Source organism: Rhinolophus ferrumequinum, chromosome 21 (assembly GCF_004115265.2).
Source record: "Rhinolophus ferrumequinum isolate MPI-CBG mRhiFer1 chromosome 21, mRhiFer1_v1.p, whole genome shotgun sequence".
NCBI lineage: Eukaryota > Metazoa > Chordata > Mammalia > Chiroptera > Rhinolophidae > Rhinolophus > Rhinolophus ferrumequinum.
The window spans coordinates 27441896-27579282 of NC_046304.1; the positions used below are offsets into that span (position 1 = coordinate 27441896).

General features: G+C 43.7%; 4 protein-coding genes, 3 long non-coding RNA genes and 1 pseudogene across 13 annotated transcripts; 5 read left to right on the forward strand and 3 right to left on the reverse strand.

Annotated features, from left to right (window-relative positions):
- Positions 1-653: 653 nt before the first annotated feature.
- On the forward strand, positions 654-11893 carry MKS1 (MKS transition zone complex subunit 1). Of its 2 annotated transcripts, XM_033090525.1 has the most exons (19): positions 654-817; positions 969-1100; positions 1526-1629; positions 2740-2810; positions 3245-3400; positions 4501-4598; positions 4814-4942; positions 5186-5290; positions 5940-6048; positions 6607-6663; positions 7701-7743; positions 7990-8055; positions 8830-8900; positions 9241-9310; positions 9415-9522; positions 10183-10316; positions 10844-10926; positions 11012-11109; positions 11220-11893. In XM_033090525.1, exons 1-19 carry the CDS (start codon positions 660-662, stop codon positions 11309-11311), a joined length of 1884 nt encoding a protein of 627 aa, XP_032946416.1. In that variant the 5' UTR covers positions 654-659; the 3' UTR covers positions 11312-11893. The 2 variants fall into 2 exon arrangements, with proteins under 2 accessions (XP_032946416.1, XP_032946417.1); XM_033090526.1 differs by lacking the exons at positions 654-817; positions 969-1100; positions 1526-1629; positions 2740-2810 and having other exon boundaries at positions 3262-3400; positions 4765-4942.
- On the reverse strand, positions 11838-22864 carry EPX (eosinophil peroxidase). The gene is made up of 13 exons (XM_033090524.1): positions 22638-22864; positions 22438-22531; positions 22037-22212; positions 21726-21843; positions 21473-21602; positions 20371-20577; positions 18871-19189; positions 17286-17446; positions 16642-16897; positions 16005-16175; positions 13587-13824; positions 12840-13052; positions 11838-12527 (listed from the first exon to the last, which is right to left on the reverse strand). Exons 1-12 carry the CDS (start codon positions 22855-22857, stop codon positions 12851-12853), a joined length of 2292 nt encoding a protein of 763 aa, XP_032946415.1. The 5' UTR covers positions 22858-22864; the 3' UTR covers positions 11838-12527; positions 12840-12850.
- A 1339-nt stretch (positions 22865-24203) lies between these two features.
- LOC117013407 (uncharacterized) lies at positions 24204-30827 on the forward strand. Of its 2 annotated transcripts, XR_004421330.1 has the most exons (4): positions 24204-24487; positions 24863-24945; positions 30084-30197; positions 30760-30827. It is a non-coding gene; the product is annotated as an uncharacterized LOC117013407 (long non-coding RNA). The 2 variants fall into 2 exon arrangements; XR_004421329.1 differs by having other exon boundaries at positions 24204-24945.
- A 5802-nt stretch (positions 30828-36629) lies between these two features.
- On the reverse strand, positions 36630-37964 carry LOC117013406 (olfactory receptor 4D1). The gene has a single exon (XM_033090528.1). It carries the CDS (start codon positions 37646-37648, stop codon positions 36698-36700), a length of 951 nt encoding a protein of 316 aa, XP_032946419.1. The 5' UTR covers positions 37649-37964; the 3' UTR covers positions 36630-36697.
- Positions 37965-39089: 1125 nt separating this feature from the next.
- On the forward strand, positions 39090-40082 carry LOC117013196 (60S ribosomal protein L13a-like; annotated as a pseudogene).
- Positions 40083-98419: 58337 nt separating this feature from the next.
- Positions 98420-105736, reverse strand: DYNLL2 (dynein light chain LC8-type 2). 3 transcript variants are annotated; one of them, XM_033091034.1, is made up of 3 exons: positions 105475-105736; positions 102421-102559; positions 98420-100482 (listed from the first exon to the last, which is right to left on the reverse strand). In XM_033091034.1, the coding sequence occupies exons 2-3, from the start codon at positions 102550-102552 to the stop codon at positions 100345-100347; spliced, it is 270 nt and encodes an 89-aa protein (XP_032946925.1). In that variant the 5' UTR covers positions 102553-102559; positions 105475-105736; the 3' UTR covers positions 98420-100344. The 3 variants fall into 3 exon arrangements, with proteins under 3 accessions (XP_032946925.1, XP_032946927.1, XP_032946926.1); XM_033091036.1 differs by lacking the exon at positions 105475-105736 and adding an exon at positions 104995-105144; XM_033091035.1 differs by lacking the exon at positions 105475-105736 and adding an exon at positions 105026-105049.
- Positions 105737-105948: 212 nt separating this feature from the next.
- Positions 105949-118515, forward strand: LOC117013571 (uncharacterized). Its single transcript, XR_004421351.1, has 4 exons — positions 105949-106035; positions 107101-107193; positions 116312-116424; positions 116779-118515. It is a non-coding gene; the product is annotated as an uncharacterized LOC117013571 (long non-coding RNA).
- A 3985-nt stretch (positions 118516-122500) lies between these two features.
- Positions 122501-128382, forward strand: LOC117013609 (uncharacterized). Of its 3 annotated transcripts, XR_004421357.1 has the most exons (5): positions 122501-122754; positions 123529-123703; positions 123807-123914; positions 125260-125414; positions 126265-126481. It is a non-coding gene; the product is annotated as an uncharacterized LOC117013609 (long non-coding RNA). The 3 variants fall into 3 exon arrangements; XR_004421358.1 differs by lacking the exons at positions 122501-122754; positions 126265-126481 and adding an exon at positions 126908-128382 and having other exon boundaries at positions 123259-123703; XR_004421356.1 differs by lacking the exon at positions 122501-122754 and having other exon boundaries at positions 123259-123703.
- Positions 128383-137387: the final 9005 nt, after the last annotated feature.

Below are 137387 nucleotides of genomic sequence, written 5' to 3' on the forward strand. Positions count from 1 at the left end.
TCCGATTTCCTTCACCACTTAGAGTTCTACCTAAACAAGCCCTTTTAAGCCCTGGCCTTCACTAACTTCATCAGTTAAATGGGAATAACAATACCTACTTAAGGGATGTCTATGGGGATTAGGGACACTATAAACGAAACACTCAGGCTGTATTAATGATAAATAATAGTGCTATTATGGTGAGTTCTTTGTATTACACAACGGTAATGCCATATAATTAAACTGGCATAAGATTCCTGACTTCAGGGGACAATTACTTTGTCGGGAGGATCACCAAATGACACGACCTTTGGAGGTTATGGTGTATCCTGCCTTTGACAGTCCTTCATTCAGCCTGACTTCTGAATAGTACTTTGTTGGCTTTTCAGAAGGCCCGTGCAGTATCTAAGGTCTTAAAAATCCGGAACTGACACGCAGGGGAAAACCAGTTCAATAACATCTTTTCTTACCTTACTGTTTTTCCTTTAGTAAATACCAACCCAAGCAATAATAAATCTTCTGACATTTTTTTTTTCGGTCCAAGAATATATTTTTCATGTCTGAGTAAGTGTCATCACCTTCCCTGACCCCTTTGGGAGAAATGGAAACAGCCTGTGAGTCACGTCCACCCATTTTCAGGCCAAAGTTCCGGAGCATTCAGTGGAAGTCAGTGTAGTGTGATGGAAAAAGTAGTGGTCGGGATTCAGGGACCTAGGTTTGGTGCCCATAACCACTTAGGAATCTTTATGAAAGGGGCCCAAATGGCTCTGCTTAGTTTCCTCATTTGTAAAGTGCATCAAGTCGGCCTGGGTGTGAGTGAGCTTTGTTCGCACAGGAGGTAAGCGGTACTTCCGCGGGGCCCCAGCCTGAGAGGGGCTTTTGGCCTTGCCCAGGCTTGCACCCGGCTGACCGCTGCGGCGCAGCGCCGAGAAGCGAGAATTGCTTCGCAGCATCTCCTCCGCCTCCCAACCCAGCGTCTGCGTTGCTAGGAAACTGGGGTCGGCGCGCTTTCCGGCGCAGTCGCGGCGGGTTGCAGCTGTCATGGCGGAGACCGTCTGGAACACTGACACGGGGGAAGCTGTGTATCGCTCCCGGGACCCCGTGCGCAACTTGCGCCTCCGGTAGTCGCCTCGCCTCAGAGCCCCGTGGTTTCATGCTGTCAGATAATTCGAGCCTGAACGTCACTGCTCAGTGTTCGGCGGCCCCCACTTCCGCTTATAACCCTGCTCACTGCCTCCGCGGTCTCCCTGCGTCTCCCCTCACTACCCGGAACCCTCTCCACGCGCATCTTCCAGACTTACCCAAGCTCTTTCAAGTCCCTGCCCCTCCCAAATTCCTCGGAGCCCTGTGTCCCCAGCACACTCTGTCATCCTTAGTCTTCCCCTTGGGACCCCGCGCCCCACTCACCTTCCCTCAGTTGCCTGCACCCCGCACACTTTGGTAGCCCCACCCTCTTCCGTGTCGTGTTTCCCCCATCTTTGCTTCATGTTTATCTCCTGGTTGTGTGTCTTGTAACGAGTATTTTGGGCTTCTTTTTTCTTCATAGAGTCCACCTGCAAAGAATCACATCAAGCAACTTCCTACATTACCAGCCTGCTGCCCAGCGCGGGAAGGACATAGACTTGGCCACTTTTAGGCCTCAAACCGCCAGTGGGTGTATGGTGGGGATGTGTCCCCTTGGGGATCTGGGAATCGCCCAGGGTGGTAGTTACCTCTTAAGACAAAATAGACGGAGGGCTGTAGTCTGCGAAAAGGCGTAGAGAGGTTGGGTTTCTTGCCCAAGGTCGCGCAGCTGGTAAATGTTGAAGTCAGGATTTGATCGTAGGCCATTTTAACTGCTATATTATGTTGTGTATGAAAATTTAATAAGACATGATTCTTGTCATCAAGATACAGATGGTAATTATGGTCAAATGTAGTGAAATACCAAATACCACATTTTAGATATGTTATAAATTTGCCCGGCGACTTAAATTCCATTTGTGGCATTTCTTTTTTTCTAAGAGAAAATATGCTCCAAATTCTAAGTATACATATAACACTTTTAAAAACTATTTTAAAATTGGAGTCTGCTTGAAAAATGTGCATATTAACATCAGCTGTGCACTTGCAGTTTTCCTTATCCGGGAAGCCAGAAGAGTGCGGAAGAGAGGGCAGTGTGCTTGTGTTAGGCCACTAATCTCTTTTGTTGATTCTGTTCAAAAAATATTCCTGGGAAGAAGTGTGGGCTAGTGGGTTGTGAAGCATGTATCTCTGAAAAAGGCATACTCAGCTAGGAGAGTATTAGATTTGGTTTTTTATATAATATTTACTTGCCTTTCCTCTTCTCTCCTGATACTTGGTTTCCTACGGTTACAGTGTTTGTGATTCTAGATACATGGCTTCAGGCATAGGAATGATAAAAATGCCAGGGTTTCCTTTCTAGCAAAGGTGGACAGTTGGGATTGAGGACGAGCTATTCAGCTTAGATCTAAATTTCAGCGCTTGACACTGAATTAGATTAAATAATTCCTGGAAGGCATGACTTCCTTTTATTCAAATTAGAGTAGTGATTAAGACATATTGGTTCTTAATCCTGGCTTCTACATACACATCCACAGTCTTTCCAGCCTTTGTCTAGAGTGAGTGCTTAATAAATCACTGAACTCCAACTGGTTTTGTGGCAAATATACGAGCAGTGACTTTCATTATAATTAATCACAGAGCAAGAAGTGGTTCTGGTTTGACCCAAACATTTGACTCACTCTGTTGTCTTTGGAGGTGGACACCGCCCAGATGAAGATGAAGAGGAAGAGGTCTTGATTGGGTGGCAGGAGAAGCTCTTTAGTCAGGTGAGCCAGTGTCACTTGTCTGCTTGGTCTTCTACCTGGTCCACCTCCACCTGGATGGTATCAGGGAAAGATTCTTGGTACATATTGTCAATCTGATTTCCAGAAAGCTTGAAGCAGTTTATACTTTCCCCTGTTGTGTTTACAGGGGCAGTAACATACTGACTGTCACCACCCAGTTTTATGATCCTGGGCGAGGATTTTTCACCTCTGAGCCACATATCATCTGTAAAAGTGGAGTTGGATTAGACCATCACTCTGGTTCCTTTTAGCGCTAACATTCTTTGGATCCCATACCCTCCATTAGTTTAGATAAATGAGAGTTGACCATGAAAATGTATCAGATCGTTTCAGCTGTATGGAACGGCTTTAATTAAACAGATGTAGGAACAAAAGTTTGGTATATTCTCAGAAGATCTGTTTCTTTGTGATCTTAGTTTGAAGTAGATCTGTACCAAAATGAAGTGGCCTGTCAGAGCCCTTTGGATCATCAGTACCATCAAGAGATCCTGAAGCTGGAGGACTCAGGTGGCAGGAAGAACCGACGAATCTTTACCTACACTGACTCTGATAGATACACCAATTTGGAGGAGGTATTGTTCTTTCCGAGGTCCCATAGCTTCCTTCTCCTTTGGCTCCCTGAGCTTTCTGGCCTCACTGGGTGCTTTGTGTTAAATCAGCAGCCTATGAAGGGGCGACAAGAGAGCCTGTCTAGGAACTGCCTTGTGCCGCTGGCAGCCAAGCTGGAGCAGAGTAGGCACAATCTGCAGGTGGTGTGGCTGCTGCTTCCTTCTTCCTGCTGGAGGGCCTGGAGGACCTGACAGGGTTTCTAGTGTAGGCTTGCAGACTACAAACCGGGAGAAGCTGCCACTGGGCTGACTTCCTCCATGCATCATGAGATAAGACAGGCGGGTGGAGTTTAGAACCATCCAGATAAAATTCACCAGGGGATTCAGCCAAAACTCTTGAGTATATGGATATGAAGAGGAATTCAGTACTGCCTTGGGGAATGGCTTATATCCTCAGTTTGCCTCAGTTATGTGAACATAACCTAGTGGACTTGTTTAACACTTTCTTCTGTCATTGCCTGATATGTTCTATCTTCTCAGGGAGATGTTAAACTCCTCGAGGGAGGGTAGAACCTGTATTTTCTGATTTTTGTCTACAACCTTGTAGATCTCTGCAAGGACCAGGTGTTACGTGAATGTTTTTAAAAGACTGATGCTTTTATTAGGGAAGCTGTGGGTGGATTGGTAGTGTATAAAATTTGGGTTGTCTGTTTTAGAAAAGTAAATAAAATTACAGTTAGTGCTCAGCTCCCATGTGAGGACTTTCCACAGAATGCTTGTATCCATTTAGTATCTTCCAACTACCTAATTAATGGCAATATCTACCAGGCAAACTCACCCAACTTTTTGTTGGTATGTGCTCAGAGATTACAGACTCATTTTAATATCTGCATAAATAAACTCATTTCTGAAGGTTCATATGCTGCGAGAATCTTAGGGCAAACCAAAGCCTGGTAGGAATTTTCTTTGGGTTGTTTGTGCCACTGCCCCCCTCCATTAGTACGTGTATGTGTAATTATGAGGTGGCTATACCTCAGGTTCAGGTGCTGGATGAGGTTTCAAAGGGAATACTTCCCTTCAAGCCCCGACCAGCTGAGTTACCCAGGATTGCTCTCTTTTCTCAGCACTGTCAAAAAATGACCACCGCAACCAGTGAAGTGCCATCTTTCTTGGTTGAGCGAATGGCAAATGTCAGGCGGCGACGGCTGGACAGGAGAGGGATGTGAGTACAAGTGTGTATGGGGGGGACCTTTGTGGTCCTTCCATGCCCGTGTTCTCGGTATGTCCACCTTGAACCACCTTGAACTTCGGTATGCCCACCTGCAGAATGAGCTTCCCATTCTGCAGTAGGCCTCCACCTACGTAGGCTCCCTACGTTCCTCCTGCAGGCTCTTTAGGGGGTGCCAGGGAAGTAACCCTTCCTGTGGTGTCTCCCAGGGAGGGTGGCATCCTCAAGTCACGAATTGTCACCTGGGAACCCTCAGACGAGTTCGTCAGGAACAACCATGTCGTCAACACCCCTCTTCAGACAATGTACATCATGGCAGACCTGGGGCCCTATGGAAAGTGAGTGAAGCTTCTCAACGCCCTGTTTGGGTCCTCATCACTGTCTCCTCTCACTAACTATCGCCTATGTGTTTTAGTCATCCTGGGGTATACCTTCTTCTTAGCTGTTCTCAGAAGAAAGTGTTTTTTCATAATTCTCATCACAGCCTCTGTTCTCTCCCCTGACATGGGTTGACTCCCTCTTCCTCCTTCCGTGGAGGTGGGACCAGTGACCCTGAACCTTGTTGACTTCCTGCTTTACAGGCTTGGCTATAAGAAGTATGAACATGTCCTCTGTACTCTGAAGGTGGATAGCAATGGTGTGATCACAGTAAAACCGGATTTCACTGGCCTCAAAGGACCCTACCGGTGAGGAGAGGAAGAAAGGGGTAGTGGAGACCGGCATTCCTTCCCTTGGCTTCACTTCTTGCACCTAGTGGAGGCGATGCTCAGAAATCCCTTCATCTGTTCTAACTTTTAAATGCCCACGCAGTTGTTCATACTCTTTTCGGGGTCGTTGACCCCTAGGATACTGGGGATCATATTCTGAGAAAATATGCAACCACACCAATTTGAAAGTGATACCTTCAGCAGTGTAGTTAAGTGAAAATAATTCTCTGCGCTGCTGAATGTGGGGACTAACCAGAACACGTCTTTTCCTCTGGGCTGATTGTTCCTCATCTCTAGGTCCTAGAATAACAGAACTAGACATTAGAAATGATCTACACCCACCTGTCTCTTTCTCAGGTGAGAGAACTGCGTGCCAGGGATGTTGTGCTTTAGGGTTTCACCGTGACTTTGAAGCAGGAGTGGACCCAGAACCTATATTCTCTGTCTAGTCTGATACCCTTTCTGTTTTACCATTTTGTTCCCCTGTCCTGGTCATCATTCTGGCCATCGTCGTCATCATATACTCTAAATGAGGTGTATGGCCAGGGCTGGCTCATGCCTGAGCAAGATCTGGAGGGCCCTATCTCTTGTTATCAGAGTTGGTCCTTTTGTGGCTTTGACCTTGCAGAATTGAGAGCGAGGGGGAGAAGCAGGAGCTGTGGAAGTATACGATTGACAACGTGTCCTCCCTTGCACGGCCAGAAGAGGAAGAGCGGGAACAGCGTGTGTTCAAGGATGTAAGAGCTAGTTCATTCTAAGTAGCAAAGAGGTGAGCCTCAGCACCTGGGAGCTGAAACCGTGCCCAAGGTTGAGGTCAGCAGTAGCGAGGTCTGCTTTTAATGGCTCTCTCCTGACTTAGGAAGCATTGCTGACTTATCAGACTTAAGGCTGTGATCATAGTAGAACATAATCATCGTCATGATGACCATTTATTTGAGCACTTACCATGCTCTGTGATAGGTACTTTACGTACTTCATTTCATGTAGATGGTACAGCAGCCCTTTGAGGTGAATACTTGTATTATTACCACTATAAATGAGGAAACTGAGACTGAGAAGCCAAGCAGTCTGCCCAAGGTCATGTAGTTTGTACGTGTGAGAGCCAGGATTTGGTCCCAGGCCAGTGGACTCCACAGCCTCTGTGCTTCACGTTAAAATGCCAGTGGCTAGGGTGCTTAGGCCTCCAGTTCTCTGTGCCATTTTCCATTATTGCTTCTTTGCTCCCTCCCATTCAGAACTGAACCCTGGTCTGGCTTGGGTCACATCTTGAGTTTTGGTTTGGTTTCCTTCCTCAGCTCTATGGCCGGCACAAGGAGTATCTCAGCAGCCTCGTGGGTACTGACTTTGAGATGGTGAGTACGTGGCTTCCTGCAGCACTGCCAGCGGGCTTCAGCCAGTGCATCTTGACTGTGGCTGAGTGCTTCTCTTAAAAAGCCCCAACACATACTCTTCAAAAGTATCAAAGGAAGTAAAAAATAGTGTACAGAGGATAGTCCTTTTCAATGTTTTTAAAACATTTTATATCGATATAGAACTGTTAATGCCTAGAAAAAGACCTGAAAGGGTATGCACATGCCATGGGGGCTTTTTCTGGGGAGGGGTGAGATTGAGAGATGGTAGATGAATATTGGGCGGTGAGAGATATGTCAGGGATGTTTATTTTTTATTCTCCAAACTCAGGTAGTTTTGAATTCAGGTAGTTTCGGTGGTAATGCATGCATGTATTACTTTATAATTAATTTAAAAAATAAAGATGAAAAATGCTTGCCTCACTCTTCATGTGGATATTCTTCTTAAAGGCTGCATAGAGAGGGAAGGGGTATTGTTTCTGTTTGTCAAATAGTTTGGTTCTTTAAAAACAACACAGTTTAAGTCAGTTATTCTGTGGTCTGTTCTTTGTGTCCCCTCATCCCAGGCGTTCCATTTCTAGATCTGGAAACAAAGACAGAATTACCCACTGGTCTCCCTTTCTCGCTCTGAAAAATTGACTTTCATAATTTGTATATTATATTAGCAATAGAGGTTCAGTATTAAAAAGTTAAATAAGATAGATACACAAATAACTAAAACAGGAAATTCCCTAGTGTCTTGACCTCAGCCATCGAAAGGGAACAGGGGTCTCCAGGCTCCTATGGGACGCCAAAGGGCAGCTGTTATGGCTTCCGTTGGCTATTCTTCTAAATTTCCCATACTGCATTGTCTTCCCCACCATTACAAATTTTAGAAATGAAGGAAACAGATCTGTGAAGTGACAGGGTGGGAAGGAATGTGATAGTGACATATCCGGATCTGACATCCAGTGTCAGGTCTTCTGGGGATTTGTGGACAGGCTGGAGAAGTGCTGATTCCCTCCAGACCTCCTGATCTCTCCCACTTTTCTCTATTTTAGACTCCCCCGGGTGCCCTCCGGCTCTTTGTAAACGGAGAGGTGGGTAAGTGTCTTGCCAGACAGAGATCTCTTGATGTCTGGGAAAGTGCCCCAGTAGAGCTGTGAAATACCCACCCGGCTCCTGTGGAGGACGGCAGTACTTGGAAAACTCAGCCATGAGTCTTTCCTGGAAACACAGAGAGTTCCTGGCCCTCAAGGGACTTTCTCCAGAAGTGCATAGACCCTTCAGGACTGGGTGGGTGCCAAGGGTGATAGGAGAATAAGCTGAAATAGTTTCCTGTTTTCTTAGTTTCAGCCCAAGGCTATGAGTATGACAATCTCTACGTCCACTTCTTTGTGGAATTACCAGATACTAGTAAGTAAGATTTGTAAGTCTCTCTTTTTATACCCACTCTGACAGTTTTGTAGAGGCATTCGGTCAGCCTTCCTACCCTGCTCCTGCACTAAAACTTACTGTTCTTTTCAAGGTCATAGATCGCTTCCAGGTTATTAAATCCTGTGGTGACTTCTCTGCTTTTGCCTTACTTGACCTCTCAGAAGCATTTGACGTGGCTCACTTTTCCTCACTGAAACTCTTCTCTTGGCTTCTGGCTCCATACTTCTCTTTTCTCTCTCATTGGTGGATCACCAGCCTCCTTGGCTGACTCCTCACCTTCTGTTGATCTTAAACTATTAGAGTATCCAAAGCCTTTTCAGGACCATTTCCTTTGTCTGAAACCCTTTTTGTCATATCTTTACACGACTGGTTCTTGAGTTTAGGACTCAACCTAAGTGTCACCCTTGAGAGGTCTTCCCTCATCACCAAATATAAGTGAACCTCCAGGTCACTCAGTTCCTTCACCCTGTTTTATTTTTAGAATAGCATTATTCACTGTCTGATAGTCTTGTTGGTTTGTCAGTCTCCCTCCCACTAGAATGTGAGGTCCATGAGAGACAGGGATTTTTCCTATCTGGTCACCAAGATATCCCCAGTGACTGGTCATAGCACGTGGTAGACACTCAGTAAATGTTAAGTGAATGATTGATTGGGTGAGTGAGTGAATGAATGCATAAAGGAACTTTGTCTCGTTCTCAATTACTTGCCCTCCTCCCAGGTAAACTTACTATATATATCGTGTTTGGCTTTCAGACTGGTCAGCCCCAGCATTCCAGCAACTCTCAGGAGTAACACAGACCTGTGCCACCAAGTCCCTGGGAATGGTATGAAAAATGAGAGGGGGTACCTGGAATGGTGGCATCTGAAGATTTATCAGGCGAACAGCCACGCCCTCTGGGACGAGAGATTCCAAAGTCGGGTCTGGCCCTTCTGTGTGGGCTCTGCAGCGCTGCCTGGTCCTGGGGTCCTCATGCTGTTTTTGAGCATGGGAACAGCTTGTATTTGGGTGTCCCTTTGCCTCCCAGCCTTTTAATTCCCACCTGGGGTGATAGTGTTTCCTTTTCCCTTGTAAAGGTGACCTTGTTGTTGGCCACGGGAGAACAACTTCCAAGTGAGGCCTTGCCCAGCCTGCACTACGTGTAAAACAGCACTCCTCTTTTTTAGGACAAGGTGGCTTACTTCTCCTATCCGTTCACATTTGAGGCCTCGTTCCTCCACGAGAACGAATCAGCTGGTGAGTAGCTCAGCAGCTGACGCTAGGCCTTGGGTGTCCTCAGGGGGTGCCTGCTCTTAGCGAAGGCCTCCTACGACCTACACCCTTCTCTCGTTTGCTCCCAGACGCTCTCCCGGAGTGGCCTGTGCTGTACTGTGAGGTCCTCTCACTGGACTTCTGGCAGAGGTACCGTGTGGAGGGCTACGGAGCTGTGGTGCTGCCTTCCACCCCAGGTGACCTCTCGTCCCTGCCCTTCATGTGGTCCACGTGCCCTAGCTCCTAGGAGCAAGACCAGCCCTTCCAAAAGATTCAACCACGTCCAGTGAGAAGTAGGGATAATTAGGAATTAGAAGCATTTGACTTGCAAGAGTTCTTGCTCTTGCTGATGAAGTTTCCCTCCGCCATTAGAGACCACTGAGTGAAACTGCAACTAACTGGTGAAGTCAAGCGGCCTGAGGCCTCTGGTACCTGCTCCAAGCTCCTCGGGTTGACTTGCAGCCTTGGGGGAGGGGTTGCATGTCAAAGTGGATCAGCGTTCATTTTGAAATAATGACCACTGTCCTTAATGTGTGCCGGGCATGGTGCTAAGTGCGTCTCATGTAATTCTCCCAACTACACTGGGAGGTGTAGGTACTATTTCCATTTCACTAGAGGAGAAGGAGCTTCAGTGAGGTTAAGAAACTCGTCCTGGGTACACAGGTAAGAACGGGCAGAGCTGAGATTTGAATTTCTGTCTGATTGATGTCCCAGTGGGTCCCCTAAGCCACCATGATAGTCTTCACCAGAAGTTAGACTGTCACCAGACCAAGTGTGGTAGTGGTGGCCAGGCCTGTGTCATTGCTAGGACCACATGCCCTTTCTGGCCCTGGCCTCATTTTCCTCTTCCCGCACAGGCTCGCACACCCTGACAGTCGCCACGTGGAGACCCATGGAGCTTGGCACCATGGCTGAGCTGAGGCGGTTTTTCATCGGCGGTTCTCTGGAACTGGAGGACCTCTCCTATGTGCGCATACCAGGAAGCTTCAAGGTGATTTTTGTCTCTGCGGAAACTTCATGCTGGGAGCTTATGTTCCCATCTCATCTGTAGAAGGTGGGATCTGGGTTCAGACCCCTTCATTACTTCATTATTACTTAGCCCCTTCCTCCCGGTGGCTTAAGGTAGAAATCACAGCCATATTTTGAACCAGGTACAAATATCTACACTGCTAACCTAGGAGATCTCTGGAAAATAGTATACTTGGAGATTTCCCCTGGTCCCCATCCGAATAACCATCCCGTCCCTCCAGCCCCTAACTGGGGCCTCGGTAACCAGCAGTGGGGAGGATCAGCAGGACGCTTGTCAGATGCTTATTCTCAGTGCAGCTGGAATGTTCCCTGCTTTACGGTTGGGAGCCCAGTGTTAGCCTGGAGGTGGTGGAGTCTGGGTGCTGGAATGCGGTTTCCCCAAGAGAACTGTTCTTCCTAAGAACGGGAATAAGAATGGGAGGGAGGCCAGCATGGTTCCTGGGCCCTAGAGACTGCAGGGACCTGATGCTGGCTCGTTGTGCACCACAGGGGGAGCGTCTGAGCCGCTTTGGGCTCCGCACAGAGACCACAGGTAGTGTCACCTTCCGCTTGCACTGTCTGCAGCAGTCCAGGTGAGTGACCCTGGCCTTCTGCCTTGGGGCTCCTCACCCCGAGGGCTGGAAAGCAGCGTCGGTCATGTGACGCGCTCCCCTGCAGGGCCTTCATGGAGTCGAGTTCTCTCCGGAAAAGGATGCGGAGTGTGTTGGACCGTCTGGAAGGATTTAGCCAGCAGAGTTCCATTCACAATGTGCTGGGTTGGTCCCCCTGACCCTTTGCCCCACAGCGGGCCACCACCCAAAGTCAGCATGGGCCATGTTCCTCCCCACACTATGGCAGCTGACTACTGTATTTGCTTCTATCACAGAGGCCTTCCGTCGAGCCCGGCGCCGCATGCAGGAGGCCCGAGAAAGCCTTCCCCAGGACCTCGTGAGCCCCTTGGGAACCATGGTCTCCTAGCTCACTGGAGCCCTGGCGCTCCATGTAAGAGGACAAGACAAGTGATAGCTAAAGCCAGTGCTTTCTCATGTCTTTCTGTTAGAGACCTGCTGAGAACAGGGAGAGCTGAGAAAATCCCCAGGCCTGCCCCTCTGCCTCGTCTCCAGCAGGGTCTTCTCTCTGCCATGTGGCAATAAAACTAGACCCCTGGGGCCCCCAGATTCATACTTCAGCTGCTGCAAGTGGGCATCTCAACCAGACAGATTGTTTGGTTCGAGACCAGTTGGGCTTCACCCCATGGTTGGTTCTGTCCTGGCTTGTTGCACAGTCTCAGTCGCAGTGGCTACAGGTGCCTCCCGCTCCACAAACTCTTTAACAAGTGGAGGCTCAAGAAAGAAGGAAAATGAGATAGAGCTTTAATTCTCGGCCCAGGAGTGTCAGCCTCTTCTCTCCAAGGTAACCTAGTCCTACTGCTTAGGGCTTGTTGCATTTGAGATATGACTATTTCTGGAGTTAATGAAAGCTGAAGGCAGCGGCCAATTCATGCTGCTAGCTGGGTGGTATCTTTTATTGTGTTTTGTACATAAAAGCTTTTTATACTGACTCATGTTCTGTCGGCTGTTTCTTTGCTCAGGTCGCTGGTTTGGTTGAGGTACTCTCCTTAGTGCTGGGGTCCCTGGCACTGCTGGGGTTCCTTCCCCTTTACTCCAGAGTATTTCTTTCGATTTTCTTAACTCAACCCATAGGAGAGGCTTAGAGGTTAGTGCCAACTGTGTCTTAGTAGCACTCCTCTTAAACATCTGCAGCAAAGTATGGGACTGCAGTCGCGTCCTCCGCAGCCCAACACCTGGCTCCTGCCCTCAGCAGGGCTTTATTGGCAGATGCGGGGCATGTTGCCTAGCCTGCAGGCCCCCGAGGAGAATTATGGGGTGGCTAGAGGCGGGCACTGTGTGGTCTCCACGTCGTGGGTGGGGATCAGGGATGGTCTGGGAAATAGAAGAAAGTGTCTGGGAACCCTGCAGGTGACTTCTTGTGTGGGCCCCGTGACCTTGCTTGGCTTCCAACGCCGGTGGGTTCACTGCTTGGGCGCCCTAGCTATCACTCCCAGCCAAAGAACCAGCTCTGAGCTGTAGTGAGCAAAAGCATCAGCAGGACATGGTTGTTCCAGGGGGAAAGGGTAGCCTGCGGCCTCCCCCAGGTTCCCTGGTCTCCAAGGTCAGAGGCTTGAGATGGACTCCTGTGGAAACAGCAGAAGTGGGCAAGTGAGGAACTTGCTGGGCATCCAGAAATGAAGCTCTTTCAGGGTGTTGGTGACTAAGCCTAGGCTAACTGGATCCCTCCTAATCGCCCCGCAAAGTCCTAGGCCCCGGGATTAACTATCAGCCCTGACGCTGGCATACTCGGAAGCCACTAGGAAAGAGTACCTTGTCCCTCATGACAAATTCTGTTGTCCCTACTTACAGGCCTCGGAGAACTCAACTGTCCCATTTGGGGAAGGACGTGAAGGACTGACTCAGCCCAATGCTCTTGGGGGAGGGCCTCCCCTTACCTGCAGAAGCCTCATTTTTCTCGCCAGGCTGACAGGTTCAACCTGGGGATGGAGGTACAGCACACAAAGCCCCGTGGGTATGTGTTGGCCCTGAAGATGTCCCTCGGAACGGTGATGATACCGGTATTGTCACACACAATTCGAGACAAGGAAATCTTTCTCAGGGCCTTGCGCTGTCTCTTGGTGAAAACACCCCTTTTCTGCCACCAGAACCTACCAAGACAGCCAAGAAATATAGGTGAATTAACACGAGTACCTGTTGTATGCCAGGTACTTTATATATATTGTTTCATTCCATTCTCATAAAATTTCTGCAAAATAGGTATTCCCATTTTATAAATGAAGAAACCAGCTCAGTGGTCAAGTAAATCTCCTGAAGGTATTAAATGTACAGTAATTTAAGTGGCCAGGGCTGGATTTGAACCAAGGTAAGTACAAATCTACCAAATGAGGCATTAGGTTTCAAACCCTTTCTGCCCATGTTTTCTGGGATCCGCTAAGCCTGGAACAGCGAGGCTGACAAGTCTCCAGGGTTTCAGATGCCTCCAGCTCAGGCATTATCTGCCTTCCTAGGTCAGTGGTCTCTCTCCCTCTGACCAAGCTCTCCAGGAGCCTCCTGGTCTCAGATCCTGTAAGCTTGGAAGAAATGAAGGTACACAGAGCACATTTCCCCATTGTGGAGTCTTGAAGTACTAGTGCTTTACTGCCCTGCTCTGGGGCTGGTTCCTTTAAGGTCGGGTCACTTACCGGTCTCCATTTCGGGCTCTTCTGAACTGGTTCTCAAAAAGACAAGCCAGAAGAGGCCCTACTCGGGCCCCTGGCAAAAGAGGCTCTGCAATGGCCCCAATCCAGATGTCGATGTTGTCAGGTGTCCCGTACAGATTCAGAAACTTCCTTGCTAAATCCTGGTTTTTCAGCACTTGGCTAAGCTGTGCCAGATTCCGGGGCTGGGAGAGTCCACAGAAGCGCCGCCAAGCATTGTACCCTGAGGGGAACGCGGCAGAAGCAGTTTCAGTCTTACCGTTTCTGTCTTCCCATTAGCTTCTGCTTCTCTCCACAGTTTCTCCTGGGAGAGCCCTGTGGTCAGGCAATACTGGGCACAACAAGAGCCCTGTTAGAAGAGGTCCTGAACCTTCCAAAGACCAAACTACTGTCTTCTAATTTTCAGTGTGAATGGACAACCATGCTTTGTGTGCCTCAAACTGAGGCATGTGTCCTAATGTAAAAAGCTGTTGTAACCCAACACTCCTAACCACAATAATACTATTATTAGGCCCATGTGCATTGATTAGGCCCAAATAAGATAGTACCCAGAACCTGAGATTCTCCATCAGGTTTGTAGAATGAATGCATGAAGAAACAAACGAGTGAACAAAACAAATGAAAAGCATGGACAAAGCTTATCTATTCAGAAAAGGACCACGTGCTGTATGATTCCATTATATGAAATGTCCGGAATAGGCAAATACATAAAGACAGGAAGTAGATTAGTGGTTGTCCGGGGCTAGGGTGGGGATGGGGATTGACTGTTAATTATGAGATTTCTTTTGTGAGCGATAAAAATATTCTGATATTAGATATGATGATAGATGCATATCTAATGACTTTAACTACATTAAAGTCATTGCGTTATGTACTTCATGTGGGTGAATTTTATATGTTAATTATATCAGTAAAGCTGAGAATGTTCACCTACTCAGAAACTTCCAAAGACCAGCCATGCTGATTTCTCAGCTATCAGGATCCCCCACCAGGCTCAGGCCACATGACGTGGTAGGTCCATCAGTATAGGAGATGGCTTTACCCTCGCCTGAGGAAACATCAGCCCACCATCGTCCAATGGACGGCAACTCACAAACACCTTCCCCCAGCTGAACAAAGGAAAACCACATCATGTTGTACCATTACTGAGCACGATTGCGTGACTATCGGGATCCTCACAGACCTTTGTAATCCCCATTTTATCAATGGATATTTGTTGAGCTTAAGCAGCTGTGACATTCCCGAGGTCACTCTACTATTAAGTGGAGTTCAAATCAGGTCTTTCAGTTCCAAATTTGGTGTTGGACTTGGGAAGGGATTCGAGTAGACTGCAAGAGCTAGTATCAGAGAAATATTTCTGGGACAGCTTGCAGGGACCAGGTGCTGGGGGGAACAGAAACTCACTGTGTGGTGACTTGGATGGCTAGCCTTCTCAGTTCTCCAGTAGGGGGCACCCACAGCTCTAGCTGTGAGGAGCACCCAAGTGTGAGAAAGGAAAGAAACAGGTTCTCGAGTGCCTGCGGTGTGCCTGCCAGATGCTGTGTTAGGTGCAGTAGAAATTCCCCGCACTGTGTTAGGATACAGCCACAGATTAGCCAAGGAAGATGGAGTTGTATTTAGGCAGGAAAGTAGAAAGTGAGGAGAGGGAACAGAGGAGCGAGGCCAAAGCATTCCCCTAACACTGGATTGAACAGGAGGAAGAAAGGACTTCTGAGCTTGATTCAGATTTTGCTACTTCCTAGTTGTATGACCTCAGGCAAATTACTGCATGTGTCTGAGCTTATTTCTTCACCTATAAAAATGTCCGTAGTAGCTGCTTCTCAAGGTCATTGGGAAGGCTAAACGAGGTACTATCCATGAAATTTCCTAGCAAAATGCCTAATTTTTCTTCTTTCCTGGGATAAAGCTTTCTGCGTTCTCCCCAAACAACAAGGCAACCTTACTTTTACTACCCCCCGAACCCCCCATTCCCTGCCTCTCAGGATCCTACTTAGAGCCAGGAGCCAATTTCTCTATCCCTGAAACTTGAGCCTTCCTCCTTGGAACTTGCCAGGGTGGAGGGGAATGGACTTCTCCCCTTCCTTTTAAATCTGTTTCTGTCTATTTGGAAAGTCCTGATTGCCTTTGTTCAGCTCCCCATGCCCAAGTCCTGGTCCTGTTGTGAACTTAAAGCTAGAGCCCCTGCAGCAGATGGAGAAGATGTGGCAGGACAGCAGAAAGGTGGTCCCAGCAATGCTCCACTGCGTCAACCTTGGCCGTGCCTGCCTCTGAGCCACAGCACATCCTGTAGACAGTCCCAGTCAGAGAGGAGGTACCAGGGGTCTTCTCTGAAACCCACCCTCACCACCACCAGCAGCCCTGGTCCAAGCGAAGCCTGGGAGGTGGGGTGGGCATCCCCCTCACCTGGGAGGCCATGGTCCCGGCTACGTTGCATGTTGAGAGCCGCCAGGTCCAGACCGATCCTTCTCACTTGCCGAAACAGCTCGTCCCGGAGCTCATCCACAACCATGGAATCCTGACGGTTCAGCTTGGCAGGGGTGGCCATGAGACCTCGGAGGATGGGGTCGATGCCCCCTGGAGGTGGGGAATGTGAGCAACGCAGATCGCACCAGCCCCTGGGAGGTAACTTGGGACATCACCTGATGCCAAGGTAGCTCAGAGCTGGATAAGCCAGTCTGCTGCTATTCTATGTTTGTATCAGGAAACAGGCCCGGGTGGACACGAAGGCAACTGGAGCTGGCAGGGAAAGGGGTCACCCCCACTTCTTAAAACAGTGTAAGGCAAGCTTCTTTCAGGCCCACAAGCCGCCCGTCTGATATCAGCGTCCTCCCTTTTATTACAGAAATCCTCTAATGTCAGAGAGGAGGGGAGGCTTGTGACTGAGGGTCTTAGTGGCCCCTGACTTGTTTCCACTGTCCTGGGGAGACGATTAGCAGTGGCCTGAGCAGCAGCCTGGCCCCCTGGCAGTAGGCTTGGTCCACCAGGTGGGAGGTTGTGTTCCCCATCCCCACTCCCTTCTGCCTCTGGAAAACCTGGTCACCTTCGTGCACAATTCTCCAACTGGCAAAGAAGACGGAGCTCAGTGGAACATGCGAGTTGGGCGCTGAGGCCCGGTACTGGCTGTCCAAGCGGAACATGAAGGGCTGGAGCATGGTGTGGCCAAAGCGGAAGGCCAGGGTGAAGACGTTGGCCACGCGAGGATCCACTTTGGAACAGTACCCCTGGTAGCGCCCCAGGGTTCTCCTGGCCCGGGCCTTGCCCAGAACCAGGGGCAGGTAGTCTCGGTAGGTGATGATCTGGTAGGAAGAGGTAGGAGGAGTAAACTACCTTAGCGGCTGCCCTCCCCACTCCCTTGCTTTGGGACAGAAGTTGGGCTTTTTGAAGGGCTGCTCAGACGGATTAACTCTTGATTGCCACCATGTCAAATGTGGCAACATTAATATCCCATTGGCTGGTGGAGATACAAGGCCCGGAGAGGCTGAGTGGCATGGACAGGGTCACACGGTGAGTTGGTGGCAGAACTGGCGGGCTAGGTCAGATCTCAGGTACACCCCCAATCACTCAGACCTGACTGACTTGAGGCACACCCTCAACGGTGTATTAAGGAGGGTAGGACCCACTTCCTCAGATTATTTCTCATGCCAGATTGTCTTCTAGGGGATGCTGGGACCCGGGATTCCCTACCTGGACCATGGCCCCCACAATCTTCCGAGCCTCCTCGTATAGCTTGTCTCCGGTCCAGGTGGGATTCAGGCGTCTCAGCTCCGTAGCCAGCCGGTTGTGCTCTCGCATAAAAAGGGTATGAACGGCTGCCAGTTTGGGGGTTTCGCTTGATCGGCTGTCACCTTGAAAACCCCAAGTTCAGAGTTGCCATAGCCCTTCCCAGAGAAATGTCTTTCTACAAGGGCAGACAGAGCTCTGGGGACCAGAGAGAGGCGGTGGGAATTTCTGGCCTGGGCCAAGCTCCTACCCTCACTGGACCTCCATCTCCTCAGCTGTGCTGTGAGGCTCCTCACTGACTGCCACCCGAGGACCCCCACACCAGGGGCCAGGAGAGGGAGGACCGCGGGGTGCCTAAGTGACTGGCACAGGTTCGGGTGAGGTGGCAAAGCACAGGACAGCTGCCTAATGATTGTACTCTCCCCAGTTCTCCCGTGAACTCTATCCATCTGCATGTTCTCTACCGAGGGCTGGATCTTGCTCCAGCTTTGGACTTGCTGTCATGCTCTCTCCCCAGGGAGCCCAAGGGACAAGTGGACCGAGCCTCTTCCTGTGGCCAGACTTTCTCCATTGGCTGGTAAGAAAGTAAGCTCCTGAAGGTGGGCCTTACACACAGTCATTCGCTGGCTTTGAACTAAGCCCTTTTGTGCAAGGTCTTATTTAATCCACTCTTCAGTAGACTGCTCGCAAAGGTGCACGCTGCTCTTGCCAGGAGCAAAGAAATATACAATCCTTAGAACAGGGGGCTGGCGCCGACTCCCTGGGAAGACAGCAGTGGAGCAGAATGGAAAGAGCACAGACCTGGACGCTACACTGACTTGAGTTCCCACTGTGGACTCTGCCGTCTGAACTCTGTGCACATTAGTTATCTTCCCTGAGCTCAGTTTCTCCACTGTAAGACCAGGGCGATACTGGCTTCCTGTCAGGGTTGCTGCCAGGATCAGAAGTGGCACACTGAAATATCCAGCAACCATGACCATATCATTATAACCGGCCCATGCGGGCAAAAGACCTGAGGAGAGTTCAAATTACGTATCCGGAAGAATATAGCAGGTACCAGTGTCTAGCAACAGTGGGAAGGTTGCGGGTGGGAGGATTGAAAGCCTAAGGGATTTTCACCCAGAGAAGAAAAAAGTTTAGGTGGAAGTAAAAGCTATTTTCGAGTAATTAAGGAGGCTAGTACTATGTGAAAGGGAGACAACTTCTGCTCTGAAGTTCTAGAAGGCAAACGAAGCGCAATGGGTGAATGCTGGATCAACACTGGGGGACCAACCTTTCTAACTGTCAGCACTGCTTGGAGATGAAAAGGAGCGCTGCAGAGGCAGTGAGCCTCTCATCACTGAGAGTCAAGTGGTGATTGCTGGCCACACAGCGGACATTTGCAAAGGGACTCCTAACAACTTACGGATTCTGTGACAACCACCCACAGACCCGTGCTGTGGAGTTCCTAATTTGATTGAGGTCTGAAGACAGGTACGCCACCGCATCCCAACCCGGAACCCGGGGACTGCCTTTGTCCTGGGCAGACGTCACCTTCCCCCAGGCTGACCTGCCAGGAAGCAGGGGATGCGCGCAGAGCGGTTGGTGAGGAGGCAGGGGTCCTCGTGCAGGTTGTCGAAGGGCAGCAGAGCCCGGCCGTTGTCGCTGAAACGTTGGTTGACAGCCAGCAGCCCTAGGTAGTTGGTCTTGTTGCGGAGCCGGTGAGCGAGGGAGACCTCACTGCCGTACACCATGCTGGCGTCCAAGAAAGAGGTGAGCGCGTTGATCTGGTTTCGGACGTTGTTCCTGTTTTGTGAGCATGAGGGTGCCGAGCGGAAGAAGGGGATGCAGTCGCGCTGGTTCTTGATTCGGGGGTCATTGGGCGGAATCTGTGGTCGAAGAGGAGCCAGTGACACGGGGGCCCCTTCAGAGCAAGCTCGCTCTTTTTGGCCATCCCACATCTGCTTCAAAACCTTGCTCGGTAGTGTCCCCTCCAGGATGCCCTCTTGGACTCATCCAGACTCCCAGCACTCACCAGATCAGTCTGAGTGTCCTTAGTACTTTGTACCATAAAGTCATGAGAGGTTAGAAGTGGAGGAGGCCTTAGATCCTCATTTTGCACATGGGAAAGCTGAGGCTCAGAGAGGGGAAGAGACAACTAGTGATGGGGAAAGGAAGGATTAGAACCTAGTTCTCCTGACATTTAGGCCCGTGCTCCTTTCATTCCATTCAAATCCGCAGAAATTTCTGAAGCACCTTTCTGTACTGGGTGCTTTGGAGACTACAAAGATCAACAAAATCCAGGACAGGTTGCAGAAAGCTGGCAATTCAGTTGAAAACAGATACACATAGAGAACATAACCCTAATTGATGTGCCACTTGCTATGTTCGGTACCAAAGCCAAAAGTGAAAGGTGTAATAGGAAGATATGGCAAGGCTCCCCAGAGGACGTGCCCCTGAACCAGAGCTGGAAGAATGAGGAAGGTTGCAACAGGGAGGAGCCAGCCAGGGACCCTCACATGTCATACCCCGTGGATGTGGCCTTACCTGTGAAGGGTGCGTGAAGGTGTGCATGTATGTATGTGTGCACGTGTGTGTCCCCCTCTCTTCCCCAGCAGAGGCTCTGCTCCCTGGAATCCATCTTTTCTTCCCTAGTTTCCACCCCATCCTTGCTTCTCAGCCCGAAGGATAACACCCTGCTTGTAACCCAATCCCAGGAATTGACGAGAGCTGCAGGGCCCTTGGACTACCCCAGGAAAGAGAGAAAGGTGAGAACTAAGAGACCCTAAAGGCTTTCAAAAGCAGCAGCCCAGAGACTTTCCCTTTTGGAATCAGACCCAGGGGTCAAGGCCAGTCTCAGTTGCTTCCCCTTTTGTGAAGCCTGCCCTGAATCTCTTGGCAGACGGCCCCACCCCCTCAAACACGCATAGAGCCAGAGTCTGTGCTTGTCTCTGTCTGATACTCCAGCATCACAGCTCCTTCAGGAAGGTACTTAAGTCTGCCAGAACCCCACCCCCAGCTCTCAGCCCTGGGGTGGAGGCCAGGGGCGTGGGACGATGCCTGAGGGTACCTTGATGGGAAAGCAGGGGGGCAGCTGTTCACACGTCTTCTCACAGTCGACACCTGCAGTGAAGGCCACTCTGGCCGGGGACTCAGGGGTGAAATCCAAGTCATGGTCAATGAACTGGCCCCACTGCATGAACATGAGGGCGCGGCCCTGGTCGGAGGCCAGCCTCTCCCTGGGGAAGCGGACGATCTGGTTGGAAACAGCCCGGACCTGATAGGGAGATAGGTCAATGTGGGCTGTGGGTCTGGTTGGAAACAGCCCGGACCTGATAGGGAGATAGGTCAATGTGGGCTGTGGGCTTCCAGACCCCACAAGGTATGGGAGCCAACCCAGGACTCAGTGGGCAGCAGGTCACCCCTGCTGGAGTTAACATACAATCTCTTCTCCTGCCCTCCCCTCCCCTGTCCGATTTTGTCCCACCTCTTCCTAGAAGGATGGGCCAGGCTCCTGAGGATTCCAGGAGGTAAGAGAAGGGGAGAGGCCAGGTTGTCTCGCTCAGACCCCACCAGCACTTCCAGAGGGGTTATTATATCAAATCGATAGATCAATTTATAGACTAATGAATAACTGGATAATGGAACTGATAGATGCATGGACTGCTTGCTAGGTAATGGTTAATAAATATAGAGAGAATAGACAGATAGCTGGAAGGGTCAGTGGAAGAGAAATTCCTAAGTGGATGTTGACAGATGGGTAGAAGGTACGTTGTTATATTGACATATGACTAGAAAATTGATAAATTGATGTATGTGAAATAGCTTCGATTAATAGATATAGTTAGATTAAGGTGTATAGCCCTTTATATTTAGTAAGATATTTTGACATTATTTTTTTCAGGAAGAAAACAATACTGTAATGGCTAGCATTAATAGATTGTACCCTCTAAGGATGATGTTTAATATTCACACCAGCAATATGAGGCAGATTTTACTGCCTTTTTACAGATGAGGAAACTGAGAGTCAGCTGTATTACTTGCCCCAAGTCACCCCGCCAGCCAGTGGGAGAGCCTGCATTTGAGCCCCGTCTGGCTGACTCTGCCCTGTGCTTTTACTCCCTGACTTTAGAAGAGATCAAGCACCCTCCAGACGCCCAGCCGGGACTCACAAGGGGGAGGAGGAAGCCATTGCGCCTCTTGCCAGGGGTCCAGCCGAAAGGTAGCGATAGCCGGTCCTCATACTCGGCTGGCAGCCAGCGAGCCAGGGCCAGGTTGGAGGACCCCAGCCAGGGTCTCTTCCTGCAGCAGTGGGTGGGCTTGGGTCAGCAGGGTTCCAGGCCTGGGGACCACTCAGCATGTAGCGAAGGGGTGATGAGGGAGGGGAGGCCCCCCCCCAGGTCAGGTGCAGCCTCTGGCACCCACTTGTTGTTGCATCTCCCAGTGATGGTGCGGTACTTGTTACTGCACTTCTCCGCCTGGGCCTGGACAGCACAGCCACTGGCCTTGGACAACAGCCACAGCTGGGGTTCTGTTAGCGCATCTGGGGGCGGGACAGGTGGGCAGGGTCCTGGGTCCAGGATCCTAGCTCCTCCCTGAGCTGGTCTGTTCTCTGCCTCCCATCCCTTTGCCCTCTCCCCTCCCAAATCCCAAGGCTGTGCACCCTGCTTCTCCCGCCCGGCTTCCTTCCATTCCCAGGCCAGGGCAGCCATGGGGCTCAGTGGGAAGCATGGTACCAGTGACATTGAAGGAGCTGGATCCCTGGAGTTGTAACTTCTCCTCCAGCAGCCCCAAGGCCACATGCATATAATCGGCGGCCTGAACAGCTGTCCTGGTGGCCGCTACCGGCTGTTTGAAGTAGAACAGGAGGTCCGTGGGGCTGGCCAAGCCACTGCGAAGGCGCTGCTTGATGCTGCCCAGACAGGAGGAGGAGGGCTCAACAGAGGAAGCAGACCCACCCGGCAGAGCCCCATCCCGGCCAGCGGGCCAGTGTACACAGGACAGATGGAAGGGAGGCTGTCTACCAACATGGTGTCACCTCCATGGTGCCTGGGGTCGGGCGATGGGTGAGACGACCGTGCTGGGAGCCCATCCTCCCACATTGACCCTCCCAGGCCCATGCAGACCCCAGACCCACCTCTTCTGAGTCTCATTGTAGGCGGCATCCACCAGCAACTTGGCCTCTGTTATACATCCCTGAAGGACTGAGGTCTCCACTGCCCTGGGGGAAGCTGCTCAGAGGGAAGGGGACTCAGGGTCCGGTGGAGCCACAGCCCCCCAGACCCAAGCATTTCCCCCTCCATTGCCCTTCTCCTTGTCTGTCCAAGGGGCTATTACCTGGGGCAGTGCCCTCACAGGGCTGGGCCAGGATGAGTGTGACTAGGACCCCTGCCAAGGCCAGGAGCAGCTTCATCTCCACAGTGTGACCCCTAGCTACAGCACAGCAATGAGCGACACCCATGTCCTGCTCCCTTCTCACCTGGGGGGCCCCAAGCTGACCTCTCCCCTGCCCCTGCTCTTCTCTGAAAGTAGCTGGGAAGGGACTTTTATATCCCATCCTAGGATGAGAGAGGGGAGCTCTGGGCCCCAGAAGCCCAGCCTCTCAAGGTGGAGCTCTGGAACTTCCCTCTTATTTTAGGGGGAGTTGTGTGACTAAAACACCCCACCCCACCCCTCACCAGCCTGGGGATGTTCTTCCCTCCTACCCACTTCCCATCCCCACCCTCTTTGCTCTCAAGTTCACTGATGTATTCCTCTCAAGGGCCCAAGTCGCTCAGTGAATATTTGCTGGATGACTGAGGAACAGTGCGCCTCAGTAGAGGACTGGGCCTGGTCCTGCCACTAACTAACCATATGGTCTTAGTCAATTCACTTCCCCTCTCCGGGCCTCAGTTTTTACATCCCTAAAATAGGACTTGGGCCAGATGACTGGAAAGACTCCTCTCCTTCCCCAACAGGAAAGACCCTCCAGCATAAGGCCTGGCATTCAGTAGATGCTCAATAAATGTTTGAGTGAATGAATATGTAGGATTAATGAGTCAGCTCCTCTCCCTTACTCCCTATCCCTACCAACACTCTGGTACCTTATGGGGCCATCTGGGGACACAGAGAGACATCATGGTAAAGCACCCAGCAGAGCAATGGTAGCAGGCCGCCATAAAAGCTGAGGACCTTGGGTTTAGTGCTTCTCCACTCATTTCTTCAGTGCCTATCAGTGGTAGGTGTGTGTTGAGTAGTAGTTGTAAATGCTGACTTCCTGTTGGGCTGATCAGCAGTAGCTTCTTTAGAGGAGGCTTGCAACGGCGGGCTCAGAGACACCTGGGTTGGATCTGGCTCTGTCACTACCTGTGTGACCTTAGCTGAGCCTCCATTTCCACATCCCAAGGGTAGAATACCCCAGTCAGTCTTCTGCCAAGGGACACGCCCTCTCACACCTTCTTGCCTTTCCTCCTGCGGCTCTGTCCACCGGATGAGCCATGCTCAGCCTTTGCTCCAACTCCATCCTAGCCTGCCTGGAGAACCCGTGCTCATCTGCCCATACTCAGCTCCAGAATCCCCCACTATACCCTGCAGCCTGCCTGTCCTCACCCCTGCCCCCTTCTTCAAGTGGACGTGTTGATTTCTTCCTCAGTGCAGACCTCGTACCTGCTCCCGACTCCCAGCAGAGCTGTTCCCAGTGTCCTGTTTCCTGCCCTCTCTTCCCCATGCCCTACCTAACACAGCCCCCTGCCCTCCACAGCCTGCTCCTCCCACACCAACACCATCGGCCAAGACAGTTGCTCTTGAAATAGCCCCTTTAGCAACCCCTTTCACAAGCTCAAGATATTATCTCCTTATCTTCAGCAGGAGCTCCTCTCCTGTGATGAGGGGGCCTGGATGGAAAGTCACTGTGGAGTTTCCAGAAGCATACTGACCCCCTGTGTAACTTGGGATAAATCACGCTGCTCCCCGGGCCTCAGTTTCCAAACCTGTGCAATGGGGATAGTGAGCCTCATGCAGGAGAGAGATTTAAAAAATGGCGGCATGATCCTCAAATGTGCTTCACCTCCCGGTCCTCAGGAAGCCAGATGCCCCCAGAAGGTTGGAGGCCAGGGTAACCCAGCTTGCCCTCTTTCCAGGGTCCTCCCAAAGAGGACTCAGAATGAGCTCTGCTCTCCCCTGGAGAGGACTCTAATTCTTCAACAATAGTGAGTTGTGCAAGAGTTTTGCTGTGGGTTATTGAGACAAGCTCGAGACAGAGCCCTGGGCTCTACACCCTGCCCACCATGTTGGCCCATCTCTGGGGGTTTTGGCCCATTGACTGCTCGAGGTGCAGATAAGAGGCAAGCAGTTAGGAAGGGACCACCGAGGGGCCCTGTACAACTAGTGTATGGAGGGCAGGTGCTGGGGCAGACCGGCTGGCAAGAAGACCAAAGGAAAGGCTAGGCCTGCCACCTGGTCTCCTGCCCCTTCAGCCTGCTTTCTGCTGCCCACCCTGCTACAGGACCCTGCCCCTATGCTCCAGCCACCTCGAGCCTCCGCGGACAACCCCCACCCTAACCCTCCGCCTCATCTGTTTCCAGGCCTCTGCTGATTCTGTGGGAAGGCTCCCTCGGGGAGCCCTAGCACTGAGCACCCAGGAGCTTGTTGAGAGCAGTACAGAGAGGTGAGTAAGCACTGGCCTGGGTCCCAATCCCAGCACCATCACCCGCTTGGGCAAGCTCCTCAACCTCTGGGCTTGCCTCCTCACTGTCAAATAGAGGTCATTAGTATGTGTCACTTACAGTCACTGTGGGAACAAACGTAAAATGCTACCGTAGTGCCTGGAGCACAGCAGGCACTCAACATGTTTGTGGATAAGTCTTATTGTTCTGCCCATTGTTGTTTTCTTTACTGAGCTCACTCCAGGCTGCCCCCAGGCTTGAAGGTTGGGGGACAGTGAGTACAAGGGCTTTGCAGACCATCCAGGCCCGGGTGCCTGGAAGGAAGGAAAGATGAAAGGGAGGAAGGCAGGATGGCCTCCACAGTTAGGATTGTTCAGACCCTGGTCTCTGAACACTGCTCACGTTGGAGTGAGCATGCCAGGCTGCCAGTTCTGGGGCCACTGGAAAGTGAGCGGAATGACAGTGATGGAGGGAGAAGCCCGCAGCGGGTCTCCACTTTGGACACCTGCTCCCTTTCCGGCCGTGCTCTACACTGTGGGACAGGCCGGGACATGTGGGGTCCTTGCCAGGTCTCCATCTCCCCGTGTTTAGTTTGGACATCTGCTTTTTCCTGTGGTCAGGGCCAAATACACCCGGAGACCAGAAGAGGAGTGTGGGCAAGGACCACGGGCCCCACGTATTTCCCTCGTGGGCTTTTCATGATGCCCATTGGGACTTCATTGGAGAGATTTTAGATTTTCCTTGGGGCAACCTAGTGTATCTGATACTGGGAGCAGATTATTTATGATACCGCTCCTCTGCATAGCAGGATTATTTTCAGTAATACTCATATAATGAAACAGGTAATAGTAATGGATAGAAAAAATGCGTGAGAGTTCTCTCTCATTAAACTTTGTACGTATAATCATGCCAGTAAAGAAATAAAAATAAAATATTACAATATACAGAGGAAAAGAGTAATGGATTAATACTTTTTAATTCCTATATCTTAATGGAAGGGGAAAAACTAGCTATGTATTGGTGGTTGTAATATAATATTGAGTATATCACTACAATTTCTGTTTTCTTGATTCTTTGGTTTTAAATACACAACAATTTTGAAAGGAGATATTTGAATTCAGTAAAATATTCATGCATGAAGTAAAAGTTGCACTTTAAAAATATTGTCCTTCATTGGTTGCATCTGTTTCACTGTTCTCAATTTTAAACACAAATTATAACTCCAAATGGTCACACAGAGTAACAGAATTGAAGGAAATCAAGTTCTGTCTCTGTCTCTTTACAATCGCTGTGTTATCACTGTTGCTATCAACCAACTGTTTAAATGCAAGAGGCGCTCGCTAGGGGGGTGGGTACGGGAGGCGCAAAATGCAGAGAAAGCCAGCTCAGATGATTCTGAAATCAAATAGTTTGGAACGCACTCTCGCACTCTCGAAGCGAACACATGTAGCCAAGGGAGCCAGTGTGTAACTGGGAATTCTCTAAATTGACTTCCACATAGAATACAGTGCTTATTAAAGGATAAATAATAAAAATGCATTCATTTGAAGTTTACAGGCGTGGGGCCTGGCTGGACAGCAAAGATTGGGGTGTCGTGCAGGGGAGCTCTTTTTCCAAAAGGAAAATGGGCAAAATAAGATTCCAAGACTGAGCCACACAGGAGGAAAAGATTTGTGATGAGACACAGCAAAATGACCACTCCGGGTTTCCATAAGGCTGCTTGGAAACTGGGAATAAGGAGGCAAGAGGAGGTGTGGGGGTGTCCTTAGAGATCAGGGCCCTGACCATCCAGCCCCTCAACTGCTCTCCCTCCCTCCCTAATGGCCATGGGAGGATGAGGCCCCGGGGGACTTGGCCCCACTGGTCCCACCAGCACACCAACTCGTCTTAGCCTCCACGCAGCTTCTCCTAAAGAAAGGAGCCCCCAGGCTCACACCGTCTGGCTCCTGCCACCTCCCATCTCCAGATCCCTGTCTCCTATCTATTCCTCTACTGTCTAAACCTACTGGCTTTCAGCTCCTGAAATGGGCCTACCCCTACCTGCTATGGGTCCCAACCATGCCCTTCTCGCTTTGTGCCTGGTGACTCTTATGGACCCTCCTGGCCCCGTCCACAGGGAGCCTTTCCTGTCTCTGTCCCTCTGGCCCCAACTCAAGTGGCTGGGTCTTCCTGGTCCTAACTCTTAGAGTTCTTTTCATAGCACTGAACATGGTTGTAATTCTATGTGTATATTTGCGGTTGGATTTGATCAAGCTCCAGCTCCCTACAGGTCTGTGAGTGCCATGCACAAAAGGTTGTGCCTGTTTTGTTATTTCCTGTAGCCTCAGCACCTAAACCAATGCTGGGCAGGGAATGGATATGTGGAATAGATGCATCTCCTGTGCCTTGCTGTCACAGGTCTTGGGTCAGGGATTGGATTTGTGCCTGTACATCTATTAGGACCTGCTGTCTCTGCTCAGGGGCACTGTTCTCCCTGGGACAGGCCAGCCCCAGGTCAGCCTTTGCAGGCCTGGCCCTGCCAGGCTGAGGCCCATACCCTGAACCGCCAGGGAGCCTTTCCTCCCTGGCATCTTTCAGCTGCAATACCCAAGAACCTTCCTTCTCGCCTTGCCCCGGCCATCTCAAAACCTCAACATTCTGCAAGCACTTTCACAAGAACCACCATGGTGGAGCTGCTAGCCGCAGGCCTGATTGGATCTCTTTATCTGCTCAGCTCCAACGGACCCCATGGAGACAACTGTGGTGGGCAGGGCTCAGGGCCTGCTTCTGTTCCCAGGGTTTCTGGGAATGGGGTCCTTGGCCCTGTTCTCATAACAAGAACACTCAGGTCTGAAAGGAGTAGGGGCTTGGCTGAAACTGTGGTGGCTCCACTCTGTGCCAGAGGCCAGGGTGGGCCAAGAGTATGTGCACAAGTGTGCATGTGTGTGTGTGTGCGTGTGTTCCAGAGCTGAGGACTCTCCAGAGAGAGGCAACTCTGAGTGTTTTGTTTTTAGCAAGGCCAGAAAACACTCGCTGTGGGGCCTTGGAGAGCTGTCCTGGGAGTCCAGCACCACTCTGGCTGTGTGACCTTCAGCAAGGGTTTGACTTCTGCAGTCTGTTAATAAAGTCAGTAATGGGCAGAAATGTTCTGGAGGCAGGAGGGGTCACTGGTGAGCACTTGAGAAATGCACAGGTCTGGGCTGAGGGGTCCACTGAGGGCAAGCGCCCATCCTCCCTCCCTCCTGCCGTGGCCTGATGTGAGAGCTGTACCTCACCTCTTCCATCAGACTGGGGACTCCCAGGGGCAAGAACTGGAGACAATGGCAGGAGGATCATGGGTTTGCAGACAAGGCAGACCCTCTTTTGAGTCAGCGACGTAACAAGAGTCATGGCCACTTGTGGGTGAGGCTGCAATGGCAGCCACCCCAGAGGGGACGGAAGCCACTCTGGAAGGGAAGGAGCACAGAAAGGGGCAGGTGCTGGGTCCCAGAATCTGAGAGCCAGGATATACTCATCCTCTGCCCCTGTGGCCCTCACACAGTCTCTCCACAAGAAAGGAGAGAACCTTCCTTCCCGCCTTGCCCCGGCCACCTCAAAACCTCAACATTCTGCAAGCACTTTCACAAGAACCACCATGGTGGAGCGGCCGGCCGCAGGCCTGATTGGATCTCTTTATCTGCTCAGCTCCAACGGACCCCATGGAGACAGCTGTGGTGGGGCAGGGCTCAGGGCCTGCTATTTTTGCATCCTAGCATCTCAATACCTCTAGAAAAAAATGAACACCTGAAGGCTGGAGGGATTTAGACACCCTGTTGAATGCAATAGTCTCTTGCCTGGAGCAGTTACAATGTAGAAGGTTCAAAAATGCAAGCAATGCCTTGAAAGATGGTGCAGGTTTTACCACCGCCCCACAGGCACAGCTTCCCCAGCATCTCCATGGCGGTGGTGATCAGCTTGGGAGTGGTGAGCTTGGTGGTCCCAACCTTTTGGCAGCAATGGAGGTAGCTGGAGCCAGCACCCAATGTCAAGGGCAAAAAACCTGCCTGCCAGAGTTCTTTGTGCTAGGGGAGGGCTGTTCTCTCTGTCCACTCTTCCTGTCCTCCTTCCACAATGTAGTCTTCTAGTTGGGTCATGGGAAGAGCGAAGCTCCGCTCTGCTCCTCACTGCCCCTGGAAGGCACAGCCACGAATGCCACTACTTGATGCCACCTATGGCCCTCAGAGCAGGCTGTCCTGGGTCTGACACCATGCTGGGCTCTGAACAAGGATGGGTCTTAGCATTTTCTGTGTCCATCTGGACAGTGGTGATGGTTCTAAATGGAATCAGGCCTCGTGGACTTCAATCCAGAATGGGGCACAGGGTTATTCCAGAAGAGATGAAGCCAGGTGCTCTCACAATGCCCCTCCCTTCTGCTGCCCCATTATTGAAGGCTTGGGAGTATATACTCCAGAATCAAGGTCAGAGATGTCTGTCTTCAAGGACTAATGTGGGGTTTACAATATTGTTTATTTTTCAACAAATATTTATGGAGAGCCTTCATATTCCAGGGCCTGTGCTGAGTGCTAGGGTTCTGGTGGTAAGTAAAAACGGGCATCTAATGGAAGAGAGACTTGAGACAAACATTCCCCTACAGGTCTGAGAAAGGAAAAAAACCCACATAAATGCAAAAAGCTACTCCTACATGTTAGGAGAGCTGCCCAAGGTAATATACAAGTAGCTAGTTAGTGCTGGACCTTGAATTTGAATCCAGGTCTCCTTGCTCCAAGTCAGGTGCTTAACCCACTCCACCAAGTTTGAGTTCTACAACCCATCCTCTGCACTGCAGCCAACGTGACCTTTTAAAAATATAAGTTAGATCATGCTACCAGCCCTACTTCCACCTAAACCCTCCAAACACTTTCATTGCACTTAGAGTAAAATTCTAACGAATGAAGAAGAAAGATCTATTGATCTAGTACCTACCTACATTAGTGGAGATTTTAAAATACATCCACAAATTCTTTGACACTCCTCATTGAAAGGATGGAGTCTAATTCCTCTCCCTTGAACGTGAGCTGGAGTTGGTGGCTCACTTTCAATAGAATGTGGCAGAAGGGATGTATATGACTTCTGAGGATAGGTGGTAGAAAAGATCCAACTTCTATCTGGCTCTCTCTCTCAGGATGCTTGTCATTGGAACCCAGCTGCCATGTTGTGAGGAAGACCCAGCCACATGGAGAGACCAGTCAACAGCCCCATCGAGGTACCCATTAGACACCAACGTCAACAGCCAGACGTGAGTGAATGAAACCGAAAATAATTCTACCCCTTACCTTTGAGTCTTTCGGCTGAGGACCAGGACACCACGAAGCAGAGATAAGCTGTCCCTGCTATGCCTGGGACATAGCAGAAGTCCTGGCCCACAGAAGCTGTGAGAAGCAATAAGTGATTATTTTAAGCTGCTAAGTTTGGGGTTGGTTTATTATGCAATAGTAGATAATTCATACAACATCTTAGACCTCACCTCCTACCAAGATTCTCTTTGTTCACCAGACTCTAGTTACATTATCGTCTTCCTTTTGGCCACCAAGCGCATTCTTACTTCAGGACCTCTGCACTTGCTTTTTCTTCTGTCTAGACTGCTTGCGCTTCACCCAGATCTTTGCCTAAGTGGCTCCTTCTCATTATCCAGGTCTTTCCACAAGTAACCTCTCCTCAGAGGTTCTTTCCCTGACCACATTTTATAATGCTGCCTGCCCTACCGGTCACGTTCCTCCATGCATTTCCTTCATAGCTTTTAGTCTGTGAAATTATCTGATTTATTTATTTGTCCATTTGTTACTTGTCTGTCTCCTTAGGCGTTTTCCTTCCTCTTTCCGGTACCTCCCATCTGGTGTTGGTGTGAGAAGGAAGAAAGAGCAAAACGGTATGTGCTTTCATCAAGAGCGTTCCCACTGCAAAGCAGCAGGCCTCTGGGTCTTCGTGACTTCAATTCACACTGTAGGGCAGGCCGAAAGGCCCGTGGGCCCCATTTCCAGTTCTTAGGAAGGTGGTAAGGGGCTCCCCAGGCGCATTCCCTGTCATGGCAGACAGGCTCCAGCTCTAACCTTCTCCTTCCCCCTTGGCCTTCACCTCAGTGGTCACCCCACTACCTTGCGGCTTTATTGACACCTGTACAGAACCAGAGGGAACATGAAGTCCTCTTTTTCAACTGCTCCCACTTTCTCCCTCATTAGGCTCTGGTCTTCTCCCCTCTCTAATTCTAATTCTTTCTTTCAGTTTCTCAGGGTTCCCTCTGTATGAGAGAGAAAGAGAGAGGGAAGGACGGAAGGAGGGAGGGAGGGAGGGAGAGAGAGAAAAAGAGAGAGAGAGGGAGAAAGAGAGAGAGAGAGAGAGAGAGAGAGAGAGAGAGGGAAAGGGAGAGAGGGAAAGGGAGAAAAGGAGAAAGAACCAAGTTTATGGAAGGCAGGGCAGTGGGAGCACCCCACCTGCAACCCACCTGGCAGGGAGGAGTGTAGTAACTCAGACACTGTTTAGAATTGCCTGGGCATGACAATTCTATAATCACCTTTAGTCAGTTTTATTGTTGTTTTTAAATTCTCCACAGAAAGAACGTCCGATGACCTGCACAGGCACCCTCCGCCCTGTCCTCGGTACGCCCTGCCTCCATGAGATGTGGGAGACATGAATATGGTTGGATATCCAGGCAGGTATCATGTTTTGGGTGCCCCAGCTGCCTCCTCTCCTGCTTTCAGCTCCCCCTCATTGTTGTGGTGTCTTCGTTCCCAGCATTTATTTACCTCTATGCCAGCCCTTCACCACCTTCTCCATGGACAGGGCTGAGTGCATCAGCGCCATGGTTGTAACCCCGTGATCTGTACCCTGAGGAACCAGGAGAGGCGGGCAGCAGTGAAGAGTTTAGGGAGGCATTGACTGGTTTGTAAGAGGGAGTGATTGTGGGCAGGTCACTTTGGCTTTGTTTTCCATTTGGAGAGTGGAGAAAGAGCCACTGTATCTACTCTCTTGACAGCTTGTGGATATGTTGTGAGGGTCATTGTAGAAGTGAATGAGTTTTGAAACTAAGCAACTTACTCAGAGTTTTGGGAAAAAGGAAAATATATTTATTTTTGTTTTGTGATGTATGATTGAGCACACCTGTGACAATAAAATATATTCTCGTGACCCTTCTTTCTGCCTTCTTGGTGGACAGATTCTTCTTACGATAATAGTATTTCCCCACAAGAGTACTTCTATGTTCTGCATACTGACCTCTTTTCCAAATACCCCTTTGGTCTTTGTCCAGAGGAATAGAGAGAGTGCAGAACTTGGAGACTTAGCTCTAAATTGGGAGCCCTTGGCCCATTACTTACCAAACTGGATCTTATGATTTATTTGTGCCCCATCTTGCTGACAATTAATATTCAAAAAGCATATGATATTGACTTCTGGGAGGGCAAATAGCTATAGGGTACACCCACCACCCATGCCTCACCGATGTAGGTGGCCCCTTATTGAGTGAAGGCAGGACGTATATGGTGTGTGTGCTGAAACAAGAGAGAGATTCTCTGAATTAAGAAATAGGTGATGAAAATGTATGAAGGGCACTTGGAGAGGTTTCTTGAAAGGAATAACAATTTTAGAATATGTTACTGAACACAAGGGTAGAAAACAAGGTGTTGAAATAAGAGAAATAGACAAAGGAATAAAGAAGGGAGAATAAGAGGAAGGGAGGTGAAGAAATAGAGCAAGTAAAGTAAGAGGAATGGAAAGGGGTCAGGGCTGGGTAGGGAATGGGACCAAAAGTGGAGAAGGAGATGGAGGGTGAGAGATAGGCTAAGGGGTCTCCCCCACTCCCCCCGGCTTTGTCTCAATCTCCCATCCTCTCTCACCTGCCTATTACAATCTATTATCTATTAGAGGTTATTTTAATCTCATCCTTCTGCTTCCATTTTCTTCTGCTCCTATCCATCCTCTAGACAGCTATCAATGAGACCTTTCAAAACTCATGTTTCTCCCTCAATATAATTTTTAAAAGACTGTCTAGTGCCCACAGCTTAACACTCAAACATGCTTCGTAGATCAAGTCAGGATAGGAGAACATATGCCTGTGCATGCATCTCCCTCTCAGCATGTCATGCGAGGCAACACAATGTAGCCGCCATCTACCTCTCTATTCAGTATCCCTGTCACCCAGGAACTGATTTTTCTTCAAGGAATTCGCAGCTCCTCACACATGCCTTATGCTGGGTTATTTCCGTAGCTTTGGGAATGAATTCTGTTTCCTGAAATACCTTCTACTATCTTCCCCACCTAAGTACTCAGATATCACCTTCTCTGTACTCTTTCCCCTATGTCTCCCAAGCAAAATGAATCCCTCAGTTCTCTGGGTTGAAATACATTTTATAATGATCTCAGTCATACTATTTATCTTTTTCTCTTGTCTCTCTTCATTAGATCGTAAATTCAACAACTTAGTGGCCCCGGCATCTGTAACGGCAACTCTGATTTAGCAGTTGCTCAAAAATTATTTGCTACCTTAATGTAATAGTACACAATTACGTGATCTTGTTTTAAGTGACTATGTGGATAATTTTGTGGTGTATTTCCTTGCCCTTTTCTCTCAGCATCCTCCCTCTAAATTATAGGGCCAATGCTTCACTTGGTTGTTAAAAGCCTGGGTTTTCACAGGCCTCTGAAGGCATCTGTTTTCTGAGGCACTTCTCACACTTCATACTTACTACCATCAAGTCTATGTCCCTTGTTTATTCTCCCCACCCTCTAGCAAATGTTTCTGGATCTTTCTTACAGCAGCTCTATCTTCAGGTGAGAAAAGACTGGTCTCTCACTTCCCTCAGCCCAGAAGGAAAGCGAAGCTTCAGGCCTGACATCTTTTTGGAGATTCTATACCTGCAGCTTCAGTTTCCCAGCCACGGCCCATACATCATGTATACAACAATGGGCATGACCCCAGGGGAAGAGGGAATATCTTCAGGGAGAAACTATTGGACTGGGGTCAGGAAACAGGACCAGCTGATTAGCACTGCAGACTAGGGAGCAATGGGAGTTGTTAAAAAGTTTCTAAATGTCTCAAATACACATACTTTTTTGATAGGATTTCCTTGGGGAGCCAAAAGTACCTAGGATAATGACCATTTTAGAGATTTGTAGAATGTAGGATTCTCAGGTCAGGATCCAAAAGATCAAGAGTCTCTTCAAGAGAAACAGACTCTGGGAGTTTAGAAGAACCATTTCTTAGACAAGTGATTTTTATTCTGGAAAGAATCACATGGAGGCCTTGTTAAAAGACACACTACTGTGCTCCAGCCCTGGACTTTTTCATTCAGTTGGCCAAGAACTTGCATTTGTAACAAGTTCTCAGATAACAGCTGGTGCTCCTGTTTGGGAACCAAACACTGAGAACCACTGACCAGCTAGTCAGCACAGCATGGAGCTCCCTCTCATGGAATCCTCAAGATAACTGGTTTGATTTCTTTCTTCTCTTTCTCCTTTTAAGCTTAATTGATCTTTACTTAGGGAAAGTCATAGGTGGGAAGATGTTTGTATACTACAATGGAAATGTGTTACCCTGTAAACCTTGTCCTTTGCTTCACCACCCATACCCAAGTCTACTCACGTCATCTATAAAATGCTAGCATTCTTCACCTGTGAATTATTACTACCTCTAATACAAGGGTTGGTATAGGAAACCAGTATATTTTCTCATTATGAGAAATTGATCAAAACTGAAAGTAACTGGCATTATCACTTTGATGTGCTATAAACACTGTCTGATTTCTTAGAGCTCTCTCTGATCTACATAGGAATTCCAGGTTGGTCTGAATTCTTTCACTGCAAATGTTTATACTTGGCAAATGCCTGGTAGATAAGAATACAATGCAAAGCGCTTCCATATTCATGAGATGTAGATTCTTTTAAATTCTTCTTTAGAGCTTTAGTCCATTTAAAAATTGAGTCACAAAAATTGAAGGGGACAGGACTTGTAGATCTCATTGGCTGTCATATGAGCAATTTTGAGTTCTGATTCTCATTTATCTTTCAACAGGAAGAAGCTCATATGTTCCAGTTTATATATTTCCCCTGTCTCATTGACTATGATATGAGTGATTTTGAGTTCTGATTCTGATTTAGCTTTCAATATGAAAAACCTCACACAAGGTCTGACAATTAAGTTCGCGAACTTGTTGCAACGATGTTGCTAACCTTTTTTGATATCAGAGGGATTATTCATTATGAATTTGTACCAACTGGACAGCTAACCAAGTTTATTATTTGGAAGGGCTAAAAAGGCTGAGTGAAAAAGTGAGACAACCTGAAATTTTCACCAACAATTCATGGTTCTTGCCATGGCAATGCACCAGCTCACACGGCACTGTCTGTGAGGGAGTTTTTAGCCAGTAAACAAATAACTGCATTGGAACACCCTCTCTACTCACCTGATCTGGCCCCCAATGACTTCTTTCTTTACCTAAAGATTAAGGAAATATTGAAAGGAAGATATTTTGATGACATTCAGGACATCAAGGGCAATACGACAACAGCTCTGATGGCCATTCCAGAGAAAGAGTTCCAAAATTGCTTTGAAGGGTGGATTAGTCGCTGGTGTCGGTGCATAGCTTCCTAAGGGGAGTACTTTGAAGGTGACCATAGTGATATTCAGCAATGAGGTCTGTAACACTTTTTCTAGAATGAGTTCCCAAACTTAATTGTCCAAACTCATACATTACCTTCCTAACTTTGAATCAACAATATACATCACCAGAGACTTTTACAAAGTGAGGCATACCTCAGAGGAGATGGAGGGAATAAATATAAGATATAGGAACAGAAACATAAAGTAGATTCTGAAATTGACAGGGAAAGAACAAGATGCAGGGAAAGTAGAAATGCTTCTCTGTGTAGAGTACTGTTCAAGGTGTTGGGAGGATTTAAAGGTAAGTAAAGCATGGACCTCTGCTCTCAACGAGCTCTCATTCCAGAGTAGGAAGTCAAAGAGAAAGCACTAAACACATGAGGTGGTGGCCTTGGAACTGAATTCACTGCCTCAAATCAGGAACAAATATAGACATGGCACTGCCCTCTCTGGCCTTGGTTCCCCAACTATACTACGTCCCCTTCTCAACCACATCATCAAAATGATGTAGACACTGTGTTGGGAAAGTAGAATACTTAGCAGATTATCCGAGGAGTATTTGGTAGAAAAAGAACAAATCCAAAGAGCAAATATCTTTATGGGAAATATTTAGACAATGTTAAAAGTGAGACCACTTCCTAAATACCACACGGGGAATGAGGCAGAGAGGCAGGGAGCAGAAATGAATGTGATTTATTCCAGAGTTATGATGAAACTGTTGACCCTTCATCACAGATACTGATCCACAGATGAACTCCCCTCGGTTTTCCCTTGTGGTTGTGGGAGACTCTGGGTTTCAAATCCCACCCAAATCTCCTGCCTTTAAATTTGGAGTCAAAGAAACCAGGTGCCTGGTCAACCTCTTCCACGCACTTGCTGCTCATCATTGACCAAATCGTTTCTCTCTGAGTGTCCTCATTTATAAAACGATTTAATAGAAAAATAATATCTCCATTGTCAGTTTTATGAGAATGAGATAAAAGTGTAAAAGTGCCTCACACAGTCTCTGACGCAAGAGGAAGTCCATAGAAATACCAATTTCATCTTAATTGTCACACTCCATGAAGACTTTCCTCCGTGTTTCCCATGGGGAAACAAAAATTCAGTGAGAAGATTTGTCATTTGAAATCAACGTATTTAAAAGTTCACTCCCGGTTACAAATCACTAGGCGCCTCCCTAACCTCTTGATGGCTGCCTGCATCTCCTGGTTCCTCAGAGTATAGATGATGGGGTTGAGCATGGGGGTCATGACTGTGTAGCTGATGGACACAGCCTTGTCCATTGGAAAGGGGGTGAAGGGCCGGGCGTAGATGTAGATACAGGGAATGAAGATCATAGACACCACAATGATGTGGGTGGTGCAAGTAGACGCTGCCTTCCTCCTTGCCTGCCCTGAGTAGGACCTCAGCATCACCAGGATGACAGTGTAAGAGATCAGAAGGAGGACGAACCAGATAAGAACGAGCATCCCACTGTTAGAGATCATAAGAAACTCCAGGAGGGAGGTGTCAGTGCAGGCAAGTCTCAACACTTGTGGAACGTCACAGTAAAAGTTATCTAGGATGTTGGGACCACAAAAAGGCAATGGGAGCAGCAGAGCCAGCTGGACAATGGAGTGGACAAAGCCCCCTACCCAGGCAGCCAGCACCAGCCCCACACACAATCGAGTATTCATGATGGTGACATAGTGAAGGGGCCGGGAGATGGCTATGTAGCGATCGTAAGCCATCACTGAGAGAAAGAAGACAGTCCCACCTCCCAAGAGGTGGAAGAAAAAGATTTGGGCCAGGCAGCCCTGGTAGGAGATAGTCTTGGTCTCATGGAAGAAGTCCACCAGCATCTTTGGAGAAGTGACTGTGGAATAGCAGAGGTCTATGACAGCCAGATTTCGAAGCAGAAAATACATGGGCATGTGGAGCCGGGAGTCAAAAGTCACTGTGACCATGGTAAGGAGGTTTCCCACAATGGTGGTGACATAGACAAATAGAAATGCCAGGAACAGGAATTTCTGGAGCTCCTGGATCTGTGAGAACCCCAAGAGGACAAACTCTGATACCCATGTGACGTTCTGGGTTCCATGAGATCTTCCCCACATATCTGGAGAGAAACTTGCAAAACAAGTATTACGAAAATGCAATCATTTTCCTTTGGAGGGTCGGGATTGTTGTGGAGTACCATGCTAAGATGGCACTCGGGAGAGACTTCCATGGAGAGAAATACATTTTCAAGGCTCTCACCAACTTAGCTCCCTAACCCCACCCTGTATTGTATTACAGGCCTTTATGGGTCTTTTTCCCTTTGTACCACGCTGTCCTTGTCCAGGGGTTTCCTGTCTGATACCTCCCTGCTGTACCCAACGTGGCGCCTTATGAACCACAGGCTCCAAAATATAGCTGAATCAGTCAATGAATGAAAAAGCTTGTCAGTAAGTACCTGTCATCAACTTAGGTGCACAAATCTCGAGAGTATGAAAAGCACAGACTAATAATTTTAAATAAACAAATAGATGCTGCTTCGTGGCAGAGGTTTGAGGAGCTTCAGATGGTTCATTGTTGAAGGAAGAGAGGTATGCATTAGGAGAATTGTCATGTACAAATTCAGAGGCAAATGGGAAGAAAAACATGCAGATGATCTGGGCTGTCATGAAGCTGGGAGGATTAGTGCCTCTCAAACTTTCCCACGGAAATACTGTTCTAATGGCATTTGTCATCATGGGGCCCTCTGCAGGGGGGACGCCATGCAGCCCACGCCAAATGCAAACTTTCCTTGAACTCTCTTTATATTTTAAATGTTATGTTAATTTTAAATTATACACATATCTCTAGACAATCTTTGGGAGGCTTTTGAAAATTTACGTATTGAAGGTGGTTAAGTCCAACATGTTATAGAAAACATGGGATAGGGAAGAAACGTATTCCTTTAGTTAGGAAGTGGAAGTTCTAGAAGACATTTGCTGAAAAACTAAACTGAGTTCTTTGGTGTTAAAACCCATTCCCTTGGGTTACACTTTTTCCAAGTTGTTTTGAAAATTTGCCCTGAGGCCCCACCCTGTGAAGATAATAGAACATAGAAAGATCTCTTCTCCCTGACTCCTGCCTGATATGTGGGAGGGACAGCAGCAATTGAACTGATGTTCCTTTTACAAGGGAATTGAGTAAATATATGTAAAACGATTTCTATCAACTTCTGTGGACAAATATAAAACAGAATTATCTCTAAAATTATCTGTGAGATATCACAGTACTCAAAATATTGCCATGCTTATCTTATCTAAAACTCATGTATCCTCAAATATTTGTGTAAAACTCGTGTTCCAGGAAGAGGCACTCTGTTTCTTCTGGGGCTTCACCAACTCCCAGCAGAGGACCACCACGTGAAAAGCATCCCCATGGGCAATTGAAAACACCTGCAAGCTTTTTGAAGGAAAATGCTGTGATGAAACAGGGTTAAAATAGGCTTCTCCCAGCCCACTAGGGCAGGAAGCCCTGAGACAAGCAAGAGTGAAGCAGACACTTCCTGGGCCAACAAAGGGTAATATGCTTTTGTCTTTGGCTTTGTGTCCTTGTTCTACCACATGGGTCAAGGTTAGGCTGGGTGGGCGGCAGCTTAAATGGCGTGGTTCGGTCTCTCTGAGAAAGCCACTGACCCCTAACCCTTCACCCCCAACTCCAACCCTCCCATTTGATCCTTGATTCCTAAAATACCAACAGCATAGTTTTATTATTTCTATTTTTAATCTTTGTCCCTATTAAGATTGCAACTGTCAGACCCTTTATAAGCCTTTATCAGAGATGCACACTGAACAACCTCAAACATAAGTCTGCTTCCTAAAAGACATTTTCCCGTCTAGATCGAAATGTTTTCATAAAATTTCTGTGATTCTTCCAGGCGGCTGAAGAAGATGGCAGAGGGGGCAGGTCCTAGTGTTCGACGGCCAAGACCATCGTGGCCAAGCAAGTATTCCTGGGCCGGAAGGTGGTGATGGTGTGCTCTGAAGGCATCAACATCCCGGCAATTTCTACACACACAAGATGAAGTACCTGGCCTTCCTCCACAAGCGGATGAACACCAATGCAGCCGCGGCTCCTACAACTTCCGGGGCCCCAGCCGCATCGTTTGGCTGATTGTGGGAAGCGCAGTGCTCCACCAGACCAAGCGAGGCCTGGCCGCCCTGGGCCGCCTCAAGGTGTTTGATGGGATCCCTCCACCCGATGACAGGAAAAAGCAAATTGTGGTTCCTGCCGCCCTCGAGGTTGTGTGTCTAAAACCTACACGGAAGTTTGCCTACCTGGGGTGCCTGGCTCACGAGGCTGACTGGACGTAGCAGGCAGTTACAGCCACTCTGGAGGAGAAGAGGAAGGACCAGGCCGAAGTCTATTGCGGGAAAACAAAACAAAACAAACAAACCAAAAACCCAGCTCGTGAGGTTATGGAAACAGGCCAAAAAGAACATGGATGAGAAAACTGACAAATGCACAGAGGTCCTCAAGACCACACCGAGTCCTGAACCCAGTAAAATTGTCTGTTAATTCCTCAAAAGAAGAAAAAAAAATGTCTATGGTTGTTGTCTGCAGGAAAGAATTCACACTTCGATGGGTTTTCAGGGGCTTCCACATAAACTGGGTCCCACCTTTCTTTGCAGACCCATCTGCCACTCAGCAGTAGTAGATGTAGTAAAACATTTATTGTAGTAATAGCAGTAATTGTTGTTATTGTAGTAATAAACATTTACTGAGTGTTTACTATGTGCTAGGCCCTAGGCTAAGCATTGTATAAGCATTATCCTGTTTAATTCTGATGCTTATAAATATAGTAAGTACTATTAATTATTCCCACTTTAAGTAAACTGAGGCTTAAAGAGGTTAAATAATTTGCCCCAGGTCACACAGAAAATGAGTAGCAGAGTTGGGACTCTGAACCAGAATTGCACTCCTAAGTATAATTCTCTTCTTACTTGCTCCTCTCTAAGAATCTTTGGCTTTAACCAAACTGATGGCCACCTTAGTTCTTCAGGTCTCGGAGCCTTTCGTCAGGCCAGTGGCCAACCTGGATTGCCTTCCCATCCTGTTCACCTATCTGAATTCTACCCCTCCTTCTAGGCCCAAGAGTGATTAGCTCTTCTGTCCGTTGCCTTGTCTTGGTATTTTTCCATAAGGCTGACTCTCTCACCTCACATTTGTTTGCAATTTTAATGTAAGTATGATATGTTTAGTGCTACACAGTTCCTAGTGCTCACATAACCTTCCTCATAGATGATTCCTTCCTCAATCAGAAGAATGCTTGATTGCTTGATAGTGGGAAAGAAAATAGAAATGTAAGGGAAGGGCATGGCCATGTATGCGGTGAGGAAAGGATTCCAGACCCCTTCCTGTTGTTCCTCAATCTTGTCTCCCATCTGTCTTGCTCTCAGGAAATTGCTCCACATAGGAGTAAGAGACAGGAGGGAAGGAGGAATAAGTGGTCCCCAAAATGGGGCTGAGTCTATTCGGTGGCCATCTTGGGTGCATTAACAGCTTTTATTAAACATAAGATTTAAGGAAGGATAAGATGAAGAAGGTATAGCAATAAAGAAGGAATGAAAACCTGAAGTGAGTGGGAGAGGCAGCAGGCAGAAGAAGGAAGGTGGAGGAATAAAAGAGGATTAAAAGGGAAACATCAAAGGGTGGGAAGTGTGAGAGAAAGGCCTGGTTTGTTTTCTCCTAGGTGTGGGAGGAAGCTGTAGTATGTATGTGGGAGGTGGGGGAGAAACCAATTGCTCTATATTCTGCTCTCTCTCCCACTCTCTGTCCTAAATTCCACCCAACACATAAGCCAGTACAGAAAAAAGTTTTAATTCCAGATAAAATCAACTGTTCCCCAAATCCCATTTGCCCTGCATTCTTGCCCAATGACTTCCCCATACCTTCCCTCCACCCCATGCTTGTCTTACAATAGGCTTTGGCAGGAGGCTTCTTGGTGCTGACTAGTCCATGGCAAGGACACTGGGGCCATCACCTACCTCAAGCCTGAAGTGGCCAAGTGGACTTACAGCCTCCCATCTTCCAGGCCACCCTTCTCCTACAGCTCCATTCTTCTCCTGGCCTCTCTCAGACCAGGAACACATATAGGATTGGCCTGAAGGGAAAGAATATTCCTCAGGGGACAAAACTTAGGCTTAATTCGTGAGATGAAGCTGGGCTCAGGATGCTGAGGACAAGAGCAATGGGAGTTATTAAAAACTATGTGAGTTGTTGCATCAGATGCACCATTATAAACTCTTCAGGGGCACTGATCATAGGACCAAGATGAAGAAGGCTAAGATCCCTTAAGGAAAATGAATTCTCATGGAGGTTAATAAGAACCAAACCCCTGGAGGTCAGCTCCACGGGCCGTGCAAGGCTCCACCCTCTCCTACCACCATTGTAGTTACAAAAGTGAGCTACATCCTAGGTCATGGTCCCGGTCACACCCTCTATAAACTCTGAAGCCTTTTTCACATGTACAATTTTTTTTAAAAGATTTTTATGAAAAATATAGCAAACATACAATATTATATAGTTTCAGGGGTACAGCATAGTTATTCAACAGTACCTAAAGAAGTGATCGCCATGATAAGGCCAGCAACCGTCTGACACCGTACTATGCTATCACAATATTATTCATTATATTCCTTATGCTGCACATTACATCACCATGACTGATTTGTTTTATACCTGGAAATTTGGACCTCTTATTCCCCATCACCTTTTCCCCCCTTTTTTAATTTTTCAATTATAGCTCACATTCAATATCATTTTATATTAATTTCAAGTGTACGATATAGTGGTTAGACATTTATATAATTTAAGAAGTGATCCCCATGACTAGTCTAGTACCCACTTAGCACTATACATAGTTATTATTATATCATTGACTATATTCCCTATGCTTTACTTTACATCCCATGACTATTTTGTAACTACCAATTTGTACGTCTTAATCCTTTCAGCTTTTTCACCGTGCCTCCAACCACCCCCATCTATCACCCCAACAAATCTAGTAACAATATGATGCCATACAACATAGTTATTACAATATTATTGACAATATTTCTTATGCTATACCCTAAATCCTCATAACTACTTTGTAACAACCAAGTTGTATTTCTTAATCCCTTCCCCTTTTTCACCCGCACCCCCAACCCCACTCCCATCTGGCAATCATCAAAATGTTTTCTGTATCTATAAGTTTGTTTCTGTTTTTCTTGTTAATTTTGTTCTTGGATGCCACCAGTACCAGGCCTGGGGTAGCTCTGCAAAAAGCCAGGACACCCTGAGGCCTGCTGCCACCTGCCAGCTCCCTTAAGGTTCAGCCTCTGATAGAGCCTCATGTGGTATGCAAGTTGGATGAGGCAGGGTCTCAGGGAGTCACTAGAGTGGGAAGAGTTGTGGTCACCAGGTTAATGTAAATTCTGGTTTGGTGCCAGTTTGAGCCTGGGGCTACTCAGCAAAAGTCTCAGAGCGCACCAAAGCTAGTTGCCACCCACAAGGGGCCTGCCAGACTCCAATAGTTTTCCAAGAAAGAGTGCAATTCAGGCAGGGCTGGCTGCTCACAGAGAAAGTGCCTCTGGTGTTGGGGGAGATGGGTGGGGCGGGATCCCAGTGAGTCAGCAAGGTGGATCAGCAGAGCTCACCAGGCCAATCAGATTGAGAATTGGCCTGTGGGGGCGGGCTCAGCACAGGAAAGATGGCGCCTGCCCGCCGGCTGCATAGAAGAAAGACCTCACACAGTAAAAATGCCAACTGTCTTCTGGTCCTCCTCCTGAAACTACACACTTCTCCGTCTTCTCTCACCCCCATGTGTCACCAACACCTCCAGAATCACTGTCCCTTCGCTGGAGCCCAAGGTGAGTGTCTGCGAGCGAGTGAGTCTGTTCACGGGCCCTTTAGGAGGATGTTTCCCACCTGGATGGTTGGAATCCCTACTCTTTTTCACAGCCAGAGGTTGTGGGGACTTGTGGGGACAGAGCCCCAGAGAACAGTTTCCAGGCTCTCGGCCTCACTGCGTGGGTAGTAAATGGCCATCAAGTGTGATTGGATGGCCATCAGCTGTGGCTAGTTGGCCGTCGGTTGTAACCAGTGAGCCATTGGCCACTAATATAACTGCCATGGCTACGCTACCAGAAAGTGGGGACTAGCAAGAAGATGGTGGCTGGTAAGCGCGGATTGCAGTTACAATGGCGGATTGCAGCTAGCAAGTGACATTGGTTGGCAGAGAGAAGTGGATGGCAGGTTGCGGATAGTGTGGCTCCTGCTTCCTGTGTTGCCACCCAGCTGCCAGAGAGACTATAGTGGTATGGCTCCCATATCTATGGCTCCGTGGGTGTTTCTTTTTGGCCTCACCATGTCCTGCGTTCTTATGCGGGGAGCGGGACTAGAGACCCCAGAAGAGACCTCGCATGACACCCTCCATGACAGGGCTTCACTTCTTGGTACTAGTACTCCAGGCTGGGGAGCCTGGTGTTGGGGGTTGGGGTCCCGCCCTCCTCTGGGGGGAAACTCCGTGGCTGAAATATCCGTCCTTATTCTCAACCTTCACACGGAAGTTTGGAGCCCGTTCTGCGTTTCCGCCCCTCCTAGCAGTCTCAACATGGTTTCTTTATGTTTTTTTAGTCATGGGACTTCTGTTCGGCTAGACTTCAGATGGTTCTTCAGGTTGATTGTTCTATAATTTAGTTGTAATTTTAATGTGTTCATGGAAGGATGTAGGCACAGTGTTTATATACTCTACCATCTTGGATCTCTTTCACATGTGCAGTTGTTAAGGTATCTCTCACCTCAACCTCTGATCTGTTCTCCTTACAGATATAGTGACCTTCCCAATATAAATCAGCTAAGTTTATCTTCAAGATATAATTCACATGCCATAATATTCACTATTTTAAAATGAACGGTTTACTGGATTCTAGTATATTCAAAAGCTTGTGTAACCATCACCACTATCTGACTCCAGAACATTTTCATCACTCCAAAAAAGAAACCTTGTATTTTTGAGCAGTCACTACCCATTCTGTTCTCTCCCCGGTCCCTAGCAACCACTAATCTACTTTTTGTCCCTATGGATCTGCATATTTTGGACATTTTATGTAAATGGAATCATACAATATATGGCATTTTATGTCTTGCTTCTTTTACTTAGCATGTTTTCAAAGTTCATCCATGTTGTAGCATGTATCAATACTTCATTCCTTCTTATGACTGAATAATATTCTATTGTATGGATATACCATTTTTGTTTATCCATTAATCATTTCTTGAACATTTGGGTTATTTCCACTTTTTGATTGTTGTAAATAATACTGCTATAACATTTGTACATACGTTTTTGTGGGCATATGTTTTCAATTATCTTGGGTATTTACCTAGCTGTGGAAGTTCTGGGTCATACAGTAACTCTATATTTAACCTTTGGAAATGCCAGTTTGTTTTCCAGTGACTTCCTCATGTTATATTCCCAAAACAAGAAGTGATGATTTCTCCACATCTTCACTGACACTTTTTATTGTCTGTCGTTTTATTTTAACCACCTAGTGGGACTGAGGTGTTATCTCGTTGTGATTTTGATTTTCATTTCCTTCATGATCAATAGTATTGAACATCTTTTTATGTGCTTGTTGGCTATTTGTATATTTTCTTTGGAGAGTCTATTCAAGTTCATTGTCCATTTTTAAATTGGGTTGTTTGTCTTTTTGTTGTTGAGTTATAAGAGTTCTTTTTATATTCTGGATATTAGAACCTTATAAGATGTGTGATTTATAAATATTTCATAGGTTTTCTTTTCATATTTTGATAATGTGCCTAGATGTACAAAAGATTTTTGTTTTTTATGAAGTCTACTATATCTATTTTTTCTTTTGTTGCTCGTGTTTTGGTGTCAAATTTAAAAATCCATTGACAAATTTGAGGTCACAAAGATTTACTTCTTCAAAGAGTTTTATAGTTTTAGCTCTTATATTTAGAAAGTTGATTCATATTGAATTAATTTTTATATATGAAGTGAAATAAGCTTCCAACTTTACTGTTTTGCATGTGGTTATACAGTTGTCCCCACCATTTTTTGAAAAGACTGTTCTTTCTCCATTGAATGGCCTTCACACAATTGTAAATGAAATCAATTGGCTATAGATGTTTTGGTTTATTTTAGGACACTCAATTCTATTCCATTGGTCTATAATGTTTATCCTTGTGCCAGTACCACACTGTTTTGATTACTGTAGATTTGTAGTAAGTGTAAGAAGTGTGAGTCCTTCTGTGCAAGGTGTGGCTGACCACCCACAACCACCAAAAGTTCTCCAGGCCACCACAGGCAGACTGCTGTTGTAAAGACTTCTGCAGCTTGCAGGGTGGGACTGGCTGCCCAGAAACTGAGAGTACCCCTGATGATGCCACAGTAGCTGGGTGGGGCAAGGTCCCAGGGAGTCACCAAGGTAGTGCATGTGCATGGATTTTACCAGACCAACTGCAATCTCAGATTTGGCCCTTTGAAGGAGGATTCAACACAAGAAAAATGGTGCCTTCCTCTAGGCTACATGTGAGGAAGGCCCCACACAGGGATAATGATGACTGCTCCTCTAGCCCTTGCCCTAAAGCCACACGATTCAGTCTTTCCTAAAAGTTTCTGGTGCCTCTCAAGTTGCCACCCCTCCGCCAGAGCCCAGGATGTGTACTTGCAAGTGAATGAGCCTGTGCATGGGCCCTTTAAGAGGATGTCTGCGTTTCCAGCCGCCTTCCATCTCACTGGAACAGACAGAATCCTCACTGATTTTCATTGCCAGATGTTGTGGGGGCTCCTCTTCCCAGCACAGAAGCCCTGGGCTGGGGAGTCCAGTGTGGATCTGGGAACCTTAACTCTTCAGGGGGGATCTCTGCCACCAAGGTGTCCTTCCCGGTGCTTACCCACTATCTGTGGGTGTGGGGTCAGCCCATTTTGTGTCTCCACCTCTCTTATCAGTCTCAATGTGGCCTCTTCTTTATACCCTTAGTTATAGGGGTTCTGTTTGGCTAGTCTTCAGATGATTTTTGAGGTTGATTGTTCTATAATTTAGTTGTAATTTTAATGTGATCTTGGGAGGTGGCAGGCAAAGCATTTACCACAACCCCAGCCAGCACATGTCCCTTACCCTCCGTGTTTGTCTGTGGGAAGTTTCTTAATACAATTTTTACTTGTTATAAGTCTGTTGAGAGTTTCTATTACTATAAATTTGTGTGTTTCTAGGGATTTGTCCATTTAATCTAGAGTATCTAATTTGTTGGTATATTATAATTGTTCATAGTATTCTATTATAATCATTTTCATTTCATTTTGTTCATGTAGCTAAAGGTTTGTAAATTTTATTCATCTTTTCAAAGATCACTTTCCATTTCATTGATTCTTTCAATTGTTTTTCTATTCTCTGTTTCCTTTATCTCTGATCTAATCTTTATTATTTCCTTCTTTCCTCTGTCGTTGGGTTTAGTTTGGTAGTTTCTGTTTCTGATTCCTTAAAGTATAACTTCACTGGGCCAAGATTCAAAAGACATGTGCATTATGTCAGCTCTACCACAAATCAGCTATATGTACTTTGAAATGACACTTAAGATTTCTCAACTTCTATTCCCAAATCTCTAACATAAAATAATTTTTTAAAAAGGAGAGCAATAGCTATGAAAGTAAATATCCATTGACAACATTTATAATAAAACTAAATAACAAGGTATCCCCATCAACCCCCAACAAGTGAGTGTGGAAAATCCATGCACAATGGCTGCGTGGTGTCAGCCTCTGTGAAGGAGTCAGTGGAGGGAAGCAGTGGGGTGCCTAACAGACTTGAAAGAAAGACAATAAAAAAATAGCCAACAGAATATAAAATAGAAAGCAACAAATGAACAAAAAACTCATAGACACAGACAACAGTGTGGTGGTTACCAAGGGGGAAGGGATGTAGGGGAGGATGAAGAGGGTAAAGGGAGTCAAATAGGTGGTGATAGAAGGACACTAGACTTTGGGTGGTGAGCACACAATGCAATATACAGATGATGTATTATGGAATTGTACACCTGAAACTTATATTATGTTGCTAACCAATGTTACCCCAATAAATTTAATTTAAAAAATAGCCAGCAGGTATTCTCTGCAAAGTATGGCAGACCAATTCAAACTAACAGTTGAAACTGAGAGGGGTTCTTCTAAAGTCAGTGGAGGGTGAATTCAAGAAGCCTAGCGTCTCAATGAAGGGACTGGAGCAGTCTCAGTCATAGGAGCTCTCAAAACCGACAAACCAGAGCCTCTTCCCAGCACACACCCCACACGGAAGAGACATTGCTAGGAATGGGATCAAAATGGATCCAGATGAGACAACAGAGATAAAGGAAATAGACGGTACAGACAAAAATGGTGCGGAGGACAGAGCTAGGCTAGCTCTGACAGAGCTAGTAAATCTCAGAAAGCAAGAAACCTATTTTTGAATACTACATAAAAACAACAGAAGTGAGGGATGCACGAATCATGCCCCCTTCTAAAAGTAAGGCAAAACTACTGTCATCTAAAAATGAGCCACAGAAAAATATCAAGGGAAAATCTCCTACAAATTTGGTATCAGAAGTAAAAGACTGAAGAGCAGAATAACATCCCAAGGACAATGAGGTCACACCCAGAAAGACATGTCCATCAAACAAATCAAAACTATGACTTAGGGGTTCTAAGACTCCCTCCAACTTCTCCCACTTATTAAACAAACAAGCAAACAAACAAACAAACAAAAACCACTAAAATCTGAGGACACTCAAAAGAGAACAACTGCAGGCAGTTGGGGAAGGAAGTCAAAATTTGAATAACAATCAATATCGTGATTGATTCCCTGAGTTTTTTAAATTTTATTTTTTTCCCTTTCATAGCTACTGGGTTAGACTGTAGAGTCCCAGAAGTGAACAGTGGACATGGACAAAAACAAAACAAAACAAAACAAAACACTCCAAGAAAAACCTTCTCTTTTAATGGCCAGATGATTGGAAAAGGAGCCCCAGCAGGTTTGAGAATATGTAGGGAAATTTTTATCTTTTTTCCTCTTTCTCTTTTTCTCCTCCTGGCCCTTTCCCAAGTAAAGCCCTCATCATGGAGTCACAATACTGCAGCAGCTGCACAGGCACTTCAAACTCTGAACAAATACCCTCTCTTGCCAGAGGGCTTGGATAAACAGGTTCACAGGTGAGGTCCAAATAGTGTGCAGGGAATTCCCACGATGTTTTTTCTCTCTTTTTACTTTCATCATTTTGTCCCAAGACAGACATGGGAAGTTCATGACAGCACAGGGAGGCTAAAACTCGGGCTTTGTAGCCAGTGAAAAGGGGCCCCTAGGGGCCAGACAGCATAAATCACAGGGAGGAAATGATCCTTAAATCTGTGCATAGGGACAACTGACTCGAAGCAGTAAAGCAAAGGCTTTGGGAACTGAAGTATAGAGTGGACCACCACCCAGGTCCCAAACTGTCCCCTAGGTGGTGCACACACACGGACAGACCCAAATAGCCCTATGAAGGCTTTGAAAAATCCCACATTGGAACCATACCTCACACAAGACATATCAGGACTTACAAGGTTAACTGACCACTAAATCAAACAAACAAAATCAGCAGTCTCCTGGGGGTGTTGACAGGACTCAAAATTCCAGGATACAATCCAAAATTACTTAACACTAAAAGAAAAAAAAAACAGGTCAACTTCAACAACTTGCAAGGAAAACACAATCAACAAATAGCAACCCCAACATGATGCTGATGTTAAAATTATCAAATAAAAATTTTAAAGTAGCTATTATCACCATGTTCCCTGAGGCAATAGCGAACACCTTTCGCTATTAGCGAAACCTTCGCTAATAGCGAAGCACGTGGAAAGATGTCAATGAAAGAAAGGAAGGAAGAAAGAAAGGAAAGGAAGGTGGCAGGGAAAGAAGGAAGGAAGGAAGGAAGGAAGGAAGGAAGGAAGGAAGGAAGGAAGGAAGGAAGGAAGGAAGGAAGGAAACAAACAAGGCAGGAGGGAAGGAAGGAAGGTCTAAAAAAGAACCAAATGGAAATTTTAGAACTGAAAAATACAACAATGAAAAAGATTTAGGGGCTCAATGGAGATTACAGAGGTAAGTGAACTTTAAGATAGATCAATAGAAATTATCCAAACTGAAAGCAGGAAAAAGGTCACAATCAAGGCTGAGTTCACATGTGGTCAGAATTTGCCTGGGAGACGATGTATCTGGGCCTGATCTGGACTCACCATCTTCCCACCTCTCAGGGTCTCATTTCCGTGTGTGTGTGTTCCCTTCCTTTTTCTGCTTTAAATGTCATCTGTTGCTGGAGTAAATGGGAGTGAACAGGAGCTCAAGGGCTCTGTGGTCTCTTGGCTTCTCTGCGCAATTGCCCTGGATTAGTTTTCCTTATCCAAAGACTCAGCTCATTCCTGCTTTAATCTTGAGGTTATTTTATAGATTCACAAAACTTTCACGTCTGTCGTTCATTAGGTGCCTCTCCCATCTTCTTGAGATACACTCTTTTTCAGAGATGTCTCTGCTTATGGAATCAGACTTATTTTTTTCTCACTCTTTTAAAAGCTTTTTACACAAGGTTGAGGGTATGTGGCTGAGCTGCATTCCTTTCCCCCAAGACATGCTCCAAAAAGTGACTTGGCCACTTTCCTCTAAGATTTCCACCACTTATACCCTAGATCATTCTTCCTTATAACCCAGATTTAAGTGCAAAGTGTTATAGCTCTGTTTGTTTTTTTCATCCACCCGCCCAATCTTCCCAGTCCCCTCCCTCTTCCTTCCATCCAGCCAAGTCCTTCTAGCCCAACAATGGATGGGGGAGAAGGAGGTAACCTCAACATCCACTCATTCTGGAGGAAATTCTCATGGAGGAACTCAGATTATCTGTGGTGTGATCAAATAAGCACTGGACCAGGGGCCAAAAAACCTGGATTCTTGCCATGGTTCTGTCACTAATAAGCCATTGTAAGCTTGAATAAGACATAGAGTCATGGAATTTTGAAGCTCTATGAAGCCTTAAGAGGTCATCTAATCCAACTTTCTACTTTCACATATGCAGAAACTGAGGCCTGGAGACATGCTAGAACCTGCTCCAAGTCATGTGATTGGTTAAGGGCATAACCGGGTACACACAGGAGTATTATATCAATGTTCCTTCCCTCATGCTTCTGATTGCCTCCATTCCTGCACAATGGGCACAGCAAGGATTATAGATGAGAACAAATGAACTAATGCTGCAGAAGGAATATGAAAAATAGAAAATAACATTTAAATGAGCGCTTATTAACTGCATTGACAATCCCCACTGGAAACTGACTCTCTGCTCTGCCCCAGTGGAAGGTCAGAATTCAAGGGAGGTCTAATCTGGCTCATCCACCTCTCCTGGGGCTTGTAAACTTTTAATGGAAACACTGGGCAGAGAGCCATGGCCACTGCAGCTAATAAGGCTCGCTGGAACCATTTTAAAAGTTGTGTTGTTTGAAAATACCCGCAATAAATACCCAGATCTCAACAACAAATGTGTTAAGGGATGTGGGGTTATGGATGGATTGTCTTCTTCCCTTCTGTATTTTACTAATTGATTACAATGTAACCTATTGTTTGGGGATATCATACCTGGTCTACTGTAGGCTTTCAGCAAACTTTTCTTTTACTTATTTCATTCTCTCCTTTTATTTTTATTATTTTTTTTATTGGGTAATATTGGGGAACAGTGTGTTTTTCCAGGGCCCATCAGCTCCATGTCAAGTCATTGTCCTTCAATCTAGTTGTGGAGGGCACCACTTAGCTCCAAGTCCAGTTGCCATTTTCAATCTCTAGTTGCAGGGGGTGCAGCCCACCATCCCATGTGGGAATTGAACTGGCAACCTTGTTGTTAAGAGCTTGTGCTGTAACCAACTGAGCCATCCGGACGCCCCATTTTCAGCAAACTTTTGTTAAATATGAAATAAATTATTTGGAGTGAAATATCTTGAAGAGTTAAAAAGCAGCAAGAGGCATGTCAGGGTACACCTTTATCCTTAATGCTGGGAATACAAAAACAAGGCATACATTCTGCTCTCAAGAAACTCACAGGCTGATGGGAAAAACAGAGCCAGAAACACATTAAGTGAACGGCAGAGAGAAAACGGCTTTACTAGAGGAATGCTCAAAGGTTAAAGGGCTGAGCAGCTAACCATACCTGAGAAAGGGGACAGCTTCCCAGAGAAAGTGACATTTGAACAAAGGGGAAGCTCATGCATGTAGGCAGAAATGTGTTTCTGGCAGGGAGGACAGAGGCCCAGAGATGAAATGGCACAGTGTACACTCCATGAAGCCTGAATGTCTCAGCAAGTCTGGAGCACGAGATGAGGACAGAGAGCAGGCAGGGATCAGACATTGGAGAGCTTTGAGGGACCAGGTTAATGAACTTAGACTTTATCCTATGAAACACAAGAAGCCAGGAGAGGACATTATGCAGGAAAATAACACAAAGATGAACACTTCTATGGCAGCAAGGAGGAGAGATAGGAAAGTTGAGAGAGCAGACACAGGGGAAGCAGCCCCTTTGTTTATTCATACCCCATCTTGTTTCAGAAAAGACTTAATGAGGGCAGTTAAGGACCTGTAATTTTGCCTGTGTCCTTGGCTCATCCCATCTTACCGTCGGAACCCTTAAAGATATGGGGGGGGGTGTGAAGAGAAGAGAGGAGAAAGGGAAAAGGAGATGGGAGAATAGAAAGGAGAAGAATTAAAACGTAAGTAAGAAATATCAGGGAGTCAAAACCAGTGAGCCAGCTGTGACCCACGGCTCAATGATATGAGGACAGCGGTCAGTGAATCTGTCATGCTCTTGGCAGTTCCGTCATGAGCCAACATGGCCTCCATGGCTTCAGTCATCGTGTATGTCTCCACACAATTTCATTCCAAGGTTGGAAGTGAGGAAGGGGGTGTGGCACAAGCCCTTTCTCCTCCTGAATCTCTTGCCTTTATTTATGGAGGAGAAATCATTCCCCCCAAACTCCCCAGTGAACACTATGTCTTATTGGTCATTGCTGGATTGATCATATGACTACTCCTAACAGCTAACTGGTCTGGAAACATACATACCTGCTTTTTTTTTCCAGCGAATTCGGTAGGAGATAGGCAAGGGAGAAGGGATTTGGAATGGCTGCTGGGTAAACAACTGCCATGTCTGACATGTTCTCATACAGTACCTGGCAACAAGAATGAACATGATGAGCCAGACGCAAGAAAATCTTGAGAGTGTCACCAAGTCTATCTTGTAAAGAAAAATTCTTCTAATACCAAGGGTCACAAACTCAAACGTGGATAATGAGAGCATGTAGGTGGGAACTTCCCTGACTAAAGGAGGACTTTAATTTCATCTCCCTCCTTAACCTAGTGCAAAATTCTAGCATTGAATTTAAAGGCAAGAAACCAAGATTTTTCTTTGGAGAAAAAACAAGCCCAGAAAAATAGACCCCAATATGTTGGTGCTTGGAGGTCCTCCAGTGAATTACTGTTTTCACATCTGATTCCCTAAAGTGAAGTCTGTCAGTACAAAAGCTCTGCTCATACACAGAGGTTCCTATCAACATTAGAGTGTCTTACTCTTAGATATAGACAATCAAGGATCAATAGGGTTTTAAGGAAGGCTTCTAAGATGAAAGAGCAAAAAAGAAAATGAATAGAAAAATGAATGGGGAAAAAATAAAAATGAGGCAGGGAACCTAGGAAACCTTTATTATAAAACCTTTTTAGTTCGTATAATTAGTATCTTTGGAGAGAGACAAGAAGATATATTATCTATAAAATAAGAATAGGAAAAAATAGAGAACAAGACATACCTCTGAGAAATTCAAATATATTTACAGATGTAAAAACTGCAACAGGGAAGTTGGAAGATAAAGTTGAAATTACCTCTGAATGTAGAATAAGAAATTAAGAAGTGGTAAACAAGTGGAAAGAATACATAAGAGGCTTAGAAATTAATTCAGTAGGAATTCCCCCAAAGAATGGCAATTATGGAAGAGAAAAAACTGTCAAAGAAATAATGTACGAAATCATCCAGATTGAAAGGGCCCACCAAATGCCAGCAGAAGAAATGAAACCCATACCTAACATTCTCTGCAAAATGTCAAAATGCTAAGGACAAAAGGAGGTCCTAAAAGCCTCCAGAGAAAAGGAACACACCTCCCACAAAGAAAAAGAAGCAGAATAGCTTCAGATTTCTCCAGAGCAAACTGGATACGAGAGGAAAATCAAGAAATGCCTTTAACGTGCCGGTGGAAAATTATTTTCAATCTACAATTCCAATCTCAGCCAGAACATCAATTGAATATGAGGTATTAATGAAAGGACTTTGCAATGGATTGAAAGTTTGAGTTCCCCCAAAATTCATACATTGAAATCCTAAACCCAATGTGATGGTATTATCATGTTTCCCCGAGAATAAGACCTAACTGGAAAATAAGCCATAGTATGATTTTTTTTCAGGATAACATCCCCTGAACATAAGCCCTAATGCATCTTTTGGAGCAAAACTTAATATAAGACCCGGTCTTATTTTCAGGGAAACATGGTAGGAGTTGAGGCTTTGGGGAGATAATTAGGTCATGAGGGTGGAACCCTCATTAATGGGATTAGTGCCCTTATAAAAGAGAGCCCTCTCACTCACCTTCCATCACAGTGAGAAGACACCACCTATCTGTGAGCCAGCAGGGCCTCACTAAGCAGCGAGTGTACTGGCATCTTGATCTTGGACTTTCAGCCCCCAGAGCTGTGAGAAATAAATATCTGTTGTTTATAAGCCACCAGTCTATACTATTCTGTTATAGCAACCCAAACTCCTATCATCCTCTTTCTTAGATGGTTTCCTCAAATGTCTAATGATCCCTGTATAGGAATTCATGTGTAAGAAGCTGTAAGAACTGAAAAAAAGCAAGGATCCCCATTCTCCCTAGTCCTATTCAACATCATACTAGAAGTCCCGGAACTAGAATAGCCAAAACAATTTTGAAAAGAATAAGGTTGGAGGAATCACAGTACTTGATTTTAAGAGTTACTATAAAGCTACAATAATCAAGACAGTGTGGTATTGGTGAAGGGACAGACACATAGATCAAGGGAGTAGAATAGAGTATAGAAATAGACCCACATAATATGGCCAATTGATTCTTGACAAAAGTGCAAAGACAATTTAATGGGAAAGAATGATATTCTTTTCAGCAAATGGTGATGCAACCATTGGACATCCATATACAGAGAAATGAAATTTGCCTTAAATTTCACACCTTATACAAAATTTTCAATTCTGGTGGAAACTTTCAGAATAAATTAGTATATAGAAACCTACATAGGGCCGGCCCAGTGGCTCAGGTAGTTGGAGTGCTGTGCTCCTAACGCCGAGGTCGTAGGTTCGATTCCTACATGGATCAGTGAGCTGCGCCCTCTACAGCTAAGCTTGTGAACAACAGCTCTCCCTGGAGCTGGGCTGCGGTGAGGAGCTGGAGGTCGGCCTGAGCTTCCACTGGCTGCTGTGGGCTACATTTATTGCCATGAGCTGCTGGTGGCCAGTGTGAGTGGCCCGCAGCCAGCGAGAGCTGCCGTGAGCTGCTGTGAGTGGCTGACCTACAACCGGCGACCGACCGCCTCAGCCTGGGGAGCGCAAGGCTCACAACACCAGCATGGGCCAGGGAGCTGGGTCCTACACAACTAGACTGAGAAATAACAGCTTAAACCAGAGTGTGTGTGTGGGGGGGGGGCGGGTGGCGGAAGAAGGGGGAAAGAAGAATAAAGAAACCTAAGTAAACCAAAAAAAGGCAGTTATTCACTCCAGAAAATACAAAAACTTGAAATGTAATTATAGTACAATATACAGCTCACTTATTAATGTTAATTGTATTATCTTGACAATATAAACACTGAACCAGAGTCATACCAAAGGCAGGATGGTAAGAGCAGTCTGCTTTAAGTGCAAGCAAAGAGATGTATTCTCTGAAGATAACTTTAAAACAATAACAAAATTTACTAAAAGTCAGTTTGTCATTGTCACTGTGCACTAGCAATTCTAAATAACGTCAGTGATAAAATACTCCTCCCCAAAATATCTTGTTTGTCTAATTTATAAATAATATTTGAAGTTACTATTGAGCTTTAGTAATATATTTGCAAGCTTCAAATTAACACAGTTTTATTATTTATTCTTTTAAAAAATTTTTAAAATTAGTTTCAGGTGTACAAAACAATGTAATAGTTAGATATTTATCAAACTATTATCAAACCTTACAAAGTGATAACCCCCCTTCCCCAATCTACTACCCCTCTGACATCGTATATAGCTGTTACAATTCCATTGACTCAATTCCCGATGCTGTACTCCATATCCCGTGACTGTATATATATTGAATTTTAGTTGACATACAGTATTATTCAGCTTCAGCTTCAGGTGTACAGTGCAGTGGTCAGGCATCCATGAAGTGGTCTCCCTAATAAGACAAGTGCCCATCTGACACCCTACAAAATCTTTACAACATTATTGATTATATTCCCCAAACAGTCTTTCGTATCCCCATGGCAATATGGTGGCTACCAATTTGTGCTTTTCAATCCCCTCACCTTCTCCCTCATCCCCACCTCCAATCCTATCTAGCAACCCTCAGTTTTTTCTCTATCTCTGAGACTATTTCTGTTTAGTTAGCTCATTTATTCTGTTCTTTAGATTCCACATATAAGTGAGATCGTGTGGTATTTATCTTTCTCCATCTGACTTATTTCACTTAGTATAATGTTCTCTAGGTCCATCCATATCATTGCAAATTATTATTTATTCTCTAATGAACATTTTATTTTACATGAAGTTAATTTGAGAGCTCCCAGTTGTACAGTTGACCTCCAGCACACATGGATTCAGCAATTATTTCGAGAGTAAATTTCTAACGGTTCAGAATCATTGTTCAACTTCATTTTGGTACAATTCATGTTTCCAACCCTATGGTACCACATATCCCTGCTTTTAAATAGTAGATTAAAAGTAAACAAGGCAAGCACAGTGGTTGTAAAGGCAGAGAAACAACTACCATATCATCTCATTTATATATGGAAACTAAAGAACAAAATAAAGGAACAAACAAAACAGAAACAGACTCATAGATACAGAGAACAAAGTGAGTTACTTTAATTCCATGTGACCACATGGAGTTTTTACTTGTGTTTAAAATATAAAACAGTGAAACAGTGCAAACTGCAAGGTGTAATTATTTGGTTGGTAGATGCAAATTTTAGTTTATATATGATGTTTTACTTAACTTGAATAATTTGAAATGTATTCTTCCTTTCTAATTATTAATTTTTTAAAACTAAAGAATAAAGCCAGAAATTAAATGTGGCATTAGTGGTACCGTGTTTCCCCGAAAATAAGACCTAACTGGAAAACAAGCATGATTTTTCAGGATGCCATCCCCTGAACATAAGCCCTAATACTTCCTTGCAGCAAAAATTAATATAAGACCCAGTCTTATTTTTGGGGAAACATGGTAGTAGTAATTTCCTAAATTGTACCTTTTGGAGACATTTCAGTTTTACAAAAACTGTACACTGACACAAGAAAAAAAAATCACTGAATATCTTATTAATTATTTACCTAAAATATTTTTATATCAGATTATAACCAAAGGATAAAAATTTTCTTAAGTAGATATGAAAAATCCTAGAAAAATAGTTGTCCTTTTCTGTCCTGTAGGAACTTGAAAAAACTTGTAATCATTTGTAACATTGTTGTGAAACCAGCAACTGATTCAGTTCGTAATTATTTTGAATTTCATACAGAAACTTGAAGTGCAGTAGCCTACTAACACAAAACAATGTTAATCCAGTGGATTTCAGTAAGGAAAATGTCAAAAAAGCAATGCATGGGTCTATTTTGAAACATGTAATACCTTCAACATTACATAAAGTTAATGAAAAAAATCTTGAGAAATACAAAGTTGGCACATCCAAAGCACCTATGCTAGAGACAGCACAAGATGCAAGTGATTGCTTTTTCCTCTTTTGTACTGTAAGTTTTTAAAATTTTCCTGGCATTATATATATGAAGTTCAATAGAAGGAAATTTTTACTCTGTATTTCTTTTCTGACCCTTATTAAGTTGTCATATAAAAGAGATGTTAAAAACAAGCAGTCTAGATGTCATGCTCGTATATGCTGGCATGCCTCTGTACCGGATATTGATTCAATGGAAAATGGTGATAATTATTTTTGGAGGATGAGAGAAGGTTAAGTGTATGCGTGTATATTAGGGAGACGGCCCAGTGAATTATCTAGAGCCTCAACTGCCACAGCAGGAAGTCAGTGCTTTGGGGAATGAGTGTGATAACAAAGGAGATCACGGTAGAAGATGGGGTTTACTCCCTCAGAGCAGTGAGGTTTGGATGGGTGAGACACGGAGCAAAGAAATGTTGTCTTTAACATAAAGCCAAATGGTAAAACTTGACTTTTTAAACTATGTGCACATGTTACTTTGACAAGAAATAATTACAAAGCCAAGAGAACTTAAGCATAGAGAAGCCAGCAGCGTAAGTGCCCATCAATAGATGATTAGATAAAGAAGATGTGGTACATATATACAATGGAATATTACTTGGCCATAAAAAAGAATGAAATCTTACCATTTGCAACAAGATGGATGAACCTAGATGGTATTATGCTAAGTGAAATAAGTCAGACAGAGAAAGACAACTACCATATCATCTCATTTATATGTGGAACCTAAAGAACAAAATAAAGGACAAACAAAACAGAAACAGACTCATAGATACAGAGAACAAACTGATGATTGCTAGATGGAAAGGGGAATAGAGGGATGGGTAAAAAAAGGTGAAGGGATTAAGAAATACAAATTGGTATTTACAAAATAGTCAAGGGAATGTAAAATACAGCATAGGGAATATAGTCAATAATATTGTAATAACTAAGTATGGTGCCAGGAGGGTACTAATTAGGGGGATCACTTCGTAAGTTACGTAAGTGTCTAATTACTATGCTATATACCTGAAACTAATGTAAAATAATATTGAATGTCAGCTATAATTGGAAAAAAAAAAGAATGGAGAAGCCAGTGTAAAAAGACTGGGCAGAGTCAGCTTTGGATACATTTAATTACATAATCTGGAAATTTGATTACAGAACAGAATATAAATAGTATAAACCCCAATGAAAAGGAAAGCAACAGAAGTAATAAAATTGGGAGCTTGATAAAGCGAGGAGGAAGTGTAACTGTGCTAACCACCTCACCTTTTATGGCAAGGAATCAATCGATACTGTCTAAAATTGAAACATGAGGTTTAAAAAATCAATGACTCTAATCTCTTTATGGTTTATGGTATTCATAACCATTTTTCCTTAACCTTGGGGGTATCTTTTAGTAATTAATATATCCTGTGGTAGGAAAAGATTTAAAGCGCAGAATTTCCTTCAGACTTACTTCAATTTTTTTTCTCTTCTGTTTAGTTTGATTAAAATTAAGCTAACATTTTGGCAAAATGTAAAGTAGAGATCAACTTTTACAAAATCATTTCTGTCTAACCTCATCTAAACCTTTCACTTATTCATTCATTATGCTTTTTGTATATAAGCATAGAGAGATATTGGAAATAATGTTTACTATAGTTTATTTATGTATTCATCCATTCTAAAGTGCAGACTTATTTTTTCACATATAAACAATTTTGAAATCTAGTGAGCTCATGAAATGGTTGTTGGCCAGATGCCAGTAGTGAAGCAGTTGTTATTGCTGACACCTTCTGGTAAGACAAAGAAAGTGCCAGCATTAAAATTTATAGTTGGGTATTAGTAATTTGAAAGAAAAGTCCAGAGAGGATAGCTGAGCACTCTTTTAAGAAATACTATTATATTTTTAACCTTTTAAACAGCAAATACTTTTGCACCAGCCTAATACATCCATACTCTTTATGCACAAAGGATTATATCGTACACACACACACACACACACACACACTCACAACTTGTGTTCAAAAAGTGATTCAGAAGAGTTGAACTCTAGATGTAAGGATAGTTTAAGAATATATTGCCCCGTTATTTCACTTGTATTTTCCTTTTTATGTTTGCATAAGAATAATATATTATAAATATATATTTAAATAAGTCTAAAAGAATTCTTTCAGTAAAAATTTCAAGTGATATAAAAGCATTGTGTAATCGTTTAATTGGCAGCATTTTTAGTTATACAAAAAATGATTTGTCTTAGAATCAAAACCTAGATTTTATGAAATATGGTATTTCTGAGTGACAGAACTGGATGGTTCATTGCTTTCTTCTTTAAAGTTTTCCATATTGCTTAATTTTATAATGAATATATAATAACAAATATGATAGACATTACATGTAATGTTATATATTATAATTTTATATTATGTATAATATATTATTACATATTATAATTATATATTATGTATAATATATTTTGCATAAAACACTTATAATATCATGTTATTTTATAAGTATACATATTACATAATTAACATGTAAGTTTTCCACATGAATTAATTTTATAATGAATTTGTAATAAGGAAATAAATACTATGGACTTTTTAGTATGACTGATATTTCACTTGAACCATCTTTATATTTCTTTCCCAATCTTATCCATGTTCACCCATATTTGCTTAGCTTAGTGTACAAATTTCTCCATATCCTTAAGCTTTTCAGTGTTTTGGCTATATTCTAGGTCTAGGATGGTTTTTTGCAGGGTGAAAACAAATATTTTTAAAACCAAAGAACTCTGGCACTTCTTTGAAGCTGTGCCTTTCAGTAGCCTCTTCTCTCTCTCTCTCTCTCTCTCTTTCATCTTCCATCTTCCATCTCTTTTCTCTTTCCTCATCTCCTTCTATTTTTCTTCATCTTTTTTTTTCTTACCTATTTCATGATCTCTGAGAGATGTTCCACAGGAGTCACTAGTTAGAAGAAACAGTCATACCCTAAGGCTCAACGATGACAGTTCAGGACCACGGACAGTAACACATGGCCCTGCAGAATCACAGTCATAAATGTAATGAATACCGTGGTATATGCGTGGCTGTGAATAGGTACCACCAGGAGAAGTTCAAGATTATTTTTCAAGCAAAATACTTATCAGTCAACATAAGTTTGTTGATTTCCCGTCATTAATTACCACCCAAAATTCAATGGTGGAAAAAACAGATAGATTCCAGGCCATATAAAGCTTATGGCCATGTGTGGTAAGCAGAGAATAATTAAATAACGCCAAATTGTAAATTTGTCAAGTGCTTGGAAAGAAAAGCAGAGGGAACTAGGTGGCCATTAGTCATAGGCTTAATGGAGGTTCCTTTGAGGAAATAACATTGAGGTGTGAACTAGAAGTTAAATAGGGATTAACCAAGAGAAAAGGACAAAAGTAACCATCTCATTAGAGAAAATAGCAGTTTTACAGGAACTTGAAGAGGTACCAGTTACAGCACTTTTGAGAACTGCTAGGATGTTGTAACTAAAACAAAGAAAGCACGTGGAAAATAAACTCAAATTGGCCACATGATACAGGACTTTGAAATCATATTAAGATTTATAACTTGTTATAGATGATGTAATACAGAATTGTACACCTGAAATCTATGTAATTTTACTAACAATTGTCACCCCAATAAATTAAAAAAAAGATTTATATCTTGATTCTATGAGCCGTGGGAAAGCTTTGGAGAGTTAAAAAAAAAAAAGCATTGACATGCTCACATTTGCATTTTTGATGTGATCTCTCTGGTACACATGTAGTGACCGTATTGAATGAGACATATGCTTGTAGATATGGGGGAACCAGAGACTATTTGCTTTAGGAGGAAATCTTCCTTGATGAAACACTGGATTATTATCGTGATACTGTCAGTGGAAAGAAGTTGATTATTTGACAGATGTGTAGTAAATTAAATACGATGGACTTGACAATAGACTATTCGTTCTACAAGGAGACCATGATCAAAGCTATAAGGTTTCTGATGTGAACAAGAGTTGGTTAAAGACACTTTCACTAACATGAGAAATACTCTCTCAGTTTCCCTTATTCATGGGTAAAGTTTTAGCTAGAGTGAACGTGAGGTACTGTTGAGATATTCTAGAAATAAGATGGAGGAGTCCATTGGCTATATAGGTGTGGAACTGAAAGAAGAAGTTTGGAGTAGAGATACAAATTTGAAAATCAGACCTTCATAGGCGGTAAATGAAGTCATGAATATGAATGAAATCTACTTAAACATCCTGTCTCCAATTCAAAAAGACACCAGATCTTTAAAGGAATTTAAAAGAAACCAGTAAAGAGGAACAAGTCCTGTGATGTATAATAAATACTTTTCTTTTCTTGCAACTATGTGAAGGAACCTGAAGAAGTTGATACTAGGGATATAAAACTCAATAAAAATTCTTCCCCTCAAAATATTGTATATTTAGTATAATTATATATAGTATAGTATCTAGTATAATTGTATATATATATATGTACTTTTCATGAAGTAATTTATTCTGTTTTATTAGAATCACTTGCTTTCAAATTGTTGGCCACATTTAAAAACTTTTGAGTTAAACATTTCATTCTGAGATCTTTTTCAAAGAGCAAGTATATACAACAGCAAAAATTCTGGATCTTCTAAGAATTCTCTTTAACGAGTTTAAAATGTTGCTTACAAATATTATTAAAGGAGATTCAGGTACAAACTATGCAGTTTAACCAGATTTTGCAATCAATGACGAATTTCCAAAGGAAGCATAGCCATGATATTTTCCAAAGAAACTCAAGAAACAGCTGGGAGTGTAGATGGCAATCTCATTGTTGTGCGAGCGAAGATTCACAAGTACAGACACTGAGGCTGACATGAACACGTTGCAATACACGCTGCATTTGGCATTTTACCCCAAACCACCGTCCTGACAGACATTGCAGGTTAGTTTATCTGCTGTCAGAAAGATCCATACTCCTAGGCCTCACTGTGGGTTTGTGTAACAATCCAAAATTAATGTTTTAAGTGAGTGCAAGCACATTCAATTTCAAACTAGACGTGTCACAAACTGTATGGCAAAAACAGGACCATCTAAGTATAGATATGGGTTTCTACCTGATTACAGACTTCATTAAACTGATTAGCTCTTTATCAGAATATCAGAAAATCAATTTAAGCCTAAAATTGTTCCAACTTTGAAGGAAATAAAGTGTAAAGACACATGTGGAGTGTATCTTAGTAATATGCATCTCTTACTTGAATGCAGTTTTCTTCTTTGTAACAGATATACACTTCCCTGGAATTTTGCTGTAATTTATTAATTAACAACGAGAAGGAAAAAATATTTAGAGCCTATCTTTATTGTTGTTACCAACATTAGCAGTAATGTGATATCATTAGCTGATCAATTTTAAGTCACAACGAAAACAAACTAGAAATTAAACTGTAGAATATAAACCATTAAAAAAAGCTACACTTTATATAAAAATAACATCAATAACCAAGTTTTTTTTCTAGGTATGTGCACAACACTGCAAGAAGAGTGAACAAAAAGTGACATTCTTGAAAATACAATAGATGTGATTTTTATCAGTTTAGCTTTTCCTCAGGGAGGAATAAAATATGCAGCTCAGACAGTCTCTTTCTTTAATCTCACATCACCAAATAAAACGAGTAAGGGAACCAATTTTCCCATGGGCACAAATATATAAATAAATGGATGGATAGATAAAATGCTGATGTTACTAGCACCTCTAGAGTAGTTTTAGGAATATTTAAATAGAAGGATGAAATTCCTATTAAGACTTGTTACATTCAACAGGGTGTTAAACTGCAGTCTGAGTACTTACAGGTTCAAATGTTTATGTTGGTAATTGGTAAAAATGTTTTTCCCATTTTGTTCAAACTTTCCATCAGCTCACCCTATTTCATTTTCCTTTTTTGTTTAGAAATGGATAATATCCTCCATAAAAGGAGAATAAAATTCCGTGGTAAATGAGTAAATCAATGATTGGGCACTAAGGTCTCTTGATATCCATTGTATTTACCAAAATACTCCCATTATTTCCACTATAAATAAATTACTAGAAAACAAATTTAATCAGTCATTTTAAAATTCAATATAAACTGGCAGATTATCTATATCAAAAATTTTAAACAGGTCTGTGGTATGCCATTAAAAAAAAATCAAACAAATATTCAATTTGATTACTTTTCTTGTATTTAGTTAACTGCAGAAATCAAGTTACTTCTAGGTTAAAAATATAAAGCATTTAAAACTGTGTTTAAATATGAAGATAAATATGCTATAAATATTTGACTTGATAACAAGGAAAGAACAATTTTTATGCCGGGCAAATACTTCACACTTGTGAAATTGTCAAATGTTTTTATGACACAAAATAAAAAACACAATTATCCTCTGCTATCATAAAAATCGGAAACATTTCCTTTCTTAATCTAGAATTGTTTTATTATTTTTCCAAATACAAGTAGACATGTTAATGTCAATATTCTGTCCTGAAAACCAAAAGCACTGCACCAACCACAGCTACTCACCATTATTTCAGTGGAGGGGATTATGTTACATGTCAAGTCCAAACTCTTAAGCAAATTACTTAAACTTGAGAAAAACACAGTACACACTTACATATAACATCCATAGTGCTAGAATGCAAAACTCTTTTAAAAAATCAGCATTTGCTGTTCATTAAGCATTTGGCATGATTGTCAACAAACAATTGCTTTTTATACAGTAACACTGATGATTTTCTGCTGGCAATGTTAGACAATAAGTGAGGAAATCACATAAACTAGATAATTATAAGGAATAATAAGTCCTGTAAGAAAACAGAATTGGTTAGTGAGTGAAGAAAAGATTAAGACATAGCTGAAGTGCTAAAAGAGCTGTTACCATTTAATGAGGAGTACATTTTAGGCTTTTAATCAGAACCATTCTCTAGGACTTATGGTACAGCCTTGCACATACTATCTTATTTAGGTTATAAAATATTTGGAGAAAGAGCATCACTTTACAGATGAAGAAACTGAGGCACAGAGAGGTTATTAAACCTCTCTATGTAGAGATCTCTCTCAAAAGACAGATTTGATGTGAATAAGATATTGAAAGAGCCGAAACAACAGCAGAGTATGCTTAGAGTTTAGTAGTAGAGAAGAGGGTACTGCAAATAAACAAACAAACAAACAAATAAATAAATAAATAATAAGGTCTATTTATGTACAAACTGGTGCAATCTGAATAAGGTCTATAGAGTGTAGTAATGCCAGTTTCTGGGTTTTGATGATTACTCCCTAGATATGTAAGATGTAACCATTGGGACATGCTAGGTGAAGGATACACCAGACTTCTCTGTACTAATTTTGCAACCTTCTATGAGTCTGTAATTATTTCAAAATAAAAAGTTAAAAACATACAGACCCTAGAAAAGTTTCCAATCCCACAAACTGAACTCCAATTGTCTTCATATCAGGGGTGGCACCTGAAAGGACAGACTACATAATTGGAAGGGCCCAGTGAAAAATGAAAATGCAAGACCTCTTGTTCTAAACTATTAAGAATTTCAAGATGGCTATAGCAAAGCTTTGAACCAGGGGTGGAGCCCTTCTGAAGGTGGGGCCCTGTGAGATTGACTGCACAGGTCACATGACCATAAGCTGCTCCTGGCAGCTGTAGACAACAGTAAGTTTACCTGGATACGTGGATGAACTGATAATATTTGAGTTCTCCTGAAACTTTCTGGGCATCTAACTAAAACTGAGAAAAAGTATTTATCCGGGAGACAAAGAAAGACATAAAAGTGCAGAACCCCTCCTTCAGATTACAAAACTTGTATGATGTTTTATAAATAGCCAGCAAAATGGCATTAACAACAACACCACTGCAGTGTGGGCCCATTGTACCTACAGACTGTACTGAAAGATAAATTTCATGGTAATTGCAGTCCCTTTGAAAAATTTTATACTATAAATTAGAGCAGATTTAGGTAGCAAATATTTGATAACTTTTTAAAAAGTTATAATAATAAAATAAAGCCTCCTATATACATGTAGTCTTGTCGAGGATTTTTCTTCACCTTGCTTCTTCCATCTTGAAAGAGACAGACCTCAGACAGCCCTGATCTTATACTCATCCTTTTTGCACTTGCAGGGCCTCTGATGAAGCTGGCTCAGTTATCAGACATAACAACAATCAATGAATTTAAAATCCACTCCAGAAATACTTTTTAAGGATATATAGTTTACACCACTACATAGAATTTAAGAAATGTCAGAAGGCATACAAATGGACACACAATTACTTAACTCATTTACAATGTTGAACTCGCTGTGAAATTTACTATAAGGCCAACTCTCAGTTGGAACATCATCTAAGAGATATTTAGCTCCAGGAGCATCAGAAAAAAGCTTGTCTTCATTCAAGTCCCAAGACAAATTACAAACAGGCTGTAGTATGTGAAAGTTTGCATCTATATGTGCACATCTATTGATCAACATTTTTAAGTTATTCATTTTTGTCTAACTTTCTTACAATGGCTCTAAATTATACATATTTTATTAAATTATGTAAATGACTCCCTTCTTTTATAACTGAGTTCTTTTCCAAATGACCATCTTATCTGATCACATTAATTTAAACATGTTTATATAAAATTTTGTCAGCTACCTTATACGTAAAAAATATGACAGAAGATCGATGTGTATATTTTTATAAATGTATTTGTATGTGTGTGTGTATAAAGTCACTAACTGGACATTTCCAAAAATGACATCTATAGCATTGTACTTTGGGGAAAATAAGTGGATCTGGGCCAGTGCTTTTTATAAGTACAGTCAATAAATTAAATTTAAAAAATAGAAATATTGTGTGCATATTATATACATTTTTGCTTGTTAATGAATATATAAGTCCATTATCATCATGTTGACGAATATAGCTTTTCTTTTAAATACACCATGATTAATTTAACCAGTCTCCTACTAAAAAACATTTAAGTTGCTTCTTTTTCACCAATACATCTTTCTAACCACAACTTTACACACTTGCCCATTATTAGCTGAAGATAAATTGCTATAAGTGGATTGCTGAAACCAAGGCCATAAACTATGAAAGATTTCGATGATAAAAGGCAGTTTATGTTTTTGACTGTAATCCATGAGAGTGTTACATATCATTTATAATAGATATTTAGCAGGTAAAAATATATCTCATGTTTTTCTTGGATTTGCTTTTTTGTTTGTTTACAAGTGTGGTGAAATATGTTACATGTATTTATTTGCCTTTTACATGTTTTCTTTCTAATTAATCTATTTCTGTCATTTTTCTTTTATCACGAAGTTTTTATATCGATACATTAGATCTCCTTATTTGTTAAAGACACTAATCCCACTCCACTCATATATCACTCATATATTTCACCTGTGGTACTGGCTATGATGCACTTTGTTTTCTTTCATTTTTCTTATTTTACCTTTGATTTTCCTCTTGCATTTCGATTATAGTAGCTTTTTGCTGTCAAAAATCTACCACTTTTATTCTTTATCTATTTTTATTTTTGGTATCTTGCTAAGAAAATAATGTATGGATAGTAATAAACTTTTTTTTTCCTGATCATTGTGGTGTTTTATTTTACATTTAATAAATATTCTTGTTTTAACTTTAATTCATACTGAATTCATTCTGGGAAAGTTTAAAAAAAAGCATATAACTTTGTTTTAGATCTAAGTATCTAACAAGGGCCCCCGTTTCATTTTTAAATGTCTAATTATTGTTCTATTAATGTGAGACTTGTGGTTTATACATTCTAATTTCTGTTTCTTTTGTCTCAGTTTTTATTCAAGGGCCAAAATCACGCTGGTTTATTATTGTAGGAACATATTTTAATATCTGCTAGGACAAGCTCCTCTCATTTCTCTACTCATAAACAATAAGCTGGGCTACTTTTATCCGTTTATTTTTCCCAAACCACACAGGCAGAAAGAGCCCCTTCTTGCCTGGCATACCTATCAAGATGAAAATATAAGATTCTAAGAGACTCTGTTTGCCAGAGCAATTTTAAAATTCTACCAATATGAGACTCAACATTACAGTAACATAAATTCTCCCCAAATTAATTTGTAATCAATTTCTAACACACTTCTAATCAATATAAATGGACTATTTTAAAGATAAAAATGTAATTCGAAGGGTCACATGAAAAATAAGAGAATGTGTATATGAATATTTATTGTATATTTTACAAAAATTTGTTGAGTTTAGTACAGGGGTAAAAAAGTCAATTGTAGAGAAACAATATTTAGAAAAATCCTCTAAACTCTCACCACATATGACAACAGATCATCTCAAGTAACTTCAGACTTTAATTATAAAAACCTCACTGGTAAAGTCAGCCAAGTATATGGAATTAATCTGTATAATTTTTACCTGGCTTCAGATATAGCACTTGGAAACAAGATTGCGTCAACTGAGACATTTATTCCCCCTAAGGACAAATTAAAATTTTCAGAGTGAAAATTACTCTTGAGATAAATTATCAGGTGAGGAGCCAGAGTCGAGAGAATTTAAGTGACTTTCCCCAGGGTGAAATACTATTTAAGTGCTTAAAAGTAGCACTTAAATACTGGAGTAGCAGCCAGTCCTTTAAATACAGGTGCAATTTCTATTGCCCTTCCCAGGTGCTTTCTACTTGATCTTTTATATTACTTGTTTTTTCACTAGTTTTATTGCAGCCATGCTGAGAACAAGTTGTTGTTGTTGTTGTTTTTCTAACCAAGTTAACTCAGATGTAGCTGGGCAAAGAGAGTAGAATTATGTGTGGTTAAAGGCCTTAGGTTACTATTGTAGAACTATTATAATTGCCAGATATTAAAACATTTTCCAGTGAAAAACAGAATGTTGGGGAACTATAAGACCAATCTTAAAGAAGGCTGATGAATTCTCTTCAGGAATATATTAAGGAGACATCCCACTCCACTCATATATCAACACCTTGAGTTCTTTTAAAATATATTTTATATGTTTAAAATAATGTTTTCATCAATTATAATTTCAACAATAGGGAAATAATTACATTAAATCTAGTATATATGTTTTAGAGAATACTGTACAGTTTTTTAAATTATGTATTGGAAAAGATATTAAAGGCACTGGAAAATATTTTTTTATAACTTTAATACACCTTAAATGAAATAATGTTATATAAATGATTTTATTTATCAAAACCATATATAGCTGTATAACTGATATATATATTTGTACATACTTATGGATATAACCAGAAACATATAGGAGATGTTTAACCTTGATAATTTCTAGGCATTTTTTGTTCAGTCCCTTGTTTTATGTTTTCTGAAGTCGATAATTAGCATATTTTTTTTTCAATCATAAGAAAAATAATATTGAAAAAATACGTCCTCAGTTGTGTTACAGCGGGCCTGGACTAATACCTTTCCAGGGCTTTACATTTGAATAACTTTTTAGGTTATAAAGTTTTACATATGTGTTTTATATTCTAGAATTCAAGAAAGATTAACCATTTTAAAAGTGACATTGCCATTGCTTCAGATAAAACAGCTAAGCCTTAGTCAATGAATTGAAAACAGTAAGAAAAATAAATTTAGTCTGTATAGGAAAAACTAGATCTGCATTAAGAGTCACGATTTAAGAGTACACAGTTCAAACATTGGAAAAGTAAAATTCCTTCTCTCATTAAAAAATTTTCATAATTGTTTTATTTTTAACTGCCTGAAATGGTGGAAATCTGTTTTGTCTTTTCTTTGTTTGTTTGTTTTCATATTTACGGAGGGCGCAGCTCACAGTAGCCCATGCAGGGATGGCACCGTCAATCTTGGTGTTATAAGCACCATGCTCTAACCAACTGAGCTAACCGGCCACGCCCGTTTTGTCTTTTTTTAAGTAGATTCGGAGAATGTAAAAGCTAGGTAACGCTTAATAATCAACATAGTTAGGAAACCTTAAGTCAATGAAAACATTAAGGAGTAAATAGAAAATAAATCAGAAAACCCAGTGCTCACACAAATTTCAGGAGAGTTGGATTCATATCAACATGTATTAACCTAGTCCAGAAAGTAATTCTCCTAAGGAAAATAATTGCTTCCTTCTTGCATCAATCTCATGGGATTTGGGGGATAATTAGGTGAGGCAATGCATATAAATCGCTTATCCAAGTATCGAGCACGTAAGGATTCAGTTCAGTACATTAGGTTAGCTCTAGCGTTATTATTAGCATCCACATGGACTAATTGTCACTGTTTGTTTTTTGCTCAAGCCATATAATCATGGCTGTTTCACTATTCACACGAAACTTGTGGGAGAAGTGAATCGTGTGAGATGGACTGTATCAAAATATACCTTATTTCCCCCAACAGATAATATCATTTTCTGTGTGTTTTACTTTTATTCTTTTTTTTCTGTGTATTTATCTTTTGTTCAATGATGCATTTGAGCTTCAGAGAAATCTAAGATGAAAAAAGGAAAACTTATGTATGTTCTTCTCAACCATGAGTTGGAAGTTCCCTAAAATAAACAAGCTGAAATGATCTCAGAGATTTGCAATCTTTTTAAGAACTTGAACTGACAGAAATAATGTTTATTTCGTAGTGCTCATTTTAATCGCCCACCATGAAGCTCTTCCAGCTAGTTTCCAAGTCCCTGTATATCAATATGGCACCTCCCAACCTAAGTAAACTCTTGTTGGCATGGTCCTGTCACTATATACAGAAGTGGCCCTAATATTCCTGTCATAGCCCTCTACTTGTCCAGAATACATGAAAAAATTCTACTTTCTGCCTTGTGGTTGTTTTAAAATTTGTCCAAAAATTCTTTGATTCCTTCCATCAATAGGTGGAGCTTAACTTCCCTCCCCTTCATGTGGTCAATGTCTCAGTGACTGGGCTTCTAATGAATAAAATGTGGTCCATGGAAGTAATTGTGTCACATGCGAGAGCTCTGCTCTCATGACATAATCACCTCCCAGTGTACTCATCTCCCAATACCATCCATCACCTTGGGGGTTAGGTTTCTACACAGGAATTATACGGGGACACCATCATTCAGTCCACAGAACCATGAAAAACCTAACCAACAAAAATACAAAATTCCAGATGAAGGATATTTTCAATTTTGTTATTGATCTCTAGTCTTATTAAATCCTGATTAGAGAATATTATTTATAATAATTTCATTATGTTGAACTTATTTGCCTTCTGTCTTTAATATTATATTTAATGTTTCATTTGCTCTTGATATAAAATAATATTCTTTATTATCAGAGTACATTTGATATTTCTCCATATTATCTATCATTTGATGTTGATTGGATGATTAGATCTTCTATATGCTTATTTATTCATGTGTTCACTTGAACTATTTTAACACCAACTTGAAAGAAGTATTGAACTTTCCTAGTGTTTTGCTTCTATTTTTCCTTGTGGACACTTTAGGTTGCAGTAAAAAAAAAAAGTTATTGTGTTACTTGGTACATAGACATTTATACCTGTTAAATTGTTAAATACTTGTTAATTGTATCATTTTGCATCATAATGAAGCTTCTTTGTCTACTTTAATGCATTGAGGGCTGAATCCTACACTGTTTGATATAAGACCACATTCCTGCTAGCTTAGTATTTCCATTTGGCTCATGTCTCTTTGCTCTTCTTTCTCTCTCTTTCCCACCCTCCGTCTCTCCCTCTCTGTCATTTCTGAATCACATTTTTTAAATAGGTGTTTCCCAGATTGTACTCTGGAAGCACATCTATGACTGATCTTTTATTAGCTTTTCCTTTACTATTCTTTTAAATCTATTTTTATTTACTGATATGTCTAATGTGACCACACTCAATGCAACCATATATTTTTATACTCGCTGTGTCTATTGTTTTATATTTGATATATATGGGGTGGGAGAGAGGGAAGGGAAGACATTTTTTTTTCTAGGCAGTATATCGCTTTGCTATTTTTCTTTTTTCTTTTTGTATTTATTTTAGAACTAATGAAAAGTTTTATAATTTTTGTAGCAGTTATTTCCCTTTTAATGTCTTTTATAATATCCTTATAATATAATATCCTTAATTTTATAATATCCTTAATTCCTTTTTTCCCCCCTTTAACTCTCATCTATGAACTCTCTTTTTGTTTTCCTTATCTAAGCTCTACTAGTTGATTTGATTATCATCACCTACTCAACAATCAATAATTTTTTTCTACTTTCCTATTTTCTTCTGTTCCCACTTTTTGGCATAACATAATACATTTAAATTTTGTCACAACCTTGGTTTTGTCTTAGAGTATAGTTAAATATGTTTACTTCATACTATTATAGAATATGCTACAAAATTGATTGTTCTATGTCATTATCTCTGGGGATGCATTAAGTCTGTTCCATTAGCAGTTTCAGGACTTCTATTGTGAGAATTTTCTTGGATCATAGTTTAAAATACTAATTCTCTTTCATGTCCTTTTTTTCTTTTTTGAAATTTCAAGTTATAAACATATATATTTGTATATATACATCAAATTACATATATATATATCAAGTTACATATATACATATATGTCAGAATTTGTCTTCTTTATCTGTATATTCCGATCAGTATACTTCCTTTTTTATTTTATTTTATTTTCATTTATTAATGTCTCTTACTATATATTCAGTAAATTTAATTCTCCTTTAGGCATCCCAATTTAATCACTACATACTATAAGTTAATATCATCTTTTACTTCTCATTCTTTACTGAGTTTCTATTTCAAACTTTTTTTCTGTCCATTGTTGTACTAATTTTTTGACTGAAGCAGTTCTTTCATTTCTACAAATGAAGTTTAATGTTATTTAATTCAGATTGAGTACACTAAGTTATAGTTTGGGTCAACTTTATGCTTGATCTGTCATAAGCATTTTACTCAGATAGAACGTTTTAGTTCTGTCTGTATTTTATTTTTATAGTAACTCTTCTTCAGGCTTTCATGATGTTTCTGTTCATTTTATGATGTTTTGAACTTTTCTGAACTGACAATAACAGATATGTTTCCATTGGAGGAGGCTTCAGAAATCCAACTGAGGTCTTTCTAGGATTCTCCATTCAGATGGCCCTTTCTTGCTGGTCTAGCGAAATGTGGGTGGTTTTGTTTGTTTGGTTTGGTTTGTTTGTTTTAAAGGGGGTGATGTCTGATTCTGTAAATCTCTCTTGTCTCTACACGACCTGTCATGTTTCCCTGCTTATTTTCTCCTATTCTCAATGCTTTCCAGTAGTGAGGCTTTTCTGAAACTGTTAATGCCAGTCAAGGGCAATTTCAAACCTGCGTCACTGTGGTACCCAGCAGCCAGCGTGCGCATCTGCCATCTCTCATTTCTGTTTTGAGTTTTACAGTCAAAGTAGAACCGGCTTCTTCAAAGGAATGAATTTTGCTCTTCCCCAGAGGTCCTTGATATACTTGATTTTTTAACATTCACTGCCTGACTCTCCACAGGAGTATGAAATCCAGATCGGTTCTGATTGTTTTGGAGGTTTATTTACTTGCTTACATGTATGTTAACATTTGTATGATTCTTTATGTTGTGGTTCTCTTTCAGATGTGAGCTATTGTGGTTTGAATTCTCTCCACTTTTGCTTATCTATGATTTTGGAAAATGTGTAGACATTTTTGGATTTTGTAGACCTCACTTTTCTATTTTTTTCTTATGTTTTCTAATTATTTTAATATCCATTTATTTTACTTTCAGTCTTTTTATATAATAAGAATATTTGTATTTATAACATTTTCCATGAGCACATTTCCCCCCCTAAACAGTACAGGCTGGGATTTAATGATTTTTCCCATTATTTTCTAGGTAACTATTAAATTTTATACACTAAGGGGCAAATTTAAAAATATTTGACTAGCGTTTCTTTATCCTCAGTTGAAGAATGCCTTAAGTTGTCTAGTTAATTGGCTCCAAAAATAGAAACCTAAGCTAAAAGTTTAATCAATGCTATATTTTTGTAAAAGTTTTAATTACCACCGGAACAATATTGTAATAGCATTATGGGTAGTTTACCATTTTTTGTTAATTCTATTTATTTCAAAAGGCTCATATTTCAATAAAACATTTTAATACGAGATCCCTCGAATAAGTGGACTACACCTAAATTTTTGTCTGAAATCTTTAGTTTATAGGCACTGATTAATAAGCATAATGCGTTAATGCTATATTTCTCAATATGAAATCTATATAGAAAAGACATCAAAATCAGAAGTGTTGAACTATGCATTTATAGCATCTACCTTATTCTTAATCAAAATCTGTGGGATGAGGTCTAGGGTTTTTCATTACATTTAACAACTAAAATGGAACTATTATATTTATTGACAGTTAAGGGTCATAACAGTTCATAGGACAGAAATAAGAAAATAGTGTAAATGCAATACACAAAGTAATAGTCTTCTCTTAGATTCTTTCCCCAGCAATATCTATTCTAGTGTTTTTATCATTCTTACCAGGACAATGATGTGACCGTGTGGTCCTAAAAACGCACTCATCACCTTCTCTTCACCTAGGTACCAGGAAGCGCAGGCACGCCAGGCATTCATTGGGTTGGGTACCTATGTGGTCCTGCCAGCATCAGGCACAGCTATAGTCTTTCTGCTGCTCAGCACGCACACAGGTTACTACTGTTCTATGATCAATTCTCTACCAGGAACCACAGTAGGAGACTTGTCATGAATGCCAGCTTTGAAAGCAGGAAGCCATTCTTAGTCATGATGGTAGCATTAGCAGCTTTGGGATTTACATCATGATGATTCAATAGGCTTTCAGTAATGTACTAACCATAGCAAAGGATAAATATCACCACCTCATTTCCTGGCTCAAGCACATGCTTTCAGTTTCTGCTCCAATCATCTGTGTATTGTAGGTTTCTTGAGCAGATCTAACTGGGACTTACATGGCCGGAGGGAAATAACATAGGAAGCATGCTCCAGATAGTTATGAAATTCTGTTAGATCAACATTCAGGGCACCATCATATCTCAATGAAGCACATGCTGGCTACTGAAGCAGTTAACATGATTGGATGTAGTGTGTGTAAGCCTAGTGTAAAAATGTAGGTTCTAAAATATTGGCAAGATGGCTACCCTTCCTGCCTCGAAAGAAAAAAATCAAATTTCTCTAAAATAGTGTAGATGGTGAAGATTGGGTTTTAGGTTGGAAATGTGGAGAGCTGAGTGATAAAGAACTTCAGATTGAGCTTCTTGTCACATCAACACAGAAAAGTTTTAATCAGCAGTGAGGTAAATACCATTTCTTCCATTAAAATTATGTCTCACCAGACACCAAATAAGCTAACACCTTGATTTTGGACTTCGTAATCTCCAGAAATGCGAAAAATAAATGTTTGTTGTTTAAGCCACCCAGTCTAAGATATTTTGTTATATTAGCCTGAACAGACTAAGCCAGTATAGCTGATACAGTGGGATTTTAAATAGTACAGTCCTATAGTTTGCTGAACTTAAAAACTCTGTCCCAAGAATAATGCAATAAATTTCCTAATTAGCAAATTAGGGAACAATGAATATTATCTGCTCACATCAGCTTCCATAAATTGCATTTTTGGAGTGGTACTACTTTTACAAACAAGAGTTCAGTTGCTTCTCAAGGCAAGGCCCCTAAATGTGGGGGAAACTGGTTGGATGTCTGACTAAAAATGGGAACTAACAGTTTCATACAATTTATTTGGCACCTCTCAAAATGCCCCAAACACCAAAAGAACTGCAAGTATATATGAAGAATATATTGGGGAACTATCTGAGTATATTAAATCAGGACATATTTGTGGATAAATTGGCCAATGAGAGAAACCTTGGATCTGTAAAAGGCCCGGTCCACTTGTTTGGTCGAGTTGTGCTTGAACTTCATGTTGATCTATGGAAAAATTGAATTTGGATGCTAAAACTTAATTTGTATTATGTAATGGGAATAATCAAAAGAGCTAGAGACATTAGAGGAAATGTATCATGCGAATCTTATTCAATCATAGCCTATCAAGTCCCCTGAGAGTCTGCTTAGGATACCTTTTAGAAAACAGTATTGGTGAGGGAAGTAGCAATATGAGAAAAGATACTTTTACTATGTGTTATGTGTAGTCTGAGGATGTAGGTGGGAAATTATACCACTGAACAGAGTTTCCTAATTTCAATGAAAAGAATAAAATTTTCAGATGGCTGAGGCAGGTGTTTACCAGTGGCAATGAAAAACAGAAAAATGGCAATGAAAACAATCTAATCATAGGACACAGAGGAGTTTTGATGTCCCCTCCCCCAGCACAGTTCCTGCTAGATTTATAAACCAAGAAAACTATAGGTCTGGGCATTGCAGGGCAGAGACTAAGGCCACTATGATAGATAGATAGATTAGATAGATATAGATAGATAGATAGATAGGATAGATAGATAGTCTTTTGTTCAACTGTGAACTAAAACCACTGCGTGGCCTTTGAGGGAAGTGGAGTCTGCGTGCTCTTGAGGAAGAGCCCTGCTATCAAGCCTCATGGATACATTGTCATATGTTAATAAGTGGATTTTGAGCCTGAGTCTGACTCCTGGTCAGTACAGCAGGACCCCAAATCCATAGACTGGTTAACCTTCAACTTCTGAGCATGTAGTTGGAATAGATATTTGGAGCAAATGTAAAATCCATTCACTGTTTCCATGGCCCTGGGCATAAAACACTTTTTGATTTAAATGACCAAGAAGACATGCTCAGAAATTATCTTCCATATCAGAAGAGTAAGCTACAGCAGTTGCGTATTCTGGGACAATCATCATGTTAGAGCGACATCAAAGATTTAAAACTACGCCGATAATATCACCTTTTAACCTACTATCTGGACACTGAAAAAGATGGATGGGTCTTAAAAACAAAAGTGGATGATTGTAAACTTAATTAAGTGGGTTTCAAATTGCAAGTTCTGTCAGATGGTCTTAGCACCTGGTATAAAGCTGTCTATATCAGAAATCAATAAGCAGCAAACCAAAGAAACACCTTTCTTTCTCCTGGAAAGAACAGTGATGCACGTTTCCTATCCTGCCTCAAGGACATATCGATTCTCTATACATGTACCATAATTCAGTCTAAATGGACACTTATTCACACCTATCCACAAGAACTTACAGAGTTTCACCACGTAGAGAATGTAACACAATGTAGCTGGTGATGCACAGTGATATACTTTATCATAAAATAGAAGTGATAGACATAAGGATATCTTCACACAGGTCCTAAAGAAACACAGCCCGGTGTGCCTCTTCCTACCTCACCGCTATCCTTCCCTCATTTCACTTCTAGTGTCTAATGAAGACCTTACTTATATGGGTTGTTGACTGAGGATGAATAAAAATAATGATACTTATCAGTGGCTCTGCACAGTATGTTGGCAGCAGCCAGAAAGAACTGCTTGAGCATCTCAGCCTGTCAGTGTCGCTTAAAGGGAAGTGGAGAAGACAAACTATTGCAGGGAATTTAGATGCATTTCATGGTCTGTTTTGATAGGAATGTTGAGCACCTAAAGTATTTTATACACTAAGCTCCTACTCCTGTTGGGGATTTTCCTAAATTTATTGATGTGGCCATCTCATCTGAAAAAGTATAGATGACACAGTACTAAATATGTTTAATTTATATATTGAGTTGATACTGTAATGTAGAGGCAATACTACATTGATAACGAGATTTGGCTTTACAGATTTTTTTATTATTTACAAATTTTTACTTTAGTAGGAAAATTTACTTTTTTTTCTTAAACTTTGTTGGGTGACGATGGTCAACAAAACTACATAGGTTTCAAGTGTACAGTTCTATAATACATCATCTATATATTGCATTATGTGTTCTTTACATACTTTTTATTCTTCCAGCAACTATTTTAATCTTGTATTTATGGAAAGCATCAAATTATGTTGAATTTAACAACTTTATTTAGAATACATGTGAATAGAATACCATTTTTAAAAGTTGCCTTTACCTACATTACTAAAGGAACATAGAAAAATATTGTATATTATTTACATCTCAACTATTTTTTAATATTTGATGTTACTTACATTATAAAGTACAAGAAAAATAAAATTAGTAATGAGGGTTTACAAAGGCATAATTTTACCTGATTAAAATACTGTAGGTTTAAAAGATTAGCAGAGAACACTCATTTTTAAGAAGGTGCTCCAACATAGAAAAATAACTACATTAATTTATTACTCAGTTTTGATGTCATTCACTATTGTTCAATATTGGAACCCATGTTTTTTAGACTTTTATACGCAAAAACATTCAATTCTCAATGTGAAAAAGAGAATTATTTGTTCTTATTAAGCTTTGGTTGCTAAGACAGAATTATTTCTAGTACATTATTATAAGGCACCTCAGGGGCACCTGTGACATATAAGCAAGCAACCGGATATACTTATTTTGCTTGCTTCTGGCTTCTGCGTTGTGTTCCCATAGAAGCAAATAAACTGCCTTCAAATCACTTGTTTTTCAAAATTCATTCAGCCTATTTTTATAAATCACACGTAAGAGGCTGGATACTTTTAAAGTCATGAAGGAAAATCCTTTCACAGGTTGACATAGGGCCCAGAAGGAAGGCAATCTATTTGTGCCCTAAGTGAACAATTGTTTTATTCCTTTCACATAACTCTACTCTTACACTCATGATGTGCAGTAAGTTACAGAACTAAACACAAGTTTTAGTCACTGACAGGAATACCAATAGCCTCATACTCAAGTTCTACATTTGGCCAAGACATAACCACAATTTAAAGAAAGCACACAAAGGAAATCTCTGAGAGAAGGCAGGAGGGCATGGTTTTTCAGTTAGCAAGCATTGGAGATAGAATCCTGCTGCCCATCTGTCCCCACTACCAGCTAGCTTCACTAGCTCAGACAAATCCTTTATCCTCTCAGCCTTCATCTCCTCTTTTTTGTAAAGTAGGAAAAATGATAGCCCCTACCTCCAGGGGTTGTTGTGGGGATTACATGAGATAATGTATACTAACAACTACAGATAGAGGTCAATAAGTATTGGAAATCTGTTTATTCTTTTCTTTTTTTGTAGAATTTGATTTTAAAAAATCACGTTATTTTCTTTTTAATTAGTAAATATATCAGAATGCTACCTGAGGGTCCTGATAGAGATGTAAATAATGGGAGGATGGGTTTAAGGAGTAAATGGATTCACTGTGAATTATGATTAGGCTAGAATTCCATCTGTCTTCTAGAAAGGGAGTTGGGAAACAACTCTCTTTCATTATGAGATTTGTTACAAAAGCTAACATTTAAAGTCCTTGTACTGTTTATTATCATGCTTAGTTAAAATATGTTGAATTATTCATAATAGTTGAAATTATCAATGCTTTGTTAAAATTTGAATACGTAATATTTCTATAGTAATCAGTAGAGTTTTGTTATTTATTAGTCAAACATTTTAAATGCCAAAGTTTTGGCTTGATTGGGCAAATGAATCAAACAAGGAAAATTAAATAAAAGACTTAGTACACATTTCATGATCCTTAAGATCGTGCCACAATTACCAAAATAATTTCACTATGTAGATGAGAATGATTTCACAAAGACATAGCTTCATCCTCTGAATATACTTCTCACTGAGATCTTTATCTTTTTGTAGATCTATGATTATATTCGCATTACACACACACAAAGTGATATTTGTCTTATAGATATCTCTTTGCCAAGGTTATTTGTTTTTGTGGGTAGCAAGATGGCACTGTAGTTTCAGTAGGGGGAAAGTTGGGGGATAGATGGAGAACGCATGTTCACAACTAGATAAACATAAATATCAATATTTATCAAGATAAATATCATTAAACAATATCCTCAAGCAGAAAACCTCAAGGGTACTGTTATCTTCCCAACCACCATCTGTGTGATAGTCCGGCAGAGCACACAAAATCAACTCTTTGCAAGACTTGGAGGAAACTTCAGGAGTGCTGGTATTCTGTAATGTCCAACTTTTAAGAAAAGGATCAAAGTAGGCTCTGTCTTGTAGGGATTATGTACAGAAAATGCTTTCAGGAAGGCAGAGTGTTCCTGAGACATAGACTGACTTATTTAGCCAGTGAGAGAATAACTGGAGGATGAGTTGGAGGACTAACTGATCTTATTGTGAATTGTGATGAGACTAGAATTCCATCTGTCTTTAAGCTCCCACTGGAATTTGGGAGAAGATTAGCTTTTATTAGTCCCTTGATATAAGAATTAGCTTGGAATCATAATTACTTGCTATTTTGTACTTTGCCCATTTCATTGGCTAAGAGCAACATTTTGATATGTGAAATACACTGCATAGTACATTGTTATCTTGTTTTTGTCTGCAATGAGAAAAAATTCCAGTAAATATAATGTTTCTGAAAGGTGTTATATAGATATGGTTTGTCATGATGAGAATGTTTTTGTCTATACTAAAAGTGCTGCACTACTAGGTAAATTACAAACATTATTTCACTTATTTATTGTAACAATTAGCACCATTATCCCTAATTTCTAGATAAAAATGAGACTCAGAAAAATTTAATGAGCGTCAAGTTCATGAAACTAGTGCGGCCAGAAATCAAACCAAGGGGAATGAATTCCATACACATTTACTGTACTATAAAACACTTCCCTACTCCAGTTTCTGTTTCTAGTTTACCTCTTTTACAACATATCCACAGCTCATAGTCATATAGACCTTTCAAAAATAGCACGTTCGTTATTTCATTACTTATTTTCAGGAATTGCCAGTGAATTTTGTTACCTTTTGTACTGAAACATTGATCATTATATCAGCAAATCCACCTGCTATTGTGTGCCTCGGGCACCCAGATCTATTTCCTTTGGTTCCCTATTGGAAATGTGCAGCCCAATAGGACCAATGCAGCCCGCATACACAAGCTCTGCATTGGGCACACATTTGCAATGACACTTTTTATACTTTTCCTCTAGTCTATAGGGTCAAAAGTTTAAATGTTTGATTTTTTCCTAGTGCCCTGGCAGCTAGAGGTAGCCATATGACATCATATTGGCCAATAAGATGCAACCGAAAGTTTCTGAGTGAGAATTCTGGAAAGCAATATAAAAGAGACAGACTCAATCGGCGTTCCTCTCTTGTGTTTGGCCTCCAGTCTTACCCTTATTCTCAATTGGAATGCATGTACCAACCTGGATATAAAACAGATATGTTACAACCGTGATGAACACTGTTATATGCTTCAGATACATAGAGTTTGATGGATTGATAATATTACATATGAACTGCACTAACTTACCTCTCCCTAATTCTGGACACACTTTGCTTTAGACAAAAAAAAAGAAAAAAGAAATATTTAAGATTTTACACTACTATTATCAAATTTTCTGATATAAATATTTCTCGTCTTATTTTCCCCTTCTTTCAAATACCCATTTCTATCCCTGTCTTCCATAGTCATCAATCTAGCATGTCCAATATATGTTCTTAATATGCAAATATTATTATTAAAATACATACTGTTACTTTTTGAATATGTTATTTTAATTTACACAAATGGTACTAAGCTTTAAGATCTAGTTACTATTTTTCTCAATCATCTTCAGATTTTTGAGATCTGTCATGGTCCTGTGTGTATTTTAGTCCCTTTCCTCTTACTGCTTCTAGCTTTCCTTAGCATTTCCCCACTCCATAACTATCTACCTGCCATGACAAAGTTGCCATACATACCGTGTTACATGTCTTCTCAGGTCCTTGGAGAATTTTCCCCCCCTTTGGGAACATATTACTGAGGAGTAGGATCACTGAATCTTGAAGTACACACATGCTTATTTCCCTAAGTGTTGTCAAGGATTCCCAGCCTTCAGCAGCAGATTGTTCACATTTCTAAACTTTTTCATTCAGATGTTTTAATTTGCATTTTTTTCTGACTACTTAAGAAGTTGGCACAGGCATTGCTACAACTTTTATAAACTTCCTTTTTAATTCTTTGTCAATTTTACCATTGAAAGAAACATATATACATAAAAAATATATGTTATGTATATATATTTTGCTGTCCTGTAATTAGAGCATTTTCTTATTTATATCACTATTTAAAAAAATTTTTTTTTCACTTTTACATCTTTAGAAGATATTTAGAAAAGGCTTTCACTGGTTATTTATCTATCTGTAACTTTGATTATGGAGATTATTCGTAAAGATAATTTTAAATAAATTTTTGTGTGTTGTCAAATCTACCTTTTCATTATCTGGTGTGCTTTGTGTTGTTTAGATCTCATTTAAAAATGAACCTCAGCATATTATCTGGAGCTTTCATTTTTCTTATGATGAGATGCCTTTTTTTACACAAAAATCATTTATTTATTTTTTAGTTTCTATTGTAGATCACTTCCAGAGTTGTGTTTTTCAATTGATACATATCACTGTGTTTTCAGAATGAGATTCTGATCCTACTTTTGCAGCATTTTTTCCTCAAATCACATGCTTGGAAACAATCGACCCAGAATCAGTACCGCAACAGTGGGAAGTCACATAACCTTGATCTCATTACCTATCTCCTTGCATGATGTTTTAATTCATTTCTTAGGTCTAGCATCACTTTTGCTAGAATAGACCTGGATATTGTCCATCATGAGAGATTGTTCTCTTGTGGTCTTGGAATCCAGCCAGCATGAGAAGAAGGCCAGGCTAGTCTGCTGGATGATGACAGACACATGGCCCAGTTGCCCCATCACTCCAGTCAACAGCCAGCAAATGCCCAGGAAGCAGAGCCACCTAGCTGACCCACAGCTGACTGCAGACCCACGAGTTAGCCCAGCAGAACTGCCTGGCCCAAATTGCCAACCTGCCAAATCATGAGCAAATAAATTTAGGGTGGTTTGTTATGCAGTAAAATCTAATTGATTGACATATGCTCCTGACCAAGATAAAGTAACAGGGATCAGATTTATCTTCCTGCCTGAAACAGCCAAAATAACCAAGCAAGACTGCAGACATTCGGTGGGTAATGAAGGACAGTGATCCCCAAGAGACAGGAAAACAAATGACATGAGCCCTACGCGCACCCCTCACTTACTACCTAGGAAAAGTTTCCAGGCTGCAGTGCAGATGGGGAGACCCACATGGATCCTGGGGAACTCCCGAGTTGAGGAGACCTAACTAAAAGTCTGGGGAGAGCAAGGTGGGTAGAGATCTCAGAACAGAATGCTGGAGAAGAGAGAGCTGCACAGACAGAGAACCCTGGAGATGTGCAGAGGGTCCCCCTCAAGTATTCAGCGAGTACTGATCAGCACGCATGTGTGAGGAGACTACCTGAGGCCAGGAGAAAGAACCATTGGAACCAATGAGAGAACAGTTCCCAGCACTCACACAGAGCCAGAAACGGCGCCTACTGCCACTAGCCAGACTGTAAGAACTCATAATTCACCGGGGATGGAGTAGAATACTTAGGGAGGTCATGCCTCAGTAGTGGGGAAAACTTAGTCCTAGATAGACCATACCTCCAGACCTGCCTAATAAAAGGGAGATCTGAAATGATAAGACTGTTTCTAACTTCACTGCATCCCGAAAAATCTAACCAATACAAAGACCGATGGAGTGCTTACTATATTCAAGCAACTTACATATATGTCAGCATTTTACATATGTCACGACATTTATATTACTTTATTTATAACAACCTTTTGAAACAGCAATTGTTATCCCCATTGCATAGATGGTAAAGTCTAAGATAATACATATAAAGTGCCCAGCACCTAACATGTTCAATCCATGGTATTTCCCTCAACTCCCCACCGTAGCTCCCTGCCTACAACCATCAACAACCAAATGACTTTCCTCAAATTGCACATCCACTTTAAAGAGATGATGGCTTTGAAAAGCCACAAACTTCAGCCTTCGGGAGGAAAGTATTCTCTGGCTGGGGTCCTGGAGAAAGTCCTGAATAAAGAATCAGGACTCCTAGTTCCAGTCCTGGCATCGCCACTACCTTGTAGGGTGACCTTGAGCCAGCCTTCACCTCTCTGAGCCTGATTCCCTCACTTCCAATGTGGGGAGAACAGGTGCTTCAGATTAGAAGTCCTCAAAGCAACCTTATTCCAGAGGCCAGGATGCTTCAACCATCCGCAGACTAAAATTCTGATGATGGAGCATTACCCACTTTGGCCAGAAGATGGTGCTGCTTCCCCGTGAGCGTTCAACTACATTTACTCTGCACAAAACGTCCGAGGCGTGAATTCAAAGGGGATCACGTACAGCATGGCCTTCCTTTGCAGGACCTTACACTCGAGTCACAAGTAACCAAAGATGATATGAAATTAGAAGGGAACTGGGATTTTTCTGGGAAGAAAGCAAACATCAGAAAGTGCTGTGGACTCTGCTAGCTGCTTTATAATCATTTAAAAAAAAATTTATTGGGGTGACAATTGTTAGTAAAGTTACATAAATTTCAGGTGTACAATTCTGTATTACGTCATCTGTAAATCACATTGTGTATTCACCACCCAGTGTCAGTGCTCCTTCCATCACCATATATTTGATTCCCTTTACCCTCATCTGCCACCTCCCTCCCCCCTTACCCTCTGGTAACCACTAAACTATTGTATGTATGTGTCTGTGAGTTTTTGTTTCTCATTTGTTTGTCTTGTTTTTTGTTGTTTTTGGTTTATATACCACATATCAGTGAAATCATATGGTTCTCTGCTTTTTCTGTCTGACTTATTTCGTTGAGCATTAAAATCTCAAGATCTGTCCATGTTTTCACAAATGGTCCTATTTCATCTTTTCTTACCGCCGAATTGTATTCCATTGTGTATATATACCACAACTTCTTTATCCGTTCATCTATCGAAGGACATTTTGGTGGTTTCCATGTCTTGTCTACCGTAAACAAAGCTGCAATGAACATTGGGGCACACGTGTCTTTATGGATAAATGTTTTCGGAATTTTTGGGTAGATACCCAGGAGAGGGATTGCTGGGTCATATGGTAATTCTATTCATAATTTTTTGAGGAACCTCCACACTGCCTTCCATAGACGCTGCACCAATCTGCATTCCCACCAACAGTGTATGAGGGTTCCTTTTCCTCCACAGCCTCTCCAACACTTGTTACTATTTGTCTTGTTGATGATAGCCATTCTAACTGGGTGAGGTGATATCTCCTTGCGGTTTTATGTTTCTCTGATGATTAGTGATGTTGAGCATTTTTTCATATGTCTATTTGCCATTTGTATGTCCTCTTTGGAGAAATATCTCTCAGGTTCTCTGCTCATTTTTCAATTGGGTTGTTTGTTTTTTTGTTGTTGAGTTGTATGAGTTCCTTGTATATTTTGGATATTAGCCCCTTATCGGAGGCACTGTTTGCAAAAATCTTCTCCCATTCAGTTGGTTGCCTCTTTATTTTGTCTATGGTTTCTTTTGCTGTGCAGAAGTTTTTAAGTTTGATATAATCCCATTTATTTATTTTAGCTTTTACTTCCCTTGCCTTTGGAGTCAAATTCATAAAATGCTCTTTGAACCCAATGTCCATAAGTTTAGTACCTATGTTTTCTTCTATGCAGTGTATTGGTTCAGGTCTTATGCTTAAGTCTTTGATTCATTTTGAATTAATTTTGGTACATAGTGTCAGATAGCAGTCCAGTTTCATTCTTTTGCACATGGCTTTCCAATTCTGACAGCACTGTTTATTAAAGAGGTTGTCTTTTCTCCATTGTATGTTTTTTGCTTCTTTGTCAAAAATTATGTCCATATTTATGTGGTTTTATTTCTGGGTTCTCAATTCTATTCCATTGGTCTAGGTGTCTGTTTTTCTGCCAATACCATGCTATTTTGATTATTGTTGCCCTGTAGTACAAGCTAAAGTCAGGGAGTGTGATACCTCCAGTATTGTTCTTTTTTCTTAGGATTGCTTTGGCTATTCAGGGTCTTTTGTTGTTCCAAACAAATGTGATGATTTTTTTGTTCTATTTCTTTAAAAACTGCCATTGGGATTTTGATGGGGATTGCATTAAGTCTGTATATTGCTTTGATAACCCTTCTTTTAAAAACTGGGTGCTCTAATGCTCAAAGATGAGAAAAGTAAGAAGTAGGCGCTTGGTAAATATTGATTTGATTTCCATTTCTTTGTAACATCACAGCACATGGCACTGGGCTGATGATCAATAAGTTTGTTTTAATTGATTGGTTGAGTTGTAGCTTCAGGTAGAGACCCAAAGGCTAAGCCAAATATTAAAATTTCTAGATGAAAAATGAGACCCAGAGAGAGGTGGGAAGAAAACTTATGTGCCTGACATAAAGCACGTGCTCCCCAAGCATCTGCTGAATTAACAAATCAAGTGCTTTTGCCTGCATCATCACTAATTCCACAAGGTAATAGTTTTTATCCCCACTCTACAGATGAGAAACCTGAGGCTGCCCCAAGAGACCTGGCCAAGTCACAAGGTGACTTCGAAGCACATTGTGCCCTGCCCCTAAGAATAATAGTTTATATTTCGAGTATTCTTGATAAGTTGTCAAGCACTTTCACATACACTCTTTCATTTATTTTAATTAATATAGGAACCCTGAGATGAGAAAACTGAGGCTTAGCAGGATTGTCTGCCTAGTACAGGGGCAGATCAGAAGATGAGGTCCGTAGCCTCTGAGTTCTGCCCCTCTTCCCCTGCATCTGAATATTTTTAACTCAAGTGTTCTTGGTAGTACAAGAATTCACTAGAACAATTTTTCATTTAATAACTTTTTTACAGCTTTATTGAGACATAATTGACATGTGACATTGTCTAAATTTAAGGTGTACAATGTGATGATTTGATATATGTATATATTTCAAAACGTTTACCACAACAAGGTTAGTTAACACATCCTTCACCTCACATAGTTACCATTTTGTTGTTGCTGCTGTGGTGAGAACATTAATAAAGCTTGGCCATCATAGCAACTTTCAAACGTACAATGCTGTATTGTTAACCATAGTCACCACGCTGTACATTATATCTCGGAACTTACTCATGTTATAACTGGATGTTTGGCACTTTGACCAACATCTCATTTCCCCCACCCCCTAGCCCCTGGCAACCACCGTTCTACTTTGTTTTCTGAGTTCAACATTTTTGGATTCCACATACAAGTGAGATCATACAGTATTTGTCTTTCTCTGACTTATTTCACTTCGCGTACTGTCCTCAAGGCCCATCCATGTTGTCATAATGACAGCTTCTTTTCTAATAAACTCTGATGGCCACTTTAAAACTAAGAGCTGCCTCCTAATTTCAGTGTCTCTGTTGATGCTTACCAGTAGCTTTGGATACTTTAATTATTCAGAGCCAACAGGGGGGGAAAAAAACAGAGAAAGACCTGATACCTAAATGATGTACTCATACCATGGGAAAGCCAAACAACCCCACGATGCACGGTTAAAAGAGATTTGTAGGGGTTCAAATCAAGGCAAGTGGGGGAGATGTGAGAGATCTGCCTGGCACACTCCTGTATGGCGCACTCCAGCAGAAGAAGCTGGGCTGTAGCTGGTGGGCACTTGTTCCTGGTGGGAAGATGTGACTTGAATCCAAAAAAAAAAAAAAATAGTGTCGTTCATTGGAATTTTACAGGTTTTGTAATTTTGTTTGCATTTAATTTGTAAATTTACTTTTGGTTTCATAGCCACATAAGAGCTATACATGTATACCTAGTTTTATGCTTATACACACTTAAGTAATATAACAAAATTAATTTGTCAACACCAGGAGTCCTGGGAATTATTTTTCCCTTTAAAAACACTGTACACAGTCAGGTTTTAGAAACACTGACCATACTCCTTTCCCTTAGGAAAGGGGCCACAGCCACAGGCATTTTTCAATTTGGATGGGAAGGAGCCCTCTCCTTAGAGAACGGGGAAGAGCTCACTCCCAGGGCAGATGCAGAGCAGGAGAAAGGCAATCCCATCTGTCATCCCCAGTCCTTCCCTGTTGGTGGGGGGGTGGGGGAGGGTATGGAAGGCTGTTTGCTTTGAAGCGAAGGAGTTCCCTGTAGAAGAAGGGTGGCTCTCATCTGGTCCAAGAGGAAGGCAAAAGAGTGGTGGATCTCAAAACTGAGGGTGAAGTGGGCCTTTTCCCTCACGTAACTTGCTGATAGAACACCCAGGATCTACCTCTAGGCAACTGGGGGTGGCAACAATTAGGCCCAAGGTGTCCTTTAGATTCTACTAAACTCTTCAAAAGTTACAAAAGTAACATGTTGATTGCATCCAGTGAGACAATCATACACCAAAAAAAGTAATTCATCTCTTCCTGCCACCCCCATGCATCCCGAATATTATTAGCAGCTTGGATGTAGCTCTACCCTCATCTCCATCCTCACACAGCCTATTTAGAGGGTGCTTGGTCCCTGTTTGTTTGACAACATAGAATCATGCTATATGCATTCCCTGACACTTATCTCACCTAACATCACATTAACTCTTCAGGGCAGTGGAGAGACCATGCCTCATTCTTTTTGAAGAGCTGCATAACATTCCAGAGTGTGGCTGTAACACAGTTTACTCACGCACTCCCCCAAGGATGGGTAGTCAGGTTGTACCCAAGTTTTCCTTCTTGCCCGTTACAAGCAATGCTGTAATAGCCATCCTTGGACATGTGGCTCTAGTCACAACACCCCCTTTTGGATGGATTCCTAGACGTAAGCTAGGTCATTGTATGTGGGTCATTCCGTTTGTATTCAACAGCATTTCCTACGTTATCATTCATGTGTTCTTTTCACAGACATGCACTGAGCATGTGCTGTGTGCAGGGCACTGTGTTGGATGTGCAGGAGTACATGAGACATGGCTTTGCCCGCCAAGCATATAAAGTACTAAGGAGTATTTATATGTTAAGTATCAATAAGTATTTATTAGTTATATAAATGAGTATTAGTTATATACTAGTTACATATTGTATAACTAGCATTTATATAACTCTATGCAACTGACAAAGTGATAGTACCCCAATAAAGGTAAATGTAGGTGAAGAAGTGAGGGAATGTGTGACTGGAGGGTGCTGTTTCCATCTGAGCCCCTGCCCCTGGGCCCACCCTTCTCCTCATCCCTGGTCATCCACAAGAGACAACCTCTGGAACTGGAGAACATTTTTCCCATTCCTACTAGCCATTTATTATGGTGGCCTTTATGCGTTAGACCTGTCACATTCCTTTATTCACACTAATCCTTGCAAACCCACTGCATTCGTTATCTATTGCTGTGTAACAAATTACCCCAAGACTTAGTGGCCAAAAACAATAAGTATTTATTATCTCACAGGTTTTATGTAGCCTTTTTTATCTGGCTTCTTTCACTTAGCATAATGTTTTCAAGGCTCATCCATGTTATAAGTATAAATCAGTACTCCATTCCTTTTCACAGCCAAAAAATATTCCATCAAATGAATATACCACTTTTCTTTATCCATATATTAATGGACATTCTTTTTATTAATATTTACATAGCATATATTTTTCCATCCTCATAATTACATTCTCCTTGAAGAAAAAAATTATAGGTAAGATTAAAGCTGCCTTAAATTCCAGTCACCCAAAGCCCATTTCCTCCTCAGAAGATTAGTTTACCCAAATCATTCTTCGTGCATATATTTAAATGTATATGTACCTGTATTAGTTATCTATTGTTGTGTAACAAATGACTCCAAAACTTCATGGCTTGAAACAATAATAAACGTTTACTATTTCACATAGTATCTGAGAATCAGGAATTCTGGAGTGGTTTAGCTGGGTGGTGCTGATTCAGGTTCTCTCAGGAAGCCTCAGTCAAGACAGTAGCAGGAGCTGCATCATCTGAAGGTTTGGCTGGGACTTCCTAAATGTCTCCGTCACGTGAGTGTTGAGTCGGTGCTGGCCATTGGCCGGAGGCATGCAGGATTGCCATATTAGCAAATGAAAATACAGAATGCAACTAGTAGATAAATAAGTACTGGAGATGTAGTGCACAGCATAGTTACTATAATCAACAGTACTGCCTTATAAACTTCCAAGTTGCTAAGAGACTAGATCTTAATTGTTCTCACCACAAGAAAGAAATGGTCATTATATGAGGTGATAGGGGTGTTAGTTAATGCTACAGTGGTAATCACATTTCCATATATAAATGTATCAAATCAACATTTTGTACACCTTGAACTCACACAATATTATGTCAATTATATCTCAATTTTTTTAAAAAAAGAAAAGCAAGACCCAACTATAACCATTTACAAGAAAGCCACTTAACTATGAAAACACAAATAGGTTAAATGTGAAAGGGTGGGGGAAAGATATACCGTGCTAATACTAATGAAAAGAAATCCAAAGATGCAATAGATTTCAGTATAAAAAATATTACCAGGGATAAAGAGGGTCATTTCATAATGATATAGGAATCAATTCATCAAAAGGATGTAACAATCCTAAATGTTTATGAGGAGCTTCAACATACATGAAGGAAAAAAAATGCTAGAAATTCAAGGAAAAATAGACAAGTCCATAATTATAGTTGGAAATTCCAACACTCTTCTTTCAATAATTTAGAGAACAAATAGAGACCAATAAGGATATAGAAGATTGTCAACCAAATTGGCCCAATTGACTTGAATAAAACATCCCATCAATAGCAGTAGATTATGCATTTTTTTAAAGATACATTGGAAATGTACTTTGATAGACCATATTCTGGACCATAAAACAAATCTAAATAAATTTAAAAGGATTCAAATCATACAAAGTGTGCTCTAACTACAATGAAATTAACAAGAAAGAAATCAGTAATAGAAAGATAACTGGAAATCCCCAAATAAACCATAATTCATACCTGACATCTTATATAAAAATTAACACCAAATGGATCATAGATCTAAATATGAAATGTAAAACTTTTAGAAAAAAAATAATTTGTTGCTTTCGGTTATGTAAAGTGTTCCTAGATACACCAAAAGTATAATACAATGTGAAAAAGAAAAAAATAAATTAGACTTCATCAAAACGTTTTAAATGTCTGCTCTGTAAAAGAGAATTAAGGGCCGGCCCGGTGGCTCAGGCGGTTAGAGCTCCATGCTCCTAAATCCAAAGGCTGCCAGTTCGATTCCCACATGGGCCAGTGGGCTCTCAACCACAAGGGTGCCAGTTCAATTCCTCGAGTCCCGCAAGGGATGGTGGGCTGCGCCCCCTGCAACTAGCAATGGCAACTGGACCTGGAGCTGAGCTGTGCCCTCCACAACTAAGACTGAAAGGACAACTTGAAGCTGAACGGCACCCTCCACAACTAATATTGAAAGGACAACAACTTGACTTGGAAAAATACATATATATTTAAAAGAAGAAATTAAAAAAAAAGACAATTGAGAGAATGAAAAGACAAGCCATAGATGGAGAGACAATATTTGCAAGTTATATATTTGATAATGTACTCGTATCCAGAAGATATAAGGAATTCTTAAAACTCAACAATGAGAAAACAAACAACCCAATAAAAAGATAAGCAAAGACATACAGATAACAAATAAGCATTTGGTAAGATACTCAACATTATTAGTCATTTGGGAAATGTAAATTAAAACCACAATGAGATACCATCAGATACCTATTTGAAAAGTTAAAATTAAAAAAGAAAAACTGACAATACCAAGTGTTGACTAGATGGGGAGCAACTGAAACTCTCATATATTCCTGGTGGGAATGTAAAATGGTGTGGCCACTCTGGAAAATAGTTTGGCAGTTTCTTTTGAGACTAAATATATGCGTACCATAAAATCCAGCAATCCCACTCCTCGTCATTTACCCAAATGAAATAAAAACCTACATTAACACAGAACTTGTACACAAATGTTTATAGCAGCTCTATTCATAATTGCCAAAATGGAAACCCAAATGTCCCTCAACTGGGAGATGGATCCACTTTAGTATATACACATGCGGAAATACTACTCGACAACAAAAAAGGATAAACTAGGATGCACGGAAGAACAACATAGATGAATTCACAATAATTATGCTAAGTGAAAGAAACCAGACCCAAAAAGAGTACATCCTGTAGGATTCCATTTCTATAAAATTCTAGAAAATGCAAACTAATCTATAGTGACAAAAAGTAGATCAGTGGTTGTCTGGAGATGGGGGCTGGGAGGGAGGCAAGGAAGGGAGAGGGAAGGGTTACAGAGGGTCATAAGGAGACTTGGGCATAATGGGAATACTTGATATCTTGATTGTGGTAGTAGTGGAATTATACAATATGTGGCCTTTTGTGTCTGGCTCCTTTCACTTAGCATATTTTCAAGGGTCATCTGTGTTGTGGCATTTATCAGTACTTCATTCCTTTTTCTGGCTAAGTAATGTTCCATTGTAAGGCTATATCACATTTTTTTAATTCATCAGTTGAGCGATATTTGGGTTGGGTTGTTTCCACTTTTTAGCTATTGTGAACAGTGCGTCTGAACATTAATGGGTAAGTTTTTGTGTAGACGTATGTTTTCAATTCTCTTGGAGCATCTTTTTTTAATCAGTTTACTTATCTATTTTTTAAAAATCTAGATTGGAATTGGCTTTTTTTTTTCTGTAAAGAGTCAAATAGTAAATATTTTAGTCTTTATGACTAAAATTACATCACAACTACTGAACTGCCATTGTAACATGAAAGTAGCCGTAGGAAACAATTGAGTGTGGATGTGTTCCAAAAAAACTTTAAACAGACAGTGGGCCAAACTGGGCCTGTGGATTGTAGTTTGCCAACCCCTGATCTAGGTGATACATTCACATGATTCAATATTCCAAAGGTACAAAAAGTGAAAATTCTCCCTTCCATTCTTGTCCGCATCCAGTGGGTTCCCTTCCTTAGAAGCAATTAATGTTACGAGATTTTGTGTCTCCTTTTAGAGACAGTTGATAAAGAGCATATTTTAAGTGGCTGTATAATATTGCAATGTGTTGCAGACAGTTTAAAAAACATGAGAGGACTAACATATCTAAGGCATGCCCTGAAAGACAGAACACTCTTCTAGGAGCGCTGGCCTGCCCTGCCCGATTGACTCCTCTATCACAATAAGCTTTTGAACTCCTGGGATTTGCCCAGGAGTTTTGGGAGCTGTGCCTCATGAATATGTTGGTTGATCCCTTTTGGGTCAAAAAGAAGCTATGACTCTCAAGGGACACAAGATTTTCTCAGGTGGTTTTTGTACTAGTCAGAGTTCCACTAGAGAAACACAACCAGTAGGATATCTTTCGTATCTATCAGTATCTATCTGTATATCTATCTATCTATCTATCATCTATCTATCTATCTATCTATCTATCTATCTATCTATCTATCTATCTACTTATCCATCTATCTACTACCTATCTATATCTAGATTTATGGCAAGAAATGGGCTTATGCAATTGTGGGGGTTAGGTAAACAAGTCAGGCTGTAAAGAAGGTCAGGCTGGAAACTCTTAGGCAGGAGCTGACACTACAGTCCATAGGTAGACTTTCTTCTTCAGGGAAACCTCAGGGATTTCAGCTGGTTGGATCAGGTTCTCCCACATTATGCAGGAAAATCTCCTTTCCAAAAAAATCAACTGATTGTAGATATTAATCTCATCTACAAAATACCTTAATAGCAACACCTAGATTAGTGTTTGACTGAATAATTGAGTACCATCACCTAGCCCAGTTAACACATAAAACTGACCATCACAGTTTGTAACTGAGAAAGTTATAACTTATCCTAGAGGAATCCAAACATGTTCAAAGGGGCAAGTCATTTTTAAAAACAGCTTTAGTGAAGTATAACTGACATACAATCAATTGCACATATTTAAAGTGTAGCCTTTGATATGTTTTGACGTATGTATATACTGTTAAACTACCACCACAATCAAGATATCAAGTATTCCGATCACACCCAAGTCTCCTCATGAGCCTCTGTAACCCTTCCCTCTCCCTTCCTTGCCTTTCTCCCAGCCCCAGACAACCACTAATCTACTTTTTGTCACTATAGATTAGTTTGCATTTTCTAGAATTTTATAGAAATGGAATCCTACAGGATGTACTCTTTTTGGGTCTGGTTTCTTTCACTTAGCATAATTATTGTGAATTCATCTATGTTGTTCTTCCGTGCATCCTAGTTTATCCTTTTTTGTTGTCGAGTAGTATTTCCGCATGTGTATATACTAAAGTGGATCCATTTCCCAGTTGAGGGACATTTGGGTTTTCATTTTGGCAATTATGAATAGAGCTGCTATAAACATTTGTGTACAAGTTCTGTGTTAATGTAGGTTTTTATTTCATTTGGGTAAATGACGAGGAGTGGGATTGCTGGATTTTATGGTACGCATATATTTAGTCTCAAAAGAAACTGCCAAACTATTTTCCAGAGTGGCCACACCATTTTACATTCCCACCAGGAATATATGAGAGTTTCAGTTGCTCCCCATCTAGTCAACTTGCTATTGTCAGTTTTTCTTTTTTAATTTTAACTTTTCAAATAGGTATCTAATGGTATCTCATTGTGGTTTTAATTTACATTTCCCAAATGACTAATAATGTTGAGTATCTTACCAAATGCTTGTTATCTGTATGTCTTTGCTTATCTTTTTATTGGGTTGTTTGTTTTCTCGTTGTTGAGTTTTAAGAATTCCTTATATGTTCTGGATACGAGTCTGTTATCAAATATATAACTGAAATGTCCAGAATAGGCAAATTTGTAGAGACAGGAAGTAGATGAGTGGTTTCCAGGGGCTAGGAGAAAGGAGGAATGGAGAGCCACTGCAAATGAGTACAAAGTTTCTTTTGGGAGTGATGAAAATGTTCTGGAATTAGGTAGTGGTGATGGTCGCACAACTCGTCCAACTACTGAAAACCACTGAATTATGCACCCCATCAAGCACAGGGCAGGGCATTCCACTAGAGCCTCAGCACCTATTAATGAATTAGTCCCCTCCACTTCAAACCAGAATCAGATCTGGCCTGGGTGTCAGGAGACCAAGTTCTACATCCCAATTGTCCCAAACTTCTATGTGACCTTAGATACGTTTCTTTCCCTGTATGGTCCTTAATTTCCTTCTCTGTAATACGGGTGTTATTTGGACAGGGAGGGAGAAGGCTGGTGTAACATGGTGTGAGAGGTGATTTAGGGGGCCTGACTGCCCAGGTTCTTTATTCTTTCCTCAAGCTTCGTCATCACTGACCTTAATCAGGGTCTTCACCATCATCATTTTCCAATTTCAAAGCACATGCTGTCATTTCATCCTCCCAACCACTCTTTAGGGTAGGTAGGTATTATCCTCATTTTACAGATGAAGAAAATTGAGCCTCAGAGAGGTCAAATGACACTTGCCCAGATTCATACACTAGGTAGGTGTTGGAGTTGGGACTCAACCCCAGGTCTTCTGATTCTAGATTCCACACCACCACAGCTTTTGCACGTTTGGCCTCTTTCTCTGGAAAGCCCAAGACAGCAAGGTCCAGCAGGCTCTCCACTATACACCCAGAATAGGCAAATTTGTAGAGACAGGAAGTAGATGAGTGGTTTCCACGGGTTAGGAGGAAGGACTGGAGAGCCACTGCAAATGAGTACAAAGTTTCCTTTGGGAGTGATGAAAATGTTCTGGAATTAGGTAGTGGTGATGGTTGCACAACTCTTCCAACTACTGAAAACCAAACAAGGGAGGACAGGTACAAGGACCTGGGGTTCTTTTATCTTTTCTTCGGAACCTCTGTATTGGCACAGCAGCAATCTGTGCATAGGAGTGTGTGTGTGTCCATTGGTGTGGGCACCAAGCCCGTTGCATCACAAGGACATACATACGGTACACTTGACCTCTTCAACAGGTGATAGGTTATTCCTTGTTACCAGGGTGGTGGGGAGGCTGTCCCTTTAGTTCAAGGGAGACCCAAGAAGTCAAAACTCTGAGAGTCTGCTCTCTTTTACCCCTCTCATGAGATCTCAGAGGAAGGAGCACCTCCTCATTCCTTAGATGGGAGGAGTGAAGAGGAGAGGTACAGAATTATCCTCTGTGCCCTTCTAAAGCAGAGCCCAGGAAAGGGAACATCACTGGAATCAGGAAGTCAATCCTAAGCTCAGAGCTGGGCCTACATCTCAAGGAGTGTCAGGGAGACCACTGCTGTCAAACCCACTTCCGTCCTTAGGAGTCACAGGGCCTGGCTCTCGTGGGCTTTTGCAAGTCACTCACCCTCTCCGATTGTTTATCCAAAAGCAAGGCTGATAACTGCTGGGTCTAGCTCAGAGGGGTACTTGGAGGTTTTAGTGATATAAACTAATGCTTTAAAAATAAAATATACTGGGGCCGGTCCGGTGGCTCAGGCGGTTAGAGCTCCCTGCTCCTAACTCCGAAAGCTGCTGGTTCGATTCCCACATGGGCCAGTGGGCTCTCAACCACAAGGTTGCCGGTTCAATTCCTCGAGTCCTGCAAGGGATGGTGGGCAGCGCCCCCTGCAACTAAGACTGAACATGGCACCTTGAGCTGAGCTGCCACTGAGCTCCCGGATGGCTCAGTTGGCTGGAGCGCATCCTCTCAACCACAAAAGTTGCCAGTTCGATCCCTTTGACTCCCACAAGGGATGGTGGGCTGCGCCCCTTGCAACTAGCAACGGCAACTGGACCTGGAGCTGAGCTGTGCCCTCCACAACTAAGACTGAAAGGACAACTTGACTTGGAAAAAAAAGTCCTGGAAGTACATACTGTTCCCCTTCCCCAGTAAAAAAATAAATAAAATGTACTGTATATTCTTTCAATCTTCCATAGCTGGCCAGTGAGAAGGGCTAAGTCTTCAACACACTTGGGGAGTGACCCACTCACTCCTTTCTCACTCCTTTCTAGGCAGCAGAAAATACACAGAGCTTAGGGCAGCAAGGAGGGGTGAGGCCAAAGGCAGAAGTCTCCAAGGCCAAGCTGTCCTGGGGCAGAGGGGCTGCCCATGCTTGCTTGCACTTTTTGCATTTGACCAATTGACATTTCTCAAGCATATCCTACAGGACAGGTGGTGTTCTGTGTGCTTGAAGATAAAGCAGTGAAGAAGAGAAAACGGCTCTACTTTCACAGAGCTTATATTCTAGTTGTGGGAGAACAAGTAAACCCACAAATACGTCAAGCATTGGCAGGTGCTGTGAATTAACCCGGGTAAGGTTAACAGAATTGGGGGAGGTGCTATTTCCTATAGAATGTCAGCAGGCCGCTCTGATAAGAGGATGTTTCAGCAAAGAACTGAAGGAAATAAGGGGACTTTAGGGAAGTCACACCTCAGGCCTAGGCTGGAGGACACTGGAGTTCTGGGGAGAGATAGACATGTTACCCACGGCAACAGACAATTTCCTACCATGCGGTAGGACAGCTGACCCCTACCAACTGCATCCCTGGGTCAGTCTTGCCATCTGTCTTTCAGTTAGGTTCAGCCAAAAGGAGGCCCTGGAAGATTGGAGAATAGGTTACAAGAGAAGTGGGATACTGGCACTACTACTCTCTCTGCCTGGCCAGTTCTGACAGTGGCTGCATTCCCGTGCCACAGTTGCCATCTGCTTTCCACAGCCCCCGTAACCCATGTCCCCATCTGCCTCTCCTGGGTCCGCCAGGAAGCCCTCCAGATGAGCACTACATAGTACCTACCTGTGCAGGAACATGTCCATAGATGCCACCTGGACTGCCTCTCCCATCAGGCCAGGAAGAGGATGAGCTTTAGCCCTGGAGACACCCAACACAGACAAAATGTGGACCGTGGCCTCACTCCTGCAAGGCTCCAGTTCTGTCAAATTACTTATACCAGCAAAGGGCAGAACAGAAGTTGGGGATCTAAAGTCCCTCGTCTTATTCCCTTAGGACCTACTGCCCCAGAAATAGAGCCTCCTCCCCAAGATCCAACCCACCAACTTCCTATGTGAAGGAACCCTGTCAACCTACCTCCAATAATCAATAGCTCATTGCTCAGTTTATTTCCTTGACAGTACATTTCTCACTATGGGAAAAAGCTTATCAATGCATGTATCTGCTCTACCCAAACATACATGCCACGGAAGCACAGAACTTGCCTATCTCGTTCTCCTGTGTGAACAGCACCGTAGGCCCAAGTACACAAGAACTCGGTAAATGTTTTTGAGTGAGTAACTGACGACAGAAATGAGTACAAAGCACCTCTGCTCCCTAACACCTCCACAAGGATGTGGCCATAGGCCCACACACCAACAGCTTAGGATCAGGTATGAGCACACTCAGAAGTGTCTCAGTACCACTGACTTCTCCAGGTGTGTGGGGGTAGGAGCTCCCAAGTGGGACAACCCAGGAGTCAGGGAATCAGTCAGGTTCCACCAAGAGTTCCCGTCTTTCTGAAGAACCCCAGCTTTTCCATTTTTGAGTAGCGAGAACTTAGGACTTAGCTAATAGACAGTCTCCAGTTCTTAGCGAAGCCTAGCATGAGGAGTATGAGGGCTATGAGCTTTGGCCAAAGGTTCTAAGCCAAGCTCCCCTAGGTCCAGGACGGCAGCTGCAAACTGCCATCCCGCACCTGGAAACTGGACCTGGAGCTGGAAATGGAGAAGACAGAATCTGCTATACTGAAGACCCAAAATGTGGCTCACCTGGCCATCTCTACCAAGGAAGCCAAGAAATCTTGTGGGTGAGTGCTGCTGGTTCGTTTTCCCCCAAGCCTAGGCCCTACAACTAAAACCTGATTGAGGCCAATCAGTATCTCTGCCTGGTCTTCTCTCTTCAGCCCCTATTCTACTCCTCCCTAAATACCCTCCACCCACCCATGTGTGGCACCACTGCCACTTAACCAACCCCTTTAGCCCCAAAGAAACCCAAAGAGCTAGGAAGTGCATCAATCAACCTTTAATGTCCAAAAGAGGCATGGATGCAGAGCATAGGAGACGTGGCGGGGTCTGAGCCCCTGCTCCAGAAATGAGGAAGAAATGAACACAAACCAGACATTTCCAACTGGCCACACAAGTCTGGGAGGGCAGGGAAAAACACAGATTTTGACATTCATAAAAAGGTTTTGATACAGGGAACTCATTCACCATCCTAATCCCCACCCTCCCCTGTCAGCATCAAAATAAAGCTCAGCATATGCTAAAGGCATGGGGAGGGGACATTCTCCTGCCTCCCCACCAGCCCCAAAGATGGAGTTGAAAAAAAATGAGCTGGATCCTAAACCCCGCCAGTGTCAACCATACACATGAGAGTTTTTAATGCAATTTACAGGAATCAGCAGCTCAATCAGCAACGACTCCCCCCACCCTACCCCCACCCCACCCGTTTGATTTGATCAACAGACGATTTCCCCAGCACTCTCCTTGGAATCTCCTCCCACTAGTGGTCCTGCTCATCTCCTGATACCTGGCTTCCTCGCTGCAAGACTAACCTCCAAAGTTCCTCCCAAGCCCCTCACTGCCCTGTTATCACTTCCATCTTTATCTCCAGAAGGCTGCAACTGTCCACAAAGTCCCTTTCCCTATCCACCGAGAGCCAACTCCAGGGCAGATGGCAGCAGGACCATCTCATTGTGGGCTGTCCTCCTAAAGCCTTCCTGGGAACAAACAGCCATAGGGCAAGCAGAGTATCTGGCCAAGATGGCTGAAGGGGGTGATACCTGTCTTCACCCCCAAAAGAGACACCCCCAAAGGTTTTTAACAGAAAGGCCCATTTAAAACTAACTGTGCACTCTATCTACCAATATACCCTAGAGATTCCACACCATACTTCCCCTCCCTCCCCTCTACCCCAAACCAAGACACACACACACACACACATACACACACACACAAACACACACATATACACAGAGAAGAATCAAGGGAGACATTGATTTGGTTTGATTGCTAAGACCTAACTAAGGAACTACAGTCACCAGAAATTCCCTTGCCAGCCAACTAACGGGCTGCTCTAAGAGAACTCCAGAGGAATGAGAAAACTGAGGGCTAAGCAGGGAGCACACAGAAGTAGAGAAGAAAGAATGGAAAGGAAAAAAAAAAATCAAGCTAATCCAACTTCAACATACTCCTAGCATGAGCTCTGGCAGGAAGAATAAAAGGTAATCCACAAAGACACTGCCCTTACTTAGAAACTCTCTGACAAAGACAGCAAGACAAATCTGCTCCCCACTCCCACACACCAAAGACAAACACGTCTCAGGGCCCTTTAAAGAATCCACCCTGTCCCAACCCCCCCTGCCCCACGCCGTGGAATCACAGTTCAGTGGAATATTCTCCCTGGTACTAGATCAGTCCCCCTGCCCCCTTTCTTATCCCTCTCTCCTTGCCAATCCTAACATTGCCCCCCTCCACCCAACCCCCTGCAGCCTCCCTGGCCTTTCCAAAGCATCATCCACCACCAGGAAGAGGCAGCTGCACAGTTTTAGTTCCACCTCCAGAAACTGATTTCTTTTCCCCAGCCCTCTTAGTCTTATAGGCTTTTTTGGAGGGCTTTTTATTTTGTATAGGGAGAGAAAGAGAAAAGAGGGGGGGTGGGACAGATTTCCTAGTGCAATACAACCAAAAAAATTTTTTTAAGTTTTGAAAAATAAACATAAAGCAGCCTTCTTCCCCAGGCAACTAAACAGAAAGAAGTTTGGTTTTGTTTACTGCGACATACACATGAAATCGAGTATACAGTCCATGCAGTAGCACAGCCATTGGAGAGGACATCCTGATGCTGGCCCCAGTGCAAAACAGTCCCAGCAACGCCGCCTGCTTGCCATCGCTGCCGCCGCCACTGACACCTTCCCTGCGGCCACCTAGCCTGACTTGAAGAGGAGGATTGCAACTTGACCCAAGTAAAAATAGATGAAGTGCTTTGTCTCGTGTGTAACGTAGCTGCCAAAATTTCGGCCCACGATACAATGCCAGGTAGGATTATATTTCTTGTCAAATTCCTAAAAGAAGAAGAAAAGGGAGAAGAAAGGTGATTAGGACAGCTGGAGGATGAAAAATCAGAATGCGAGTCTGATTAGTTATCACCCCCAGCCCATGGCCTCAGCTCCCCGAACCTCAGGAGCTCAGGTTCTGAGGCTGGCTAGGACACTCCTTCCTTCGTTAATAATGTAACACCACAAAGGCTCCATTATTTCTCTCGAGCACTTTACACCCTGATCATCTCTCCTCCCTCTAGCTACCCTATTCCACAGCCCACCCTGAGAGTCTTCAGCAACGGAGAGAAGCCAGTGGAATAAAGGGGCCACTCCAGTGTCACACAGCACAAGTAAAACAGGAGCAAGCCTTGCTGACTCGCCACCCACTGCCTCCCACGTTACTAAACCAGCATTTCCAAATGCCAAAAACCAAGACGCTAAAGTAAAATGGGGACCAACATGAGGAGAACCAGGAAAGAGTTCTGTGTACGTCACATTAATGGCACTCCTGTGTGCCCGCAATGTGGGGTGTGAGCATCGGAACGAGGACCTCAGCCATGAGATCAAGGCAATTCCCGCACTTCCCTCAGGGGCACAAGTTCAGCATCAAAGCCACCTCGGAAATCCTTGTGACTTAATCAGACAGGCAGCTCCCTGTCACCCCGGGGACGCAGCAGGAAACAGATGGCTCAGTTCTAGATGCATCCTGCCATAGCTGTGAAAGGGCAATAGCCCTCCACCATAGGCCCAGCAATGCTGCCAATCTAGGGGCTCTGTCCCCCAAGTGCTCAACATACACCTTGTCGGCTTCCTCGCAGTCCTGTACCACAGGATGCCAAGAGGCAGTAGGGAACAGTGGGAAGGGCATGCATCACCAAACCCAGCTCGAATCCTGACTCAAGATGCTGTAACATAGCAGAGCCATTCTACCCATCAGCAAAACCAGACAACTGGACTAGATATAATCTAAGGATTCCCCTGGCTCTGAGGGTCCCATGATTCTGGAATCTCTCCCCAGACAGGACAGCAAGGCCATCCTTCAGCAAGGAGCCATGGGCACCCCCAGGAGCTTTACTGGCTCTGTACTCCTTGGCTTCACACACGGAAAGTCTCTCAGGACTCCAGAGCTCCCTCTTCTCATCCCACTCACCTTGGGAGAAAAGCAGATTCTGTAAAACTCAGATACCCTAGCACCTCTATGGACCAGAATGACACAACCCCTAGGCATCCTTCTTGGGATACGAGAGCGGAGAACATTAAAGACTGGAACAACGCCACCAATGGACATGGATCCTGACAGGGAATCAGGGGCCCTGGGGAACAATTCTCCAGCTCAGCTGATTCCTCACCATGTTAACCATATCCATTCACCCATTCACTCAGGAATTTTTCAGGGACTAATAAACCCATGGCCCCATTATTGCTTATCCATTTTTTAAAAATTATATATTCAAACCCACCCTTTTCTTAAGGTGGGGGAGAAGGGCATGGTGCAGTACCTGACTCCTTTTAAAAATAAGGAAAAGGAAACCTCCTACATGAGGATTATTATAGGGAGATCCCACTTTAAATGAGGAACTTCCCTGAAAATTTGTATATGATCTTACATTATCCATTCAAATATCCTTGATATTCATTTTGAATAGTTCTAAATTGGGCCTTATACTGAAACCTGAAGCTTCTCTCCCCGATCCCTTGCAGTGACATTAACTGTAAACATACACAACACACCAGCAGAGCTCCTATTAACAATTCCTAAGACAAATGCTTTGGCAATTAAGACTCACCCCCTCATTTCTCTGCTTTGCAAGTTCCTAAGGTTTTGTTTGTTTTTTCGCATGAGGTATACCTGCTTTCCTATGCCCCCAGCCCCAGGCCTCCCTGGGCACAAGTCTGCGGCCTAACGCCCCCCCCTCCTCCCCCCCCCGCCCCCGGCCCCCAGCCACAGCTCTCCCAGGCCACCTTCTTGATATAGGCAGCGATGTCCTTCTCTATGTTGTACTTCTCCATAGCCTGTGTGGCGCAGTCAACAGCATCCTGTTGCATGTCCTCAGACATGTCTGCGTTCTTGATCACTGCCTTCCGGTCAGACATCGTGACACTGCAGAAGAAACAAAGGCGTGAGGCTGACAACCCCATGCTCTGAGCAATGAACATTAGCCACTAGCTGTGGGCCTTCGTGAAAGAGGGGAGCACAGAAGGTGCGGGAAACAGAAAACACAGATGAGAGGCAATAGGAAAAAGCTTAGCAGCAGAGACGTGGTCCCCAAGCCACAACACAAAGTAAATAGTAATAAAGATATAAAAAGCTATCAGTTTTTATCATATGTAAAGTGAGGTTTTTCCCAACTCTAAATTTATCTTTTTTTGATATTTTGAATAGCACCAATAGCCAAGATACTACAATATATCACCTACTAGCTGTGTCTTTGGGCAAATTACCTAACTTTTGTGTTTTCATGCCATCACTTTAAAATGGGGACTGCAGTGTTACCCTGAGGGTAAACCAGGTGGCATAACACCTGAACACACTAAGCCCTTGATTTAATGACCATTATTACATCATTAGTATCACAGTGGAGAGGTGACACAGTAGGCACCAGCAGGCCTGACTTACGGTCCTGACTATGAACTCTTGTAGCTTTGGAGAAGTCACTTAGTCTTTCTCCGTTTGATTACTTCCATTGTAGCAATGAGAATAGCTCTCTATCATGAGTTGTTATAAGCATTAATTAAAATTATATGAAAACATCTGCAAACAAAAACAGTCTATACCGGGGTCTGTCCCATTGGCTAGATTCAGCCCCGCTACCTTTTTTTTAATCCCACCTGTTTTTGTAAATAAAGGAACAAGCTACAATGGCAGAATTGAGTAGTTGAAAGAGACTATATGACATATAAAGCCTAAAATATTTACTCTCTGGCCCTTTACGGATAAAGGTTGCCGATCCCTAGGCTACCAATGCCCAGTGGTGACTGAGACAACAAAAGGTGAAGCATTACGATTTTAACAGCCTGTTTCATATCTCTGCTATCTAAACCAAGGTATTCCTCCTATAGCAACCAGAGTTCTGGGGTAGACCTTGCATGGTCCCGTCCTAGGATGGCAGAAAACCCCAGAGGGCTGGCCAGAACCTGCCTGGCAGTCTGCAGCATGTAAGTAAAGGTGCAATGCAGGAATAGAGGTGAAGTGCGGGAAAATCCTGTCCTCTGTTCTTGACCACAGTCCTGTCTCACAGAGCAATAACAATCCACCCCCTACCACGTCCCACCCCGAGCACCACTCCGGGGCCCAGCCCAGTGAACAAAAGATGCTCTCATTCCAGCCCTGATCCAGTCTGACACAAGGCTACCCGGGTTCTGCCTGCTCCAGGAGGAGAGAGCTCCCTGTTACGATTCCAGGCCACCCTGATTTCAGTCCACACTAGCCTGTGGACTGGGTAGGCTGAAAGGGAAACAGAACTCATGATTACTCCTTTCGGCTGTACCAGATGCAAAGAATGCATGCATGCCAGCTGGCAGTTGGGCAGCACCTTTGTCTGGCACTATCAAACTAAGCAGGGCTGGTTCCACTTCAGCAAAGACTGACAGAACAACGGGTCAGTGGACCAGCACCCTCTGGCCCCACAACCCCTGAGAGGAAAAGTCAGAGCCTCACGCTGTGTCTGTGAGCACTGCCAGGTGCTGAGGAAAGGTCAGGGGAACCCTGTTCAAGGCCAGACCAGCTTTATGACCTTGGGCAAATCATCTTTTTAAAAACCCATGATTTTTAAATAAGATAAATGAGGCAGCTGCATGAGTTTGAGCAAAGGTACAGGAGCATCACAGGGAAAATGTGCTGATATTATATGGGTCTTCATACGTGAAGAAAACTAGTGTTACCTGGTGGCCTGTTCCAGCTCACCACTCAGAAAGGGGAACTTTTTATAAACCCAGGGGTGAGGGTGGAACCAAGTTACAAACAGAGAAGTTCAAGTGTGAAATTAGCACCTGTTTTCCCAGCAAGCTCACCTGCTCCGCTGCCTCATCCCCAAAGTCCAAAGCAACAACTTTATCACAGTAATTAAAAGCCACCTTACTCTCCAGGAGAGCGCCTGCAGTTACGTAACATTGGTCTTGTGACTACAATGCCACGATTCTTCACCCTTGGGCCCCCCGGGCGTCGGAGAGGTGAAGCCTAGCCCCGGTCTCCCCTGTCCAAGGTGCCAGTGAGAAAAGAATAGGGAGGTGCCCAGCCTAGGCCCTCCCTCCTGGGAAAAAGAGCAAGGAACCTGGGCCTCCAGATAGCACGATGACCAAAGGGCCCCAGGCCGGCTGCCTCAGTCACGAGCCAGGAACTCCTCTGAAAAGCGAAAAGGGCACCAGGACAGCTCCCCATCTTCTATCCCCGGTTTTGGCCCCGAGAAAGGCTACGCACCCAATGACATGGACCGCCCTCCCCGGCCCTCCACACACACAAACGCTAGTATTTCCTCCCTTCAGATCTCCGAAGAGGCCGTAGCCCCTCCGCCATCCCATCACCCAGGAGGCAAGCACCTGGGGAATGAGAAAGCATCCTTCTCCCCACCTCCGCCCGGCCGGTCAGCCGCCCTCTCCCGAGGAGCGCTGGGGTGACTGGGCGTCCTCGCCGCAGAAAGGACGCCCCAGAGGGTGGCGGTGGTGGTGGTGGTGGCGGCGGCGGCGGTGGCGGCGGCGGTGGCAGGAGGAGCCGCGTCACGCCCGAGCCCTCTCCACCCCACCCCCTCGGCCCCAAACACCAGAGGCCTCCACGCAGCGCAGGGAGACTCCCCCAGGGAACAAGCCCGACACCTGCGCAGCCCGGGGCTTCCAGCCGGGCCCCGGAGGTCGAGAGGGCACAGGGTGGCGCAGCTCCGAGGAGGGACGCCGGGGCCGTCACGCCAAAGCCAGTCCTGCTCCCCGCCCCGCGTGCGGCGAGGAGGCCGCAGGGGCACCGAGAGTAGGGCCCCACGCAACGGGCGCCGGGCCGCCGCTCCGGGGACGCCCCCCACCGCTCACCTTCACGCAGGCGAGACGCGCGGGGCCCCGGGGGAGCAGCGATGGCCTGAGGCAGGGCGCGGGCAGGGGCGGTGTCCCCTCGGCTCCTCCTGCAGCAGCCGCCGCCGCCGCGGTGTCCGGCTCCCGCAGCCCCCGGCCGAGCGCTCGCCGCCGCTGTCCGCCCTTCGAGCTTCCTCGGCCGCCCGCGCTCCTCGCGCCTGCCGGCCCGCCCGCCTGATTCGCGATAGCGCCTCGCAGCTCCGCTCCGCTCTGCCGCTGAGAGCTGCCGACGCGCAGCCCCCCCTGAAATAGCGCCCCGCCCCCGCCCCCCCGCCGCGCGCGCCGCCGTCCGCGCTCCCCATTGGCTGTGTCCGCCAGGCCCCGCACTGCGGGCTTCTCCCCGCGCCGCTCTCGCCCCACATCTTGTTTCCTCCCACAATGCCTCGGGGCAGAGAGAGGGGGGTGGGGAGGGGGGTTGGAAAGGGTAGGGGGGAGGGAGATGTGGCCTTAAGAAAAAAAGAAGAGGAATGCAGACCCTTCTACCCAGGGTTGGAGAGGCCCTGCCTAAAAAGGAATAAAGAGGTGAGGCTCAAAGAGAGGGAGAGAGGGAGGGGCTAAAGACCCCAGTCCCTGAAAGAATAAAGAAAGAGGGGGATGGAGATTTCAGACCCAAGGAGCTGATGGGGAAGAGGTAGAGATCCTAACTTTAGGGAGAGGAAGGGGAAGGTGAAGTCATCAGTCTCAAATGAAAAGACAGGACCCCTTCCCAACCCCCATATCTGTGGTTAGGAGAGGAACAGCCAGCCCTTCGGAGAGGTGAAAGTCCAGCAATCCCAGGGCCCTTCCCTTCACTTCCCGGGAAGGTCCCCTCCCCATGCAGCTCATACCCCCCCAGTCTCTAGGCCACAGGACCTAAACTCCCAGCTGGGGGCTCCAGCTGCTGTTTATGTTGAAGAGCAATGGAGGCAGACCCAAAGCACAATTGTGAGAAGAGAGGTTTGTCTTTGGTTCAGAGGCCCCCGTGAGAGTACGCCGTTTCTGGTTAGTAGGTCCCCACCTGTCTGGTTAGACAGGACTGGAGGGGGAGTGAACAAAACCCCCTAGAGGTGGGAACCGTAGCGTGTCAGAGCTGTGAGGAGCCTTAAAATTCACCTCATCCATATTCCTCACCTTGTAAAGGAGAACCAAGGTACAGAGAGGGGAGAGCCCTTGCCCAGTCAGCCCAGGTCAGGCCTGGACGTGGCTTCTAGGCAGAAAAGTGGTGCTTCTAGGCACCAACCCCTCTGCTAGCTGAAGAGGCTGTTTGTGAGCATGCGTGTAAGTGCATGTGCACCCTGGGAGAGTGCCTGCCCTCCACTCCATCCCCACCCACCTCCAGAGATCAGGAAACATCTGTTTTTTCCTTCCCCTCTGTTTCACAAAGGAGGTGTCTACCTAAAGGAGTGGTCTGTTGGGAGCCAAGCATTTGGGCCACACAGTGAGGGTTAAGAATTCCCATTATTTTCCCTTCACTGTCCCAAACCTTAGTCAGGAAGTCAGACTGGCTTTGGCCCTGGCCTGCTCGGGTTTGGAACATCATTATTTAGTGTTCGTTATATGTCAGGGGAAACTTGGAAAATCATCCCCGCCCACTTCTGCTTTCCACAGCTCTCATCTCCCAACCTCAATCAGGATGTCAGAGAAACAGGCACGGTCTGAGGTATCTCCTTACAGCAAGGATATTCTGATGTCAGCCTCTGTGTGAGTGAGTGGGGGACACGTGGGGAGGGAGGGAGGAGAAGGATGCTTTCTCCACTTAGGGCTTACGGAGAGTTAATCTCATGGACTACTGGAAGAAGAACTGGGACCCTCTTCCTCTGATGATGATTAGCTTCCAGCCCCTTCTATGACCTGGAGGTCAGAAACACCGTGTCTGGTTGGGCAAGTGGTTCATTGTACAAAGGCAGTCAGCCTTAGGAGCAATATGCGGCCTGCGCTCCACTTGCGAAGCTGTGTGCTCTGATACAGGCCAGCGTCCACCCAAAAGATGTGTGCCTTTTCCGCGCATGCATAAGGGACGACTATGAACCGGTGGTGGTCCTTCCAAAGCCATGCAGCCAGGGTATAAATCCTCCCTCTTCCTGGCCCCCCCTCCCCCTATGGTAGAGTAGGGCAAGAATTTGGTCATTCCTAGTCCTGGGCTGTGGTGGGGTGGAGGTAGGGACACCTACCTTAGTTGAAGAGAATTTCAACTAACAGCAGTCAGAACCAAGACTTTTGACTTTTAAGAAATAACGGTGTCAGTGTGTGTGTGTGTGAGAAATGTGTGTGAACAGGACTAACCTCTAGGATATCAGGGAGACTTGTTAATAACAGTATGGTTTATAGATAAGAGTTAACATGTATAGAGCCCTCACTGTGTGCCAGGCTCTCTTCTGAGTGTTGTAAAGGTATGCATTATTGTATTTAATCTCTGAAACAATCACAGTGAGTATATTACTATTCCCCTGTACAGAGGAAACTGCTGCTTAGAGAAATTCAGTCATTTGCCCAAGATTACCCAGCTTGTCAGTGGCAGGATTCAAGTCCAGGCTGTCTACTCAGCCACTCCACTCTCCAGTCTCCTAACATAGAAAAGAAAAGAAAAAAGTGTAAACCATGCGTTCAGCACTCCATCTAAATCATACCAGCATTTCCTAAGTTTATCTGACTCCAAACCCTTTTTTATCCAAATACTTATTAACATCTCCAGGAACTACTATTCCACAGGACACAGTTTGGGAAACTTGTGCTGTACTAATTACTGCTATTTATGTAAAATGCTTAACTGTTTAGGATAATTACTATGCAACATAGTAACTGGAGTAATTACTATGCCAGCTAACTTGGTGCACGTTTTTATTTGATGCCACTACACATTCGTGATTGCCCAGTTTTCTGTTGCCCAGCTAGCTGAACCATATCTTCAGATTTAAAAATCCGAGGGGACTTTTGTTTTTGTGTCATCTGTGGCCCCTTACCCTCTGTCTACTTCTTTAACTTAAGGATTCCCCGGGGCACTGTGCTTCAGTCACTGCTCAATTTGAGTAGTTTCATCCACATGTATGGCTTTTACCACGATCTGGGCCCTGGTAGCCCTCCTAAGTCCCAGATCTCTCCGCTGTGGGTATCGCGTAGATTCTTCAGACTATTCACATATGCACATATAAACCCTGGCCATGAAGACCATTGGCCGTGGAGCCAGAATGCCTGGATTGTCACTGCTTTTCACCACTCTACCAGCTGTGCAGATCCGGCCAAGCCATTCAACATCTCAGAGTTTCATTTTCCTCATCTATAAATCGAGAATAAGATCTACCTCTTAGAGTTGTGAGAAAATGCATGAAAAATTCTTGGCGCAATGCCTGGTCCATATAAGTGAGTAATAAGAGTTAGCCATCATCAACATCTCTCTTCCAGACTTGTTTCCCTTCCCTGTATTTCTTATCTCAGTTCATGACCCCATTATTCACCCAGTCACCTAGTTAGAAACCTGCGAGCCCACTGGATTCCCTTACCCACCACATCTCCATCACTCACCTACTGGCTATTTCTCCAGTTCATGTCTCCTTTCATGTCTCCTTTTGTTATAAGTGCCTCATTCTCATTATGAATGCCTTGCATCAGGCACTTATCATGTCTTCCCATTGGTTCCCTGCTCCCATTCTTGGCTCCTTTTCTCCAAATCCATACTGCAGTGATTTATCTAAAATGCAAACATCCCAGGCACCTCTCTCTCTCTCTCTCTCTCTCTCTCTCTCTCTCTCTCACACACACACACACACACACACACACACACACACACACACACCCCGCCTCTCTGCCTTATCTCCCCACACTTCTCATATCCATCTTCAATCTCTAGTAAGACCATGAGCTGCCTGTGGTTCCCCCACACCCAGGTCCTTTGTCCATGTGGTTCTCTAGCCTATGAGGCTGTGGTTTTCTTTCCTGGCTAACTCCTTTGTTTGAATGTCCTCTACAAAGCCTTCCCTGAATCCTAGGTGTGATGCATAGCCCTCTTTGGTGCTTTGGTACATCCGGGGCTTATTATTGACCACATTTTATTAAACTTGTCAATCTTATGCTTGTAGTTCCTTGCAGACAGGGATCACACCTTATTTATGTGTGGGCTGCAGAACTTAGCACCATTCCTGGAACATGGGATGTTCTCTGTGAGGATTGGTTAAACTGATCATGCCCATTAATAGCTGAAAAATACAGCTTGGAAAGACACACTGTTTCTTCCACCCAAAGAACCATGGTGGAGCCGGGCTGGCTTCTAGAACCAGCAATCTCTCTAGAACCAGCAATGAATGCTATTTACACGGGGCCCTTCCTGCCTAGAGCTGAGTTGCTAGCTAAGGGAAATCATTGTCAGCCCTGATTAAAGACCAGGCCTGATTTCTCAATTGATTTCCTCCTCACACTTGCCACTGGATATTTGGCTGATATCCTGACACCTGATAAAGGCAACCAAGGGCTCTCCCATCCCAGCTGATTGCGTCACCCAGAAGACAGAGACCATGACAGTGACAGAGTTCATTTCATCAAGCTCTTTAGCTTTTGACTTGCTTCAGGAGCTCCAGGAGGGTGGAGACTCCCATTGCAGTGCAAACCCTGGTGTCAGTCCCCTCTGCCAAGTACCCAATGGGCAAAACCTAAGGAAAAAAGCAGTATGACTAGAACTACTGGAATCTGCCCCAATTCCTTGTTGATTTCTTGGGTGGCCTGGAAAGACATACTTCCCTAGGCCACCATTTACCAAGCCCAAAATATTGCTGCTTCTCCCCTGAAACCTGGAGGAGCCAGCCAAGGTCAACCATGTGACTGGCGGCTAGTGAGATAAGCACGGGACTGGGAGTCAGAGGAAAAGCCCTAAAGCCCAAAGTGGCTCTAGTCAAGTCATTTCACCTCTCAGAATCTGGATTTCTTCATCTAGAAAATGTAGGAATGGATCATCTATAAGGTCCCTGTTAGCCCCCTATGACTCTTTGATTTCAATACCCCCTACTGTGTTTCCCCAAAATTAAAACCTAGCTGCCATCAGCTCTAATGCATCTTGGAGTCACAAGTCCACCTTTTAACTCGGTCTTACATTAATTTTTGCTCCAAAAGACGCATTAGAGCTGATGGTCCGGCTAGGTCTTATTTTCAGGGAAACACAGTATCACAAAGGGTACCTTCCCTGTGAATCAGAGAAATATTAGTTAGACAGTTACACCCCTCACAAAGTGATTATCCCCCGCCCCCAATCTACTACCCCTCTGACATCGTACGAGTCTATTCCCTATGAGTCTATTCCATTGAGTCTATTCCCTATGCTGTACTCCATATCCCGTGATGATATATATATATATATATATATATATATATATATATATATATATATATAATTATAGTTGATATACAATCTTATTCAGCTTCAGCTTCAGGTGTACAGCACAGTGGTCAGGCATCTATACCATCCATGAAGTTGTCTCCCTAATAAGAAAAGTGCCTGTCTGACACCCTACAAAATCTTTACAACATTATTGATTATAGTCCCCAAACTGTCTTTCATGTCCCCCTGGCAATCTTGTGGTTACCAATTTGTGCTTTCTAATCCTCTCACCTTCTACCTTATTCCCACCCCCTTCCCATCTAGCAACCCTCAGTTTTTCTCTATATCTCTGCAACTGTTTCTGATTTGTTTGTTCGTTTATTCTATTTTTTAGATTCCACATATAAGTGAGATCATATGGTATTTGTCTTTCTCCATCTGACTTAGTTCACTTAGCATAATGTTGTTCTCTAGGTCCATTCATGTCATTGCAAATGGTAAGATTTCATTCTTCTTTATGGCCGAGTAATACTCCATTGTATGAATGTACCACAATTTCTTAATCCAGTCATCTACCGATGGGCATTTTGATTGTTTCCACGTCTTGGCTATTGTGTGTATTTTCACTTTCTTGATGATAACCTTTGAAGCACAAAAGTTTTTAATTTTGATGAGACCAATTTGTCTGTTTTTCCTTTTGTCAGTTATACTTTTGATGGCATATCCAAGAAATCACTGTTTAACCCAAGATCACAAAGATTTACACCTATGTTTTTCTTCTGCGAAATTATCTATTTTTGGTTAATTTTTGTGTATGGTGTGAAATAGGATCTAACTTCATTGTTTTGCATGTGAATGTTCAATTATCCCACATCATTAGTTGAAAAGACTATTCTTTCACCACTAAATTGTCTTGATACCCTTCTCAAAGATCAACTGACCATGAATATATGAATTTATTTCTGGATCCCACTTCTATTCCATTGGTCTATAGTTATGATCCATGAACATAGGATTTCTTCCCATTTATTTAGGTCTCCTTTAATTTCTTTCAATAATATGTTACATTTTTCAGTGTACATGTCTTGCACTTCTTTTGATAAATATATTCCTAAGTGTTTTGTTATTTTTATATTATAAATTGAACTGTTTTCTTAATTTTATATTCATATTGTTCAATGCAAGTGTATAAAAATGCATTTGACTTTTTTATATTGTAGTTTGTATTTTGCAACCTTGCTGATCTCATTCATTAATCCCTAATTGTGTGTGTGTATATGTGTTAGAATTTTCTATATACAAAATCATATCATCTATGAATATTTTTACTTCTGTCCAATATGGGTGCCTTTTATTCATTTTACTTGCCTAGTTGTCCTGCCAAGAATCTTCAGTATAGTGTTGAATAGAAAACATCTTTGTCTTGTTCCTGATCTTAGGGGAAAGCTTTCAGTCTTTCACCACTAAGTCTAATGTTAGATGTGGGGTTTTTGTAGATGCTCTTTATACTAGTTTGTTGAATGTTTTTTATTGTGAAAAGGTATTGAACTTTTTCAAATACTTGTTTGGCATCTATTGAGATGATCATGTGGTTTTGGTCCATTATTCTTATTAATATGGTGTATGACATTGGTTTTCAAATATTAAACCAATCTTACCTTCCTGGGATAAGTCACATTTGATAATGATGTATAATCCTTTTTATATGTTGCTGGGCTCATTTTGCTCGTATTTTGTTGAGGATTTTTGCATCTATGTTTATAAGTGATATTGACACATAATTTTCTTGTCTTTGCCTTGTTTGGGTATCTGGGTAATACTGGGTAGTACATGGAATGAGTTGGAAATTGTCCCCTCCTGTTTTATGTTTTGGAAGAGTATGAAGGATCAGTATTAATTCTTTGAACATTTTGTATAAGCCATCTGGGCCTGGAATTTTTTCTGTGGGAAGTTTTTAAAATACTAATGTAATTTTTACTTCTTTTATGTCTATTCAGATTACTTACTTCTTGAAGTAGTTTCAGTAATTGGTGTTTCTCTAACAATCTGTCCATTTTATCTAGGTTATCTAGTTTGATAGCATTAAATAGTATAGTTGTTCATAGTGTTCCTTTATAATCCTTGTTGTTTCTCTAAGGTCTGTACTAATGTCTCCTTTCATTCCTCATTTTAATAACTTACGTCTTTTTTTTCTTGATCACTCTAGCTAAAGATTGGTCAATTTTGTTCATCTCTTCAAAGAACCAACTTTTAATTTCATTAATTTTTTTCTATTGCACTCAGGTGATATAAGCTGCTTGGGTCAGGGGAAGCTCAGACTGGAACTATTTCTTTAAGCATCTGCATTCAAGCTCAACTCCTTGTCTATTTCACTCAAAACCAGGGCTCTCTCTCTCTATTAGTGTCTCCATCATCCTCATGACTCTTGGAGTGATAGGACAATAAAGATAGAGACCACACTATTACTTGGGGAGCTGTGAGGGACAAAAATTCCATTAAATCCATAAACATTTCTTAAATCTGTAACAAGCTCTGAGGAAGGTACTAAGGGGAACAGGGATGAGTAGCCAGAAGCAGCCTCAGACTTTTCCAAGCTCCCACTTTAGTTGGGGAGACACACATGTACTCAACCAACTTTAACACAGGCCAGACTACAATGAGAGCTATGATTGAGTAAGCACATGGGAGATGGGATTGGGGGCATTTAATCTGTCTGGAAGAGTCAGGGAATAGAAGAGTTGGCATTTGAGATCAGTCTTGAAGCATGGTAGGATTCAGGGGAAAAGGGAAGGAGGGAAGGTTCTTCGGTCAGAGAGAAGCACACAAGCCAAGGCAGGGAATGGTAGGAAGCCAGGCCTGGCAGGGACAGAGTGTGCTGGGGAAGGGAACAGCCTGGACGGAAAAGCTAGAGCCAGACTTTGGAGGGGCCTAAAGGATGTGCTAAGAAACTAGAACTTTAAGGTACTTGGGCCCCCTGAAGGCACTGAACAAGAGGATGACATGACCAGCCTATGTAGGAATTTGGGGCTGCAACAGAAACCTAAGTTGGTTTATTCAGGCTCTCTGGTGCCATCCACATCCATAGTAGAAGCAGCAGAGACAGTTGCCTTTACTCTTGTTGATCACCCCTCTCTGGGACTCTCTCCTCCCTAAGCTTCCATGGCATAGCACTTCTCTGATTTCCTTCCTACCTCTCTGCATGCTTTAGCAGGCTCCTCTCCTCTGCCCATTCTAAGTGTTGGTGTTCTTTAGAGTTCTGTTCTAGATCCTTTTTCTTTCTCAGCAGACCCTTGTCCCTTGGAAAGCTCACATGTTGCCATGGTTTCAATGACTAGCAATGGATTGGGAACTCCCAAATCTATATGTAGCTTTCTCAGACCTCTCTCCTTATTTAGATCCATCAGATCTAACTGTACGTTGCACATCTCCATTTAGGTGCTGTATTCATTACAATTAGGTCCAGCTGTGAGTAGAAGGAAACCCCCCCCAAGCAAAACAACCCAAACAAGATAGGAATTTATTTTAGAGAAAAGGAGTCCAGAGGTGTTAAGTCCAGGCCTGGTATGAAAACCTGGGAGTCAGATCTCTGAAATCTGTCCCTTTATCTCTATCCCGAAGCCACCAATCCTCCCCTAGGTCAACTGCAACAGCTTTGTCATTCTTGCTCCTCTCAAATGTATTCTGTACGTCTACAATGTCCAGAATGGTAGCCACCAAACACATGTGGCTATTGAGCACTCAAAAAGTGGCTAGTCCAAATTGAGATGCACTGTAAGTGTAAATACACACTGGACTTCAACGGCTTAATAGGAAAAAAATGTAAAATGTCTTAATATTTCTCCATTGATATGTTAAACGATAATATTTTGATGTATTAAATAAAACATTATTTCAAATTAGTTTCACCTGTTTCTTTGTACATTTTTAGTGTGGCTACAAGAAGTTTTCCAGTTACACATGTGGCTCACCTTTCTAGCTCTCATTGTTTCTATTGAACAGCACCGCTCTCCACAAAAGCAAACATGATCTTTCTAAAGCACAAATCTGAACATGTCACCTGGCTTCTTGAAACGTTTCAGTGGCTTATTGTCTTTAGGATAGAGTTCATGCCACTCAGTATGGTTTTCAAGCCCTCCCTGACCCACTCCCAGCCTCGCCCTCCAGCCTCATCTTTCACAACCTCCTCCATCCGTCTGCCCCCTGCACTCTACGCTCCAGTCCTACACACTTCTTTCAGTTCCTTACATGTACCAGGTGTGCTCTAGCCCCTGGCCCTTCACACATGCTCTTCCCTGTGCCTGGAACTCGGCTTCCGCTCTTGGGTGGCTTAATGCTCCACTCATCTTTCCAGCCTCAGCTTAGGTGTGTCTCTTCCCTGAGAGGCCTTCCCAGCTACCCTGCTTCTCGGAGTTCCCATTACTTCTCTATCCTGACCTCACCCCACCCCACCTCCAGATAACAGTGTGCCAACTAACTATGTCCTTCTCCAGACTGGTTGGAATCTTGCCTCATGTTCTGGGGATACTGTGGTATCCCCAGCACCTAGAACAAAGGCTGGTACATGGTCAGTAGTCAACAAGTATTTGCTGAATCAATGAATGACTTACCCCAAAGCCAGATAAAGTTTCAATGGAGTCGCCAGACTAGGTGACTTCTAAGTCTTAAAGAGATGGCTACACAGTGACCCTTATGTTCCCAGTTTGGGAGGTGAGGCACAGGGAAATGCACAGCCTGTTACCTGGTCTTCAGTCCTGCTCTAGGCCTCATAGGCCCATTGATGGAGACCCAGGCCACCACTGTCTCTTCCTTCTCCCCAGGAAGCACAGATGGCACTGACTGTCCTCCCAGGAAAGCTCCCTGGCAGGTGCCCCAACATTTTCAGAAAGGGCTATATTGAGGATTCTCACCAGAGATGAGCTTCCTCCTGAGTGGGGGTGGCGTAGGGGGGCTTGAAACGGGGAAGGCGGTGAGGAGGGTGCTTCTGAGTTGCTCTTTACCCAGCACCAGGAGAACTGATGTGCGTGTTGCTAATGGAGCGTGAGCCTCTCTGTGGAGGTTTCCTTTTAGGAGACAGGAGGTGAAGGTGATGGGGGAATGGGGGCCCAGAGGTGAATGACGACAGGAAAGAATTTGGAGTCAGGAAGACAGAGAGGGGTCCCTGGGGCTCCATTGCTGACTTACTGTGTAACCCAAGTCACTTAACCTCTCTGGGCCTCAACTCCTCATCTATAATCAAACGAGTCTGCTTTCTGCCTATCTGGAGGGGCTGTTGTGAGAATGGAAGGCAATAATGGATGTAAATGGGCTTTGAAAATAGAAGTATCAGAGTAGAAGTACCATGCAAAGACAAGGTTTTTAGGCTATTGTTCTGTTTGAGCACAGATGACCATATTGTGGGAATGAGGCCGGGAGTGGTGGGTGGGAACCCACCTTCTCGCAACAAAAGTGGCGGTGCTGGAAACCTTCCCCCCAGCCATAACCCAGTAGCCTGATTTACCTGTTCTAAACTTGCACCAGAGAAGCTGAGTCTCGAACAGAGCCTTGAAAAAAGTGGGCCCAGCTGGGAATCTCAGGATCCTGAAAGGAGTGGAGTCCCATTTTGGCCCCCTCACTGCTTCTGACATACCCAGGTGAGCCTGAAAACACGCACACACAAACACACACCCTTCGCAGTTAATACCCACATCCCAGGTCCTCTACCCAGGTCCTTGCACCTTAGAGCCTCCCGTGACCCCTTCTCAACTTGGAAGGGCTCTCAGTGGATTGACACTGCCCTTCACCCAGCTAGAGACCACGCTGCTGTGGGCTCCTCCATGTGGAGTCCCTGATCCCAAAAGCGTCCAGCATAGAAAGGGTGGCTAGATTTTCCTCTTTCCTATTGAAGTGAGTCCTGAAGTTGGGATGCACGCTGAGGTCTTCCCTCCCACCTGGCAAAGCCATTGCTCTCAGCTTTTATTATCCTTGTCTCTCTTTTCCTTTCACAGCCAGGTCAGATCTCACAAAGCAATCAGTAGTACCTGCAGTTCCCAACCTGGAAAACTGAAAACACGTTCCCCAGTATGCTGCCAGCAGTAGCCAGCAAGAAGAGGCTCTGTAATTACAGACAGGCAGGAGTTTGTCTTCCTGTTCTCACTCATCTATGAAACCCTTCCATTCCCTTCATTTCCCGTGGTGCCTGCCTTGAAAAAGGAAATGTGAAACTGGGCCCGTCAGAAAACTGAGTTCCAATTCCCTAGTCCTCCGTGGGCAGACATTAGAACTTGCTATGATTCGAATCCATTCAATCATGTATTCATTCCTTCATCCAAAATACATTTAATAGCCCCCTGCCAGGTGCTAGCACTGGGCCAGCTGTTGGGAACACGCCTAATGTGACCCAGGCCCTACTTTTGAAAAGCTCACAGTGTAGTAAGGAAGTTAAGGTATATGATATAAGTAGTCACAGGAAACAATAGAAAAGTGATGTGTAATAAAGAAAGTGACGATAAAATTCTGGCTAAGAGAAAGATAATTTTGGAAAAGGTGGCTGTTTCTTGAGAGGTAATATAGTATAGTGGCTGAGAGTACAAACTCTGGAGACACAGGCCTGGGTTCAAAGCCTGATTTTGCCACTTAATAACTGTGTGACCCAAATGGATAAATGGGGAGAATTTTGTGGTTATTTTGAAGACAAGTGTAGTGTCCAGCACATATATAGTAGAGCGCAATACATGTCAGCTGGTATAATCAGGGAATGTGACAGAGTGTGGGTTTTCTGCTCATGTGGAACAGGAGGGTAGAGCATTCTAGAAGGATAGGGGCACAGAAAGAAAATGTGATATTTTTACAGAATTCCCGTTGACTACAGCTTAGCCCGTTAGAAGGGAAGAAAGAGATGAGGCCAGTAAATTGGGTTGGGGTTGAACTTTGGAACACTGAATGAATGCCAAAATGAACTTAAGGCGTAGTACAATGACACAAACAAGCGTTATAGGCCAGAGTACCCACCGAGCTCCAAGCAATGGCCCTCATCTTTAGAACCACGTTCTGTTGAACCAAACTTCAGGGTCTCCAAAGATGGGGAGTCAGCCCTTGGGGCTTGGTGCAGTGTGTTGGCCTATCTCCTGGATTCTGCCCACCTGGAAAGGCTCGTTCCTTTCTCTCCAGCAGATTGAGCCCTGGGATTGGGGCTGAAGGAGAAGATCCATCTTCTTTCACAAGGATGAGTGGATGTGAGCATCTCTGCCCACCAGAAGGGGCACAAAGGCTGGAAGAGACCTCAGGAAAGGTGGCTGATGTGGAGAGAGGTGGGAGTGGAGGGTAGATAAGGCCAGGCCAGGCTAATTCGGCTGACAGTCCTTATCACTAGCCTGTTTTCCTCTGGGGTTATACAGAACCTCCTCAGTCTTAGTTGGGAGTAAGGAAGACTGAAAGCAAAGATTTCATCAAGCGCAAAACAAATGAAGGAGAGGCCCTGCTGGGAGACTGCAAATGGGGGCAAGAATCGCAGAGAGTGATTCCTAACTCAGGAGCGTTCTAACTCAGGGTGGGATGAGGGGCCAGATTGGGAGGCAACGTGACACAGGGCAAAGGGGAGAATCAGGAGGCCTCTGTTCTTATCCAGGCTGTGTCTCTCTTTGTGGACTTTGGGGAAGTCATTTCCTCTTGGCCTCTGTTCCATCTCAGTAAAACAAAAAGGTTTTCTAATCATCAGAGAAATGCAAATAAAAACCACAAGGAGATATCACCTCACCCCAGTCAGAATGGCTATCATCAACAAGACAAATAGTAACAAGTGTTGGAGAGGCTGTGGAGAGAAAGGAACCCTCATCACTGTTGGTAGGAATGCAGACTGGTGCAGCCGCTATGGAAGGCAGTGTGGAGGTTCCTCAAAAAATTGCGAATAGAATTACCGGATGACCCAGCAATCCCTCTCCTGGGTATCTACCCAAAAAATCTGAAAACATTTATACATAAAGACACGTGTGCTCCAATGTTCATTGCAGCTTTGTTTACGGTGGCCGAGACATGGAAACAACGAAAATGTCCTTCGATAGATGAATGGATAAAGAAGTTGTGGTATATATACGCAATGGAATACTATTTGGCGGTAAGAAAAGATGATACAGAAACATTTGTGATAACATGGATGGATCTTGAGAGTATGATGCTAAGTGAAATAAGTCAGACAGAAAAAGCAGAGAACCATATGATTTCACTGATATGTGGTATATAAACCAAAAACAACAAAAGAACAAGACAAACAAATGAGAAACAAAAACTCATAGACACAGACAATAGTTTAGTGGTAACCAGAGGGTAAGGGTGGTGGGGGGTAGGAGATGAGGCTAAGGGGGATCAAATATACGGTGATGGAAGGAGAACTGACTCCGGGTGGTGAACACACAATGTGATTTATAGAGGATGTAATACAGAATTGTACACCTGAAATCTATGTAATTTTACTAACAATTGTTACCCCAATAAATTTAAAAAAAAAAGGGTTTTCCTGGAAGATCTCAGATGCTTTTACAGCTCTGTACTCAAGTTAAGCAATGCCCTGCTGTTAGGATTTGGGGTACTGGAGTGTGTCCTAAATATTGGAAGAAACTTAGAACAGCCACAGCTGAGAAAAAAGGAAACTAGACTTGTTGTCCTGAGCCCCTAATTCTCAGGGGTAGGGCTACAGAAGGGGTGGGGAGAGGAGGGAGAATGAGGAGAGGGAGGGGGACAGCCTATCTAAGCACCTGACATCTCCAGGGCAAAGGAAGTTAACTGGTAAGAGGTTTCTTCTCCCAACTCCAGCTACCTCAGGATGCTGTGGAAAAGCTGCATTATAATCGATAGCCTCATAAATAAATAAAAAGTCAACGCATCCAGTCTCCAGCTCAGGGCTTCTTCACAGGAAAATCGAACCTTGACCCACTTCTGCTCACCCAGTCTGGATTTTGAATGCTTGCAGGTCATTTTAGGCATCACCCTGCCTCTGGGCTGGCCTGCCATGCACCCCATCCAAGAAGGTCAAGGGCTGGGGATTGTGCCCTCCTCCTGCCCCCCCGCCCCCCCATGCCACCACCCAAGAAGGCCCTCCCTCTTTTGTAGTCTCCCTTCTCCCAAGTCCCCTGGGGCTCTCTCACTGTGAGCTATCTCTCTTACTTTCATCCTCCTACCCCTGGTAAACTCCCTCTCCTTTTAGCTCTGCCCTGTGCTTCTCACCTCTGCTGATTTCATGCATTTCTTCTGACCACTGCTTGGCGCCAAACAGAATCAGCAGCAGGAGGAAGGGAGCTACTCCCCAACCTCTGGAGTCTCCCTCTCTACCCACGGCTCCGACTCCTTGTTATTGATTGCCAATGAGCCCTCAGGGTCTGACAGAATAAATACATTTCTGGAAGCAATGGACAAAGACCCTTGTAACTTCACAGAACAGACACGTGCCAGCAAGTTGACTGCAAAGTGATCCTTCCTCGCTCTGACTTCTTCTACAGCGCTGGAGGTGTTCTGCTTGTAGGAAAAAGCACAGGTTCAGTAAAGCAAGGTCAATGTTTTAGACCCCAAAGACCAGGATGATGGTCAGGCCTATGTGTTCACGAGCACTGCCTTCTGGGAGAGCCTGGAAGCCCCGCACGACCTCCCCCCTGCTTGGGTGCCCCGGTCTCCCCTCCACCTCCTGGCCCAGACAGAGAACACGCCCATGCCTAAGGATTTCCAAGGGCTCCTTGGTCGGGAAGCACGAAGAAAGGACCTGGTGACCTGGGACAGCCCTCTTTGTTCCTAACGAGTGACCACCACTCTCCCGGTGATTCCTCGGAACCAAACATTCCTTCAAAGAGTCCTACTGGACTAGAAGGTACTATACCCCTGCTTTCTCTGTTTTCCATGTGTACAATTTAGAATATTCCGTTTCCATTTTCCTTCTGCCGTGGGGCTTCCCGCCCCACCTGATCTCCTCCTGTCATCACTCGTTACCCGAAGGAACAGCTGGGAGGGTGAATCTGTAGCCCACACCCCACCGTGCACAACGAACAAATCAGTGCTGTTGTGAGGTGCCAACACGGCAGTTCCTTTCCCTCGGCACTGATACTCGGGGTTTCGTGTCCCAGGGAGGAACACAGGCCTAGGAAGCAGCCAGTATTCCGGGCTCCTAGCTCTCGTGTGGCTATCACCGAGCTGGCTGCCCAGCAAGTGGCAAACGAGTCATTCCCTAGTACCTCTGAAGAGGCAAGGGTGGCCAGGAGCACAGTTCAGTGGACTTGTAAAGCTGGTGACTAATTTGCAAGGCTGCACGAATGAACTCCCCCCACATATGGGGAACAGTCTATACAATGGACTTCCTACCTCAGGAAGAGGTCATGAATACAGAACAACAATCTTCAGTCTTAGCTCTTAGAGCCGAAAGGGTCTTCAAGAAGTTATTTAGCCCAGCTTTTCCCTTTGAGCAGCCCCCGAAGACCAGCCTTGAAGTGACTGGCCCAGCGTCTCCCACAGGGCACTGGAGTCCAGCCCTAGGCTCCCAGCTCTACCCACAGCACAGGCGGGGGCTGGCACTGAACACATGGGTTGTGGCTGTCACCAGAGAGGAACTGGCAGCAGACACAGCAGACTATGTTTTCTTTGCAGGCTGAGGGTAACTAGAGGAAGCTGAGAATTCCTCTGCTCTGCTCTGCCTCAGGCAGGAGGAGGGGAAAAGTGGAGGAGGCGGGGAGCAGGGAAGGCCAGAGGCTCTCACTCCAGGGGGGAGTGAGCTCCAGCTCCTAGGATAACCGAGGCCCTGTGGACCAAAGATGGAAGAGAAGACACCCTTCGGGCACCACGGGGTCCCCGAAGTCCATGTCAGGAGCCTTGGTCCTCTCTTTGCAACTGCTCTGGGGGAGTCATGGTGAGAACTAACATGTATTAAATGCTTGCCCTGGGCCAGGCACTGTGCTAAGAATCTGTTGCATTATGAAGGCAGTTTGTGTAAAGGTTGGGAACATGGCCTAAGTGACACATGACTGGGTTCAAGCCCAACTTTGCTACTCACTTGCTACTCACTAGCTCTGTGACCTTCAGTAAGTTACTGAACCTCTCTGTGCCTCAATTGCTTCATTAATAAAATGGAAATAATAATAGTACCCTCCTGATAAAGTTGTTTGAAGATTAAGTACATTGTCATTCATGAAGCTCTTAGAATAGCATCGGCCACGTAGTAAGCAGTAAGTTTTTGCTATCAGTACTTCGTTGAATCCTCACACAAAGCTCTGAAGTAGATACTCATCTGTGAGTCTCAAAGAAGCCAAATGATTGACAACATGGGTCCTCTTTGGGAGGAAGCAGCTTCTGAACCCACCAGCTCCACACCGTTTGGAAACTCCACAGCTGCTTCGTCAACAGCAGGAACAAAGGTGGATCTCCAGCCTGCCTCTAGGGCCCAGGCTGCTGGTGGCTTCAGGCCCAGCCAGAGGTCCCTCCCACCAACCCTTGCAGCACCCAGGCCTGGGAACCTCCTAGAGGCCTCATCCTGCACCAACACCCCGGGCCTCCCCCATAGTCTCTCCTCCTTGCGCAGGATGCTGGCTGCCCAGACTGGAGGGACTCTTTCGATTATAGGACAAACAAACTGCTACTCTGGCCCAGCCCTCTGCTGCCTGGCTGTTCCCTGCCCCCCTCAATCCGCAGTGCATAGTCGCTGTGTTCTCCTGCCAACTTGGCAGCTCCGTCTCTCGTCTCTGCTGTTACTATCAACACCTCTGAGGGAGAAGAGAGAGGAGTCAGCTCTGATCGCCTGGCGCACTGATCAGCAAATTCATGTCAGAGCCAGCCCTGGAATGTCTCCCAAGCTCCCAAGACTCCTGGTGGGGAAGGAAAATTGGGCCTGATCACAGCCGCCCTGATTGCAAACCAGTCTCCCAGCAGAGCAGCTGGGCCTGGGGGCAAAGCAGCAGACCTCCCAGAAGCAGGCAGCTCTGATAGAAAGGGTTGCAGGAGGATACTCAAAGCAGGTGAACAAAATTGGGCTGTGGGGTCTGTCTCATCCCAGCCCTTGCCACAGTCCAGGGCAGTGTTGGTGGCTTTGATTCCTGAGATGGTTGGTCAAGGGTGGGGCAGCCTGTGGCCAGGGTTGAAGAAACAGGTCTTTCTCTCTCCAGACTGTGAGCCCTGGAATGCCTGGGCTGCACCTTCTTTCTCCTGTCTTTCTTGGACTCTTCGTGTGCAGAGCTCTTGTCTGCCTTGTCAAATTGGATTGCGAACCCCTAAGCAACCACAATTTCCCCACTGAGTGGAAACTTCCCACAGATGGAAACCATCTTTTCCTTTTCCCAGCCCTCTCCCCCAGCCTCTTGGGCTCTGCCCATTTGCTCTATAAAGCAGCTGACACCCTTATCTGGCTCCTAGCAGGACTCCTGGGGCCCAGTTGAGAAGAAGAAAGAATCTCTTTCTTCAGGGACCCAGTGCCCATCCTTGAGCAAGGCCTGCCCATGGCACAGAGTCTGTCACCTACCCCTTGACAGGACCCAGGGTGGTCACTGTGCAACTTCTCCAGGTGGAACTGCCTTCCCAGCTTTCTCCCTGCTTGTCAAAGGAAGGCCTTTGGCATCAATACAGTGGTGGTCCAGGTGCTTCCTAATCCTTATACCACCCAGCTACCTGCTCTATGGATGTGGTTGTAAGCTCCCACTCTGGGTGGTGCCAGCCTGTTTTCTTCTCCAAGAGAGATACAGCCACCTTCCTGGCAAGAACCTCCCGGGTTCCCGAAAGGCCAACTGACTTTTCAGGGGCCAGGAAATAGGAAAAGAGAATTCCTTCAGGGGGCCAGGATGGAAATAAGCCACAAGAGGCTACACCATTCTGGGCTGCACCTGTGAGCATCGGCTGATGCCCTGTCAGCGTTTCCATGACAAACTCGTATTTCTGGATGCCTCTCTTCCAGCTTCAAGAGCGTGCCTTGTGGTGAGACCTGACACTGAAAATGCTTTCATAATTTTTTTCGCTAAAAAAGGTTGCATGCTCTAAAAACCCACCTGTTTCTTATATGTGTTTGCTTTTCATTCAGAGAGTTGTATGGGTATTATATTTGTACAGTATGCATGCAAGCATGTGACACACGGGAGCTCTGTGGTGGAGAGCTGTCATGGCAAATCCACAACCACCACACAGTACGGTAAGACATTTCTCCTCCCTTAAACATCTCTCACATCCATTTGCCTGTCCCAAAGCCTGAAATTCTCCCTTTAGAGATTTACTACTTTTGAGCTTGAATAATTATCAGTCCCTAAGAGTCTCCTGTAACAATAAACCACCCCCTAAAAGCTACCTTGTGATGAGGGGTTAGGAAAAGAACAATGAAGCATCAGGAAAGATAGCCAGAGGGTAAAAGAACCCTAAAAGAGGAGATGAGAGGTACCCAAGACAGATTACTTGTTTTACAAGTTTGCTAGGCCTACCTGTGGGAAGACACATGCGCGTGCGTGCGCGTGCGCACACACACACACAAACACACACACTGCTCCTTCTACACAGCAATTGTTCCCAAGTGGTGTTAGATTCACTTAGGATGCTTCCAAAAATGCAGACACCCAGGCCTTGCCCCAGACATGCTGAATCAGACTCTAGGACTGGAGCCGAGCCCAGGACTCTGCATTGTAAGGAAGCATCCAGGCGGTGCTGATGATCACTCAGGTTTAGAAACCACTGATGCAGAGGATGGAGCACCAGGAGAGGAAAAAGAACAGCTGAACTTGGGTGGCAGCATCACCACTTATTGGGGGACCCGGGCATTGCACTCTGTGAACCTGGGGGAACCATGCGACCTAGCTGCCAGGGCCTGTATGAGGCCGTGGTATGGAAATGACCATAGAAAAGCATCAGACAGTGCAAATGTCAGTTGTTGTCCCGTACACACACAGGGCATGTGGCATATGTGGGTACTATGTTCCTGTGCATCTAGATACTTGGATTTCCTACAGAAAGGGCAAGTCAGTCTGATCTTCGTCATTCTCCTTCACCTAACTAAGCTCGTGGCTGTCTTCACTTCCTGATGGACTGTCTCACTTTAGGACATGCCTTCTGCTCTCCTCTTCCAATAGCTTGGCATAGTCCCCAATAACTCAAAAAAGATTTTTCTGTCTAATGTGTTTATATACCATCTATGATCTCTCTAATGTTCATCCCTTCCGGGGAGTAAGAAGGAAGCGGGGTAGTCGCTCCTGTTTTAGGACAATGGGAAACCCAGGCAGGTGGATTCAGAGGACCATTTAAACGAAAATATGCACACAAACACAATTGCTCGAGCAGTGTCAGGGTTTCATGGACTATCCGACACCTTTCTATGGTCCCCCTAGAAGTCCAGGAACCCAGGTAAAGAACAGCTGCCCTCCCCATCTGGCTCTGGCAGCCCAAGCCCCCTGAGCTCCCAGAAGATCACTTTCAAGCACAGGAAGCATCCTTTCAGCTGTGCCTTTGCTGAATGACTGACCTGTCACTCCCTCATCCCCTCCCCCCACCAGCTTGGAGATGAACTCGCCTGATCTTCCCTCCCTCACCAAGAAAAAGGGTTAAAATCCAGTGACGCAGTGACACATCACCTGCATCAGAACAGAATCTTCTCAGACCAGACTGCACCTTCCCATTCCAGAGCCTGCAGCACAGCGTCTGAACTGCCGTAAGTTATCAGGACGATGGATGATCTTTATTGCAACAACAGAAAACACAGCTCAAACTGGCTTAAACAACAAAAAGAATCTATGGGTCCATGACAATAATAAAAAGTCTGAGGTCGGGTGGGCTTTCTGCAAGGTCTGATCCATCTGCTCTTTGTTGTTTCTTTTTGTCTCTCCACCCGCCTCCCTGGTGTCAACTTTATCCTAAGACTCTCAGTGTTAATTGCCAGCGGTACCCAAAGTTGTATGGCACCTTCATTTCCTCTCAGGAGAGAGAATGCAAGCTGCTTTTTTGAAAGAAAGAAGTTCCCGTGAAAGAAAGTGGAAGCCTCTTTCCAGAACCGATCAGTTCAGGTCTCCCCACGTTTCATTAGCCCACATTGGGAAACATCCCGTGCCAATCAGAGCCTGTGACACTGGAGTGCTGCATGGCTTGGGAATGCAGAACGTGGTACAGATGGCAGGTCTCAGACCCCCAAGTCCTGGTCCTGGGCTTAGCGCCCCCACCTCTGTGCAACTTCAACGGCTTTCAGGAAAGGAATCCAAGACTCAAAAGAATTGATTTTTGTAAATGCTCAGGCTCCAGTCTTGTCCCACACAGGCCCCTGGCAAAAGCCTGAGTCTTCTCAGGAAGGAAAGGGGTAATGGGTTTTCACTTTCTAGAAAGGAAAGGAAACACAATCTGCAGTCAGTCAGCTGACATGAATACAGGCCACATAAGGAGTTGGAGACCTGGGGTATTTATGCCTCCTTTTTCCTTTAGGCAGCCTATTTGGGTAGTTGTGAATGACTTGTTTATCCTCTCTGGCCTCTGTCAAAAAGAGTAAAATGGTTATCCCTTCCACTTTACAGCAATCCGGGGGAAGGTACCACAGTTTGGAAGGAAGCTGAGTCCTCAGAAGATTCAGGACTTGTGTTCTCCTGCTCGGAGGATAGAGACTGTGGCGTGTGGCGTGGTTTCTAGCCAGTCCTCCATTGCCCAAACCATCCAGAGGTCTTTTAGTGTAACCCCAATAAAAGTTTGGGTCCCATGAGGCCTTGGCTCACTTGGAGGCCATATAAAGAAACATGTTCAGCAACTGAAAGTCAAGGAATTCCAATTATTTATTTATATCTTTTGAAGAGATATAAACACTTAGCAAAGCTTTTCTAAAACCCCCTTTTCTCTTCCCCAATTGTCTCACATCCATAGCCACTCAAGGGCCTTTTACAAATCAAAGCTCCCATACTCTCTCAAAACCTAAATGTCTCCTCTCTTTCTGAGCTCTTTGTTATGGAGGGTAACTTAGCCTCTTATGTCTGGTCCTTTCCTTTATCTTCCAGTCTCTCTTCCCAATAATTCACCCCACTCTACAACCCAGAAGATCAGGATATCACAGTTATTAAGCCAGAAGTCTCCTTAGAATACTCACACTTTGATAAATCTTGTCCTCATCACATAAGCATCATTGGGGAGGACTTTCAGTTTCACATATGAGTATGATATTTATTACAGGAATTGACTCACTTGATTATGGAAGTAAGAAATCCCAGGATCTGCCATCTGCAAGCTGATGAATCAGGAAAACCAGTGGTATTCTTCCTTCCAAGTCCAAAGGCCTAAGAACCCAAGGAGTTACTGGTGTAAGTCTGGGGTCCAAAGGCCAGAGAACCAGGAGTTTCTATGGCCGAGGGAGAAGATGGAGGTCCCAGCTCAAGAAGAGAGAGAATTCACCCTTCCTCCACCTTTTGGTTCTATTTAGGCACTCAACAGATTGGATGATTGGTGCCATTCGCATTGGTTAGGACAATCTTCTTTACTCAGTCTACTGATTCAAATGCTAATTTCTTCCAGAAACATCCTCACAGACCCACCAGAAATAATGTTTTACCAGCTGTCTGGGCATTCGTTAGCCCAAACTGACACTTAAATTTAATCATCATGTACCCCATCTTGAAGTAGAACATCAGCTTTAGTTGTTTTTGCTGGTGCAGTCGGGGTCATGAACCATCCACCTTGAGAATATTGCCTTCTAATAGCTTCCATTCCTGGAGTTGTTATTCTGAACACGAGTGCAGGACATTCTCCACTGGCTCCCCCAGCTTCACTTTCCAGCCTTCTCAGCCCTGTTCTGAGATCCAGGAGGCTGACCTGTGTGGTCTATACCCAGAGGCTCCCTTTCTCTCTGGTTTCTGGTTGGGCTTGGCCACTGGGAGGCATTGATAAGAGATGGGAAGGAAGAGGAGTTCAGGGTGTTTATTCTGCTAGCTCCCTCCCTGCTGGGCTGATGGCTGGTTAAAGCTCCTATCCCAAGCCCTCTCCTAGCTGCAGCTGCCCTGGGATCTGGTCTCTACTCCCCACTTGCCCCTTGAGCCGAGAGGTGATAATTAGTCCCTATTGTTGCTGGTCCCTGGGATTCATTACTACCTTCCCTTGCCTCCTCACTCTTGTTGCTTACCTGACCCCTGGAAACAGCCCCTTCATCCAGCTCTTCTCACTCCCTGGAGTGACAGGACCCACACTGATTCAGGGCCCCCAAATTCCACAGCATTGTCATTTCACTGAGTCTCGCCTTAGTGTTGTAAAGTAGAGAGGGGAGGGAGGAAGAATTACATTCTTATTTATGGAGGTTGTCACGTGAACCTTTTGAAAATGATTCAAATGTCAAGGTCTAACTTGCATTTTTACAAGTTAGAAATAGCCACCATTTTTGGCCAAGTAAAGGGTTTAGACAGTGGCTGAAGAACAGTGTTTCTGAAAAGCTGAGTGAAAATGAATCCACAGCTTGTCACTATCGTGACCTAACTACGGGACTACAACAACAAGGCAGGAACCACTAAAATGCAGGGTGGGGCTTTGCTGCACGACCCAGCCCGTCTACCTGATCTTGACCACACAACCAAAAAAAGATAAACACCAAGCACATTCTACAGCAAGACTGAGTCAGTGATCAACATTTGAGGGATGCTGGAAAAGCCTCTCAACCTCAAAAATCCACACATGTACCCATTTCCATCCCAGGCCTAATTAAGATGCAACCATATCTGCCCATATCTGAAATTTCATCAGTAGAGAGGCGTAACTTTGCCTTTAGGCCAAATATAAATATGGTTTCCTGAAAAGAATAATTTCGTTACGTTTGATTAATATTTCCATTACGTGCAAGGCGCTGTGCTGTGCGCTGGTTAATGTTTTAACCCTGTCAGTTACCCTTGAGTATGAATACACTGGATATCAGAAGAAAGAAAAAACACAGAGAAGTAGGGAGAAATGTGCCCAAAAGGGAGGAAGCTGAAGACACACTTTGCCTTTATTCATTTTGGGCTCAGGGGAGAGGCTCTGGATTAGAGATATCAATAAGGGGTCTTGCAGCATATGGATGGTGTTTAAAGCCGTGGGACTGGATAAGGCCACCTCAGAAAGAAGCCTAGAAAGGAGAGGAGATGATAGGAGAGGAGGAGAGAGGGGAGGAGAGGGGAAGACAGGAAAGAGAAGAGAGGAGAGGCTGTTCAAGAACCAAGCCGTAGGGCATTCCAAACTTAGAGCCGGTGAAAAGGGAGATGGGAAAGGAACAGCTGGTGAAGTAGGAGGAAGATTGGTAGACGCTGGTGTCTGGAAGCAACTGAAGAAAGTGTTTCAAGAAGGGAACGATCAATTGACTTAAATTGTTGCTGATGGTTCAACAAAGAAGAACAGAGAATTGACCATTGAATTTGTCAGCATAGAAATCATTGGGAACTTTGATAAATGTGGTTTCATTGTCATGGCAGGTGCACAAGCCTGATGGGAATATGTGTGACAGAGAATAGGAGGTAAGGAAATAGAAAAAGTACAGACAATTTTTTAAAGTTTTGCTCTGAATGGTGAGCAGACAAAGGCTGAAGTCACTGGAGGGGAAGGTAGGGTCAAGAATTTTTTTTTTTTTTTAAAGATAAGAGTTATATCCCCACTAGTATGCTGATGGGAACGGTCCGATAGAGAAAGAAAATTTTATGATGTGGATGAGACAGCAGGTAATTGCTGGAGTGGTGCCTTTTAATAAGCATAAAAAAAGGGATCCAGTGCACAAGGGGCGGGCCTGGCCTGAGATAGACGCATGGATGGTCCATTCATCGTAAGAGGAGGGAAGGCAGAGTATGACAGCCTGAATACTGGAGGATGATATTTTTGGTGGTAGGAGGATAAGAATGTTTTGTTTTTTGTTTTTTTACGTCTATTTTCTCAGTAGGAAAAAAATTATATCATTGGCTAAAAGTGAGAGGCAGGGAGAGTTGTGCTAAGGCCTGTGACACAGTTATCACAAGGAGTAGGACAGTGACTTGCCTGGGGGAGAGACTGTAGGATTGCTGGGCAGCCAAGATGGTCCTCCGGAGGCCAAAGGTCATGAATTTAAAGGGAGTCCTCTCAGCACAGTCCTGTGTTTTTCTCCAGCCACATTCAGCAACTGGAGTGCAGTTGTACAATAGGTGAAAGTTAGATTTGACCAGTGTGGCGGTTTTGCTAGGCCCATAGGTTGCGAGGAATGAAGGTCAAGATGATTGTATTAGTCATCTATTGCTATTTAAAAAATTATCCCAACATTCAGTGGCTTCAAACAATAGACATTTATTATCTCATAGTTTCTGTAAGACAGAACTTATAATTTGGAAGCAGCTTGGCTGAGCAGTTCTGGCTTGGCATCTGTCATGGGGCTGCAGTTAAGATATTAGCTGGGCCGCAGTCATCTGAAAGCTTAACTGGCCCGGAGAATCTGCTTCCAAGATGGCGCACTCCATCACTGGCAAGACGGAGGTGGTTGTTGGCAAGCAGGCTCAGTGCCTCTCCACGTGAGCCTCTTCACAGGCTGCTTGCATGTCCTCACAACATGATATAGTCCCTCTCCCAGAGCTAGCAATCCAAGAGGGAGAACCAAGCAGAAGTTATCCTTTTATGATCTAAACTCCGGTCACATTGCATTACTTTTTCTATTGTATTCATTAGAAACAAGTCTCCAAGTCCACACACACTCACACACAGGCAGCTGATAGATAATAGCACAGATCTCATAGCGTTGTTAAAAGGACTAACTGAGCTAATACTTAGTTATTAGATAGTGCCTGTGTGGGCTGTCTGTGTGGGGTGTCTTCTGACACAAACCAATGCTCTGACAGAAACTGGGTGTCCCGTAATTCACTTCTGACACTGTCTAACCTGGAGTTAGCATCAGATCCCACGAACTAAAGGAGTCAGTCCCACACGACTGCCCCCACTTCAGATGACAGCTGTGAATGGGGTGCCCAGACTTCCCACTCTTCTGCCCAGACAACTGTAAATGTAGGGGGTTCCCACAACCCTCTCTCAGGTTCAGTAATTTGCTGGAATGACCCACAGAACTCAGGATAACACTGTACTTACATTTATGGGTTCATTATAAAGAATATGAATAAACAGCCAAATGAGGAGGTACACAGAGTGGGTCCAGACACAGGAGCTGCTGTCCCCATGGAGTTCAGGTATACCACCCTTCCTGCACATGGATGCTTTCACCAACCCAGGTCTTGCTGTTCAAGAGTTTTTATATTGAACAATCTCCAGCCCTCCCCTTTCTCCGGAAATTGAGGTATGTATGGGGCTGAAAGTTCCGATCCTCTAATCTCACCAATTCAATCTTTCTGGTGCCAGCCTCTCTCATGAGCTGTCTAGGAGCCCCACCCTGAGCGTAAATTCAGGAGTCCAAAAGGGCTCATTATGAGTAACAAAAGACACTACTCAGGAAATTCTGTGGGTTTTAGGAACTCTGTTCCAGAACCAGGGACAAAGGCCAAACATATGTTTTATTATATCACAGCCTGCTCCGTAGTAAGTGCTAGATAAGGTATTAATAATCCCTTGTTACAAATGAAGCCACTGAAAGTACAGACAGGTTAACTAACTTGCTTATGGGCACATAGGTAGAAGTTCCAAAGTTAGGGACTCAAACTCAGAATTGCGTTAAATGAAAGAGCCAATCTATTGAAGGAGCCACCTATCCAGAGGATATTGGGCAAACCCTCCCTGCTACATTCTTTTTTCTTCTTCAGATAGTCTGTGTTGGCTTCTTTTATTTACAAGCGAAAATGCTCTGACCGGAGTAACTACAACAAGGGGCAGAACCGCCTATGTGAGTGGTACAAGCTATAAGTGGCTGGAAAAAATATATATATTTTTAAGGACCGATGGCAAAATTCCTTTTTGTGAGAGAATTGTTTGAATCTAAAATATAGGCTTTCAGGTATAAGCTGGAAGTCGAGGGCAGAACAAAAGAAGAGCTGAGTTACTTTGCTTAAAAATCAAGTCAAATTTGGTTTTTCATTTGGCCTCCTAAGAGGAAAGTTTAGGTTGCCTCTGACTTGATTTTATTATGAGTTGTATGAACAAATAAGCATACTTGTAGTCAAAACGTTAATCATATTTCTAATTATTTCTTTAAGGTCAGAGGCTAAGAAATGGAATTATTTGGTCAAAGGAAATGGATATCTTTAAGACATTTTTTTTTACCTAGTACCAAACTGCCCTCCAGAAAGATCGAAATAGTTTACATTTCCACCAGCAGTGAATGAGAGTGCTAGTTTCACAGGCTGTTCATATATGTTTAAATCTTAGACAAAGAGGTGAAAATTGTGTTAGTGTGTATTTTGATGCTACCAGTAAGTTTGGACTTTTTAAAATGTGTTTCTTAGCCGTATCTGTTTGTTGTTTTAAGAATTGCCTCCCCACCAGATGGTGCTTCCCGTCTTTCCAGGGAACAACATCCGACCAACTCCTCTTGCCTGCACTCTGTCCACATCGGTTTACTCATCACAGCCCCTCATGTACGACCAATTTGTCTGGTTTTAAAACTGGAAGCTCCACGTCCTAGAAATCCCCTCATTCCTGGGTAAACTGAAATAGTTGGTCACCCTCTCTCTTCGGGCCTTAGATCTTTGTCTGGAAAATCTCCTGGTCCTCTCCTGGTCCCTCCCAGCGCTTCCATCATTCATCCTGCAAATATGTGCCACCCTCTGCTGCTCCGGGCAGGCCTCCTGCTAGGAATGCTTTAGAATTCCTCCGTGAACAGGACCCAAGCATCCCTAACACCGAAGATGGTTCTCGGAGGGATAATATCGTGATGAATTTTCAACTATGACCTTAATGTGAATGGTTGATAGTAGATAAAGAAGTCCTAATATGAGAGCAGGAAGAATGGTGCCCAGGGTACACCTGAGGGGAGTTAGATGCCAGGAAGGATGAGTCAGAGAGATGAAGGGACAAAAGATAAACCTGATCGACCTTGAAGTTTGGCCAAGGATAGTCTGTCCATGGTTCATCCCAGGAACAGCTAACAGTGTCCACTTCCCCAGGACCAGAGACAGATACTCCACCATCCATTCCCTTGTGCCCTTGCCAAAGTCCTGAGCCCTCAAAATAGACATTCGAGAAACTTCTTCTCTGGGTTCCAAGGCCTCTAATGACTTTATGTGTCTGTTTTATCGGCCCAGGTTTACATTTCCCAAGATTTTGAAAGAGTTTCTCTCTCTGGGACATCCTGTAGAAATAAGCACCAGTAGAGATCATGTATACAGAGCAAGCACTTTTGTGTCCCACATTACTGAATGGCAAAAAATAAATTTTCACAGTGCCCAGGAAAGGACCTCAGAGAGAAGCAGCCAAGGACATAGAGCTGTCCAAAACCTCTCCTCTCTGCCAGGCTCAAGTGGGCCTGGCTTTTTAGTTCTAATCAAGAGACTGCTGGAAGGACGGGGAGCTCCCTGAAGGCAAGAACACATTTCTGCCTCCCACACCCCCCAGGCTGCAGCACTGAACACAGCGCCTGCACACCATAGGAGCTAAGGATGCACTGACTGATCTGGGTGCACCAGGCTTGGAGGCGAGGGAGCAGGAAGGGGAGGAGGGAGCTGGAGCCCAGAGCTCCTGCCGATGCCGTCAGGCTGCAGGGAAGTTCTAATGAAAAGCCTGCCAGACCTCTAACCAGAGCTAAACCACCAGCGGCTGTGATTGCTCATTGTTTGGTTATAATTAGCAGAGTGTTCTGTGATGGCAAAGCAGCAGCCTGCTGCAGGAGCAGAGCTGGGGGAGGGCTTCCACCCTCGCAGCCACCAGCGTGGGCCCTGGGCTCCAAACCCTGGGCTCCTTCACTTCCTGGCCCTGCCTGCCCTAGTTCACAGGCAAGGCCCTTGGCTGGCTGACCTCCGTCACTGATACTGAGCCAACACCAAACCCCCGTTCTTAAGCAAAAGAGGAGCTGCTTACTGGGATTGCATGAGTGCATGCCTTAAAAAATCGAGCACGCCAGGGTGTGAGACCAAGTTTTGTCTGCAACATACAAGCTGTGTGACCTCAGGTAAGTTATTTAACCTTCTGAGCCTTAGTTTCCTCATATAGAAAATGGAGACAGTAATAATAGTTTTCATCTTCCTTATGGGGTGCGGTGAGACGTGAAAGGGACAGCTCATTTAGGGCAGTGGGCAAAGTGCTTGGTGTGCTGTTGTCACTCAGTGCGTTGTGGCTGCTGTCGTGGTGGCGATGGAAAGTGGGCTTCTCGGGGCCCTTTCCTTTCTCCTTTCTGCACCGTTAGTCCTCGCCCCCACAGGTGCTCAGCAGCCTGCTGCTCTTTGTGGAACCAGCTCTCAGGGGAGGGTCTGCCTTAGCAGTTTCAGTCTCAATGTGAACATACGTAACAGTGTGACCTCTCCCAGGAGAGAGGTCTTAAAGTTCTTTCACTGATCCACAGGAAAAAAAATACATGTTACATGGTGACCCGAGACACACGTACACGTAGGTAGATGAGACAGAAACAAGTTTCATGAAACAATACTTATCCAAATCAAGTGTGATATATTCTGATATGTTTTGTTCCCTTCTCTCTTTTATATTTATATCTAATCTGTCTATGTAGGTTTGAAGTTTTGCCAGAAGTCAGGACCCACTAAATTGATTTCATGACCCCACAGCGAGTTGAGGGTCTTCGGTGTGTAAAACAGTGCCCCCAGAGGAAGAAGCCAGTTAACTCTCATCTCTCATCATAAAGTAAAAGGCTCCATTCCCTATTAAAGAGCCTTTTTATCAGGGAGCTAGTGGGAGAGAGAATTTTGAAAAAACCGAAGCCACATAGCCATGTCTGAGGCTTAAAGATGAAAACATGTCTGAATTTCTATCCATCATAAAGATAGGTTTTTGCCTAAATTTTGAGGGGCTTCAGAATTAAGCTTCAAAGAACGAGAGGTCACCTGTGCTTTGCTCCTACACTAATCTGCAAGCTAACTTTTCCTTAGCTGGGATTCCAGCAAATCTTCCAAATGCCACTGTGCCTTGGTGCCAGGACAGGGCAAGATTTATGTAGATTCAGCTGGACAGGAAATGCTCTGAGCTACGATTGTACTTATGGTTTTTTTCCACAACAAAATCAAGGCATGTGGCCTCACAAGTACTTATGAGGACAACAGGATACAATATTTTAAACTGGAACAGTCCTGGAAAGCCCCCAACTTGGGATCTCAAGATTACCATGAGAAGTGGAGAATTTGATGCCAACAGAGTCAGACGAAGGGAGAACTCCTCTTTCTTGTGTACCCAGATCTTGCCTTTTGAGTTGAAGAAAGGAGACTTGGGCTTCCAGAACCTTCTAGAATACCACAAACTTCTCTTAATACCTTTGAGAGTGTTCAGTTATTAAATACACTAGTGCATTTGTAGGAGGACTAGATCCTGATTGGTAAGAGAAGTAGAGAGAGTAAAGGGAGGCCTCCAAAGTATTTCATAATTTTGCTTACAGCTGCTTTGGGGTCCCAGCTTCCTGTTAACCCTGCCTTGTTCCAACCACCCCCTACTCCCACTCCCTACCATATCTCCACAGCCCCTCAGCCAGCTCTGCTGTTAACAACTTGACTTTAGCCAAAGGTGGCTGTTGTTATTGAAGAATGAAGAGGGCCTGGACTGGGCTGGGCTGGGCTGAATTTTCACACTTGGCTCTTTTCTTCATGGATCAGTTCCACATACGAGGATGATATAAGTTTCCTTGTCACTTGAGGCCTTAAAAGCTGAGGTTCCTCCCTACGCTGCAACCCAAGTTTCTGAAGCTTGAGTAGCACAATAGGCCCTGTGGAAGGGCCTAAGGACATCCTCCTCAAATCTCCTCTATCTCACAATGTCTCCTACTTCCAGCCCCCGTTGTATACTCTGCACAGTAGGACACACAGCCAGTGGGAATGGTCGTCTCCAGGACTGAGCTTTCTGCGAGCCCTCAGAAAGGAGGTTGATTCCAACACATACACAAGGGCTTGCTTTGGGCCTTAAGGGAGGAAACCAAGTGAGACAAAGAAAAACTTCCTCTGAGAACACTCTCTGAGACCTTCTTCCCACAGATTCCAAGGAGAGAAGGCGAAAGGGACATGGGGTCACCTCTCAAGACCTCCTTCAATCCCTACTGCTATTAAACAAGTCCAGCTCAGTCCGGCCCACGAGGTAAATGTTCAGCAGACCCCAACCTCAATGCCAGAAAGTAAAACTCGAAGTCCTTTTAATCATTTTCCTAACTACCTCATTCCAAGCTCTACCTTCACCATTCCTTGGCCCTGTACCTTCTGAAAACAGTGCCTTTGGTTAAAACCCCTTATAGCTGTTGCTTTCTGCCATCTGCCACCTTTGCCCACTTGTTTCCTATGTCTATGTTTCTGGGAGTCTAATTGTGATTAAATTACAGGGTAATACTAATAGGGGGTTGAGAGCTCAGCTAATGGCTCACTGTCCCACTAGGCAACAATTGTAGTAATCACCAAGCTAAATGCTCCCGTGCTGTAGCTGGAGGTTGCAGGGGTTTCCTGGCCTACGCTCCCTCTACACTTCTGTCTGAGCAAGGGAATACAGTTCACTAGGCACAGTAACACCCCAGAGGCCAGGGAAGATGAACACGGTATTATTGAAAGAATAAGGGGGAAAGCAAGAAAACTCAGGAATAAGAACTTGAGTCATAGCAAAAGTAGAGCAAAGAGAACTGGGTTCAATATTTCAAAAAATATCTTGGAAAACAAAAGTAAGTAATCGTGTAGTTTATTAAAGGGGCTTTGGCTTCGGTGTTCTGGGATGTAATGAGGGTAGGGTGGTACTGGTCCTTCACTATCCAGATCCTGCCTGATGAAGAGCACATAGTGTGAAATAAACACGAGGCTCTGCAGAGCAAATCCACACCATAAACATTCCAAACAGACAGGCCAACAGCTCCAACATTCCATCCAATAAATTGTGCTCACATTGGGATAGAAGAAAAACAACATCACGTGGGCCTTGACTTCAAGGTCCACCCAGTTCAAGATGGGAGACTAAATAGAGTCTAACTATAAGTACTTATTCCTGACACTCATGACCCACTTCTCAATTTAGAAAGCACTTCATAGGATCTTGGCCGGGAGGAACATAGGGGTTATTATTATCATTCTACAGATGTGGAAAGCAAGTCTCAAAGAAGTAACTTGCTCATGTCCGGGTCATGTACAGCCCAAGTTCCTACATTCTTTTGATTCTTGCCTCTTCGCGCAGGGAGTCTCCACGATGTCTCAGCCTGCTCTTGAAGAAGTCTGCCCCTTCCACGTCCCCGCCACCTCACACCACACCCTGGAGGTAGATGCTAGAAAGCAGGGGTGGACAGCAACACCCCTCTCGAGTTACAGTGCCACACAGGGATGCCCCAAGACCATACAGAGTTTGATCTAAATGCTGCCTCTCTCTCTGTGTGTCTCTCTCTCTTTAAATTGGAACTCCTTTTCTCACTAGAATCCAGATTTGGATCTAAAAGGGCAGGCCTAGGAAATAAATCCAAATGGTAGATGGTATCTTATGCTTGAAAAATAGAAGTAAATGCATTGTTAATACTCAGGATTCAAATAGGAGCATTTTGGTTCAAGAGGTATTCCTAAATCAAATGAAATCAGATGCTAAACTAGAAGTTTCAGCTGAATCCCAATAAACACCAAATTCTAAAAGA

Bases quoted from the DNA above. Each gene is read 5' to 3' on its own strand.
- MKS1 (XM_033090525.1), top strand. From the start codon at position 660: ATGGAAAAAGTAGTGGTCGGGATTCAGGGACCTAGGTTTGGTGCCCAT. The intron at 6,049-6,606 runs GTAAGAGCTAGT...TTCCTTCCTCAG, and splicing joins AACAGCGTGTGTTCAAGGAT to CTCTATGGCCGGCACAAGGA. The intron at 10,927-11,011 runs GTGAGTGACCCT...GCTCCCCTGCAG, and splicing joins CACTGTCTGCAGCAGTCCAG to GGCCTTCATGGAGTCGAGTT.
- EPX (XM_033090524.1), bottom strand. From the start codon at position 22,857: ATGGGATATAAAAGTCCCTTCCCAGCTACTTTCAGAGAAGAGCAGGGG. The intron at 21,603-21,725 runs GTGGGTGCCAGA...CCACTGCTGCAG, and splicing joins ACTGGGAGATGCAACAACAA to GAAGAGACCCTGGCTGGGGT. The intron at 16,898-17,285 runs GTAGGGAATCCC...TCTTCCTACCAG, and splicing joins TTGTGGGGGCCATGGTCCAG to ATCATCACCTACCGAGACTA.
- LOC117013406 (XM_033090528.1), bottom strand. From the start codon at position 37,648: ATGTGGGGAAGATCTCATGGAACCCAGAACGTCACATGGGTATCAGAG.
- DYNLL2 (XM_033091034.1), bottom strand. From the start codon at position 102,552: ATGTCTGACCGGAAGGCAGTGATCAAGAACGCAGACATGTCTGAGGAC. The intron at 100,483-102,420 runs GTGGCCTGGGAG...TTCTTCTTTTAG, and splicing joins TCGCTGCCTATATCAAGAAG to GAATTTGACAAGAAATATAA.